The sequence below is a fragment of the Bubalus kerabau genome, chromosome 23 (genome assembly GCF_029407905.1).
Source record: "Bubalus kerabau isolate K-KA32 ecotype Philippines breed swamp buffalo chromosome 23, PCC_UOA_SB_1v2, whole genome shotgun sequence".
Taxonomy (NCBI): domain Eukaryota; kingdom Metazoa; phylum Chordata; class Mammalia; order Artiodactyla; family Bovidae; genus Bubalus; species Bubalus kerabau.
In genome coordinates, this window is record NC_073646.1 from 39,381,573 (window position 1) to 39,506,277 (window position 124,705).

The 124,705-nt window shown below is 54.0% G+C and overlaps 6 protein-coding genes across 14 annotated transcripts; 5 read left to right on the forward strand and 1 right to left on the reverse strand.

The window, feature by feature from the left end:
* Positions 1-1,420: 1,420 nt before the first annotated feature.
* Positions 1,421-33,998, reverse strand: GRID2IP (Grid2 interacting protein). Of its 3 annotated transcripts, XM_055561682.1 has the most exons (22): positions 33,579-33,998; positions 25,423-25,577; positions 17,439-17,687; positions 17,133-17,218; positions 16,289-16,358; positions 15,707-15,801; positions 15,260-15,443; positions 12,557-12,711; positions 11,022-11,159; positions 10,656-10,753; positions 10,367-10,484; positions 9,251-9,609; positions 8,429-8,848; positions 6,201-6,288; positions 5,381-5,458; positions 4,417-4,613; positions 3,933-4,088; positions 3,721-3,807; positions 2,761-2,890; positions 2,548-2,666; positions 1,697-1,861; positions 1,421-1,492 (listed from the first exon to the last, which is right to left on the reverse strand). In XM_055561682.1, exons 1-22 carry the CDS (start codon positions 33,990-33,992, stop codon positions 1,421-1,423), a joined length of 3,633 nt encoding a protein of 1,210 aa, XP_055417657.1. In that variant the 5' UTR covers positions 33,993-33,998. The 3 variants fall into 3 exon arrangements, with proteins under 3 accessions (XP_055417657.1, XP_055417656.1, XP_055417655.1); XM_055561681.1 differs by lacking the exons at positions 25,423-25,577; positions 33,579-33,998 and adding an exon at positions 24,326-24,339 and having other exon boundaries at positions 11,022-11,156; XM_055561680.1 differs by lacking the exons at positions 25,423-25,577; positions 33,579-33,998 and adding an exon at positions 20,235-20,269.
* Positions 33,999-40,572: 6,574 nt separating this feature from the next.
* LOC129637681 (mitochondrial import receptor subunit TOM20 homolog) lies at positions 40,573-54,397 on the forward strand. The gene is made up of 2 exons (XM_055561896.1): positions 40,573-41,186; positions 54,137-54,397. The coding sequence occupies exons 1-2, from the start codon at positions 40,758-40,760 to the stop codon at positions 54,395-54,397; spliced, it is 690 nt and encodes a 229-aa protein (XP_055417871.1). The 5' UTR covers positions 40,573-40,757.
* On the forward strand, positions 54,105-62,964 carry ZDHHC4 (zinc finger DHHC-type palmitoyltransferase 4). Of its 4 annotated transcripts, none has more exons than XM_055561772.1 (8): positions 54,105-54,393; positions 54,848-55,015; positions 55,613-55,736; positions 56,695-56,768; positions 57,811-57,989; positions 59,642-59,767; positions 60,901-61,118; positions 62,620-62,964. In XM_055561772.1, exons 2-8 carry the CDS (start codon positions 54,957-54,959, stop codon positions 62,908-62,910), a joined length of 1,071 nt encoding a protein of 356 aa, XP_055417747.1. In that variant the 5' UTR covers positions 54,105-54,393; positions 54,848-54,956; the 3' UTR covers positions 62,911-62,964. The 4 variants fall into 4 exon arrangements, with proteins under 4 accessions (XP_055417747.1, XP_055417746.1, XP_055417749.1 ...); XM_055561771.1 differs by having other exon boundaries at positions 54,110-54,393; positions 60,901-61,145; XM_055561774.1 differs by lacking the exon at positions 54,848-55,015 and having other exon boundaries at positions 54,110-54,393; positions 60,901-61,145.
* A 1,113-nt stretch (positions 62,965-64,077) lies between these two features.
* Positions 64,078-75,611, forward strand: INTS15 (integrator complex subunit 15). The gene is made up of 6 exons (XM_055561918.1): positions 64,078-64,583; positions 64,995-65,216; positions 67,379-67,544; positions 70,265-70,789; positions 71,633-71,672; positions 74,809-75,611. Exons 1-6 carry the CDS (start codon positions 64,392-64,394, stop codon positions 75,008-75,010), a joined length of 1,347 nt encoding a protein of 448 aa, XP_055417893.1. The 5' UTR covers positions 64,078-64,391; the 3' UTR covers positions 75,011-75,611.
* Positions 75,612-85,337: 9,726 nt separating this feature from the next.
* ZNF853 (zinc finger protein 853) lies at positions 85,338-92,748 on the forward strand. 4 transcript variants are annotated; one of them, XM_055562162.1, is made up of 4 exons: positions 85,338-85,570; positions 85,748-85,954; positions 86,738-86,860; positions 89,550-92,748. In XM_055562162.1, exons 2-4 carry the CDS (start codon positions 85,942-85,944, stop codon positions 91,436-91,438), a joined length of 2,025 nt encoding a protein of 674 aa, XP_055418137.1. In that variant the 5' UTR covers positions 85,338-85,570; positions 85,748-85,941; the 3' UTR covers positions 91,439-92,748. The 4 variants fall into 4 exon arrangements, with proteins under 4 accessions (XP_055418137.1, XP_055418138.1, XP_055418139.1 ...); XM_055562163.1 differs by having other exon boundaries at positions 86,738-86,830; XM_055562164.1 differs by having other exon boundaries at positions 86,743-86,860.
* A 10,651-nt stretch (positions 92,749-103,399) lies between these two features.
* On the forward strand, positions 103,400-115,034 carry ZNF316 (zinc finger protein 316). Its single transcript, XM_055561765.1, has 6 exons — positions 103,400-103,537; positions 107,608-107,914; positions 108,124-108,242; positions 109,118-109,244; positions 109,736-109,849; positions 112,443-115,034. Exons 2-6 carry the CDS (start codon positions 107,635-107,637, stop codon positions 114,767-114,769), a joined length of 2,967 nt encoding a protein of 988 aa, XP_055417740.1. The 5' UTR covers positions 103,400-103,537; positions 107,608-107,634; the 3' UTR covers positions 114,770-115,034.
* The last annotated feature ends 9,671 nt before the right edge of the window (positions 115,035-124,705 follow it).

Here is a 124,705-nt window from a genome sequence, read left to right on the forward strand (position 1 = left end):
ATCCCCCACCTGAATCACACAGCTTGGTTTAGACATTTCTATACAGTGGCTGTGAGTGGGAAATGAAGAAAGAACATACGTGGTCTCAAAGACGGGGCTGGTGGGAGACTGGGAAAAACTGAATGAGTCCCCAACGCTGTCCAGGGGCAACACCAGCTACTCAGTCACGGTGGGAGAAAGAACAGCCTAAAGGGTGGGCTCCAAAGCCTATTCCAGGCTTCTCTGGAAGAAAGCCGGGGCAAGAGGTAGCTGGAAGCTGCCAACCCAGGGCTTGTCAACCGGAGAATGGAAAGGATGGAACCAAGAAAGGAAAACGGTGCCCCCAGCATCTGCCCTGCTCCCAGCATCCAGGTAACTCCCCCCTGCATCCCAAGATACACGTGTGAAACAGACTCTGGGACCCCAGAGCTGTCCCAGATGGGGTTACTGCCTGAACGCGGCCTGTTCTAGGGAACATCACCACCACCCACGCAGGAGAGAAGCCTGGCAACCGGCCACCAAGTCCTGTTTATCCATCACCTAAACACCTTTCTGTTCTCTCAGCCCCTACTTAACGTCCCCATCCTGCTCCCAGTCTCCCCACTTCCAAGTGACCACTTCTAAACTGGATTTCAGTTTCTCGGTGGGATAATACCTCAATTCTGCAATCTACCATAAAGGATCTTCTGAATCCTTGCCTGTATCTCTGCCCAGCTGCTCTCCAGCATGCCTGCCTCGGTTCTGGGCTACAGTGGACTCAAGCCTCTTTCGGCTTCCGAGGCGGATCCTAGGCGCTCACTCCCCTCCCCCACCCCGCCCCCGCCCCAGGGATGCACTTGGGGTTCCCCTTCCAGCCGGCACCAGCCTTCTTCCAAGCAGCCCCAGGTGTGGCTTGTTCAAGGGCATCTGCCTCCGCCTCCAAAGTCCGAGGTCTGCGGGCTCTGTGCTCCGTGAGAAAGTCTCCTGGGCGCGATCCGAGCAGGCTCAGGAAAGGTTCAGACGTCCGTGCTTGGGGCCGGGCACCGTCAGGCCAAGTGGCTGCCCTAGTGCGCGGACACCGCCCTCGGTGTCCCCACCTCCCCGGACCCCGATGTCCTGAGGGCCGAGAGCGGGGCGGGGACGGGCAGGACGGGGGTGAGGGGAACAAGGAAGCACGGGAAGTCGGCGGGTGATTCACCCGTACCGGGGAGTCGGCGCGCAAGCTCCGGCCCCGCGCCCTCAACTCTTGGCGCCCCGGCTCGGCCCTGAGAAGGGGTCCCCGCACCTTCGCGGGCGGCTGGAGCTGGACGGCTGAGGTAGCTGGAGACGCGCGGGTGGCTGGGCCCCACTCCGCACCCGGACCGCTCGGGGCCACGCGGGGCGGGGGCCACGCGGGGCGGCGTCCGCGCGACCCTCTCGGGCGCAGCCTCGGGCGTCCGTCTCCGCGCGCGGGCCGCCGCCGTCACCAGGCCAGGGGCGAAACCATCCCCGAGCTGCGCGGGCCCTCGGCTGCCTGCAGGTCGCCAAGCGCTCGCTGGGGACGGAGGAGCACGTGGGGAGGGGCTAGGTCAGTGGTCCCCGCGCCCCGCGCCCACGGCCCGGGCGGACACCTATGGCCCCGCCCAGGTCGGGGCGTGTCTTTCACCAGGGCCCCTTTCCCACCTCCGGCTTCACACAGGATACCCCTTCCTTTGACCTCGGGCCCTGCTCTCTCCCAGGGCCTCCCACCGGGGCTCACCTCGAACTTGCTCATGAACTCCGCGAAGATGCCAAAGAAAGCCTCGGAGGTGGTGGCTTTGGAATCTTCCCCGAAGAAGGCCAGCGCTTTGCCCAGCTCCTCCATGGCCTCTCGCTGCAGCCCGTCCAGCGCCCGCAGCAATGGCTGGGCCGTCTCCAGGAAAGACTGACGGCCTCTGTTAAGGAAATGGCTCCGGGCTCCTGAGGCAGGTACTCCGGCAGTGACCCAAGCAGCGGCCTCACTGCCCGGGGGCCCTTTGCTCTCCTGGGCACCATGCCCCTGTCAGAGGCTCCTGGCTTGTCCTGACACCTGCCACACCCAGCCCAGCCTCAGGCTGTTCACTTGCTCCCCTCTCTGTGGGGCAGCTCTCTCTGCTCTCCTGGCTCTGCCCAGAGGCTACCACCTTCTTCCCCAACCACCCATGGAGGCCGGCCTCTTACCACTCTTGAGCCTGTTCTCCCTCTCTGTCCTTTTTTAAAAAATCTATAGCATTTGTTACTACATTTCCTCTCCTGACTGCCTTTGGCTAGTCAGACATGACAAACCTCTCCTTGTATCTTGTGACTGCAGTCTGGGCTGTGCTGCCCACCACCCCCCGCCAAGAACAGATGGGCAAGGGAGTGGCTTTAGGCCAATCAGAAGAGCTCCTTCTCAGTTACACACAGCCTCAGCATAAGTGCTTAGATTCTAAATGACCTAAGATGGACCCTCTTCTAGAACCCCTGCACCCACGGCAGCCTCTGCCCAGACTCCGACAGGACACGGTGTCTGCAGTGGTCGCTGGAGTGATGGCCAGCTCTCCCTGACCCCTACCCCACCCCTGAGTCCACTGTGGCCCTGGAACAGGATACCGCCATGACCACGGCAAACTTGTCCTCGCTGGAGGGGGACATGCTCTGGCACGCGGCCTGGATCTCACTGATGGTGCCATGGAGGTCAGCCAAGTCGTTGGTCAGGACCCGTTGGTTCACTGTAGGCAAGGCGATAGAGCCTCATGGGGGCTGCCCAGGAGGCCAGCCCAGGACAGTGGGGGCTCTGCCTCCCCACCCGCCCACCTGGCTTACCTTTGGCAGCCAGGGGCACGGTGGGCAGGTCCTGAGCAAAGCCCAGGAGTTCAGGGAAGTGCTGGCTCAGCGATTTGGCGAGGATGTGCAGGAAGGTGGACTTCCCGTCCACCGTCTTGGTGGAGTTCAGCTGCAAGTGACCCCAACACACGTCCTCCTCCAGGACCACATCTGACTCCTGATCACAGGGGCTCAGCCCTGCTTCCCGGCCTGTGGCATCAGTTCCCCACCCCTGACACTCGCCAACTCTGAAGCTTATAAACGGATGGCTAGTAGTCCTTACTCTGAAGCTCTTATCTGCTGGGATGTCACGAGCTTGTCCCCTGGCCCAGATCTTTGAGACCCTCCCCCCATCGCCCCACCCAGGAACCAGTCCTTCCCATCCCCAGCTAGGGGAGACTCCTAGGTCTTTTTGGTCCTTGTAAGTTTGTTCTTGTCAGCAGATGGAGCCCAAGATTTTCTAACCCCAGCGAAAATGGGAGCATCATTCATGGTTTTTCCGCTTTGTGCTTTTCTGGAACCATCTGTGGCCCAGCTGAGCCTCAGACACCCTAAACCGTTCATATCTATATGCACTTGTCCTTCCTCTCTTAAAAAAGCAACCAAAGGTGTTGTGGTGGAAAGTCCCAGACACACAGGGAGAAGGCTGGATATTTGAGTTGTCCTTTTTCTGGTTCTAGATCTTTCTGGGGTAGGACTGGCCTGACAGTGGTTCTGGTGTTGAGGGCACAGAATCCACCAGGTGGGACTCTCCCTTTCCTCCTGGAGCCTTCTCCCCTGTCCCCTCCTCTCCCACCACTCCGTCTCTCCAAGGCCTGGAGAAGTCACCTTGCCTCCCCACCCTTTCAAGCCTCAACCTTAGCTTCTGTTACATTCTGGCTTCAGGTAGCCGGCTCTTCCTGCCGGGGAGCCTCAGTGCTAGAGCAAACAGATGGACGACTGCCTGACCGGCCCCCTCACCTCTGTCAGGAAGTTGATCTTGAAGCCCGTGGTCTTGTTGGTTTGAGGCTGTCCATCGTTGAGATAGTTGCCCATGGCCAACACAAACTGGGGAGAGAACGAGAGGGCAGGTCCTCCCCTACTCCCTGGCCCCTCTGGGGATGCGCCTCCAAGCTGGAAGCCCCAGGGGCCAGAGGGGCAGGCAGACTGATCTGAGAGGGGGTGGCCCTGACCTCCAGGATCTTAGCAAGCTTCCGGCTGTTCTTGAGCTCGAGGGAGGCCTGGCGCAAGCACTCCAGGCTGCCCCGGATCTCCTCTGTCTTCTCCTGGAGGGTGGCCTGGAAGTGGAGGCTGCGCAGGCGGGTCTTATATTCGGGAACCGACAGCATCTATCAGAAAGGCACGGCCAGCATTAATCCATGCCGCCGGGAGACCCCGCCCCGGGGCAACCTGGCAGGATTGCGCGTGGCCTGGGGTCAGCGCGCGGCCTGGCATCCCCTTAGGAAAATAAGCACGACCTCTAGGGAGCACCCTCATCCCATCTCCCCTGGACCCCGAGTGAGACCTGGCCGTTAAAGGTGTAAGACTCGGAGAGGTGTGAGTGTGGGGCCGGGAGGGGAGCGGGACGCACGCACAAAAAGAGAGAGCCGCGATAGAGGAGGCCGAGGCCGCAGGGCGGCCGCCCCTGGCCCCGGGCGGGTGGCCCGGCCGCAGCACCTGCAGGACGAACTGGTCGGGCTCGCTGAGGCGGCCGGGCGCCTCGCGGTAGGCCTGGTAGCGCTGCTCCTCGTCGGCGTCGGGCGCGAAGAGCAGCAGCTGCGCAAGGTGCGCGGGCTCCAGGCGCCGGGGCTCCATGCTCATGAGCACTTGCCGCAGCTCCGCCGGGCTCAGCTTCAGGTGCGCCAGCAGGATGGCTGTGGGCGGGGCCGCGGGGTGAACGGGGAGGGGCCGGGGCTGCTGGGCGTGGTCGGGGGCGGGACAGGAGCTGGCCCAGAGGCCCAGAGGATCCGTCCTGCTACCCTTAGAAGGAAGGGTTCTCCAGGGGACAGACCTAGATTGAGTAGGGCCTGTGGAGCTGCAAGGAGATACAACCAGTCCATCCTAAAGAAAATCAATCCTGAATATTCACTGGAAGGACTGATGCGGACACTGAAACTCCAATACTTTGGCCACTTGATGCGAAGAACTGACTCATTAGAAAAGACCCTGATGCTGAGAGGGATTGAAGGCGGGAAGAGAAGGGGACGACTGAGGATGAGATGGTTGGATGGCATCACTGACTCGATGGACATGAGTTTGAGCAAGCTCTGGGAGTTGGTGATGGACAGGGAGGCCTGGCTTGCTGCAGTCCATGGGGTCGCAAAGAGTGGGACACGACTGAGCAACTGAACTGAACTGAACCGTGGAGCTGGGGCCAGGGAACTAGCGGGGGTCTTAAAGGGGCGAGCAAAGGATTGCGGCTGGAGGCAGGGCCAGAACTGGGAGCAGATCACAGGATGGGGGTGGAGCCAAGGCCGGCACCCGAACCTGGGAGGGAGCCTTCACAGAGCCCGGTGGCAGGTGCTGGGGGCCCCCACGGCCCGATCTCTACTATCCACTGGGGTGAATCAGAGGCTCTGTGGCCCCAAGGGGTCGTGTCCTGCCCCCCCACCCCACCCCCTGGGCCGCCGCAGCCCCTCACAGGTGTTGTAGGCCTTCTTGTGGGACAGGATCTCCACCACCTCCTTCTTCCTGAAGGGCTCAGGCCCCGGCACCGGCTCTGGAAGGGAAACTGATGGTTTAGGGAGGGGAGGCTAGGCTGAGGCTACTGGGAGAGGGCCCAGGAGGGGTGTGGCCACACCCCACAGTCCTGAGGTCCCCGACCATAAACTTGACTGAATCAGCTCCAGGTGTCCACACTCTCCTCACTCATGGACTCTGGAGTCCAGCCTTGCACATCTAGTGTGGGTGGTGTGTGTATGTCCCTCCCCGTCCTCTCTCCCCTGGGCCGTTGGGCCTGAGCCAGCCCCATAAGGAGAATGGGCCACCTGGTGACTGTAGATGCTGCCTGGAAGGACAACAGTCTCTCTCTTCCATCCCAGGACCAGTCTCCACTCACACAGGATCCCAACAACAGAGAGACATGCAGAGGTGGGAGAGAGAGAGGCTGGACAGGGTATCTGTCTACCTGATTCTGACTTTGAACAAATTACCTGGCCTCTCCGTGCTTCCTCATCAGGAAGTTGGGGTGATCACAGCCCCCACCTTTACACGATTGTAACACGATTAATGTAGAAACAAGGGTGTGTGGCATTTGGTAAGCATGTGATAAATGCCAGTTATTACCATCTCCAGTACTAAGTGGGAAACTGAGGCTCTGAGACGTTAAATAATTCAGGGACCCAGGAAGTAAAGGGCAGTTTGTTCAGACCTCAGGGACTCTAAGCCCTGGGACCCCCACAGAAGGTGGGCTGCTGCAGAACTCGGCGTCAGGGCTCCCCTTGGCCCCTGGGGCCACTCACTGGCAGCTTTCTGGGTGCCAAAGTGAAGCTCCAGGTCGAGGTATTTCACCATGTCGCTCAGCTTATCGTAGTCAGAGTCCTCCCCGAGCTGCGAGGGAGGGGGAGGTTCAGAGTGAGCAATAGCACTGGGAGCTGGACTGCGGTCCCCCACCACCCCCCACCCTCTGAGGGCAGCCCTGGGTGCTCCCGGAGGGAGAGCCTCCACCAAGCCCTGGCATGAACCCGGGGACGGGACGGGAGGAGACTGCAGGAGAAGCCATTGATAAATCATCTAAGTTATCATCGGGCAGTGAGCCAGCTCCTCCTGTGGTCAACAACACTCAGACCTCTCCATGCAGAAGCCAGCAAGTTCCACTGGAGCAGGGGCTACAGGGGTTGTAAAGGGGCTGGAGCCACCCAAGGAGGCTTAAGAAGGTGGCCAAGGGGTCCGGGTCTGCTCTGAGGTGTCCTTTGCTGGCAGTGAGTTCACCAGAGCTGCCCTGGGTCGGGTCCCCGAAGGTGGGGAAAAGGAAGCAGGGAAGTGCCAGAGGTTCGGAACAGGCTGGGTGGCTGTGATGACTGATCCGGATGAGAGCTGACAATCTAGAAGGCCCATGGCTGCAGGGGCTTGGCCAGATGCCTGACCCGTCTGTGTCTACTGCAGTAAACCAGTGGAAGCATCACTCTGCAGAGCAAGGCTGCAAGGCCCATCTGAGGCTGGTAGGAGCCTCCAGGGGACCCAGGAGGTCCCTGTTCATGACTTTGTCCTGCTGACCATCCTTATTAGTAACATGAGAAGGTTCCCTAGAGATGTGGGCTGATGCCAACTTGGCTGGGAAGGCAGGAGACCCAGGAGGATGGAATGGGGACTCAGGAGGTGGCAGTGGGAAAAAAAATGACAAGCATGCTCCAAAGGAGAGTGGCTGCAGTAAGGACACGTTACTTGGCGTCCTAGGAAAAGGACGGGACTGCATGGAGGATGATGGTGGGAAAGAGTACTGAGATGGGGCAGTCCCCGAAACTGGAGGGTTCCTCGGCCAAATGAGAAGTGTGATGTCCAGGTCAGAGGAGATGAGGGCCGTGTTTTCTCCTCTGAACTGGTGAAGCCCCTCTGGGAGTTCCATTTGGGGCCTGCCCTTTGACAGACTGTGGGGCTAGGAAACATGTTCTAGGGCGGTGACCCAAAGAACAGGGATGGGGTGGACCTTGCTCATCCGACGGGCTGGTTGGCCTGTGGATAAGAAAATATACCTGCTCTGCCTGATTTCAAAGGGCGGGACAGAAAGCAGGGCATGGGAATCCTGGTGAGACAAAAATTCTAGAGCAAGGCAAGGATGGTTGGTGAAAACCGTCCAGTGAGGAAAGGGATGTCTCGTCAGATAGTGAGCTCCCCATCAGTGAAGGTGATCAAGTAAATATTGGCAGTGCTGTTTGGGAGAAAACTCGAGCATCAGAGTGAAGGGGTGGGGGCTCCCCTGGTGGCTCAGGGGTAAAGAATCCACCTGCCAATGCAGGAGACATGGTTCGATCCCTGACTGGGGAAGACCGCACATGCTGTAGAGCAACAAAGCCCATTCGCCACAGCTACTGAGCCTGTGCTCTGGAACCCGGAAGCCGCAACTGCTGAGCCCATCTGCTGCAACAACCGAAGCCAGGACACCCTAGAGCTTGTGCTCCGCCCCAAGAGAAGCCACTGAGATGAGAAGCCCGTGGACCGCAACTGCAGGGTAGCCCCCATTCTCTGAAATAGAGAAAAGCCCGCGCAGCAATGAAGACCCAGCACAGCCTGCAAAAAGTGGAAGGGGAGAGGCTGCTGCGCAGGGCTTTTGACCAGCTGCCCTTCTCAGAATCCTCTGGTCCCGGCTCCCGTGAACACACTGCGCACGCAGGCTGTCAAACTGCTCAAACGTCTGTGACTCTAACCAGATGCCCTTCTCTCAGCTCCAAGAGCCTAAGGGGACCATTCAGATTTCGAGTGATAGGCTTCAAGGGTGAGAACGGTGCCTTTTCTGGGTGTCCCCAGCACGTCACCGGCTCAGGGACACTGACCAGGCTTCGGCGCCTGTGTTGACCACTGAAGGTGAGCATGTCCCTGGACTGAGCTCTCGTCTGTCGTCTGCCGAGGATGGGGAGGGCCCGGGGGTGGTCAGCTGATGTTGGAAACACCCCAGAGGTGGACCTTGTCTTCACTGCTGCTGCCCAAACTGCCTCCCCTGGTGCAGCGTGCTCCAGGTCCCCAGGTCACCTACCTGTCCCCAGATGGTGCCTTCTGAGTTCTCCACCTGCTCCCACCGCAGGCGCTTGACGCTCATGTGGCTGGTCTCACTGCGGCGGTGGCCCAGGCCCCGTGGCAGCATGGGGGGTGCACAGGGGACAGGTGGGGGCAGAGGCGGCGGGGGTGGTGGGGGGACCGGGTGGCCAAGCTGGGCGAGGGGCTTGGGCAGCGCTGGAGTGGGGCCCCGGGGCCCATCTGGGGTGCGGGAGCTGCTGGGCTTGGGGTCGTGGAAGGGCAGGGGCGGTGGGGGTGGGGGACTAAGGGGGGGTGGGGGGATGTGGTCGGAGAGGGAGGAGTAGGTCAGGGAGCTGCCTTCCTCGCTGCTGCTGATGCACTCACTGGCGCTGCTCCTCTCATTGGTGATGAAGCTGCCCTGGTCGTCGTGGAAGCTCATCTGGGGAGACAGCTAGGTGAAGGGAGGGCCAGGCGGGGCCCCGAGGGAGACTGGGGCAGGGGCCGAGGTGTGGAGGACCGGAAGGCCCGGGGCAGCGGAGGCACGGCCCAGGGGTTGGATGGGGTCGTCCGGGGGGTCAGCCTGAGGTTGTGAGTGGGACAGCCTGAGCTGGCTAGGGAACCTGAGACCCGGTACATGGGGTGGTCTTGGCTAGGGGGGTGTCAAAGCTTGAGCCAAGGGTGAGATAGCTCCAGCTGGGGAGCGGGGTGTCCTGGAAGACAGGGAGGGGGAGCCTGGAGCACAGCCTTCGGGGCAGCAGGCCTCTGGCAGGAGCCCGGGGACCCCAGTCCCCTTACAGGCCCCCTGCCCGCCTCCCCCCAACACACATGCCTGTGTTCTCACCTCCTCATAGTCATTCTCAGGGCTCAGGAAATCCTCCACGATGGTGACCCGGGGGCCCAGCTGCTCACTCAGCGCATCCAGGAAGCGGTCAGTGTCCCGGCTTCGCACAGGGCGGGAGAAGGCGAAGAGCTTCCGGCGGCTGGAGGGGCGGCGGCTGGGGTCCGGGCTCGGGGGGCTCTCAGCACAGACAGGCCCGGGGCCCGGCTGAGGGGAAGGTGCCCGGCTGCTGTCCAGGCTGGCGTAGGGGTGGGACTCAGAGCTGCTGGGGGAGGCCAGGCCCTCTGAGCACAGCGGGTAGTAGCAGGGGGAGGGCAGGAGCTGCTCACTGGGCCATGAGATGCTGGACCGGGTCCTGGGCCCTGCAGTGGGGGGTGGGCCGTGAGGATCCCTCTTGGGTCAGTGCCTCGGTTCCAGCGCAGGCTAGGGGGAGGGTGCCAGAGCAGGTGGGCTCTATGCCCCTGGGCACCTTTCTTTCCCTCTCTGGACACAGCGCAGGAAGACTCTGGTAACTCTGCCTCTCCAGGTCTTCCCTGAGGGTGATCAGAGGCCAGAGTGGACGGAGGGCGTGCTGGTGGGCCCAGGACAGGCAGACCCTGCTCATCCTGGAGAGGATCCCAGGGTCCCACCCGGAACCCACTGAACACAAGGCGAGGGGGAGGGGGTCTCCAGACCAAAGTCTTGGGGTACCTCCCATAACCAGCAAGCTTTTGGCTCACAGAAGTATCACCCATGGGTCCTGCCTTCGGAAATGCAGAGAAACCGTTGTGGGAGCAGCCATCTTCGCCGCTGAGCCATTCACAGAGCAACGCACACTATCTAGTCTATGCAACAGCCACATGCTCACTGAGGACCCCACCCCTTGGGAGCCACCCTCTGCTTTTCCAGATCCACAGTGGGGGCGAGGATGAGAGAGGGGACACAGGAGGGGGGCCAGGACAAGGTGGATCTTGATGGCCCCTAGCCATGTAGGCTGACAGGGTTCCCCAGCATTCAGTCCCACGGCCACAGAGGAAAAAGGGGCTCCGGGGAAGGGATGCCTGGGGGTGGGGGCAACATCCAGCCAGCTGGCCAGGAGGCAGGAGCGGCCCTCGGGAGCTGGGGCTGGAGAGCCCCTACCTGCTGGGCCTGCTGCGCTGGGCAGTGGCGGGGAGGCACGGGCTCGGGAGCTGGTCCCCATCTTCCCTTTGAAGCTGCTGCTCAGGCGGGACTCGAGCTCCGCGTAGACGGCTGACATCTTCCGGGAGAGGTGAGGTGCGGGTGAGTCCAGTCGGCCCTCGCCTCCCCCACAAACGGCCTCAGAGGCAGGCCTGGGTGGTCTGGGAGGCCAGGGTCTGCCCCACCTCCATGGGCCACCCATTCCCAGCTCCCCGCTGACACCAGGAGCAGGGCGGAGAGAAGGTCTCACCATCTTGGGGTTGGGCGTCTCGGGGAGGGATGTGCCGTCACCCGCCTGGCGCTCGCCTGGGATGGGAGGAAGAGGCATCTCCGGACAGTCGCTAGGACCTGCCGGGGGAATCAGGAGGGCCGAGTCCACCACGGGGCGGGGGGTCTAGTGACTGCCTCTGAGCTCTAAGGGTTAGACCCCAGCCCAGGCCCTGGAGAAAGAACCACCAAGCCCTGCAGACCCGGGGGGAGGAAGCACCTGCTCAGCCCATTCGGGGATGTCTCATCTCACCAAGCCCATTTTGCAGATGGGAAAACCGAGCCCTAGCCCCGCACCCCACCCCCCGTCCCGCCACCCTGGCTTGCGGACTGTTGGTCCGGGCCTCACCACAGCCAAGGCCAGCCTCCAGGCCCTGGGAGCGGAGGCTGCGGCGGCACATGGAGGAGGCCCTCAGGGAGCTCCGCGTCTGGGGCTCGGGTGCCGGCTCAGGCTCCAGCTCTGGCTCCGGCTCGGGCTCGGGCTCTGCTGTGGGACCAATGGAGAGACGGGCTCCTTGTCCTCTCAGCCAGACAAGGAGCCTCCGAACACAGGGAGGGTGGGGGCACCACCTGCGAGCCCGGCCCTGCTTTCAGGGGGAGCCCTGGGATGGGAAGTGGGGTGCCCAGCACAGGAGGTGCCCCAGGTAGTGCCGGCCTGAAGATGGAGGCTGTGTGGAGGGGGTCACAGCCCCCTACCCAGCAGGTCCTTTCTCATGACGAGAGCCTAGGACCCCGTGATTCCAAGGTTTCCACATCTGACGCTGCTGTCCGCAGGGGTGACATGAAAGATTCTAGGTCAGGGCAGAATTGTGGGAGGGATGTCTGCTGCCCAGTCTGCATCTGAGTTCAAACCCTCTCCCCCCAACCCCGACTCATGGGTCCCCAGGACGAGGGTCAATGGGCGCCCAGGGGGAGCACATAGGGGATGTGCAGGCGGTCCAGAGCAGGTACCCAAGTTTGGCCCCCTTTGGATGCCCGCAGCCCACATGCTGAGGTGTGTGTGGGCAGGTGGACTCACAGCAGTGGAACGGCATGAGGGGTCAGAGGCTGCACAGGGACCCACAGGCTCTCATGTGAGTCTGTGGTCTTCAGAGCCCACCAGGCAGGGTGAGCTGGCCGTGTGCTCACAATCCAGGTCTGTGAACAGTGTCCACATGGACTCCTTCATCTGTGCCACCCTCCCTGGGGTGCAAAGCACAGCCACTGTGGTCACCTTCATATGCGGGTGAGAAACCGGAGACCCCCGGCGTCAGATGGGGTGTTTGAAGTCTAAGGTGGGACTTCCCTGGTGGTTGAGTGTCTAAGACTCTGTGCTCCCAAAGCAGGGACCCCGGGTTCAATCCCTGGTCAGGGAACTAGATTCTACGTGCCGTAACTAAGAGTTCACATGCCACAACCCAAAAATCCCACGTGCTGCAGGGAAGACCCGACACAGCCAAATAAATAAATATTTTAAAAAAAGAGTCTAAAGTTATCTTGCTTTAGGGATCAAGCTGGGAAAAGTGCATCTCTGGAGCCAAGCAAGGGGCCAGCCTGGGAGTGTTGGGCATGTAGCTACAGTCGAGTCTGACTCTCTGTGACCCCATGGACTGTAGCCCGCCAGGCTCCTCTGTCCATGGGGTTCTCCAGGCAAGGATACTGGAGTGGGTTGCCATTTCCTACTCCAGGGCATCTTCCTGACCCAGAAATCGAACCTGTGTCTCTTTGTGTTTCCTGCTTTGGCAGGTAGATTCTTCACCACTGGGCCACCTGGAAGATGCTAGCTACAGAGCACAGGGGTGCCTCCGCGGGTGGGAGGGGCCAGGCCGGCTGTAAAGCCTCCCAGGTGAGAACAGGCGTCGGGCTCTTCGCCTGGTGGGCGGGCCAGGGGGCGGGGCTGCTCACCGGTCATGGCCGTGTAGCCCAGGAAGCAGGCTATCTTCTCCTGGCAGAGTTCCTGCTCCTCGTAGGTTAGCAGCTGGTAGATGAACTGCCAGAGGACCTGCTTGGCCGGAGTGTCGAGCACCGGGTAGACATCGACGATGAGGGTGTCGATGTTCCTGGTCGGGGAGTGGGGTGCAGAGCGAGGAGTTCGTGACTCAGGGGCTCACCAGAGGGGCCAGGGTGGGGGACGGGGGCCCTTCCCCTCCTTCCCCAGACAGAGAAGTGGGCGGGAAGGCTGGCTTTGCCGACAGCCTGCCGGCCTCAAATCCCAGCTCTGCCACCTGCCAGCCAAGTGATCTTCTCCAATTCCTCATTTCTCTGTGTCTCAGTTTCCTCCTCTGTAAAATGGAAGACAAAAATAGTAGCTACCGGGAGCTCCCTGGCCGCCCATGGGTTAGGACTCTAGACTTTCACTGTTGTGGCCCAGGTTTAATCCCTAGCTGAGGAACCAAGATCCTGTAAACTGGGTTGCTTGGCCGGGGGGTGGGGGTGGGGAGTGAGGGGAAAGCATCTACCGCACAGAGCTGTTTGAAGATTAAAATGCATAGAATGGGGACGTCCCTGGCAGTCCAGTGGTTAAGACTCCACACTGCCAATGCAGGGGGCACAGGTTCTTCTGGTCAGGGAACTAAATTCCCCCATGCTGCGAGGCCAAAAATTGAAATTAAAAAAACAAATGTATAGAACATATTTGGAAAATTGACTCAAGGGACTGGCAAATGATGGCCCAAGGGCCAAAATTTGGCCCTCCACCTGTTTTTATAAAGCAAGATTTACGGGAACATGGCCACCTGTACTGATGTATATTGTCTATGACCATTTTCAAGGGACAACAGCAGAGCTGAAGGGTTTCAGCTTTCAGTGGAGACGGTATGGCCTGCAAACCCTAAAATATTTGCTATCGGGCCCTTTCCAGAAACACTTTGCTGATCCCTGTTCCCATTGTGTGGAAAAAAATAAAACTGATCCTCACATAACGCCACACGTAAAGATGAACCCTGGGTGGATAAAAGACCAAACTGTGCAAGGTATGATTATAAAACTAACAGAAGATAACGCTGGAGATTTCTTTTGACCAAGGAGCAGGGAAGGGCTTCTTGAATAAAAATTCAAAAGCCAAAGCCATAAGGCCACATATGCGTTGCCTGTGATGATACAAAATCAAGAAAACCTGGAGCTGATAATACTAGATATAACGGAAGTAATAAGAGAATAACAAATGGAAGAAGATACTTACAATGTCTAAAATCAACAAGGAATCAGTATCTGAAACATACAGGGAATTCTGGCCAATTTTAAGTTTTGCTCTTTGGAACTTCCTGTAATTTTTCCACATATATTTGTTCCACGGTTGGTGAAATCTGGAGATGCAGAACCCACAGATATTGAGGGTCAACTGTGGGTGTTAGAACTTGAATGAATGCTATTGTTGTTTAGTCGCTAAATCATGTCTGACTCTTTCGACCCCATGGACCGTAGCCAGGCTCCTCTGTCCATGGGATTTCCCAGGCGAGAACACTGGAGTGGGTTGCCATTTCCTTCTCCAGGGGATCTTCCCAACCCAGGGATCAGGGTCTCCTGCATTGTAGGCAGATTCTTTCCCACTGAGCCGCCAGGGAAGCCCGAGTGAATGTTGAAAACATGCTAAATGAAAGAAGACAGACATAAAAGTCCACACGTTGGGACTTCCCTGGTGGTCCAGTGGTTAAGAGTCCGCCTGCCAGTGGAGGGGACATGGATTCGATCCCTGGTCCAGGAAGAATCCCACATGCTTCGGAGCAACTAAGCCCGAGAGTCACAACGATGGAGTCCATGCTCCTCAACAAGAGAAGCCCATGCACCGCAGCTAGAGAGTAGCCCCCGCTCTCTGCAACTAGAGGAAGCCCATGCACAGCAACCAGGACCCAGCATGGTCACAAATAAATTAATTAAAATTTTAAAAAGTGGAAAAATAATTATAAAGAAGTCCACATATCGTATGGTTCCAGCATTTGAAATCTCCAGAACAGGGAAACCTACAGACAAAGAAAGTAGATTCTGGTGGTTTAAGGTGAAGGGGGCGTGGGGAAGGGGGAGGGGGTGGGAACAACTGTGAAGTGGTTGGGACTTCCTTTGGAGGTGATGAAAATGTCCTAAAACTGAATGTGGTGGTGGTTACATTTGTGAACATACTAAGAACCAGTGCATTGTACACTCAAATGCGTGAATTGTATGGTATGTGAATTACATTTCAACAAACATATACCTTTTTGTTTAAACCGAAAAAGGGGATGAAGAAGTAATTGGCTTTGCAAAGACCAAGACAATGACCCTCTGGGCTGAGGCATGTGAGAAATGCTCCTGCTGCCACTGAGGTGGGAAAAGAAAGATGCTACTCCGACCTGAACAGGGATGGGCTGGTCGTGAGTGCCCCTGGGTGGGTGTTTCGAGGGTCCTGCCAACACACTGCAGGGACTCACTGTCTGCTTCAATTTACAGAGAGGGCTGGACCTGGCCAGGTCACGTGGCTAGGAGGTGTCAGAGTTGGAGTTTGTTTAAGGCAGCTCAATGGCCCCCCCCACTCTCAGGGGAAGCTCAGGCAGGTGAGTGGTGGTGAGTCCTGGCAGGATTTGGGGTCCACCCCACAGCAGATTCCCACTGCCCCCGCCACCCTGGGGTGACCACCTGTGCTGGAAGAAGCTCTCAAGGGCCCGGCAGACCCCATAGCGCTCAGGGGGTGTGAGCAGGTGCTCCAGCTGCTGGCTGAAGGTCCTCCCCTGCACTCGGATGCTGGATGGAAGGATCTCTGCCACCCACTGCAGGGAGGTGAGCGCCGACGACGGGTTGGGGGAATCCATCGAGTCGGAATCTTCCGGGGGGCAGGTCACAGGAAGGAGAGGCACGAGTGAGCCGGCGTCCCCAGGCCAGGCAAGGTCTGCCCTTGGGCTGGGGCCAGGGGATCTCCCAAGCTGGGCTGAGGACAGGGCTGGAGGGGGAGCCCTGAGGCTGCCCAACCTGGGGAGGGAAGCTGCAAGGGGGAGCAGAGGCCTCGGTAGACTCGGGAATCCCACCCCTGGTGACCCAAGAAGGGGCTCCAGTGGCCAAAGCGGCCCAGGGCCACGGGCGCCTCACCGCTGGCGAATGGGACGAGCCCCTCCTCCACCACCAGCGTGGGCATGGCGCCGCTGCCCTGGAGCATGGATACCACCTTGTCGTGGGAGCAGTTCCTGCCAAGCAGAGGTGGCCCCGGAGGGCCGGCCCAGCGTGACCCGAGCGCACAGCCAGCCGCCGGACACCCCTGTCCTGCTGGTGGAGGCCGCATAGCGAGGCCGCAGGTCGGCCCAAAGCCAGGGCCCTGCCTCGCCCGTGCATTAACCTCCTCTGCAGGAGAAGCTCCAGGCCCAGGGCCAGCTGGACACTTGTGGGTACAGGAGGTGTCATGCCCCCATCCTCCCTGGGTAAGTTCCCCACCCCCCAAGGGAAAGACACACACAATCTATTCAACTCTTCGCCCCAAGCATGGAGCCTGGGTGTCTCCCAGATGGAAGGACGATTTGACATCCTGGAGGGTAGGAGGGTGGATTCAAGACTTCCCATAGGAGGGGGGACAAACAGGGGACCAACTGGTCAGAGGCCTGTGGCCAGGATGTCCCAAGAGTCAGAAGTCCTGGGGGTTGTTTGCCACTAAGCTCCATGTCCCCAACAGCCTCTGACCTCATGTCCAGTCCATTGAGGAAGAGGATCCGGTCACCTGACTTGAGGGAGGCATTGTCAGCCGGGCTCCCTGGAAGCAAGGTGAGACGGAGGGTCAGCTGAGCAGGGACCCACCCCGGGGAGCCCCGTGACGTCCTGTTTTACAGGCGAGAGGATGGGTGGGTGGCAGAGATCAGAGGAGCCTTTCTCACAGATCCATGCACCAGAGATGTGAGATGCAGAAGGAGCTCAGCATCAGCAGGTGCACCCATGGGGATGGGTCACTGGAAGTGTGCTCAGGGAGGGGCTGAGGGGGCAGGACAGACCCAGTGACCCAGCCCTGCAGGTGGTGACACGGTGGGAGAGCTCAGTGCAGTGCCGGAGCCGTTTTCCCCGCAGAGAGCATCCACAACGGAATGCACTTCCCCCCAAGAAATGAGTCTTCCCTCCCCCTGCCGACCCCTCACCGGAGGGGCTCCACAAGGAGGAACTCCTCCAGATGTCTCCATTCCACAGGGGCAGGGCAGGGGTGGAAGAGGGGAGTCCCTGGAGTCTGGATACTGGGAAGAGGCCCTGGAGCCCTGTGGCCTGCCCAGCAAGTGCCCAGTTCTCAGGGGGCAGTGGGCACAGGGAGGGTTGCCTGGGGGCCCAGGAAAGGTCTGAATGGAGAACTTGGCTCTAAGGTGACCCTGCACTTGGAGGGGGTTAGCCGGGACTGGGGAAGATGGGTGATCTGGGTTGGCTGCTCTGGGACACTTAGAGGACACAGGCTCCTCAAGGTTGGGACCTCAAGAGGGGAGCGGCTGCTGACCATCGACCTCACAGGCTCCTTTGCCCCATTCTGAACAACCCACCCATCCCTCACCAGGCAGGACAGACTCGATCCAGACAGGTCCATGGCCACGTAGAGTGAAGCCGAAGCTCTTGTTGCCCTTGTAGACTCGGACTGTCCTGGGGAGAAAGAAGAGGTGGGGTGGGGGTCGCTCAGTGTGCCTTTCTCTGGGGAGAGGAGCCCGCGGGGAGTGGGGATGGCAAGGTCCCGCGTCCCGCTCCCCTTAACCTCTCCTGGACCCCAACTCCCAGGTGGCCCCGCTTCGCCCCCGCGCCCTCGGCCCGGGTCTCCATTCCTGAGCCCACCGACCGAGAGGCGTCCGCAGCCCGTCCCGGGTACCTGCGCGCGCCCCCGGGGCCCGCGCGGCCGCCCAGCAGAGAGGCGGCCTTGCGCGGGGGCGGCTCGTCCGGGCGGCGAGGGGCGGCGCTGGCGCGCGTGGACACCAGGAGGCGCTCGGGCCGCTCCTCGCTGCGGCTCCGGCGCAGCCGCTGCGCGCCCTGCGTCCGCCGCGCGCGGCACAGCTTGCCCAGCAGACCCTGAGACACCACCTCGTCGAAGCGCGCCCGGTGCTTCTTGGGGATGAAGATCCTGCGGGCGAGGACCACAGAATCGGCAAACTTCGTGGGTGCCGTGCTGGGCGCTCTCCTCCGCCCAGGAGTGGCCCGGGGCATCAGTGTCCCCCTCGGGGCCTGGACTTGTGCCCTAGTGGGCCCGGGTCACACGAGGGCCGGGGCGCCCAGCTCGCTCCACTTGGGGAAAGCCTCCTTCCCCAGGTCCCCGTTACTCTGGACTCAGCGCCCTCCAAGCCCTTCCGTGAACCTGTTCCGCCTCTCGCCTTTGTCTTCCCATCTCTGGCTTCCCCGGACTCCCTGGTCTCATGCCCTCACACCAGCCAGGCCAAGCCGCAGCCAGGGGTGCCCCCCCCCCCCCCGCCCCCAGCCACCTTCTCCCTGCCTGATTACAGGAGAAAACTCTGCTGAAGAAAACCGAAGCCACCATCCTCGCTGGGGTCAGACTTTGCCTAGACCCTCAGGAGACTCCCAGCCCCACCGCGGGCCCCCTGCCAGTCCCCTCAGTGCGGGCGGGGACCACAGCATCCAGTCCTGCTCCTACCCTTTGACCCAGCCTGTGGCCCCCGCCCAGCACACTCTGCTCTCCTAGCTGATCTGGCTTTGCCCTTCAACACCCTTCCTCCAGTTTAGTCCAACATGTTTTAGGAAGTCCCTGCTATCAGTGCCAGCCAAGCGCTGGGCTTCAAAGCTGAAGGCACTGCGGTTCCTGCTCTCTGAGCAGTTGACCTGGAAGTGACGAGAGGCCTTGGGGAGGCTCCCACAGTCCCCTGTTGGAGTTTACAGCCTGGGATGTTTCCATGGTGTCCCTGGGTCTCCTCTACAAGGTGGGAAGCTCTTGGAGGACTGGGTTTGTAGCTCGGGTGTGAGCCATGGTGACCAGCCAGGGCTGAGCACAGAGTTAGGACTCAGTGAAGGAGTAAAGAGGGTGGTCCAGCAGTGGCCCCCCACACCTCTGAGGAATGGCAGCAGCCAACATCCTGGGACTCCCTGGCCCCTGGCAGAGGATTCTCGGGCTCAGAGGGGGTCCATCTCGTTCCAGGGTTATGTGGCTGCCCACGGCTGAGGTGGAACCCGGGCTCTGGGCCCCCACACTGTCACCAGGCTCCCCTGAAGGCCCTTGAAATTCTGGTTGCTAGTGAGGCCTCCCTGGCTGCGTCCCAAGGCTCCTTTCCCTGTTTTCTGGACCAGGAGCCAGTGCCAAGGGCATCGGGGGAGGACAGGGAGCAGTGGCCTTGCAGCCAGCGGACATACAATCCCTCAGAGGTCGCCCGGTGGCCCCCACTTAGCTCCCTTGATCTCCGTGGGTAGGTTTAATTAGGCCAGGTGGCTGCCTGGTGCGAGGGAAGGGATGTGCGTCCTCGGGGAGGAGGGTGCACCCCCCCTCTCGCCCCGTGAGCTCTGGTCCAGATCGGGATGTTCCAGGCAAGCGGGAGGCAAGAATGATGGCCTGTTCGGCTCTGCCAGAAGAGCCATCACCCGATACACTCATCCTTGCCCACCCCAGCGATTCCCGAAAATCCAGCGCCTCAGCCGCGTTCCCTGGATGGTCCTTCAAGGTCTGCAGAGCCAGACGTCTCCGTCTGCTGGCCTGCACGGTCCCTGCCCACCTCTTGCCCAAGCAAAGCAGAGGTGACAGGTGCGAAAGTGTCTGCTTCACCCTTTGGGCTCCAGCCTCAGGCTCTAGAATGTATCAACCCAACAGCCAGAGCCCCTAGGTCCAGCCCTCTAGCAGCAGTTAGAAAGGGCCTCCCCCACCCTCACAGTGGGAAGCAGGGTGAGTCACCAACTGCCCATGTGGGAGAAGGCTGAGTGCCCTCTGCTCTCCTCGGTGTCTGTAGGGCTGAGATGGGAGCCTAGCCTGCCTGGTGTGCCAGACGCCCTTCCTGGCTGGTGTGGGCCCTCCGTGCGCCTCAGTCTGGCACATGCACTCCAGCCCTGGGTCTGCTCGGAACTGACAGCCGCAGCAGATCCAGGTGCAGTGGGGCCTCATGGACCACTGTGGCTGATGGACGGACGCCCCTTTGAACCCACGGCCTGACTACAGCTGTCCCCAGTCTCCCAGGTCCCTGCTGTGCCGGCAGGCTTCTCTGTGGCCAAGGGGCTCTTTGGGAGGCCACCCAGTGACCCTGCACTCAGAGTTAGTCTGCTCTCTTAGGGGGCCAGGTCCAAATCCAACTCCAGATTCCCATCGGGGGCTCCCACAAGGCCCTCTCTCTCCATCACCGTCTCTGCCTCGCTCTCTGTCTAGTTCCCTGGATCTGTCCAGTCACAAGAAGGAAAGAGGACTTTTCAATTCCATCCTTGGTCCCCACCCAGCATCCCGACCCCTAGGGCGGCAGGCCAGTGCCCACAGCGGGGAACCCCCTCTTTAAAACCCTTCGGGTTTATGTCCACCCTCCCAAGCCCCTGCCCCCAGTCAGGCTGGCTCGCTGGGTACGCACCCAGAGCAGGGAAGCCCCTCGGTGCCCGAGCCCCACCCCTTTTCAAGTCAGCCGGAGGCGAGTCCGTCGCACCAGGGCGCGCGGTTCCCGGGGGCTCGGTACGCGCGGTTCGGGGAAACTACCGAAAGTGCCGAGAGAAGCCCTGGTCCTTCCCCATCTGGAGCCGGCGACGGCGGCGCGCCAGGTGCCAATGGCCCGGGGGTGCGGAGCCGGGAGCAGAGCTAGGGCGCGGCGACTCCACGCGCCTCTGCCCGGCGAGCGCGCTCAGCCCCTCCCGAGCGGGCTGGGCCCGCGGCCCCGCGCCCGCCCCTCTCGGGTGGCCCCGCCCCGCCCCGCCCCGCCCCTCCGGGAACTCTCCCGTCCGCTCCTCGCGAGCTGGGGCCGTTCGAGCCGCCCCTCGGCCTCCTCTGGCCCGGGTCCAAGAGCCCTTCCCCAGGCGCTTCGCCTCTGATCCCTCGGGCTGCGGCGCCCCGGAGAGTCCCCCTCACCGGCCGCGAGACCGATCCCGACAGTTCAGAGGAAGCTCCGATTGCCTTATGTAGAGTCAGGGAAGGCTTTCTGGAGGCGGTGGCCTTTATGCTGGGACTCAAGGACTCAGCCGGTGTCAGCCAAGAAGACCTTCACCACTCACCCAGGGGGAAGCTCCAAAGAAGAAGAGGCTAGAGAGGGAGGCCTTGAATGCCCTTGTCAAAGCTCAGCCTGCATTCATGACAAAAGAGAGGAGCCATGGGAGGGTCTAAGGGTTTAAGAGGAGGTGGAGGGACCCTGAAGGTTTTGGTACACCAGGGGTGGGGTGATGCTGGGAGGGGCACAGTGAAGGGTGTTAGGATGGGATAAGCGGCCAGTTTCTGATGAGTAGTAGTTAATGAGACCTGGGGGCAAGTGAGGAGGGGGCAGGTGAGGGTGGTGGTGGGGGGGATAGGGGGTTTCCCTGAGATGAATGTGTTCTACTGGAGAGGAGAGGGGAGGACCAGCAAGGGAGGAGACGGAGCTAAGAAGAAAGGGGCATCAGGTCCCTTCTGGGCCTGCCACTTTCTGGTATCTGAGCAGGAGCTGACCCCAGGGACCCCATTGCATGGTCATGAGTCCTGGCTTCGGGTTGAAAAGGCGAGAATCTGAGTTCTGAGGACCAACAGATAGATGCGAAAACCTGGGGAGGGGCTTCTCAAGGACCACTCCACGGGGTATGTGTGGGGGGGTCATCACGAGGCTCTCTCCTACCAGGAGGCGGCCACCACCCAGACAGGCTGGAACGGCAGAGGCAGGAACCCCTGGGGACTCAGCCTCTGTCTCAGTCTTGCAGGGAGCACCTTTCAGGGTCCTCCTGTGGACTCCTGTGGGAGGCCCCTGCAGACCCGATGGTCAGTCTCCCTGCTCCATCCAGGCCAAGCTGCCCAGCACATTTCGGCCCCCATGCCTGGCCCCAGTGAGGCCCCCACCCTGGCGTGACCTCATGAAGCTGCATTTCTCTCCTGGAGCAGCAGGAAGCCAGAGCCTGTCTTCACTTGGGGGTCCTCTGGGGCCTGGCCTCAGCCCTGCTCACGGTGAGCACAGCTCCCTGCATCCACGGGCCAAGCGCGCACACCATCCCATAATGACAGAGCCCTTCCTGGTGGTCATGTGCCAGCTGTGACGGCCCAGCACCCGGAACCAGGCCCGCCCAAGGACCATGACGACTCCACGTGTCTGTGGGCACTGGAGATGTGACCATGGAGAAGATGCTCCTGCTTGAATCTGGACACAGTCAGCCATGCACACACTGCTGTGGGGCCACCTCAAAGCTAGCGCCTCTGACCCAAAGCAGCACGGGGTGGGCCGGGCTGGCCTTTGCTGAAGCATCTGCCCTAGCAAGAGGGTACTACCAAAGGGCAGATCACACTCAGGCAGGGCTTCTCAATTGGGGGTGACTTTACCCCTCAGATGACATTCAGCACTGTCTGGGGACAGTTTTGGTTGTCACAAAATGACAAGCCGGAGGAGGGTGTGCTATGGCATCTGGTGGGAAGAGGCCAGAAATGCTGTAAGCTAAGTACAGGAGCGCTCCCAACAACAGAGAATCATGTTGCTAGTGCCGGGGCTGAGAGACCTCTCTAGGGAGAAAGAGACCTCCCCTAGCGTAAACCAGTTTAATTGAGCATGTGCTAGATGCCTGGCACCGCTTCTAACATGCTGTCACCGAATTTTCCAGATAACCTTGCGTGATGTTGTCTCTGACACTTGTCATTAAAGCAGAAGAGGGCAAAGGAGGTGCTGGAACCCTAAAGCCCAGTTTCTCAATGAATCTCTTTGATGCCTGCAGTTGGCAGAGTCTGTTTACATGCTTTCCCACCAAGAACCCCACTGGGAACACATGGGAATGATCAACCCTGTTTTATGGATAAACTGTTGAGGTCAGTGAATCTGCTCAAGGTCACACTGTCCGTGAGTGGACTGGGGGTTCAAGCGAGGTCTTCCAGGACTCAAAACCCAGCTTCCCCAACCACCTCAGTGGCTTCCCTCCCCGCTCCCCTCCCCTCCAGCCAATCCTTCCCTTCTTTGCCTGTTTCCTGAAACACTAGCAGGGCACGGAGCCCACTTTGCTTGCCTGTTCCCTCTCAACCGCGTCACACTTTCCAAACTCCTTGGCCTGTCCTAATTAGAAAGTCATTTTTATCACTTCATCAAACTGGGATCCCTTTGGGGACAGACCCAAATCAGGCTCTGAGCCACAGGAGTAACTGCCGTCGTAAAGAAAGATAAGACCCTCTACTTACACCGCTGCCACTGACCCAAATCTCACCCTCGCGGCCACACTAAGATGAAGAGGCCACGTTGGCCAAGACTGACGCAAGTTGCGGATGGACATGCTCCCCGTGTGCGCTGTCCTGTAGGGCGGCCACCAGCCAGACGGGGCCACTCCATACTTGCCGTGTGGCTGGTGAGACTGTGAAGCTGAATTTTAAATTGCATTTTATATTCATTAAGTTTCATTTTAGAGAGTGACATGTGGCTAGTGGCTACTGCTCTGGCTGACCCAGCTTCACGGTCTCACTGCTGCTTCTTTCTCCGCAAGTCCTCTGCTTTGGCCCCTGGACCACCCTCAGAAGCTGCGCGGTGGTGTAAGTGGTTCCAGCCTTGGCCAAGCATGCACACGCACCTGCACACGTGTGTCTTCATCTACCTTGTGCGTCCCCAGGTGGCCAGGTTGTTGCACTTCACTCCCCTCAGTCGCAGGGTGACTCACAGCTAGGCACGGTTGGTACCTGAGGTTGGGTTCCACAAGGCGGCACTCTCACCTTGGCATTCTGGGGTTCCGCTCTGTAGCTGGATGCCTGGCCCTGATGAGCTATCTTCCCTCCTCCACAGGACACATGGCTGCACCCCACTGGTCGCTGTGCAGCCCTGGAACTGCCACCTCCTCTGGCCACCCTGCCCTGACTGCCCTGTGCTGCCCTTCGGCTGGTGCTCAGCTCTCAGAATCACAGAAAACCGACTCTTTGCCATTCCTCCATGCCTTCTCGGAGCTCTCTCGGGAAGGGGCTGCATGGGGATCACCACTTGACCCCTAGAACCCAGTCCATCAGCCCCTGGAGCCCCGTGGTGGGAGTGGGGAGTGAGGGGATGGGGGCGGAAGCCAAGGCTGCCAGGGGACCCCTCTGTCTGCAGAGCCCAGCTGGGCGCCACCCCCTCCTCCGGCAGCCTCCCCAATTTTCCTGTCGCACTTGACACGCGCTGACAACAGAGGCTGCTGTTTCATCTTCCCCAGCGGCGCCCCGGGGACGCTGCGGGGACCGGGCATCCCCAGGGGTCCAGCGTTCCTGCTTCCCAGGCTCTCAATCGAGCACGCCCAAGGGGGCGCCTCCTCCGCTCCCCCGCTCTTCCTGACCCGCTGCCAGCAGCCCGGGACGAGCGGTGGACGGGAAAGGCAGGCACGGGGGCTGTCCCAGGAGGCAGAGGCGGCGAGGACGGAAGCCCGGGCAGCGCCGAAGGCAGGACCGGTGCGGCGGACCGCGAGGGCCTCCGGCTGCTAAGAGCCGTCAGACACGCGTACCAACTTCCCCGGGGACAGCCTGGCCGCCCGGCCCCTGGCCCAGCCCTGGTGCGGAGGGGCGGGGCTGCCGGCCCCAGGGAGCCCTTCGGTCCCAGCGCATCATCTCTGCAAATTTGTTTCTAGATGTAACTTTTTTTTTTTCATCTCCGGATTTTCCCGGCAAGGGGCAGACCCCTAACTCACCCCAGGCAGCTCATGGTGGCCTCTTTCGGTGGCCTTCTGTGCTCCGCTGCAGAGCAGAGGCGCGGCGACCGGCTTGGGGAGTGGGGGTGGCCAGCCCGGTCCCTGACATTGGCCAGGCCCACAGGGAGGGGCAGGCTGCGGGGTGAATGGCAGCGAGGGGAGGGGACGGGCTGAGCCCAGGAGCGGGAGGGGCGGGCTGGGGGAGCCTTAGCCCGCCCTGGAGGCAGGGGGTGCAGAGCCAGCCCCGCAGGATCCAGGCGGGGAACACTCCACTCAGGCCCAGGGAGGTCTGATCAAAGCCGTGCAGTGCGGGGCAGGATGGGGGTGGAGGTCAGAGGGCTGGGGAGAGTCACAGGACATACCAGGAGATTTTTTTTCCCCCTGAAGGATGAATTGAGAGTCCAAAGCTGAGCAGAAAGTGTTCAGTCAATTGGTTCATGTTCTTGTAAATGCTACTCATGTGCTGTGTGACTTTGGGGCAGTCCCTTAACCTCTCTGAGCCACAGTCTCCCTCTGGAACGGGGATAATGATAGTACTGGTGGGATTCAGTGAGAAAGTGTTCCTCTGGGGCCCTGGTGAGGTTCTTGGCGCCCGGCTGGCATCATCAAAGGGCAGAGCAAACACATTGTTACCAGGATGCTGGGGCGGGGGTGGGGTACCAGGGATCAGGATGGGCCCAGCACAGTCGCATTCTGTGACACAGAAACTGTGACACAGCAGTTTCTGGCCCTCGAACTGCGCCATTATTCCCTCTCAGTGAAGAGCTATGGGCATCTTGGTGATAACGTTGGAGGCTTCTGTGGTCTGGGTTTGGGACAGAGCAGGGCAGCAGGAGGTGGATCTTCTCTGCAGCCCGTCCCAGCCCAGCAGTTGGCAGCCCTTCTTTCTCACTCAAAGTGACACCCTGGCAGCGGCAGCACCAATAGCTGCCCTTTCCAGGGTCAGCCTTTGGGGTCACTGACACAAAACCCTAGTTTTGGGGCAATGGGGTGTTTGGGGTCCAGCTCAGGGGCTGACCACACAGCAGCAGCAGCACCTGGGGTGGAGGGGGGAGAACAGAAACCCCTGCCCACCCATCCTGACCCCGAATGAGTACCTGAGGTTCTCCAGGAGGGGCCCGCGGGCCTCAGGGGGCAGCGCCAGGGTGAGCGCCCACACCAGCTCGTCCACCCGTTGCTCCGCTGCAAACTGCTTCAGAGCAGCAAACACCTGCTCCTTTGCGGTCGGCTGGTCCCCCAAGGTCTCGTCCACCTGCGGGGAGGGGTCTGATGAGTGGCCCGAGGGCCCCAGGGCAGAATGCTGGGGAATCAGTCCCCCCTCCCTCCCTGCCTCAGGACAGTGGGCGTGGCAATGCTGCCTGGGCCCCGCTGTGCGCTCCTCACCCAGACCCCGTCAGACCCCACATCAGCCCCCACGAGGCGGGCTGGGCCAGCGTCTTCATTTCTATTGAAGGGAACTGAGGCCGCTAGAGGTAAGATGACCTGGCCAAGGCCATAGGGTCAGGACTCAAACCCAGAGATGGCCCATCTACTGACTATTGTGAGGATCAAAGGAATCGATCCGTGAGCTTAAACATGTGCCAGGCGCTTGGTAATTGCTAGTTACTAATTATTGTAATACTCTACTCCCTTCCACCATGCTGCAAGCCGAGAGATCACACAGAGAACGCTCTGGCTCCACAAGATAGCCCCGGAACATGCCTCGCTCCGCATTCTGACTCCCTTAATGCTCTCTCCGAATCTGTTTTCTTCACCTTTGTGTACAAACCGGCTGATGTGGGACACAACACATCTGCTCAGAGGATTCTGTATGACCACTGGACGTGGGCAGCTCAGTGACAGTGTCCAAAGCCTAAAAATGCACCTGTCATTTTACCCCACGATCCTGCACCTGGGAACGTATCCTCGACGTGTCCTGACAATTGCACGATGACGTATGAGTGAAGAGGTTCACCCTTGCCTGGTTTATGATACTGAGATGTTGGAAGTAGTATAAATATCTGACATTATGGGCTAAACAATTGTAGCACATCCACTTGGGGGATAGTTGTCTTTCCTTGGCTATGCAGCCAAGATGGAAGGAAGTCCCAAATCAGGTGGGAGGCAAAACCCTGGTCCTAATGGTGCAGCCTCGGGCAATTGGAGGCTGTTGCCCAGGGCTTTGGTTCTTGAAGGAATGATGCGGAGATGTGGAGACATGGAGCTCACGCAGGGCTTTGACAGAGCCCTGTAGTGCGCCCTGAGCAGACTCATCCTGAAGGCTGCTTAGGACAGTTGTGTTCTAGGTTGCACATTCTTTCTCGGTTCTAAGCCAAGGAGAAGCAGGTGACAGAGAATGAGATGGTTGGATGGCATCACCAACTTGATGGACAAGAGTCTGAGCAAACTCCAGGAGATAGTGAAAGACAGGGAGTTATGGCGTGCTGCAGCTCATGGGGTCACCAAGAGCTGGACATCACTTAGCAATTGAACAAGAGGAGGTCTCAGTGCTGACTCTATGAACTGTTCCTCCCCCAAATTCCTTTTCTGCCCACGTGAGTAGAGTCAACTTCTGTTGTTTCGCAGCCAAGTTCATTCCATACTCTGCAATATTGGGTACCATTGATTCCAGGGTGAGCACTTTTTTTTTTTTTTTTCAAACCGTGGGGCATGTAGGATTTTAATTCCCTGACCAGGGATCAAACTCATACCCTCTGCATTGAAAGGTGGAGTCTTAGCCACTGGACCGCTGGGGGAAGTCCCTGTATTTTAAATTTTAGCATCTCTGAGATCACTTTGTGTCCTGTGGCTAGCTGTCATTCCTGTGCACGTATGAATTTGGTCATAGGTCTTATATTGTTACTTCCACAGAGTTATATACATTGCCCGTACTAAATATGTCCAAATAAGTCTAAAAGCCCTCTATCACCAACTACAAATTAAGTGACAAGAAGATAAGGAAGCATGTGTCATGGGTTAGGTGGCTGGCAATGGACAGTGTCTAAGGTTTGACACAGTGTGGTACCATTTGGTCGGAGAGAATGATGCTGTAGGTCTTTATGTAAAGACCGTGGTATGAGGAATGATGGCTAACGAGTGCAGGCCTTCTTTCTGGGTAATTATGATTATGCTCAGTCATGTCCGACTCTCTGCAGCCCCATGGACTGTAGCCTTCCAGGCTCTTCTGCCTGTGGAATTTTCCAGACAAGAATACTGGAGTGGGTGCCATTTCCTACCCCAAGGGATCTTTCCAATGCAGGGATCAAACCCTCATCTGTGTTTCCTTCGTTGGCAGGTGGATTCTTTACCACTAGCACCACCTGGGAAGCCCTTCTAGGTATGATGAAAATGTTCTAAAACTGTGGTAATGGTTGCACAGCTCTGTGAATACACTAAAAACCACTGAACACACTTTAAAATAATTTGTATGGTATGTGAATATATCTTGATAAAGCTGTTATAAAATAATGGAAAATGTTTGTGAGAGACAGGCAAGGTTTCAAATAGAACACACAGTGTTACATTTTTATCAGAGATAATTATACACATGTCTGCATAGGGAATATGCACTGAAGTTTATAGTGATTTTTATTATTTTTATGTCGATGCTTTCCTTTTTTTTTTTTTTTTAATTTGGCCACTTGGCATATGAGATCTTAGTTCCCTGACCAGTGATCGAACCTGTGCCCCCTGCATGGAAGCTTGGAGTCTTAACCACTGGACCACCAGGGAAGTCCCTAGGTTCCCATTTTATTTTTTAGGCAGTGAGCTTATATGACTTATACAGTCAGGAAAAGGCACGCATGTTATCCTTGTTCCCTTTCCCTCTTTATTTTTTAACTGTTGTAAAAATGCACATAACATAAAATTTATGTGCCAGCAAAGGTCCGTCTAGTCAAGGCTATGGTTTTTCCAGTGGTCATGTATGGATGTGAGAGTTGGACCATAAAGAAAGCTGAGCACCCAAGAATTGATGCTTTTGAACTGTGGTGTTGGAGAAGACTCTTGAGAGTCCCTTGGACTGCAAGGAGATCCAACCAGTCCATCCTAAAGGAAATCAGTCCTGAATATTCATTGGAAGGACTGATGCTGAAGCTGAAGCTCCAATACTTTGGCCACCTGATGCGAAGAGCTGACTCATTGGAAAAGACCCTGATGCTGGGAAAGATTGAAGGCAGGAGGAGAAGGGGACGACAGAGGATGAGATGGTTGGATGGCATCACCAACTCAATGGACGTGAGTTTGAGTAAACTCTGGGAGTTGGTGATGGACAGGGAAGCCTGGCGTGCTGCAGTCCATGGGGTTGCAAAGAGTCGGACACGACTGAGTGACTGAACTGAACTGAATATAAAATTTACCACTGCAACCATTTTAATATGTACAGGTCAGTGGCATTAAGTACATTCACCATGTGGTATAACCATCACCACTCTCCAGTTCCAGGACATTCTCATCCTCCCAAATGGAAACCCTGCACCCATTCAGCAGTCACTCCTCATTCCCCACTTCCCCAGCCCCAGGGAAACCAATAATCTATTTTTCAGCTTCTTTGGATTTGCTTATACTGAATATGTCTCATGACTGGAATCTTATACTATGTGGGTTTTTCTGTCTGGCACTGTTACTTTTTAAAATGGAGCAGTTAACCACTGTCTGTCCACACTCCAGCAGATTCCCTGCCTTGTTAGTCAAGGGTCTGGGGGTGCCTCTGGGTGCTGACATCCTGAGCTGATCCTGGAGCAGGGGTGGGAGGCTGGGCGGCTGGGTGAGCCATGCGTCTCTCTCAGGCCCATGTGGGTCCCAACTTCAGCCAGAGCTGGGGCTGTTCATTACCCCTTCTACTCACCTCCAAACGTATCAACAAGCCCCTCATCTTTCCCCTCCACTCCCAACTCTCAGACGATGAAGAACCGGCCCCCTTCCTGGGCAAGGCCAACCCACAAGGCCACCAAGTCACCAGAGTCCCCACTCTCTCTTCCTGCCACCTACTTGTCACTCAGTTCTCCGCTTGAAAGTTCCCTCCTCAGGGAGCCTTTCCTGACCACTTTGATCAAGTGGCCCCCAAGACTCTCTCATCTCCCTGTTTATTTCTTCCCTTCAGTGATCATCATCTGAAATAGCTAGTTTATTGAATTGTCCATCAACTCAATGGACATGAGTTTGAGCAAACTCTGGGAGATAGTGAAGGACAGGGAAGCCTCGTGTGCTGCAGTCCATGGGGTCACAAAGAGTCGAACACGACTGAGCGACTGAACAACAACAACATCGCTTTGTCCACGTGCTTGTTTCCCACAATGCATGATGGCAGGCTCCCCTCTTGGTCCTGTGCACAGCTGTGTCCCCACTCCTTGCTGGTCAGAGGGCCGAAAGCAACAACGGCAAAATGCATGGATTTCAGTGACTCGACTGCCTCCCTCCCTTTGGCTCATACCAATTGTTCATTTCTCTCCCTGCCTATAAATAAATCAGCAAACTCCTCCCTTGACTCCACAACCCTATCATCCTCTTCTTTCTGTCCAGAGCTGTCGACCCTGGCGATTTTCATACAACTGTGCCGACCGGCTGCAATCCCCCCAGCCCTTGCCACAAGCGCTCCCTGATGCCGCTGATCCGGCCGAGGACCCCAGACGGCCCTTGATCGTGCATGATCTCCAGCCCGTGGTTTGCCCCTGAACTTCAGAATTGTATATACAACTGCTTCCTAAATGGCAGCACGGGTGGATGAGGAAAGGCTTCCCAGAGAGGGTGACATCACAGAGGGTGAGCAGGTACTAGCAGGCGGCTTCGAGGGCACCCAGGCCAAGGCCACGTTCTGTGCACGGCTGAGTCCTAGCAACTGCATCCCATATCTCCTTCACCAGATGAGACGGCCCGAGACACAGACCTGACACCTTATTCCTGTCTGGGCCCAGCACAGGGCCTGGTGCACTCAGGGAGCGTTTACAGAGCTGAACCAAAGAGCTGTAGGCGGCCGGCTGTTCTCAGGGCGCGTGGGGCAGGCTGCAGTACCAGTCACCCCCTCCTCCGGAACCCACCAGGCCCAGGGAGGTCAGTGGCTTTGAAGCCAAAGCCAGCTGCAGCCTCAATTCAAAGGAGAACATGGCTCTCTGGAAAGATGTTTTATGTAAGAAAGAGGAAAAAATAGCTCCTCCCTCCTGGGGCCCCGCCACAGCGCGGTTTTGGTGTCAGCTATTACCCAGACGCTCTCAACCTACATCGAAGCATGAGGCACCATCACGGGACACTAATGGATTTTCTATTAAATATCAGGCTCTGCAAGGAGGAAAAACTGGGGCAGGGAGAGTGTTGGTGAGAACCCGAGAGCTGATTGTCGGAAGCCGGTGGGGGAGCTCCACAGCTGCCCTTGATCTTCCGGAGGTGGTCTTTTCTGGGGATTTGTGGAGCTGCTTGGTGAGCTCTAACCAGAATCCACCACTCCCTGTTCCCCCTTGTCAGAAAATGCACTGAAGCTGACCTGGGCAGCTGGTCAGATTCCTCCCTAGGCCACAACCTGATTTTGTTTACTCACCAAGTCCACTCTGCCCATCTGGGGGCTCTGACCACCTCTCTTCTGACTCCCCAGGCATTGGATGGAGTCCGGGCCGACTTTTGGATCTACAGTGAGTCATCTGGGATCACAGCAGACTTTACCAGTTGCTATGGTCTGAATGTTTGTGTCTCCCCCTTCTCCAAAATTTGTGTGTTGAAAATCTAATGGCCCAGGTGATGATGGTATTAGGAGGTTGGGCCGTTGGGAGGTGACTAGGTCATGAGGGTGGAGGTCTCATGAATGGAATTAGTGCCCTTACAAAAGAGCCTCAGGGATTTGCTGGCAGTCTGGTGGTTAAGACCTCACCTTCCAGTGCAGGGGGTGCAGTCTTGATCCCTAGTTGGGGAGGTAAGACATCCCACATGCCTCTTGGCCAAAGAAAACCAAAACATAAAACAGAAACAATACTGTAAATTCAATAAAGACTTAAAAAAAAAAATGGTCTACATTAAAAAAAAATTTTTTTTTGAAAAAAAAAATAAATAAATAAATAAATAAAAGAGCCCCAAAGAGATCCCTTGCCCTTTTCACCATGTGAGGACAAAACCAGAAGTTTGCAATCCAAAGCAGGCCCTCACTCAAGCATGCTGGCACCATGTTCTCAAATATCATGCCTCCAGAGCTGTGAGAGGGAAATTCCTGTTGCTTATAAACCACCCAGTCCGTGGTAGTTCGGTTATGGCAGCTGGAACAGATTAAAGCCCTGCTGCTGCTGCTGCTAAGTCGCGTCAGTCGTGTCCGACTCTGTGCGACCCCACAGACGGCAGCCCACCAGGCACCCCCGTCCCCGGGATTCTCCAGGCAAGAACACTGGAGTGGGCTGCCATTTCCTTCTCCAATGCATGAAAGTGAAAAGTGAAAGTGAAGTCGCTCAGTCGTGTCTGACTCTTCGCGACCCCATGGACTGCAGCGCACCAGGCTCCTCCGTTCATGGGATTTACCAGGCGAGAGTACAGGAGTGGGTTGCCATTGCCTTCTCGGATTAAGGCACTAGGTTCTCACCAATGTTTCTAGGGACTTCCCTTATAGCTCAGCGGTAAAGCATCTGCCTGCAATGCAGGTCTGGGTTCGATTCCTCGGTTGGGACGGACGATCCACTGGAGAAGGAAATGGCAACCCACTCCAGTATTCATGCCTGGAAAATCCCATGGACAGAGGAGCCTGGCAGGTCCATGGGGTCGCAAGAGTCCGACACGACTTAGTGAGGAAACCACCACCAATGTTTCTAGGTCTTCCCGCCTTCCTGGACACACAGAGGACTACATTTCCCAGCATCCTTTGGGAGCAGTGGTGTGATTAGTTCTGGCCAATGAATACCCACTGAAAATGCCGGGATTCACTTCCTGCCCCGCTCACCCCCTGGAGTCCTTAAGAGTTGCTCTCTTCTAATACGGGGAATCTTGGAGCTTCATATTGAGATGCAGAGAACCTCTGGGTTGAAGGAATCATTCTATGTTCTGCATTCTACCAATATTATTGTCTGTATTCTACTCATCTACATTTTGATCAGGCTGGTGGTTACAAGGGTGTACATCATGAGAAACACTGGGCTGGAAGAAGCACAAGCTGCAATCAAGATTGCCGGAAGAAATATCAATCATCTCAGACATGCAGATGACACCACCCTTATGGCAGAAAGTGAAGAGGAACTAAAAAGCCTCTTGATGAAAGTGAAAGTGGAGAGTGAAAAAGTTGGCTTACAGCTCAACATTCAGGAAAACAAAGATCATGGCATACGGTCTCATCACTTCACGGGAAATAGATGGGGAAACAGTGGAAACAGTGTCAGACTTTATTTTTCTGGGCTCCAAAATCATTACAGATGGTGACTGCAGCCATGAAATTAAAAGACACTTACTCCTTGGAAGGAAAGTTATGACCAACCTAGATAGCATATTGAAAAGCAGAGACATTAGTTTGCCAACAAAGTTTCATCTAGTCAAGGCTATGGTTTTTCCTGTGGTCATGTATGGATGTGAGAGTTGGACTGTGAAGAAGGCTGAGTGCCAAAGAATTGATGCTTTTGAACTGTGGTGTTGGAGAAGACTCTTGAGAGTCCCTTGGACTGCAAGGAGATCCAACCAGTCCATTCTGAGGGAGATCAGCCCTGGGATTTCTTTGGAAGGACTGATGCTAAAGCTGAAACTCCAGTACTTTGGCCACCTCATGTGAAGAGTTGACTCATTGGAAAAGACTCTGATGCTGGGAGGGATTGGGGGCAGGAGAAGGGGACGACAGAGGATGAGATGGCTGGATGGCATCACTGACACGATGGACGTGAGTCTGAGTGAACTCCGGGAGTTGGTGATGGACAGGGAGGCCTGGCGTGCTGCAATTCATGGGGTCGCAAAGAGTCGGACATGACTGAGCGACTGATCTGATCTGATCTGATGCCTATGTGAAGTTCATTAAACTGTACACTTAATGAATGTGCTTTACTGTATTACCTCAATTAAAAAAAGAAAAAGAAAAGCAACTCCCACAAATCAAGCAAACAAAAATCACGAAAATTAAGGACAGGACTGGAAGCTTGAGCATCACTGTCTTTCTGATAAATCTTTCTTTAGAAGTTTCCTTAGCTCCAGGTTCCCACTCCTGGCCTGAGGGCCTGCCCGGCTCCTGACGCTCAGGGCCCACAGTGCCCAGCCCCTCAGAACAGCGCCCCTAGAGCCCCACCCCAGACCGCCTGTACCTTAGGGCCCTGCCCTGCCCTGCGCGCCCTACCTTGCGGCTGAACTCCTGGGCTTTGCGCCTACGCTCTCGGTGCACGGCGTCGGGGCGCTTGCGGCCGGCCAAGAGTAGCAACTCGCGGCCCAGATAGAGGCCGCGGCTTGAGCGCGGGATCCGTAAAGCTGTGGTCAGGGGCTCGCAGCCGGATCCCGCACCGGGGCGGCCGATGGGGCCGGGGAGCACGCCCAGGCTGGGTGGCACGCGAGGGCAGCGCCGGGCCAGGCGCACTAGGCGCTCGCGGCTCAGGCCGCCCACGGCCAGCCCCTCCACCTCCAGGATCTGGTCCCCGGGCCGCAGACCCCCGGCGTGTGCGCTGCTGCCTTCCACCACATCCAGGACAAAGCAGGGACCCGAGCCCCCCAGCCGGAAGCCAAAGTCCTCCGGCCATCCCTGGTTGGTGGCCGGCATGGCAGTGGTGGCCGTGCAGCTGGAGGAAGGAGAGAGAGGTCACAGGGGATTCCTTGCAGCCTTGCCCGCGGGGCTGCATGCCGCTCAGACTCAACGCATGTGCAAGTCTGAGCAGCTATTCTTCCTCTGCCTCTGTGTGAACCATCAGTTCTTAGGATATCGCCTGACCTCCTGGACCCGACTGTGCCTGAAATTCACCAGTTTCGATGTGACAAAAGGACTTTCCCTTGGTAGTTAGTTCACAAACTCCTGCTGACTACGGGGGTTATTTGCCCTTTCAATCGACCTTCTTGAGGGGCCATGAGATGGCTACTCTGGCGCGGGGGTGGAGCGGGGGTGGGGGCGGGGTCGTCCTCTGGGCTCCTGGCTCTAGGACAGGCTCAGGGCCGGAGGAGAGGTGGCTCTATTCTCCAAAGGCAGATGGTGGCGTGGGCTGGAGACACAAACGCATCGGGGGTGGCAAGGGTGACTGTCCTGGATGGAACAGTCTGTGTGTGTGTTTTTCCATATGTCTGATGAGAGCAGGGATTTCTTACAGGCATCCATGGATGGCCTCTGAAACTGTAGGTAAGATATGATGTAAAGGCTTAGTTTTCTGGGGAAAAGTCCATAGTTCTAAGGAATTCTAACCCTGGCTTAGAAGAACCTCTGGGGGCTGGATTTTGAAAGCCCTGGTTTTGGTCCCCTCAGCCTTCTGAAGATGTTTAGACAGCCCTCCCACCTACCCCATGGGTGTCGTGCTCCTGTTGGCTCCGTCTCCCAGGAGCTGGCCTCTACCAAGACACTCTTGGAGTTGGGAGCAGGGAGGAGGCCCCCAAGAGTATCATGGACTGGGGAGGAAAGGCCTCGAGTAACATCCAGTGGGATCTATCACCTGCCACCAGAGGGCTCGGTGTGAGAACTCCTCACACTGGGTCGGGTGGGGCTGCCACACCCCAAAGCTGGCAGGCTCACTCCCGAGCCCACTTGGGGGCCCTGGTCCTCCTCTGCCAGGCGGTGGTGCTGCCATGGAGCCTCAGGGACACTTACCTTGTCACATGGGGGCAGCGAGGGACTTCTGGCTTCACTGGGCCCAGGTTGGGAGGGGGCATCCCTCAGTCTTGGAGGGGCCTGAGATCAGTTCTTGCCCCATGAGTCAAGCCGTCAGCTCGTGCACAGTCAAAGCCGGGCTGGCTGGAGACTGGATGGGGCCAGGCGCCTGCTCCCCTTCCACGTGCACACCGGCTCTGACCAGTGACTTGCGGCGGGTCTGCTGCTCAGAGGCCAGAGCAGCTTGCTCCCAACCTGTCTACACCCAACCTGGGGAGCCACAGAGCTGAAGAGGCTGCCTGCACTCGAACCCCCCGGGGCTTTTGAGATGTGTCCAGCCCTCCAGTGCATCCTCAGCCCTGCAGGTTGACCTAAGCCCTCTCCCACCCATGCAGAGCTCCCCTCTTTCCCCTTCACCCAGAAACAAGAATCCAGGCTCCTGACAGGGCTCACCAGGGGAGGCATCCCAGGCTACCATTCCCAGAATCTTGGGTACCGCGCCTCCCTCCGGGTTTGCTCACCTTCCTCCCTGGTGACGGCAATGACTGCGGGATCAGAGCACGGCGCTGGCGGGACACCTGGGGACGCTTGCTTATTGCCAGCCCTCTGCTGCTCAGGGCCGTAGCATTGGTTACTAATGCATTGGAGGTGACAGCTGGAGTTTCTAAGGCAAAGTGATCCTCCGAGTAATCTGAGAAGGCCCCTGTTACCAGGCGGACCAGCAGCATGGCTGGACAGCTTGGCCAGCGCCCAGAGTGGCCGGCTCCTGCTGCACAGTCCTGGGGGTATGCACAGGGGTCCTCAGGCAGGAGCCAAGACTGACTGGAGCTAGGCCTGGGGCTGCGTCCACCCCTAAGGCTGCAGAGCTTGGCAGGTGTGTCAGGTGGATTCAGTTGGGCTGTTTTGGGGGGTGTGTGTGGGGTTCACTCAGTCCAGTGATGGCAGAGAGGACCACTGAGACTCGCTGAGGCATGATCTGATCCCCACAGAGGACACCACTGCCTGAGCCCCACAGGCCAGGCTTAGTGGCGGGAGAAGGGGAGACTCAGGCCAGAAAAAGAGCTTGGGATGGGAGAAAAGATGCTGACCTAAGTAATTATGGAAAGGAGCGGAGTCTGTGAAACGAAAGGCAAAGAGAACCATGCATAACACCGTTCTGTAGTCGGTAAAGTTGGTCCCTGCAAGGGTGCAGGTTAACAATTCTGGAAGCACACTATACATGCACATTGGCATTGAGCGATTAAGTCAGTAGACCATGGGAGCCGGATTCCTCTCTGTTGTAGTGGGAGGTTGCAGATGAGCCTACAACAGACAGAAACATTTATAGATATGCACATGGACATAGCTTAGTGGCAGTGGCAGTGCTCAGTTGGATCTGACTCTTGGTGACCCCATGGACGGCAGCCCACCAGGCTCCTCTGTCCATGGGATTCTCCAGGCAAGAATACTAGAGCGGGCTGCCATTTCCTCCTCCAGGGAATCTTCCCGACCCAGGGATCGAACCCAGGTCTCCTCCATGGCCAATGGATTCTTTACCACTGAGCCACCTGGGAAGCCCACAGAGGTTAGTATCTGCACCTAAGTTTGCTGACTCTGTCAGCTGAGAGGGCTTAGAAGAAAGGACGTTCCCCTCAGCAATGAGCACATTCAGCGTGAGAGCTTGATTTCTAAGATCCCTGCCCAGAACAAGGAGCCCAGGCTCCTTGGAGAAATGGCTGATTTCAGGGCTGGGGCGGGAAATACAGGAGGTGAGCCTGGACCATCTTCTAGTGCCAGAGAGTAAGGAAATGCTAAACACGTGCATGCGCATGCGAACACACACACACACACACCCCATGGGGTTTGTCAAAGGGACACAGAAGCCAAAGGAAAGGGCTTCCCATAGCCAAAACTGGAACAATCTGAGCAAGAATGTAAATCATATAGACTTGGGTTGTAATCTAAAATGTAAAAATAAATATCAACAAGTTTAGACTAATATAAATAATCGGTTAAATAAGTGAGGAAAAGAGACAATCACCTGGACAAGCTACTTCTCCTTAAAGAAGAACTCCCACCCTTAAGTGTGGGCTATACTTGGTGACTTCTTTCCAAAGAGGACCAATGCAGGGCTGGGAGACAGTACTTTACGGTGGAGAAAACTGATGGACATGACCTCAGTCAGGTGGTCAAGGTCATCACCAGCAGGGGAAAATAAGGTTGATAGCAAAGACCCTTTATATGTGACAAGAATGGCACTTTGCCTCTGTGGTCTTCCTCTGCAAAACCTGTAACCAGTCTGCCTATGAGAGAAACTTCAGGCAAACGTCAATTGAAGGATGTTCTGAAAATACCCGACTCTTCAAAATGGTCAAGGTCATCAAAAAAAAGGAAAGCCTGAGAAGCTGTCACAGATTGGAGACCTGGTGACTAGATGCAGCGTGGAATCTTGGGATGGAGAAGGCACTTACGGTGAAAAGTAAGGGAATCTGAATTAGCTAATAATAATGGACCAACACTAGTTCTTCAGTGGTGAGAAATGGACCACAGTAATGCAAGATGACAGCAATACGGGACGTTGGGTGCAGGGGAAGAGGAAACTCCACACTGGATTCCAACTTTTCTGCAAACCTAAAACTGTTCTAGAATTGAAAGTTGATTTTTAAATCCTTTTCTCAGGATGTGGGGGATGGGGATCAGATAGATTTGAAGATATCCTTAATAGGTCGCCGTGATCGAGCTGGATGTTCTTCAGAGTTTGCTTTAACCAAAGGTGTTCCAAGTTACTGTGTGTGTGTGTGTGTGTGTGTGTGAGTGTGAGATGGATATGGTCTAGTGTGTGTGCTCCAGTCTCATGTACATTATAAACTCTGCTAGGATGATAACAGTATATCCTCACTGGAAAAAAAAACAGCAACCCATGAGTGAACAAGAGTGTCCCCAGCCTGGTGGAAGAGTGACTGATGCTGTAACTGAACTCATCTTCAAGTACAGCTCCGAATGCCTGTTAGGCTGGAAAACTGTTATGCTGCGTGGTAACTGGACATAAACCAAGGCGGTCACATGGCTGATTCACTTGGGCTGCTCTTTTGTCCTCTTGATTAATGACCTGGTGTCTCTCTACGTGGTAAAAGAATGGATTCCCTGAGACCACTGATGGGAACGTAAAATGTTACGACCATTACGGAATACGGTTTGACAGTTTCATGAAAAGCTGAACATCCGGAACACTTTTCAAATGACACCCGTCCTGCTCTTAGGTATATATTTACCCAAGAGATATGATTCAATGAACATGAATCCATTGACAGATGAATACATAAAGAAGAAGTGGTACTACTCAGCCATAAAAAATCATGAAATAATGTCATATGCACCAACACAGTTGGACGTAGAGATTATCATACTAAGTGAAGTAAGTCAGAAAAAGAAAGACAAATATCATATGGTATCGCTCATATGTGATCTAAGCATATCAAAATATGAATCTAAAATATGATACGAATGAACTCACCTAAGAAACAGGAACAGACTCACAGACATAGAGGACAGACTGCTTGCCAACAGGGAGGTGGGGGTAGGGGAAGGGATGGATTGGGGGTTTGGGATTAGCAGATGCAAACTATTATATATAGAATGGATAAACAACCAGGCCCTACTGTATAGCACAGGGCACTATATTCAATATCCTGTCATAAACCGTAATGGAAAAGAATATGAAGAAGAATCTGTGTAGGTATAACTGAACCCCTATGCTGTATAGCAGAAATTAACACGACGTTCTCAACTGTATGTCAATAAAATAAATTAAAATAAAAAAGACTTGGACATGAATGTTTATAGAAGCACAATGCACAGAAGCCAAAAACTGGAAACCATCTAAATCATCCATCTCCTGGCAAATGGAGAGACAGATTGTGGTCTGTCGATACGCTGGAACGGAACGCTGCCCACCCCTGCATACTGCCCTCTTTGGAAGGATGTCACTTCAAGGTGGGGAGTCGTGCTCCACAGAAATTATCTGGGGTTCTTCTGTATGGGAGACATACTTCTTCTCCTCTGTTTGCTCATTCAATCACTTGTATCAGTATGGACTCATGGATATTTTACTTTATACTTCGTTTTATAACCCAGTACTACATTATTTATTTTGTTGCTCAGATTGTGTGTGTATTTTACACTGTCTTATTCCTGGTACTACAACATGGGCCAGGCTCAGCCCACCCCTAGAATCACCCCCTAGAATCCTGTTTCTCCCAGGAGCTCTGGTTTCTTTTCTCGGAGAATGATGTTAGAAACCAAGATCTGGATGTGCTCGTTGCTACTGGGGTATCCCTGCTTCTGGGCCCGTTCAGCTGACAGAGCATCGCACGGGCCTTCTCATATAGTCTCCACTATTTCCCAGTTTAGTTAGGCCAGCATCTCTCCCCCTCATCCCTTTCACTGAGGTTATTTTATACATTTGTAGTACAGTTTGATTTTGGTGGGTCACATTCTGTATTTCATCTTGGGATGCCCTAACTTACTAAATGAAAAAAAAATTTTTTTTTTGGTTACACTCTGCAGCATGCAGGATCTTAATTCCCTAACCAGGGATCTAACCCGTGCCCCCTGCATTGGGAGTGCCGAGTCTTAACCACTGGACCACCAGGGAAGTGCCCTAAATGCTTTTTAAAATTTGCATACATTAAGGTTCACTCTTTGGGCTATAACTTTCCATGGATTTTGACACACGCTTAATGTCACGTGTCCACCATGAGGAGTGTCATTGCCCTAAAATATCCCTCCTGTGTTGTCAATCTTTCTGTTCCCTCAGTCCTCGGGTAACCATTAATCTTTTTACCATCTCTTTTTCAGATTGTCATATAAATGGAATCAAACAGCCTTTTTTTTTCATTTAGTAATGTACATTTAAGATTCATCCATGTTTTTGTGTCTTCATAGCTCATTCCTTTATATTTTTGTACATTATTCCATTTTATGGATGGACCACCATCCATTCACCTATGAAGGACATCTTGGTTGCTTCTGCTGCTGCTGCTGCTAAGTCGCTTCAGTTGTGTCTGACTCTGTGCGACCCCATAGACAGCAGCCCACCAGGCTCTGCTGTCCCTGAGATTCTCCAGGCAAGAACACTGGAGTGGGTTGCCATTTCCTTCTCCAATGCATGAAAGTGAAAAGTGCAAGTGAAGGCCCTCAGTTGTGTCCGACTCTTAGCAACCCCATGGTCTGCAGTGCACTAGGCTCCTCTGTCCATGGGATTTTCCGGGCAAGAGTACTGGAGTGGGGTGCCACTGCATTCTCCTGGTTGCTTCTAGGTGATTATTAATAAATCTACTCTAAACATTCACATATAGGTTTTTGTGTAGACATAAATCAGTTGGGTAAATATCTAGAAATTTACATAAATATATATATTTTCATGTGCTATTTGCCACCTGTGTATCTTCTATGGTGAGGTGCATGTTCATATATTTTGTTTGTTTAAAAAAACTTTTTGTAATTGTTGAGTGTTAAGAGTTTTTTCACTGTGTATTTTGAACACAGGTCTTTTATTTGATAAGTGATTTAAAATATTTTATCCAGTGGGTAATTTGTATTTTCATTCTCTTAACAGTGTTAGTCCCAGCTTTCCGCGTCCCTCGCGGCGGGCGGCGGGCGTCTGGACTGCGCCGCGCACTCGGATCCGAGGCTTCGCGGTCAACGGCTTCTTTGCGGGCCCCGCCGCAGCCGACCGGGCTCCTCGGTGGAGAGAAGATGGTGGGCCGGAACAGCGCCATCGCCGCCGGCGTGTGCGGGGCCCTTTTCATCGGTTACTGCATTTACTTCGACCGCAAGAGACGGAGTGACCCCAACTTCAAGGACAGGCTGCGAGAACGAAGAAAGAAACAGAAGCTTGCCAAGGAGAGAGCTGGGCTTTCCAAGTTACCTGACCTTAAAGATGCTGAAGCCGTTCAGAAATTCTTTCTAGAAGAAATACAGCTTGGTGAAGGATTACTAGCTCAAGGTGAGTATGAGAAGGGTGTGGACCATCTGACAAATTCGACTGCTGTGTGTGGACGGCCACAGCAGGTGCTGCAAGTGTGGCAACAAACTCTTCCGCCACCAGTGTTCCAGATGCTTCCGACTAAGCTCCCAACAATTAGTCAGAGAATTGTAAGTGCTCAGGGCTTGGCTGAAGATGATGTGGAAGGAGAAACAAATGTCAACATAATGATCTCAATTAAAACATATTTTTAAAATCTTAACTCAGAAGATGATAGGCCCTGGAGGAGTAAGGGCAGATAAGCTTGTTAAGGACTGTCCTCCACAGTGAAGTCTACCAAAGTTAATTTTTACTTTGTGTAGATCCATTTGTCTGTTTTATTTATTTTTCCCAGTGGAAAGTGTATTTTGATAGAGAGCTTTTCATTTTATAAATACACTATGAATTACTGAAATATGCATTTTGTTTATTCTTAAAATGTGTGATTAGAATGTATGTATAACATCCCATTACTTCCATTAAAAATACCAGGTGCTCAGTTTTGAAAGATAGGCCCCAAAAAATGTAAAAGAAAACTCAAGAATATACTTGTTTTGCTCTACATCAGAAAGTTGGCTGGAAACTTGTGTTGATCAAAACTGAGCATTAAGAGATTATTTCTTTCCATTTAATCTCTTAAATATGTGTAATGTGCTGCTATGCTATAATAACAACTTCACCCCCTCCCTTGAAGTGTTTTCTTTAAATCAGTGGGTTTGATGTATTCTGGATATTTACCTCCTTGTATTTTAGATACATGTAGTTGCGGATAGCACCAGGAATTGGATGTCTATACATTCTTAATCTGGCTGAGTAAGCTTTACCAGTTAATGTCTGCCCACTTGCCTCATATATAAACTGAGGAAATGGGTGTGCTAATTCAGCTTCTGATTCCTTTGGTTCTGTGCAGCATTTTCAAATCCCTCTTTCTGAGGGAAATATCTGTTTGGGCAGCCAGCCCTTGCATTTTTTTATACTCTGAATTTCGCATGCTTGCCTGACGTAGTATTTCTGGTTTTTTAAAAGGTATAATGTGTTGATTTTCACTGAAATCATGGTTCTGTCACTACTTTTGTAAATTAACCTGAAACGTAACCTTCACAGTAACTGGGACGATATGCTTGTAAAAGTGTTTGTTCCCTTTTGCTTTTATCCTCAGTGTACCTCCTTAATCCCCTACCAACCCTTATCTTGTATGAGAATAAGGTGTAACTTTGTGGCTGAAGACTTGAATGAAGATAATGGGACCTTTTATTCTCTAAATAGTGACATATTATCTGCAGCCACAGATTAAATATCAGACCTAAGAATAAAGATCCTTGGTACTTAAAAAAAAAACAAAAAACAAACAATGTTAGTCCCAGAGCAAAGTTTTAAAATTGAATAAAATCCAGTTTATTAAAATTTGGGGGTGGGGGAAATTATGCTTTTGGTGTTGTATCTAGAAACCCATCCCCAAAGCCAAGGTTATGTAGATTTTCTCCTAATTTTTTTCTTCTAGCAAATTTTGGAAACATCCAGCCCAACCCCCGTTCCCTGTTAAGAGTACGTTGTGGGCTTTCCCTGGTGGTTCAGTGGTTAAGACTCCGCCTTGCAGTGCAAAGGACACAGGTTCGATCCCTGGTCTAGGAAGATCCCACATGCCCCACAGACTCAGCCAGTGGGCCACATCTAACGAACCCAAGCTCTGGGGCCCTTGAGCTGCAACTATTGAGCCGACACACCACAAGCACTGAGACCCCTGCATCCGAGAGCCTGCACCTCGCAGCAAGAGAAGCCACGGCAATAAGAGGCCTGCACAAGACAACCAGGGAGTAGCCCCACTCACCACAACTAAAAAAGCCCACGCACAGAGATGAAGACCCAGCACAGCCAATAAATAAATAATTATTATTTTAAAAAGGGTATGTTGTAGTTGATCAGACTTCCCCTATAAGAAGAGGCTTTTATCAACCATGACTGCAAACACCACAAAATGAATCCAGTCGGTTATGGGCTGAATTTCATCCCCTCAAGTTCACATGTTGAATTCCCTACTCTTGTACCTCAAAAATGTGTCTGTGTTTGCTGATAAGGTCTTAAAAGGGATGGTCAAATTCAAATGAGGCTGGTAGAGTGGTCCCTAACCCAATCTGACTGGTGTCTCTACAGGAAGAGGACATCTGCACAGAGGGATGACCAGGAACTCATGTGTACGGACGAAAGTCCATGGGAGGACACAGCACCAAGGACAGAGGCTTTCAGGAGAAACCAGCTCTGCCGACACCTTGGCCTCAGATTTGCCAGCCTTCAAAACTGTGTGAAAACAAATGTCTATTCTTTAAGCCACCCAGTCTGTGGTATTTTTTATGGCAGCCCTAACAAAATTACTCATTGCCATAGTAAAATTTCATCAGAATGCTTTAAGAGGTTCTTCATTCAGGATGTGTTAGGAGTTGGGGAAGTGGCCTCCGCCAAGGAGAGCAAATGTGGGGAGGCAGCGATTGATTGGGAAGACCCAGACATCAGTTTAAAATTGGCTGCTGTCTTCCTCTCTCCAGGCCAAGTCTATCCCGACACATCCGGCCACTCAGGACTGAGGAGACTGAGCCCAACTGGGCAATTAATATCTTGCAATCACATCATGTACTCCTACCTGAAGCCCTCTGAGTGTATGAGCACTGTGCGGTAGGACCCTGGCTAACAAAGGCAGGGGAGCAGGTGACAGCCTGCTAGGGGATGGAGGGGTTGGTCCAGATGATTGTCCATCCCCGTGACATGAGAGCTGAAGTTGACCAATTGTCATAATGGAATTTTGAGGGCAGGCTTGATGACTAGCATGGGGTCATCAACTTGGCTAGTGTATTAATGAGGGTGATGGGTGCTGGCTGTGGGGGCAAACGACCTGCAGTTTCAGGGGCTTAACATAATAAAGTTTTATTCACTGCCTACATTACAGTTCAGCGTGGATTGAGTGGATTTCCTGGGCCGGGGGTGGGGGCGACCTCCAGGAAAAGATGCTGGGTTCCAGATCCTTCTATCTTGTGATGCCAACATCTTAAACATGTGGTCACTTCTGTAAAAGCCATTATATCAATAGAAGGGGAAGAGATTGCCAGAGGATTGTGCGGGAATGCTTTAAGGGAATGGTCTAGAAGCGACCTGCATTTCTTCTGCATGCTTTTCAAAGCCCAGGACAAACTTCAAAGGAGCCTGGGAGATGTCACTGTACCCGTTCCTGGGCAGAGGAAGCCATGGGGTGAGCAAAGGACATTGTCCCTACCACAGACAAGGTCACTCATTTTCCTACCCAGTTTGCAAATGTTGGGGTGCTGGGGAAGATGGTGGGGTGGGGAGTCAGCCTCCAGAGAGTTGGAAATGCTGGTTGCCACAGCTGTTTCAAAACAAGTTCAGAGGAGGAGAGTTGGCTTAGTGGCAAACAGGCCAAAAGCTGGGGGCTTACTTGCCCATGGATCTGGGGTGAATTAAGGATGAGGCTTGTTGGGGTCGCTCTTTGGAGAGCAGTGCGGTGTGATGAGCAGCATTTGGGACTGTAAATCCCACGGCCATGTCATAGGAAGCATTAGCGGTACAACAGTAGAGAACAAAGTATTAGCCGTCACGTCCAGATCCAGGCAGGCTTGACTCTCTGCTCAGCCCCTGGCACAGGCCTTGGCCTGACATTGCATGCAGAGCTGGTCTGTGAGCCAAGTGCTGGCGGGAGTCTCTCCCAACGTCCCTGCTTCCACCAGAGAAGTGAGGTCAGCCCACTGGCACACCTCGTCTTTCTCGAGTTCCTTTCCCCTTGGTCTTGCTTCCTCTCTACTCACTTGAAAGTTATTTTACCTTCTTTGTTTGTGGAGGTAAACCACCTCCAGCTCTGCCAGGAATAAGACCACACCCATCCTTAAAGAAACGTGGTAGCGATTTGGAGGAGTTGCCCTTCCCATCCCTTATACCTGCTGCCCTTCCCCCAGTAGTCAAGGCAGCTTTAGGAACTTGGGGTGTGTGTGAGGGGCCGGCAGTGGGAGATTTAGCCTTAAAAGAGCTCTTTTTGGTCTTTCAGCCTGCTAAGTAGACTTTACAGTATCTGTTGAAAAAACTAAGGTCTGAAATACAAACTATTCGTGTGTGTGTGTGTGCGCACGCTAAGTTGGGGATTTGGGAATGGAAAAAAAATTGCAAAAGTTTATGGTTTAAACCATAAATCATAGAGTGGGACTGCCTGAACTAAGACTGAACTAACACTGCCTGGACTAAGAGCCTCTTTCACACCCCAAAGAAGTAAGAGTTTGAGCAGCAGGTGAGGAGGGAGGCTCAGGAGGAGCAGACTCATCCCCGCTCCCAAACTCAGAACCTGGGCCACAGGAGCCAAGCTCAGTCCAGTTATGGTGAAACAACGGAGGCTGCCTTTGGCACCTTGGACTCTGGGCCAGCTTGAACGCCTCTCAGCTGCACACACAGCTCTCTCGGCACCCTTCACCGCTCCTGGGAGCACCATCAGAGTAGGACAGTCAGGGTGCTGCACAACCTCACTGTGTCAGGTGCGTGACAGACAACAAACTGTGTATCCCAGGGGCCCCTCCCTCTGGTCCCAGGGCTTCGGGCTAGTGTTTGGAACCACTTCAGAACGCCAGGCTCTGGATGCCCCTCCTCCAGACTGCAGAGTTTGTAAACTGCTAATCCTGCAGATTCTGGAGCTCCGTCCATGGCAAGAGGAGTTGCGTGGTGGCTTGGGGACCAGAGGAGCCCACAAAGCCTGGTGCCAGGACAGGCGGCACCCTGCTTTCCAGACGCTCATTCCAGGCCCCTCCCACCCGCCTCCTGGAGACCTGAGGTAACATTTCCGCCTGCCTGTTGGCTTCCGTGGCCCTCTGGGTTGACCATCCTAACGTGGATGTCTTTCCCGGCCCCTTCTCTGCTGCCCCCGTGATGCTGGAGAGCCTCTGCCTCTTCTCTCTTTACGCCCTCCTGCTCTTCCTAAGAAACTGCATCTGTCCTGGGCGACCTTGCAGGGCTGTGAGGCTGCAGCTTTGTGGCTAGAATTTCCTCCCTCTTCCTTTGAATACTCGTTTTCTTGAACTTACACCAGGAGACGGCTTGCCAGTGAGGAATTTTATTAATAGATTTGCCTTTGAGTCTGGGAGATGAAGGGCGTCCACTGCGAGCTCCTGCTACGCTCCAGGCATCTCCTGTTCTCACAGTGCAACTTCATTCATCCTGGGCTCACTCTTTTTTTTTTTTAAACTTTTAATTTCATTTTGAAGTATAATTGATTAACAAACGTTGTGTTGGTTTCAGGTGTACAGCTAAGTCATTCAGTTATATGTGTATCTATTCTTTTTCAAATGCTTCATCCTGGGCTCATTCTTAATTGGTGGGACATTTTTAACACATTGCTCTTTTCATTCCAGATATGACACCTTATTAGGTACCCATGTATTGAGTTTCTCCCCAGCACCCATGTCCCTTTCTAGTACTTTCTAGTACTATCCAGGTCTCCATCTGGAGTCTTCCTCTCCCCTGAGCAGCCAGCCCCTATGATTTGGGAGAAACTGATCCTCCCTGCAGCCTCAGTGGTGGTGGTGGTGGGGGGCGGTGCTTGTTCAACTCACTAAAAGGCAAAGTCCATTTTCCCAGCCTCCAAACTGGGTGCAGGAGTTAGCCTCTGCCTCAAGCCAAGCAGGATGAGTCTTAGTACTCCTATTTGGAATACCTGGGTAAACCTCCCTACTCTCCCCCTCAGTGGAAGTGAATGTGGAAGCGTGAATACCCAAATGTAGCTAGCAGCCATCCCAAGAGGAAAGCTGGTCTGAGGATGAAGCTGATACTCAGCTGACAGAGTGAGGGACAAAAAGGACCTTTGTCCTCGATGATGCCATTGAGCTGCTGGTTCAAACCATTCCTGAAGCCTGTCCCGTCTCTGGATATTCCAGTGGCAGAGGTCAAGTCTCCTTTGCTTGCTGAATTCCATTTCAGTTGGGCTTACTATTACTTGCTACATAAAGGAACTCTAATACCCCAAAACTTTACAGAGGTCAGAAATACTTCCCACTTTGTTCTCCTGTATTGATCACATTCACTAAGTTTGAGGACTGCATCTATATGAATGGCCAATGTGGACCGAATGTCCTTCACGTGCATTATCTCATTTAACCCTTACAACAACCTTTGTAGTCTCTTATCCTTACTTGAACTGATGAGGAAACAGGCTAAGAGAGGTTAAATAAAAACCACACAGCTAGAAGAGAGTGGAACCCAGGAAGTCAGATTCCTGAGCTCATCATCTTCTTCTGTTTTAAAAAATATTTATTTGGTTACCCCAGGTCTTAGTTGCGGTACATGTAATCTTTAGTTGCAGTATGTGAACTCTTGGTTGCGGCATAGAGGATCCCTGACTAGGGATCGAACCTAGGTCCCCTGCATTGGCAGGTGGATTCCTAACCACTGGAGCACCAGGGACATCTGATAACTTTTAGGTATAGGTATACATACACTCTGATTTGAGAGATACCACAGCTGATGGTGAAATGCAGGATTGGTAACCAGAGTAACAGAGCATTTGGGGTGAGGAGAGCTGAAGAGGGCACTGGCTCAAAACCATTCAGAAACAATCAGGAATGGAGGTTCTGCCCTGACAACCCTTTTGACCTTGGAGCTGAACTCTCTTACCTTAAGGGGCAGCAAGCAAGGTAGCCAAGGCCAACTGGAAAGTGTAAGTTGGCCAAACCTACGTTATCTTCCAGCTGCTTAATGGTGACATGTAACAGCCCAATCTACTGGGCAGAAGAATTTTTGTTTTGGTTGCTATCCAGGGTATAGATTTTCCTTCGGATAGAATCCATCTTTATTCTTTCATTTGTTCAACACATTTGATTTGAGAATCTATTATGAACAAGGCAGGGCTTCCCAGGTGGCACTAGGGGTAAAGAATTCACTTGCCAATGCAGGAAACACAAGAGACATGGGTTCAGTCGCTGGGTCAGGAAGATTCCCCAGAGAAGGAAATGGCAGCCCACTCCAGTATTCTTGCCTGGGAAATCCCATGGACAGAGAAGCCTGGCAGGCAGAGTTCAGACATGACTGAGCGACTGAGCGCACAGACACACATGTGAACGAGGCACTAAAATAGTTGCTACTGATACAATAGTAAGCAAATGCAGAACCAATGCCTGCCCTCCAACAAAAATACTGTCATTATGTTCTTTTAAATTTTTTCCTTTATTCTTCCACTGTAAAATTCTCCCTGACCAATAAATCACTGTTTGCAAACAAGTACCATGTGCTATATTTGCCTTGCAAAGGCAAATATGAAGTCCTGTACCTCATTTCCAACTGCTGCTTCAGTCATTCCCTTGGGGATAAGAGATGGTGGTATACAAGGCAGTTGAGTCTGTCAATCGATCTCGTAGCAGGTAAAAAGTGACACCACAGGTCCAGTTTCAGGGGCTGACAGGAGGGCTTCAGAACGCGCCAGGAGGGATTCCCTGCTACAGGCTTTAAAGGTGATACACTCCTTCCTATCCACTTATATTAAATTTTTGGTTTCAGGCAGTGTTTTCATATGCTATTTATAAACTTGTGTCAAGGTTCATGCTTGGAGATTTTGAAGAAGAGAAGGAAAAAATAAAATGCCAGTAACACATGAGTTTCAGGAACAAACTGATCACTGAAATGTATGTCCTGAGAAAATAATTCAACTGAAAAAAAAGCCTATGCATATTAATACTTGTAAATCTCTATAATACTAAAAAGTAGGAAATGGCACAAATGTTCAATGATAAGGTTAGATTAAGTTCACTATGTCATATCCTTGAATAAAAATTAAAACTACCTAGGTAGAGGAAAAGCATAAAGAATCAACCTGCCAATGGAGGAGATGCAAGAGACTTGGGTTCAATCCTTGGGTTGGGAAGATCCTCTGGAGGAGGGCATGGCAACCCTCTCCAGTATTCTTGCCTGGAGAATCACATGGACAGAGGAGCCTGGTGGGCTATAGTCCATGGGGTTGCAAAGAGTCAGACACAACTGAAGCGACTTAGCACGCACTCATGCAAGGGAAAAGAGGCACCACTGAACAGGAATCCTAGCTTCATTCTAATTGGTTTTGAAAAATTACTGTGATAAGGAAGATAGGATTATCCTGATTGGCTGAGACCAATAAAGATCCACTCCTATTCTCCAAAGAAGACACATAGATGGCAAAGAGGTGCATGAAAAGACACTCAACATTACTAATTATTAGAGAAATGCAGATCAAAACTACAATGAGATATCGTCTCACCCCGGCCAGAATGGCCACCATCAAAAAGTCTACAAATAATAAATGCTGGAGCCAGTGTGGAGAAAAAGGAACACTCTTACACTGTGGATGAGAATGTAAATTGATGCTGCCACTATGAGGAACAGTATGGAGCTTCCACAAAAAACCAAAACTAGAGCGACCCTGTGATCCAGAAACTCCATTCCTGGGCATATATCCAGAGAAAACCATGGTTTGAAAGGATACATGCAACCCAGTGTTCACTGTGGCACATTGTTTACAACAGAAAAGATATGGAAGCAACTTAAATGTCTAGTGATGCTCAGCATGGCTAGAAGCCAGCCAGTTGTAACTAAGACAGCCCAGCACAGCAATGCTGCTGCTGCTGCTAAGTCGCTTCAGTAGTGTCTGACTTTGTGCAACCCCAAAGACGTCTGGCAGCCCACCAGGCTCCCCCATCCCTGGGATTCTCCAGGCAAGAACACTGGAGTGGGTTGCCATTTCCTTCTCCACTGCATGGAAGTGAAAAGTGAAAGTGAAGTCGCTCAGTCGTGTCCGACTCTCAGCGACCCCATGGACTGCAGCCTACCAGGCTCCTCCATCCATGGGATTTTCCAGGCAAGAGTACTGGAGTGGGGTGCCATTGCCTTGAGCACACTGATTCTTTAGCCCAATGGCCTGGGTTTGAATCATGGCTCTCATACATTTTAACTCTATTGTTTAACTCTATTGTTTAACATTTTAACTCTATTGTTTAACTTTATTTAACATTTAACTCTATTGTTAACATTTTAACTCTAACAGTTTAACTTCTCTAGGTCTCCATTTCCTCATCTATAAAAGTGGTATAATAATTATAATAATACTTAATTCATAGTAAGTATGAGAGCTTGCACCTTGGGAGAAAAGCTATGACCAACCTAGACAGCATATTAAAAAGCAGAGACATTACTTTGCTAACAAAGGTATGTCTAGTCAAAGCTATGGTTTTTCCAGTAGTCATGTATGGATGTGAGAACTGGACTATAAAGAAAGCTGAGTGCCGAAGAATTGATGCTTTTGAACTGTGGTGTTGGAGAAGACTCTTGAGAGTCTCTTGGACTGCAAGGAGATCCAACCAGTCCATCCTAAAGGAGATCAGTCCTGAATATTCATTGGAAGGACTGATGCTGAAGCTGAAGCTCCAATACTTTGGCCACCTGATGCAAAGAACCGACTCATTGGAAAAGACCTTGATGCTGGGAAAGATTGAAGGTAGGAGGAGAAGGGGATGACAGAGGATGAGATGGTTGGATGGCATCACTGACTCAATGGACATGAGTTTGACCAAACTCTGGGAGTTGGTGAAGGACTCCTGGGGTGATAGACTCCTGAACTTCCACAGGAAAGCCAGGCATGCTGCAGTCCTTGGGGGCTTCAAAGAGTCGGGACATGACTGAGCAACTGAACTGAACTGAACTATCTCAGAGTTACTATAAAAATTAAATGATAAATATTAAAAAACTTTAAACTACTTAGAACAGCACCTGGAACATGGTAAGTGCTACATTAAGTGTGTGGTGAACAAATAAATAAAATGCCATTTAACTCATCAAAATGTATATATTAAAGGAGCTGATCTGGGAATTCCCTGGTGGTCCACTTCTATGGCCTGGGTTAAGGGTTCAGTTCCTGGTCGGGGAACTAAGATTCCACAAGCATTGTGGCATGGCCAAACCAACAAACAAAAAGGACCTGACCTCTCAAATGCTTGCAAGGGTTTGGAGAAACAGGCTCTTTCAGACATTTGAAGTGGAAGAGCAATTTAATACTATTTATTAAAACTAAAAATGCATGGGGTTGCAAAGAGTCGGACACAACTTAGTAACTGAACATCAATAACAACGACAACAATATCTATATATTCTGGGGCCCAGGAATTCTACTTCCTGTAGCTGTCCTAGAAAAATATACCTACTTGTGTGTAATGAACTTCATAAATGTATTTTCACTGCAACACAGTTTGTAATAGCAAAACCTGAAATTGACCTAAATGTTTAAAAATAGGACCGTTACATTTAAGGTTGCAAATTGGTGGCCCTTAGGCTAAATTTGTCCTGCAGGTATGTTGTGCTTAGCTTGAATACTGTTTCATAATCTTGAATTAGTTGCAAATATTAAAAAATTAGATTTATGTCATAAAGATCTGGGTTTTCAAATATTCTTAAAACACTGGCATTCAAGTTAACAATCCTTTGGTCTGTGTAAATAGCTACTTCTGCTTAGAACAAAACACACCTGCTCCACTTTGTCACCTTGTTGAATTGTTGCTTGCATATCCCCTCTAGGCAACAGAGTTTGAGACTTTGGCAGATATGTTATGGCTCTGCCAAATAATGAATTGTACATGTGAGGTAAATACAATATAGCAGATGATTATGTAGTGGTGTGAAGGATCACCAAGACATACTCTGGGGTTAAAAAAAAAGAGCAAGCAAGAGGTAGAACCATTATGTATACAATAATGCTATTTTGGCAAACAAAAAATTATGTATTTGTATGTACACACTCGGAGAAGGCAATGGCAACCCACTCCAGTGTTCTTGCCTGGAGAACCCCAGGGACGGGGGAGCCTGGTGGGCTGCCGTCTATGGGGTCGCACAGAGTCGGACACGACTGACGCGACTTGGTAGTAGTAGTATGTACACACTACAATGTAAACTATGAAGTTCAGGGATCTTTCCATTTTAGTGTTATGTTCCCAGTGCCTAAAACAGTCCCTGGTGTATTCAGTTCAGTTCAGTCACTCAGTCATGTCTGACTCTTTGAGACCCCATGAATCATAGCACGCCAGGCCTCCCTGTCCATCACCAACTCCCAGAGTTCACTCAGACTCACGTCCATCGAGTCAGTGATGCCATCCAGCCATCTCATCCTCTGTTGTCCCCTTTTCCTCCTGCCCCCAATCCTTCCCAACATCAGTCTTTTCCAATGAGTCAGCTCTTCGCATGAAGTGGCCAAAGTACTGGAGTTTCAGCATTAGCATCATTCCTTCCAAAGAAATCCCAGGGCTGATCTTCAGAATGGACTGGTTGGATCTGGGTTCTTAATACATAGTTTAAAATTTTTATTTTGGCTGCACTGAGTCTCCATTGCAGCACACAGGCTTTCTCCAGTTGTGGTGCACTGGCCTTCTCTTATTGCAAATGGAGTACAGGATCAGTTGACCCGCAGCATGTTGGATTTTAGTTCCCCTACCAGGGACTGAACCCACATCCTCTGCGTTGGAAGGTGGATTGTCAACCATTGGACCACCAGGGATGTCCCTCAATTTGTTGTTGTTGTTTAGTTTCTAAGCCATGTCCAACTTTTTGCAACCCCATGGACTATATAGCCTGCCAGGCTCCTCCCTCCATGGGAATTCCCAGGCAACAATGCTGGAGTGGGTTGCCATTTCTTCTCCAGGGGATCTTCCCGACCCAGGAATAGAACTCACATCTCTTGTCTCCTGCTTGGCAGGCAGATTCTTTACCACTGAACCACCTGGGCTTTCCAGTCCCTCAATACATTATTTGTTTAATAAATACATAGAAGAGGGAGTCAGAGGATGAAATGGCTGGATGGCATCATTGATGCAATGGACATGAACTTGGGCAAACTTCAGGAGATGGTGAGGGACAGAGAGGCCTGGCGTGCTGCAGTCTATGGGGTTGCGAAAAGTCGGACATGACTGGGTGACTAAACAACATTGTATAAATGTATAAAGAGTTGTGGAATATACGCACTAAATAAGTAATTAATTCTGTCAAAGTACTGAGATTTGGGAGGGGTGGTGGTCAAGGGACGTTTTCGTTCTGTATAGTTTGACTCTTTTACAAGGAGAACACAATATAGTATTACTTGCATAAATTTAAAAAAATGAAAGAAAAGCAGTCCAGCACAATATACCCTAGTAATCAAACCAAGATTTAAAGTGAGGCCCAAATGAAACCATCTGAAGAAAAATGAATGGGGTTAAAAATAAACCTCGGTGCTTATGAGTGATGAAAGCTAATCAAAATACTTAACTACCAGCTCAGAATTAACCAGCAGGGTGATGAGTCCACAGAAAACAGATGAAATCCAGCCACTCCGCATACTTGATGAGGTTCCATCCATAACCACAGACCTCCCTGGTGCTATCATATTTTCTGATTTTTGGGTTTTGTTTCTCGATTCTGTGTCCTCAAGTTCATGAATGCCTTTCACATAATGTGTCAGAAAGTGACCAGCTTGGGAAGTTTTTTAAAAAGAAAATAAAAAAAAAAAAGAAGAATCAATAAGCTGGGGGTATATAGCAAAGACAGGCAAAGAGAAGCGCTTTAATGCCCATGTTTGGAGATCACAGACATTTCCCCTCAAAGGGAGGATAGGCCTGGCTCATGTTTTCAGAGGCATCGAGAATAGACCGGTCTCAGCGGATTCTGAGGTGTCAGGGCAAAGGAACACCCCACAGGGGCCTTCTCAATGCTATGTTTGGAAGCAGCTTTTCTCTCTCCAGGTTCAACTATCATTAAACAACCTTCCTTCTTATAGTCCGTATTTGGAGTCAAACAATCCTCAACCACCCAGGTGCAGGATGTTCAGAGCTGTTCTGAGACAGCAGGAGCAAAGCCATTGGAAAGGTTCAGACGAGTCCAAACGGTGCAACTGGCAGAAAGCAAAGCAAACTTTGTTCATCACGAAGACACAGTGTACGAGCGCCAAGGTGTGCCTGTCCTGGGCTGCCAAGGCCCCTGCACGGCTGGGAGCCCGGCCCTGACTGGGCTCTACTCAGGTCAGCGGGTGGCTAGGTTTGCTTCACGACACCGGCGTCCTCACCCACACCGGGCCTGGGACAGTCTTTTGAAGGTTTTTGACAACGGCTCTCCAAAACTGGACCTCCAGTCGTCGGTCTGGAAGTGCCCAAACGGGAAACTAGAGACACCTCAGAGGGAGCAGAACGCCACAGACAGCTCCGCCCCCGCGGCCTTCCGCAAGCACTTCCGCCGGAAGTCGAGCGGGCCAACAATAGCGTCGCATGTTGACGTCACGTGTCCGCCGGAAGTCTGGGGACGCGCCCTGGAGGCGCCGGCCAGGGCAAAGCTGGTTGTTGGCAGATCCCGGCGGTAAGTCAGCCTCAGCTGGGGTATTAGGTACCCGGGCTGGCGCAGAGTCGTACGTCTCCCTGTCTGACCAGTCCTTTCCCGTTGTGTGGGACTGCCCGGCGCCCAGACACCCTCCGTGTTCCCTCCGATCTTTCTAACTCCGCCCCCCCGCCCTGCTTTGGCTCCCGGGGAAATGGCCGGAGCTGCTGGGATCTTCGGACGGAGTGTAGCCTCGGGAATGCCCTTCTGTTGGGTCCCCAGCGTGGGCTCCTTAAGTATAGGGATAAACACCGAGATCCAAGTCTCTTGGGTTATTTCTTCCCGATTAGCTTTTTTGCTCCCTCGAAATCTTAAAATTTCCATTCACCCTGCGGGGGCACAACGATCCTCCGACTTTCACATTCTTTCCCACAGTAGAGTCCGCCCCCGACTCCTAGTCTGTTATATCATGTGTGTTGAATTGATGTCTCTGCAGCCAGATCCAGCCTCCTAGGGGAACCATGTCTCCTGTAGCTTTGGGTGCCACTCGTTGCGCCAGGCGCACGCCACTGCGCAAGAGGAGATGCAGTTTGAGTTCTCCGTGAATGTTCGGAGGAGGAACGCCAGAGCTGTCGGCTGAAAGCTATCCAGATAAAAGAAATATGTAGGCTGGGGACCCCGAATCACCTCGTGAGAATTACTGCTCTTTATTTCTTCTGTCTTATCTCGTGTAGAGTTTCCAGTTTGGTTATCTCAGTTGAAAGTTCTGCCCAGAATCATATCTGCCAAGGCCCAGAGTAACCGTTTCCAGTTTCTTAATATAGGCCTGTGTGTTGACTCTGGTCCCTCAGGGTGGTCCCTGATTGTTGGGGTCACTGGCCTGGAGGGTTGCTTCATAAAACGCCATTACTGATCCTGGCCCCTGACCTCCTCTGCTGGACCCTCTTTCCAATAATATTGTTAGCAGATTCTCTTGGGTACATTTTATATTAGTGTGCTATTTGAGGGAAGACCGATGTTTTCTGCATATTCTTCCCCACTGGTTGTGGGATTTGCAGGCAGGAAATGCCACAAGACAGACCACAGTGGTTTGATTAGGAAACTCTTGAAGGATGACCAGGTGAATAGCCCCACTGAGAGGCAGTTCATGCTTGAAGGCTGAAGAATTCTGTTTGAGGAGCCACTTAGGGAATCAGTGTCTGCGAATATGTGTTAGAATATATCCCTCAGTAGCAGTCACACTCTTTCTGTTCTTTCGTAGCCCCAGGATGGACTTTCTGGTTCTCTTCTTGCTCTACCTGGCTTTGGTGCTGCTTGGTTTTGTGATGATCTGCATAGGCTCGAAAACCCATTACTTGCAAGGCCTGATCAGCAGAGGAGCACAGGTAACAGTGATGCTTGGAGACCACTTGAATACCACCAGTCTAAAAGGCTTGACTTCTCAGGGGGCGCTAGTGGTAAAAAACCTGCCTGCCAGTGCAGGAGACAAAAGAGATGCGGGTTCAACCCCTGGGTCAGGAAGCTCCCTTGGAGGAGGGCATGGCAACCCACTCCAGCGTTCTTGCCTGGGAAATCCCATGGACAGAGGAGCCTGATGGGCTACAGTTCACGTGGTCACAAAGAGTTGAAGACGACTGAGCACACACACACTCACACACACACACACACACACACACACACACGAAAGGCTTGCCAGTTTTCCATCAGAACGAAAAGGTGATGCCATTTTTATTTGTTCGTTCACTTGTTCTTTTACTTACGGCAGTTGTGGTATATTCCAAAGCTATCATTCTCAAGACTGGCTGTTTCCCTGGATTTGATGCCTATAATTGGGCATGGATGTGAGAAGTGTATGCCTGGAGGGCCCTGATGGGTGAAACTGGGGCTTGTGTGAACAGAAAGCTGAACATCAGGCTACCCACACTCCAGGGATCAGAGTGAGCAGAATTGGGGTGAAGTGCCTTGGGAGGGAGTTGGCTGGGAGGGACCCGGGCTAATGCCCAGTGGACTCTGGGACTTCGGATTGAATGCAGGGCAAGGAAAGGTTTTGTTAGCAGTTCACATTAGCATCACCTGATCCAGCCCCTCTGCTCACCTCCCTTTGCCTGAAGACCTCCAGTTGGTGCCTTGTGTGACATTAGGGTAGAAACAGAGGAGTGGGCATCAAAGGAAGGCCTGCTGCAGGAAGCCCTCCTCTGTTCTCACTTAGATCAGTTCTCTGCCCATAAGCAGAAACACGCCTTAATATTACCGTATTGCCAGGTGAAAGTGAAGCATCTAATTTGTTTAGGAGTTGGGGGTAGGTAACAAGAAATGAAACTGAACCTTTCTTTTTTGTTTTAGATATTTTCATGTATAATTCCAGAATGTCTTCAGAGAGCCATGCTAAGAGTGCTTCATTACCTCTTCCATACAAGGTATTTCTATTTCAGAGTTTTAAGTATTAGTAGTATCTTCTATTCTGTTTAGCTTGTTAGCTGTTGCTGTCCTCTGGCTTCAGGAGGTTCCTTGTTCGTTCCAGCATGTTAGGGGGCACGATGCTGGAGGGATCAAGAGTCCTGGGTTCAGACCCTCTACTCATGGATAATCTGCCTTATATCTTTGGGGTTTCAACATACCTAATTTTAAATAGAAATATTTAAAGAATGAGAAAATATTGACACGGATTTCTATAAAAAGAAATGTATCTAATACTGAGACCTCAATTCCTAACAAAGACGATGATGATAATTGATAAGATTTATTGAATACTTACTGTGTGGTAGGCAGTAGGTGAAGGGTTTCACATGATTACTCTTATCTCAAGCCCAAAAGAAGTGGTGTCCCTTGGTTCACTTTCCATAGCATCAGTTCAGTTCAGTTGCTCAGTTGTGTCTGACTCTGCGACCCCATGGACTGCAGCACGCCAGGCGTCCCCGTCTGTCACCAACTCCCGGAGCTTGCTCAAACTCATGTCCATCGAGTCGGTGATGCCATCAAACCATCTCATCCTCTGTCGTCCCCTTCTCCTCCTGCCTTCAATCTTTCCCAGCATCAGGGTCTTTTCCAATGAGTCAGTTCTTTGCATGAGGTGGCCAAAGTATTGAAGTTTCAGCTTCAGCATCAGTCCTTCCAATGAATATTCAGGACTGATTTCCTTTAGGATGGACTGGTTGGATCTCCTTGCAGTCCAAGGGACTCTCAAGAGTCTTCTCCAACACCACAGTTCAAAAGCATCAATTCTTCAGCACTCAGCTTTCTTTATAGTCCAATTCTCACATCCATACATGACTACTGGAAAAACCATAGCTTTGACTAGACGGACCTTTGTTGGCAAGGTAATGTCTCTGCTTTTTAATACGCTGTCTAGATTGGTCATAGCTTTTCTTCTAAGCAGTAAGCATCTTTTAATTCCATAGCATGCTACAAGTTTTTCACAGAGAAGCCCCTGTGAACAAGTCGTCTACCTATTTCTTTCAGAAACTACACCTTTGTTATCCTGCATCTCATCTTGCAAGGGATGGTTTATACCGAATATACCTGGGAAATTTTCGGCCTCTGTCAACAGCTGGAGTTCTCTTTGTGTTACCTTTTTCTGCCTTATCTGCTGCTGATTGTAAACCTGGTTTTTTTCACCCTAAGTTGTGTAACCAACCCTGGTAAGTTGAGGCTCTTAGTATAGAAACTGCTGACAGCTCTCGTTGACAGTATTACAAACAAGTAGTGATCCCTCTCAGGGCTTTGCAGAAGATTTGCTATGTAAGGTGTGCATGAACTTTCAGGTTTGTTTGCTTTGAATTTTATTTATTTATTTATGGCAATGCGGAGTCTTTGGTGCTACACGGGCACTTCTCTCGTTGTGACGAGTGAGGACTCCTCTTCATCCTGGTGCTTCTCTTGTTGCTGAGCACAGGTTCTAGGGCCCGTGGGCGTCAGTGGTTGCGGTTCCCAGGCTCTAGAGCACAGGCTCAATAGTTGTGGTGCACGGGCTTCATTGCCTTTGAGGTATGTGGGATCTTCCCGGACCAGGGATCGAACCCGTGTCTCCTGCACTGGCAGGCATATTCTTTACTGAGTTGCCAGGGAAGCCTGATCTTTCGGTTTGGAGTGTTTTCTAATTTTATTTTTGTCCTTCTTCATGCACACAGGTGTGCTTTTTTTTTTTAACTTTATTTTTTGCTTCTTTGCCTCACAGATTATTTAAAACTATTTAAAAATTGCCATACACTTTTATTTTTTGGTACTTTCACTTAATTGTATTATGTACAGAGCTTTCAGTCTGTATGATACATTTTCTTTTAAAATGGTTAGTGATATTTGCATTATGCCCAGGTATGTAGTCAGTTTCTATAAATAATCCGTGTTTTCTTAAAGAGTATATATTGTCTAGTTCTTAGATACAGGCAACTGTATAAGTCCATTAGATGAAGATGTTAATTATGTTGAGATCTTTTATATTCATACTAAGTTTTTTTGATTGATTACTCAGAGAGTATGTGATCTCATTCTAATGGTAGGTTTGACAGATTTTTTTCTTCACATATTTTGAAGCTGTTAAATATTTATGTGTGTATGATAGTTATATATACTCAGGAGTATTTAAGTTTAGAATTAGTATTATCTCTGAATTCTTTTTTCTAAATGTAATGAGCCTCTCTGTTAGTAGTAATGCACTGTTCTCAAGGCTCCTCTGTCTGATATTATTACACTGTTTTTTGCTGGATACTTGCTGGGTATTTTTTTTATTTTAACTTCTATTTTTGAAAGACTAAAGGTGTACTAACTAATGAATAGATAAAATGAGATATACCTCTTCAGTGGAATGTTACTCACCCATAAGAAGGAATAAGTACTTATACATGCTGTAACATGGAAAAACCTTGAAAACATTATGCTCAGTGAAAGAAGCCAGGTAAAAAAAGACCACATATTGTATGATTCCGTTTATAGGAAGTGTTCAAAAAAGGCAAATCCATAGAGACAGAAAGTAGATTGGTGGTTGCCAGGGGCTGTGGGACTAGAGAGAAGTGAAGAGTGACTGTTAAAGGGTTTCTTGTTGGGGTGATGCAAACGTTCTAAAGCTGCTTGTGATGGTTGTGCAAGTCTGTGAGTGTAAAAACCATCGAATGGCACACTATAAACAAGCCACTTGGTTTTATGAACTGTATCTCAATAAAGCTGTTAATTTAAAAAATAAATTATTTGGAATACTAAACATAGCAATGTTGGTTGTATTTTTCCAGGACAGATTGCTTGAACACCCAGTCGACTGTGTAGCTCAAAACTGACAACCTGTGCTTCCTTTTTTCAGGCACCATAACAAAAGCAAATGAATTACTGTTCCTTCAAGTTTATGAATTCGATGAAGTGATGTTCCCAAAGAACGTGAGGTGCCCTACTTGTGATTTAAGGAAACCAGCGCGGTCCAAACACTGCAGTAAGTCTGGCCTTGGCCCCTCCAGCTCCGCCCTTGCCCAGCAGACAAGAGGGTTCTGTCCGTCAGAGAATGTTACATACATCTAGAAGCGGCCACTGCCGGTAGGGACCTGATCATGGTTTCTTTAACATACCTGGGGGTGAAGCCTTGTGTTCTCATGAGCAGCCTTCAGCTCTGAGTCCGACAGCCTGTCCTTGTTGGCTGGGCTTGCTGCCCAAGAGATGCTTCTGTGGGATGTTGCGTTTGCTGACTTGAGTCTTGGCAGAGCCTACTCTCTTAGGGCATGCCCGAGATACTGGATCACTGCTATCCAACAGAAGTGTCCTGTGAGCCGCGTAGGGGATTTTAAATTTTCCAGTAGCCGCATTGCAAAAGTAAACAAGAAATAGACAAAATTAATATTATATGTTTCATTTAACCTAACATACCTAAAACACCATCTTAACGTGTAATCAATATAAAAAATAAAAATATCACTCATGGATTGTTTATGTTCCCTTTTCATACTAATTCCTTGGAATTCATTGTGTTTTTTACATCACTGGTACATCTCAGTAAACATCAATTTTTTATTGGGCATTCTTGATGTGTATTTAGAGTTCTTAAAATTTATAGTTGGAAGAACTGATTCATATACCCAAGCTCTTCTAGACATTGGTAATAGTTTTTCAGTGACTGAGTCGGTACCAAAACGTCCTTTTCCTTTAATATCCACATCTACATTGACGTGATGGTTCATCTTTATCCAAAAAACTGATGTGACTTTTAAGCGGAAGCATCAGTTTTAAAATTATATCTAAATAAAGTGAGTTCACTAAGTACTGTGTCACCTCAGTGTTAACTCACATTGAACTCAAAGGAGCATTGCATAAATTAGAAAACAAGTGGGACTTTATCACTGTCAACAAAGTGTTCCTTCAGGTGGTTCTTGTAGCCGTGTTTCAAGGCCTCGGTCCCCACACGTGGCTACTGCATTGGCCCCTGTATTTACACCGCGGTTCTGAAAACGTGGCGGCAGCTGCCGTTTCCCCCAGCCTTCAGTGCTCGTGTCCGTGTGTTGCGTTCTCGGGAGGTGTGCCTGCTGTTGTTACCAAGGATCGACGCGGGGTTGTGGCTCCCCTGTTGCTGTGCAGGTGTGTGTAACCGGTGTGTGCACCGGTTTGACCATCACTGTGTGTGGGTGAACAACTGCATCGGGGCCTGGAACACCCGGTACTTCCTCTCCTACCTCTTGACGCTGACGGCCTCGGCTGCCACCATGGCCGTGGTGAGCACCGTGTTCCTGGTCCGGCTGGTGGTGATGTCAGACGTGTACCTGCAGACCTACGTCGATGACCTCGGCCACTTGCAGGTTGTCGACACTGTCTTTCTTGTTCAGGTAACTGCATTGCGGGCTGTTTGCAGAACAGCCACTGCAATCAAGGTGGTTTCTGTCCATCACTGCAGACGCTTGGTGGTACCCCTGATCCCCACAGCCTCTTCCCCACATCCCTAATGCCCGGCTCCCACCCACCTGTTCTGTCTATCATTACGTTATTTCGTGATTGTTACCTCCATGGAACCCTACAGTAGCAGTTTGGGGTTGGTTTTTTCCACTCACCACAGTTTCTTTGAGATCCATCCAGGTGTTTCCCTGTATCAGTAGTTCATTCCTTCTTACTGTCACACCATAGAATATGGTGTGGATGGGTCAGTCTGTTTAATCAGTTACCCTTTGAGGGACATTTGGATAATTTCCAGTTTTGGACTGTTACTGATGAGGCTGCTATGAACTTCCATTTATAAGCTGCTATGTGAAAATAGGTATTCAGTGTGATTGTGGATTGTATGATAAGTCCATTTTAGGGTGTTTTTATGTGTGTGTATTATGCCCTCTATTTATCTGTTTGATACTAGGATAACACATTATAACTATATGAGGTGACTGATGTGTTAACTAACATTACTGTGATCATTTCACCGGTATAATATAGATAATCATTATGTTGTATATTACATGGTTACACCTTAAACTTTCACAATGTTATTTGTCAGTTATATCTCTATAAAGCTGGGAGTGAAAATAAAATTTGAACTGTCTTGGACAAAAATAAAATATAAACTGGAAATTATTCCTCTCCCAACAATTTCACTCTCCAGAGGCAAACACCTTTATAGTTTGTTGTTTATTTCAGGCTTTTTTCCCCCCTGTATCTGTTTTATATAGCCATACACCTTCACAGAGTTAGCTTTATTTTTACACAAACAGGATTCCATGGTGATTTTTGCATTTTGTCTTTCTCATTGGGCAATATATTTCCAGCATCTTTTCCAAATTAATGCACAAACATTGACCTCACTTTAATGGCTCCTTATTGTTCCATAGCATAACCATCCCAGAGTTTTGTTCTACCTCCTGGATGGACATTTAACCTGTTTCTTTTGGGAAGAGGGGCTGATGCTGCAGTGAATACCCTTGTACATGTATTTCTGTGGTCATATTGTTTTCAGAGAGAGACTGATCTCTTCTGTCTGTCTGGACTTTATGTTGATGTATGAACTAAGATCTGCATTTATTTCTGTTTATTTTCTGTATAGCCACCTGGCATAACACCATTTCCCGAGTGTCCTTCCCCTTTTCCTCAATGTACGCACTCCGTTTATCCCATATGAAGTTCTTACACACACCGGGATTTCCTCCTGGGCTGTTTGTCTGTGCCATTTGTGTTTCTGATTGTCCTCAGTGGGTCAGAGATTGGGGAGCTGGGGAGGCAGCTCTGCCATGTGTGTGGACAAGACCCTGGCTGGTGGGGGTGACCCTGACTTAGGTCACAGCCTGGCTGTCTAACATGATGCTTCTTCTTTGTCCCCAGTACCTGTTCCTGACCTTCCCAAGGATCGTCTTCCTGGTGGGCTTTGTCATGGTGCTGAGCTTCCTCTTGGGGGGCTATCTGTGCTTCTGTCTGTACCTGGCCGCCACCAACCAGACTACTAACGAGTGGTACAAAGGCAACCGAGCCTGGTGCCAGCACTGTCCCCACGTGGCCAGGCCCCCAGCAGCGGAGCCCCAGGCCTACCGGAACATCCACTCGCATGGGCTTTGGAGCAACCTTCGGGAGATCTTTCTACCTGCTACTGCATGTTATGAGAGAAAGAAGAAATAGGGATGGGAAGAGTGCTGCTGCCTTTCAAATATAGTATACATTTATTTATACATATGGATATGTTGTAAGCATTGGTTTATTTGTTTTTCTGGTTTCTGCTGTGTTTATGAGTTGGCTTTCAGTGGCTAAGGAGAGGAGGGGAAATTAGTATTTGCTAGGTGTCTAATCCTTGCCAGGTACCCTGCTAATAAACCCTTTTATCCTCTGTTCAGTCTGCTGGCTGAACAGAGCATCTCTGAAGTCCTGGTGCCAAGGGACTCAAAGGTGACTTCTCAGAGGTTCCTCTTGACCTTGGTCTCAGGCTGGGCACCTAGATGGGAGGGGCCTCATGGCTGTGTCCACCGATGTGCAGGAGGGTCCCTGTGAATTTGGAATTGTCCCTGGATGCAGCCTCTTTGATGTCCTTTCCATCTTTCCCAGGGAAAGACCATGGCTTTTTTTTTTTTAAGTCCTGACCCACATCCAGCATCCTCACCTTGACCCACCTGCAGGCTAGGATGGGCCTTTTACAGGAAGCACATCCCTGTGGCCTCTTGCCTGCCCTCAACTGGCCTCTTGTGGCCACATTCAAGTCATTTCTGCCCTATTTTTAAAACCCCGAACTAAGGCCCAGTTAATTCATTGCACAAAGATGAACGCAGGGAAAAAGATTCACAGAAAGTGCTGAGGGCTTTTAGATTTTCAGATCTTAGTCTTCAGGAGTAGGATACCGGTTCCCTGTGGCCCTTCCAGGCAGGTGGGGCCACTCCAGAGGGCACTGGGGAATAGGAACTCCAGGGTAGGAGGTATCATTCCGCGTCACTGCAGCCCCGTGAGTTAAGACTAGATTGAATCTTAAAAGGGAATGAATGGCTGAGGCCTGAGCCAGGGCCCTGCACCACCACCCTGTCCTTGGAAAAGCTCGGTGAAATCAGATGCGCAAGCTTTGAACGCCGCGTGGAGAAAGCGAGGGGAGCTCCGGGAGGGTCTCTGGGGCGTGGGTGGGGGTCACCAGGCCCTGGGAGCCTTTGCCGGGGCGTGGGGAGGTGTGGTTCCCCGTCGGCAGGGGCGGGGTCAGGGTGGGCGGAGCCTCCGCTTCCGTTCTGCGGGCCGGGCCGCCAGGGGGCGCGCTCCCCGAGGGCGGGCCCTCGCCGCCGCCCGCGCTTGGCCCCTGCGGGCCGCCGTCGCCGCGCTCCGACTCCGCTGCAGCGCGGCCCCGCGGCGTCTGATTCACAGGGCTGTCGGTGGCGCTGTCGACGCGCAGCTGGGGCGCCCGCCGGCTGCCGGCGGGGTCAGCGATGGCCCCCTGAACGGGCCCGAGCCGGCGGCAGCGGAGGACGGGCGGGTGCCGCGGCGCAGGCCCGGGTCGGCGGACGGAGGCCGGGCCGCGGCCTCTTTGTTTCGGCGGCGGCGGCGGCGGCGGCGGTGGCTGTCGCGTCCGCCGGGGCCCCGGAGCGGAAGTCCGTCGGCGCTCCCGGCGACCCGGCCGTCGCGGCCGCACCATGAGCGACATCCGCCACTCGCTGCTGCGCCGCGACGCGCTGAGCGCCGCCAAGGAGGTGCTGTACCACCTGGACATCTATTTCAGCAGCCAGCTGCAGAGCGCGCCGCTGCCCATCGTGGACAAGGGCCCCGTGGAGCTGCTCGAGGAGTTCGTGTTCCAGGTGCCCAAGGAGCGCGGCGCGCAGCCCAAGGTGCGCCGGGCGGCCGGCAGGCCCCCCGCCCCGATCCGTGAACCCCGGCTCCCTTCTTCCCGATGACAAGCGTCGACCGCACCGCGAGCTCCCTTCGCAGCAGCGGCTCCGTCCTAGCCCTTGGCCTGGTTCTTTCAGCAACGGCCAATTTGCCCGTTTTGCGGGGTGTGTGACCCCTGCGTCTCCAAGGTTTTGTTAAAGGAAGAGACCGTAGGTCACCGTGAATCCCACAGGGTGATGCATAATGACGCAGAGGGACATTTCCCTACATTTAACAATCGAGTTCTACTCCGTGGGACCCGGGCTTTAGGGAGGTGAAAAGTTCCCTGGGGGAAAATAGTGTGTTTTCTTACCGTGTGAATTAATTAATACGCTTCGTTTCTCCCCGCTTCTCCCGGATTTGTTTTACAGAGATTAAATTCACTGCAGGAGCTCCAACTTCTTGAAATCATGTGCAATTATTTCCAGGAGCAAACCAAGGACTCTGTCCGGCAGATTATTTTTTCATCCCTTTTCAGTCCCCAAGGGAACAAAGCGGATGACAGCCGGATGAGCTTGTTGGGAAAACTTGTCTCTATGGCAGTGGCTGTGTGTCGAATCCCAGTGTTGGAGTGTGCAGCGTCCTGGCTCCAGGTACTTCTGCAAGTCTCTGAAGATGTTTCTCTCATAGCTCAGTTGGTAAAGAATTTGCCTGCATGCAGGAGACCCCGGTTCATCCCTGGGTCGGGAAGATCCACTGGAGAAGGGATAGGCTACCCACTCCAGTAGTCTCTGGCTTACCTTGTGGCTCAGCGAGTAAAGAATCCGCCCACCACGCAGGAGACGTGGGTTCAATCCCTGGGTTTGGAAGATCCTCTGGAGAAGGGAAAGGCTACCCACTCCAATATTCTGGTCTGGAGAATTCCAGGGACTATACAGTCCATGGGGTTGCAAAGAGTCAGACGTAACTGAGCGACTTTCACTTTCACTTTCACTTTGGTTTCTAGAGAATTTTTTTCCCTATGTTAAAGAATCCACAGAAAACAACAAAATTCTGTACATTAATTATCCTTCAGTTAAAAAAAAAAAAAAAAAATCCACCTGCCGGTACAGGAGATGCAGGAAACTCACATTTGATCCCTGGGTGGGGAATATCCCCTGGAGAACAAAGTGGCAACCCACTCCAGTCTTCTTGTTTTTTATAGTTAGATCGGTAAGCCTATGAGTTGTTCCAGAGTGCCACTTCTAAGTTGATTGCTCTTCTAATGGATGTGGACATAGAAGCCTTCTAGAGTATTTTTAAATATCTAAGGGGAAATAAGGTAAACCCGCCTGCAGATGCAGGAGACATAAGAGACATGGGTTCGATCCCGGGGTCGGGAAGATCTCCTGAAGGAGGAAATGGCAACCCACTGCAGTATTCTTGCCTGGAGAATCCAATGGACAGAGGAGCCTGGCAGGCTACAGTCCATGGGGCCACAAAGAGTCGGACACAACTGGAGCCAACTCTGCACACTCGTAGTAGATTGTGTGTTAGGTAGTTTTTTGGAAGATCTATTTTGTTTTGCTTTTTTGTTACTCAAAGTTGTTGAAAAATTCCTAATCTATTTAGAGTAATTATTAACTCAAAATTTTTATTAACGTGGTCCTCAACTAAGTTAACAGAATTTACCACATTCAGTTTCTCAAACTTGCTTCATTCCCAAGGACTTGACGACATTTGTGTTTTTAAAAAATTTATCTCAATGTTTTTTCCTATCATCTTATTCATCTTTAACATTGGGCTAGTAAAAATGCATATTGTTCTCTGTAGCTCTCTGTAGCACACAGGTAAATCTTAGTGAAATGTACCTTAATTGTCACTATTCTGATTTTTGGGGCCCCTGAACTCATCTCTCGTGTTGTCTTTAACCTTGAGATAACCTCTATCCCTTGGCAACCTAGCTTAAGTCAAGTTTAACGCCTTGAAATTCATCCTGTGATTTTCCATTTGTCTCTTGTGGTGCTGTTGTACTGGCATTCTAGCAAAGTGAAAGCAGATGTTAACGGGAAAGGGTCTTGTGGCTTGGGTCAGGGTTTGACACCCCGTGGCACGCGCTGCAGCTTCCTCCGAGGAAAGGTGTAGAGATGGCTGGCTTAGCGCCTGAATGAACAGCCTGGCCTGACACCCTGCCGACACCCTGACACCCAGGCCCTGTTTCAGCCCTGGAACTATGGCATCCTGAGCAACTGCTGAATGTGGCTACAGGTTGGCATCTGACCAGGAGGGGAAAAGGACCAGAGGGTGGTGGTGTAGGAACCTGTACTGGGAGAAGATTGTAAGAAAAATTGAGACAGTGCTGCGGTAAGTCACATGACAGTTCACAGACTCCTAAAGCACGTCAAAGTGATACCAACTGTTCATTTTTACCTTTAGAGTCTTACCTGTAGGGTTACAAAAGCGGTCATTTCCCCACTTGAAGTCAAGAATGATTTTTCCCAAGTAGACTTCAAAGCAGGGGTCAGCAGGCCTTTCAGGTAAAGGGCAAGACAGTCAGCCTCCTAGGCTTTGTGGGTCCTGTGATCTCTGTCACCCCTCCTCAGCTCTGCCCTTGTGGCACAGGAGCAGGGCTGTGTTTCAGTAAAACAAAAGCAGGTGGCAGGGAGGATTTGGTCTGCAGGCTTTCAGTTGCCAGTCCCTGCTTCTGAGTAAGCCGGTCACATCTTCTTCCCTGCCTGGGAGGGGTCCTGCCGGTTCTGATCTTCACCGTGTGTTCATGGTTGCGTGTGCGTGGGTGCTCCGCACCTCTAGTTAATGGCCTGTGGCTTCCTTCCAGCGGACGCCTGTGGTCTGCTGTGTGCGGTTGGCCCGGGCCCTCGTGGACGACTACTGTTGCCTGGTGCCAGGATCCGTTCAGACGCTGAAGCAGGTGTTCAGCGCCAGCCCTCGCTTCTGCTGCCAGTTCATCACCTCTGTCACCGCACTGTACGACCTGTCATCAGGTAAGCTTGAAACAGGTTGTTGTACTCAAAACGGCTTCAGCTGACTGCCAGTGGTATGTGCACTGACCACCCAGCCAGCAAATGCTTTGTCTTTTTATTTTTCCCTCTGCAACGTGTACCTTATTTCAGGCTAAAAGCTAAAGGCACGGGCTACTTAGATCTCTGGGATTTCCTAATGGGGAACTCTCCTTAGTGAATCCCATCTGGCTGACTCTGAACAGTCCAGGTGGCAAACAGCCCAGCAAGCTAGGGTCTGGTGTCGGGGATGGGTGGCTGGACTTGGCAGCACCCCCACCATGGCAGGGCACCTTTCCTGGCCCTCTCCACAGAGGCAAGAGCGCTCAACAGCTGGGAACAGTGTTCAGGTCCTTTGTCTTCTCATAGGAAAGATTTAGTTCAAGCAAGTTCACAGCATCGCATCGCATCGCAGTTGCCCTTTTTTCAGTTGCTCCAGGGCAACAAGAACAGAAATTGGTTTTAACATTGGATTAATAAATGGATTAATATGTGCAGAAGGAAAAAGTGTTCACAGAATACCACTCGCGTGCTCGAATGGATGTGAGACGTGGTATTTTCCTCTTATGTCAGCTTGCCAGTCTGATATGTCAGTGATGTCTGTTTTCTTTTTTAAACCGCTGCCAAGGTGTGATTGGCATACAAGAAGCTCTCTGTGTTTGTATGTGTGTAATGTGATGAGTTTGGAGTCACGGAAATCACCGGCTGCAGGGCAGTGGCCCAGAGGGCGGGCATGGAGTCCGCCAGCAGCACAGTGGTTGCCATGGCCAGCGCTCCGGTAATGGGAAGGCCTACCTGGGGTGCCTCCACCTCCAAAACCCCAAAATGAAAGGAGCTCACCTAACCAAACAACACCCTCCTGCCCGATGGGTGCAGAGAACTCAGGTCTCCCCGAAGCAAGATTGTGGAGATGGGTTCCTCAGGTACACACACGTGTGTACACAGAGCACATGTGTACAAGTGCTGTGTACAGGCTCTGGAGATGCCTCAGCTGAGATGTGTGCGGGGCTGGGGAGGGGCTAGGTTGCTGGAAAGTGGGTCTGAGACTTGGCATTTCCCAGATGGACACGTCTTGTGAAGTCGAGGGGACAGACTCAGAGTCACCAGTGTTTACCTTGCCAAGTCCAACTCATAGACAGCTGCTGCCTCCTGATACCGTCATTCATAGCAGCAGGGAATGGGCGGTTCATTCGCAAACCAGCAGATAATCTTAGGGGAGAGGCCAGTGGCCCCTGTGAAAGAGCATCTAGGGGGCTGACACCGACGTGGGGCTCACTCCTCCCAGCTCTCCACTCTCAAGCATGGCCCTGGACCACAGCAGCCTGGCAGGGACTCCGTCAGCCTTAGCTTTGTCATGAGCTGAAGGCTGCACAGCCCCGGGGACAGGAGGCCGGGGGTCTGCTGCTGTGTGCACAGACAGCCCAGGGGCAGTGTGCAGCCATCCCAGGATAGGTGGTGTCGCCTCGCAGTTAAAAGCCTCCTGGGGTCAGGTCTGGGCCCACCATGTACTTTTTTTTTTTTTGGCCACGCCATGTGGCATGTGGGATCTTCCCTGACCAGGGATTTAGTCTGGGCCCCCTGCACTGGGAGGGAGGAGTCTTAATCCCTGGACTGCCGGAGAAGTCGCCCCACTGTGTACTTTTAATGAGTCTGGAGGAAATGACTTCACATCTCGGTGTCTCAGCTTCCTTATCCTTTATATAATAGATGAGTTGTTTGAGGGTTGAGTTAATCCATGTGAAGGAGACTGGTGCCTGGCACGTGGTTAACTCAGAATGAGTGTCAGCATTTGTTGTTATAATGTCTCTGTTTTGCTGTGGAATGTCCCAGGTCTCGGGGATCACAGGAGGCCAGGCTTAGCTTAGACAGAGGCTGGCAGCTAACATTAGCAGCGGACAGATCACTGTCTGGACTCTGAGCTGCTCCCCGAAGGCCACCATAACGGTCACCAAACCTATTTGGTGACAGAGGTGATGAACTGGTGGCAGAAGCGAGGGCTGGCACTGAATATCTGCTTCAGCGACTGAATGGATCCTGGCACCCGACAGCAGGAGTCGTGCCCAAGGTCCCTGGCTGACCGCACACGATAGACCACAGGGGACTCCAGACACGGATGAAAGCGACTCCCCGGGGAGGGAGGAGGTGTGGCAGCGGTTTTAGATATAGATCGTTACTGTTGTTCAGTCACTCAGCCGTGTCCGACTCTCTGCGACCCCATAGGCTGCAGCGCGCCAGGCTTCCCTGTCCATCACCATCTCCCAGAGTCTGCTCAAACTCATGTCCATTGAGTTGGTGATGCCATCCAACCATCTCATCCTCTATTGGCCTCATCTCCTCCTGCCTTCAATCTTTCCCAGCACCAGGGTCTTTTCCAATGGAATAAAAACCCCCTAGTTACAGAGAGTGGATTTTTATTTAAATTGACACATGGGATCTTCAAGGGATAATGGAGTTCTTGGGAATTTTCGGCTTAACACGTTTCTTGAGCCCTGCCGTGGCCAGGCTGGGGGTCCCAGGATGCTGAGTCAGGTGAGAACCAGCCCTCAGGAGGGGTTGTTCCAGGAGAGGAGTCAGAGGCACACCATCTTCAGGAGAGGACAGAGGCACAGGGTATCGGGTGGTGAGTCCTGTGAGCTAGGAAGTCCATCTTCCCATCTCCTCCTGTCCCTGAGGACCCTTCTGAATGAATGCATCTTTGTTTGCAGATGATCTCATCCCCCCGTTGGACCTGCTTGAGATGATCGTCAACTGGATCTTGGAGGACCCCAGGTTGATCCTCATCACCTTCCTGAATACTCCAATTGCCGCCAACCTCCCGATAGGATTTTTAGAGCTCACGCCGCTCACCGGATTGATCCGCTGGTGCGTGAAGGCCCCCCTGGCTCACAAAAGGAAGAAGAAGACCCCCTTAGCCAATGGCCACGTCGCCGCCAAAGTCCCGAAGGACTCGGGCGGGGCGGAGCGGGACTCTCACCTCCTGTACTCCAAGCTGCACCTCAGCGTGCTGCAGGTGCTCCTGATGCTGCAGGCCCACCTGACCGAGAAGAACCTGTACGGCCGCCTGGGGCTCGTCCTCTTTGACCACATGGTCCCGCTGGTGGAGGAGGTGAACAGGTTGGCCGATGAACTGAACCCCCTCAACGCCTCCCAGGAGATCGAGCTCGCCCTGGACCGGCTTGCACAGGCTCTGCAGGTGGCCATGGCCTCCGGGGCCCTGCTGTGCACGAGAGGTGGGTGATGGCCTGGCCAGGCCCCCCTGGTTTGGGGGGTGCTACCCCCTCTGGGGAGGGAAATAGGGGCTTCCCCCCCCCAAAAAAAACCTAAAAAAAGAATTGAAAAAAAAAAAAACAACCAGAAAATAGGGTCTCCTGGACAAAGACTTCTTTCCTCTGGTTTTAAATCGTCTTGCTTTTTGGTGACTGAATGGAGGAGGGCAGAAGTCCCGGGACGCCTCCAGGTAGAACCCCACAGCGAGACATCCAGGTGTCTCCTGGCTGTTTTGCCCAGACCCGGGACTCCTCCAGAGCATGGATAATAACAGCTTCATGTCCTTCCTCCAAGGGAATCTTTTTTTCGTGCAGTTCTTTTCTATTGTGGCATAATTTATATACAGTGGAATGCATGATCAAGTGCAGGAAACATTCCCATCACCTGTTTAGAGGGTTCCTCAGTTCTCCTATGTTCAGTGCTGGAACTCGCCCGGGAGCATGACCTGGTGTTGATGCCACGCCCGCCTTTGCTCTTCGAGCGCCGGCTCCCAGCCCTTGACGGCAGCCCCACGGGTGACCCGTGTGCTTCATATCTCCCTCTTAGCCTTGATCCGCTGTCTCTGGGCCCTTCCCCAGCCATCTGATGGGTTCTCAGCAGAGCCGCCCCCTTTCCTAAGTGATGTCTTCTCTTGGGGGCCTGGCGTGTTAAAGCAAATAGGGAAGAAAAACGAGAACCCAGTTTCCGAGCAGTGGTAGATGAGAGTGAGGCACTGTGACTATCCTGCCGGCGGCCTTGAACATCCGGGAGCTTCTCCCCTTGTCGTCTCCCGGCTGTTCCTTAATTCTCTGTCCCTTTAATTTCAGACGACCTGAGAACCCTGTGCTCCAGGCTGCCTCATAATAAGTAAGTGCCCTCCCCAGACTTCCGGCTGGGCTGGCGTGGGGGTAGAGGCAGGGGTGGGGGGTGCGCAGGGCAGGGCGGACCCCTTGTCCTGGCTTCCTTGGGTAGAGCTGGCCTGCAGGGTCTAGGGCTTCTGTGTGTAAGGGACCCCCCCAGGACCTGCCGATCAGTTGGGGGAGGGGGTAGATGTGATAGCGTAATGCACAGGAGAGGAAGCCCCAGCAGAGCGCCCATCGGGAGGGTGAGAAAAGCGGCCGTCTTGCTGGACGTCAGTGAAGAAGCTGGAGTGAGCTGGAGTGTCCGTTGATGTTGTTGTTATTTAGTTGCTCAGTCGTGTCTGACTCTCTGCGACCCCATGGACTGTAGCCCGCCAGGCTCCTCTGTCCATCAAACTCTCCAGGCAAGAACACTGGAGTGGGCAGCCATTTCCTTCTCCAGGGGATCTTCCCAGCCCAGGGCTGGAACCTGCATGTCCTGCTAGTCTCCTGCCGCGCAGGCAGATGCTTTACCATTTGAGCCACCAGGGAAGCCCCTGAGTGTCCATTGCTGATGAAGTCATTGTGGGTGTGTGTCGTGGTGCTCTTGTGTCACCATTGGTGACATTATGGTGGCACAGCCCTTAGGGGGGCAGGACAGGGACATGCCCTGGGCCACAGCGTGTGGGTTAGGCCAGCACCCTGACATTGGGTGCCACAGACCAGGTTCCGAGTGCGGTTCTGCCTGTGGTTTGTAGCGGCGCTGGGCCGCCTTGTCACCTCAGTTTCCCCCTCCGCTGATTTATGTGCCTCCAGGGTCACAGTCAGGTTTAAACGAGGTGGCGTTTGCAGAGTTCCTTGTCCACGGTGCCCGGCAGTCTCCCCCTCAGTGGTCATGGTTCTTGTCCTAATTTGGGGGAAAGCCGTGGTAAAAGTGGTGAGGAGCAGGAACCGTGTGGTCGCACAGCTGCTGGTAAGAATTCCAGCCTTGCCACTTCCTGTCTGTATGACCTCAGGCACGTTCTCGCTCCCTCCGTTTTCTCTGTAAAATCAAGAAAACCATGGCACCTGCCTCGGGCCCCCCCTGCCTCCCGTGCCCTGCTCCCGATCATGGGATTTTTGTGACGATTAATTGAGTAAAAACACAGGAAGCTTGTAGCACAGCTCTTGATAGGCAGGAAGCACCTCAGAAGCATTCGCTGCTGTCCTGTCTCCCGTCACCTTGTAACTCAGGGGTTTCTCGGAATCAGGTTAATTTCATTGAATCTAAGAAGCAAAGAACTGTGTGTACAAAGCTGTTTCATGCAAAGGCAGTATCACTAGTAGCAAAGAAGCTGGAAGCAACCTGGCCCTCCCATCCACAGGGACACTTAGGAAATTGGTAATGTTACATCAGAAGCATGGAGCACTGATCAGTTCGGTTGCTCAGTCGTGTCTGGCTCTTTGTGTCCCCGTGGACTGCAGCACCCGTTCCCGTGTCCATCACCAACTCCCGGAACTTGCTCGAACTAATGCCCGTCAAGGCAATGATGCCATCCAACATCTCATCCTCTGTCGTGCCCTTCTCCTTCTGCCTTCAATCTTTCCCAGCATCAGGATCTCTTCCAATGAGTCAGTTCTTCGCATGAGGTGGCCAGAGATTGTGTGTCTTCGCTAAAAACAGTAAATGTATATGTGAACGCAGCGAGCAGGTGGGCGGGTTTACAGGAATGAGAACGGCCAAGTTAGTTGGATGATTAATCTTCTTTCCGAGGGTTTTTCAATATGGAGGAATGTTCCTTCCCCTTGGTTGTTAACACAGATGGTGAGGCTCCAGGGCCATCATTGGCAGGCAGTGAGGACAGAGGTGAGTGTGCCCGGCGGCTGGGCATACTCACAGTGTGTGCGCCCAGCCGCCCAGGGCCCCACCCCCCAGCCCCGCTGGGGCCCAGGAGGGCAGGCAGGTGTGACCGCTGAGCGCAGGCTGAACTTGAGGCCAAAGGATGGGCCAGGGGCTATTCCCCAGGCTGCTGGCAAGAGGGGCCGGGGGGCTCCGGGCGGATGTCTGGGGGGTGAAACAGAGAGGATGAAATGCAGTGGTTCCTAGGGGAATGAAGTGGTCCCACTGGAGATACTCCAGCAGTGGAGCAGGGCCGTGTGAGGGGACGGCGCGGCCCCGGGCGACAGGGAAGCTGGGGGGCATGGAGGGGGCCTGGCAGGCGGGATTCCCTGGCTGTGTGAGACAGTGGAGACCCTGGGGTGAGGCTGGGAGAGCAGAGGTCAGGGGAGCGGGGCTGGGGAGGAAGCCCTGAAGGAGGGGATTGGTGTTTAGGCTGAGTCCTTGCGGCCGAGCTAGAGGTGGTAAGGAGGTTAAGACGCCCTGCTGATTGTGCTGGGAGGGGAGGGCGGGTCAGATAGGACAAGAGAAAAGAGAGGAGACTCTCCCAGGGGGTCCAGAAGGGGCCAGCAGTGGAGGTGACATTGAATTCAGGAGGGAGGAGGACTTCTTGGGAGGCAGAGGCTGTGGACGTCCTGAACTGCAGAGAGGAGGGTGCAGACCCGGGAGGAAGGGAGTTCAGGAGGGGAGGAATAAGGCTCCCGGGGTGGGAGTGGGACGGGAGGGGGCCCTGAGAGTGGTTGAGGACTGGGTCCAGGCCTGGGCCACCTCTGAGGACACTGGATGTGAGGGTCACGTCCAAGGCCAGCTGCCTTGTGGCTGTGCTTGGCGTTCAGCTGGGACTCAGCCATTCGGAATGCCTCGGAGAAGCGTGGCCCTCCGTCACAATGACCCCCCTGGGTATGGATGGCTGAGGCTGAAACAGACAGACAGTGATCCGCGGTCGTCCCTGAACCACAGACGCCGAGGCTGTGTCCGAAATGCCCGTGGACCGCAGGGCCCCTGCTTCCCGGCGCTGTGGGCAGGGTCCTGTGGACCGCAGGGCCCCTGCTTCCCAGCACTGTGGACAGGGTCCTGGCGTTTCCCGCCGTGGCCTTTCCCTCTCCAGGCCCCCCCAGTCCACATCCCACCGCCTCCAGGTCACCCCCTCCGTCCCCCTGGGCACACAGCCTTCCTCACCCAGAGGCCTGGTGCCGTCAGCCGCCCGCTGCCTCCCTGCAGTGGCCCTGGGCAGGCGGGCGGCGTGGTTGGAGCCAGCGCACCCTAACCCCTCTCCTTGTTTCCGCAGCCTGCTCCAGCTGGTGATCTCGGGACCCGTGCAGCAATCGCCCCACACGGCGCTCCCCCCTGGGTTCTACCCCCACATCCACACGCCCCCACTGGGCTACGGGGCCGTGCCAGCCCACCCAGCTGCCCACCCTGCCCTGCCCACGCACCCTGGGCACACCTTCATCTCAGGCATGACCTTCCCGTTCAGGCCCATCCACTAGCCTGGCTCTGTGAACTGCTGAGTTGGCACCGTGCCTTCCGTGCCTGGTTTGGAGGAAGCCTTCCCGGCAGAGGGCGGTGAGCGGAGAGGAGGCCATGGGGGCGGCCAGGTGACCCCTCCTCACCACAGGACCTAGTTGGTGCCAAAGTTCGGTGACATCAGCATCTTTGCGCTTCCTCTCTGTCAACATCTGTAAAAGTCCAGATGCGACCAATGAAAGGAAAATCATCCAGCCCTCTGCGGAGCCACGCGGGCACCTTTAGAAGCTGCCAGGGCTGTGAGCCTGTGGTCCGGCGTGTCGTTCAGACACACACCCTGAAGCTGTGCCAAGGGGCGTGGATGGGGGCCAGCGTCGCCGAGTCCGCCTGCCTGGCTTTCCTCCCCGGGGGTGGGCTGCGTCCCACCGGGACACAGGCCACGCCCACAGCTCAGGGAGCAAGGCTGAACCACTGGCATCGCGAGCTTGCACCCAGCACTTGGTACAGGTCAGGGAATCCTGTGAGCGTGGCCCCCAGCACTGAGGAGAGGAACTTCTCTGTTTTATTGGGTTCCCTAAAGTTTCTTTTCATATGTTCAAATAAATTTTTTCTAAATGTCTCATAGACCATTATGGAATGTGTTTGAAAACTCACTGGCCGGGCCCCCGGAAGTGTCCTCCCCAGTCTGCTGAGGTCCTGGTCAGAAGACTGGATATGATTCTAGCCGCTCCTGTTGCCAGAAGCGCCGCAGATTCTCCCCACCCTGTGCAGAGTGCCGGAGTCTGTCTGCTTCAGTCACAAGTCCTTTCTGCCCTCAGGGACAGAACTCAGACCTCACTTACTGGTTTGGGGAGGAGGGATAGCAACTCAGTAACCCTATTGCTGGGCTCCCCTAGGCTGAAGGTGAGGCTCGAGAGGCTGTTACAGTGAAGAGTGAGTGCTGAGGACTAAGATCAGCTCGTAGGGATGAAATTCAGCCTTGTGGCGGTTTACCCTGCTGCTTCTGGCTGCAGACCAGACCCTGGAAGGCCAGATGAGACCAGGTTGTGTGTGTGAGACGTCTGGAGTTTGAGACGCCCCTCAGGGTAACACAGCTGCACTGCAGGGCTGGCCTTGGCCGCAAGTCCATGATGTGGGTGACCATGACCACAAGTGCTGTCTCAGGGACGTGAGCTCTAGGCCCTCGTGGGCCCCAGAAGTGCTCAGCCAGGCTCCCACCACCCCAGCCATGTGTAGGAGCTGGTCTGCAAGCAAAGCCTAGCAGGACCCTGCTTTTAAATTGCTTTTGAGAGCCATGAACTAGAGAAGGAGATGTCCTTTCCTTTGATTTCATTATCCTCATGGTTTTCTGTTTATGGACAAATCTGATGTTGAAGCAGGAGCCGAAGTCAAGTGTCTGCTTCCATCTCTCTCGGTGGGACACAGCCACGGGACTAAGATTAGCACTCGCTGGTTCTTGGTGTCAACTCTGGTACCGAGTGTTTCTGTAAAGGGTGCAAAAGGGACTCTCCTATCGCTTCCTGATGAGAGGGCCTCTGAACCTGGCTGTGTCCCAGAAGGTGGGCGTCACCATTTATCTCCAGGGCTACATAGGCTCAGCTGCACTCAGACTTCAGGTGATTTTGCAAAAAAAAAAAAGAAAACATGTAGGAAACAAAGCCACTAGAGGCACAGATTTCTTCTGTGGTATTTTTAGCAGTATGTGGGCAATTACAAATGATGGGCCTCCTGTTAAGTAAGTATGTGCCAGGCACTTGCACCATCTTTTTTTTTTCTTTACAATGGTATTTTACATCCATTAAAAATTGATACATAAGAAAATATTAGGCAACAGGCAAAACAAACTATCTACACAGAATGTATAAGAAATTACCCACCGATCCAAAGACATTCCAATTTTTAAATTGAGTGAAGGAAATGAACAGAAAATTCATAGAAAAGAGGGGCTTCCCTGGCAGTCCAGGGGTTAAGATGCCATGCTTCCACTGGGTTGATCCCTGCGTCAGTTCAAAGATCTGCCACGGCCAAATAAGTAAATACAGCCTAATAAATAAGTATGTTTTTTGAATGGTATGTACTAAGCCAAAAACAGTGGAAACCTCTGGGGAAGATAATGGACATGGGGTGACAGCCAAAGGAGGCCTTTCCTCGTCTACACAGTTTTAAAGTTTCAATTTTTATTTTTTAACTCAATTTAAAAAAATATTCTGAGTCGTAAGGAAGGGCAAGACTGAATCAGTCCCTGACTCCTGTAAGTAAAAGAAGCCTGGGTCTGGCATACGTACCAGCCGATAACCGCACACAGTTGGTTTTTATAAGGATGGTGTATTCACATGTTACTTGTCTGATTACAAGTAAATTTTTTAAGTGCATTTTAGAACTTCTATTTCTGGTAGTGATGGGTTAGATTTTTCAGCCAACACTTCTGCTTTAATTAAAAACACTGGAAAACATACAATGACCTACGGACAAACCAGCAGGTTATGAAGAACATCCAGCTCAGGGACTTCCCTGAGGGGGTCAGTGGTAAAGAATCCGCCTGCCAATGCAGGAGACACAAGTTCGATCCCTGGTCCGGGGGGACCCCACCTGCCGAGGAGCAACTAAGCCTGTGCGTCACAACTATTAAGCCAGTGCTCTGGAGTCGAGGAACCGCAACTGCTGAGCTCATGCGCTGCAACTACTGAAGCCCTGGCACCTAGAGCCTGTGCTCCACAACAAGAGAAGCCAGCGCAATGTGAAGCCTGAAACTAGGGGGTAGACCCTGCTCACCGCAGCTGGTGAAAGTCCACATGCAGCAACAAAGACTCAGCATGGCCAAAGACAAGATCCAGGTCAGATGGTAAGCGAAGGCAGGTAAGGGGCACAAAGGCACCTGTGCCCCTGAGGGCCCCAAGGATGAAGGGCTCAAGTGGGGATCTACTAGGAGACCCACTCTCCGTTCTGCTGGAACCCCTGGGATATACCTTGAAGAAGAACAGAAGACGGCAGGGAATGTTGCCCTCGCACTGAGTGGAGCCTGGGAAAAGCCAAAGGGAAGTCTGGTTCCTAAGAAGTGACGGGCGGGGGCAAGTCCTCACCCTGGGTTGACAGCACACTGCCTGCCGTGACCTCAGTCCTTAGGGGTTCCTGGACTTGCAGTCCTCCCCGGTGCCCGCGAGGAGCAAACACACATTCTCTGGAGGAAAGTCACTCATCCTGGGCTCAACCCACCAATGACTGTCCAAGGAGACCGACTGATGTCCAGCGAGAGATGAACAAGAGTGAGGACCAGGAGATGCAACTGACAGAAACAGGTTCAAAAAGTCTTCCAGTGCCACAGCTGGACTAAAACAGTCATGGTTAATGGCATAAAAGACAAATGGGAAACTACAGGGGGAAATTACTAGGTAACTGTGAATTACCGGAGAAGGTAATGGCACCCCACTCCAGTACTCTTGCCTGGAAAATCCCATGGATGGAGGAGCCTCGTGGGCTACAGTCCATGGGGTCACTAAGAGTCGGACACGACTGAGCGACTTCACTTTCACTTTTCACTTTCATGCATTGGAGAAGGAAATGGCAACCCACTCCAGTGTTCTTGCCTGGAGAATACCAGGGACGGGGAAGCCTGGTGGGCTGCCATCTATGGGGTCACACAGAGTTGGACACGACTGAAGCGACTTAGCAGCAGCAGCAGTGTGAATTACCTAGAAGATAGGGGAAAAAAAAAGTTAGGTAGAACTTCTAGAAATGAAAAGTAGGAACTTCCCTGGTCATCCAGTGGCTAAGACTCCACACTCCCAGTGCAGGAGACCCAGGTTCAATTCCTGGTCAGGGAACTAAGATCCTCCATGCCTCACAGGATGGCCTAAAAGTTAAAAGAAACAAACAAACAAACAAACAAAAAAAAACAGATAAAGTACAGTATTTTAATTATACTTAAACTGAGTGCTGAAGAATTGATGCTTTTGAACTGTGGTGATGGAGAAGACTCTTGAGAGTCCCTTGGACTGCAAGGAGATCCAACAAGTCCATTCTGAAGGAGATCAGCCCTGGGATTTCTTTGGAAGGGATGATGCTAAAGCTGAAACTCCAGTACTTTGGCCACCTCATGCGAAGAGTTGACTCATTGGAAAAGACTCTGATGCTGGGAGGGATTGGGGGCAGGAGGAGAAGGGGACGACAGAGGATGAGATGGCTGGATGGCATCACTGTCGATGGCCGTGAGTCTGAGTGAACTCTGGGAGATGGACGGGGAGGCCTGGTGTGCTGCGATTCATGGGATCGCAAAGAGTCGGACACGACTGAGCGACTGAACTGAACTGAACTGATGCCTTCTTGAGGGCTTCCCAGGTAGTGCTAGTAGTAAAGAATCTGCCTTCCAATACAGGAGACATAAGAGACGATCAAACCCAGGGTTCGATTCCTAGGTTGGGAAGATCCCCTGGAGGAGGAAATGGCATCCCTCTCCAGTATTCTTGCCTGGAGAATCCCATGGACTGTAACCCACCAGGCTCTTCTGTCCATGGGATTCTCCGGCAAAGAACACTGGAAGGCAATGGCTAATAATTCTGCCACATACACTTGCTCCAGCTTCCCTGGTGGCTAGTGGTAAAGAATCCGCTTGCCAATTCAGGAAATGTAGGTTTGATCCCTGGGTCAGGAAGATCCCCTGGAGAAGAGAATGGCAACCCACTCCAGAATTCTTGCCTAGAAAACTCCATGGACAGAAGAACCTGACGGGCTACAGTCCATGGGGTCACAAAGAGTTGGACATGACTGAGTGAGCACATGCCTCCTTCAACTTATGAAATCCTGTTCAATGTCATTTAATTTTGTTAATCCAAATTAGAGCAGTGAGGTAATTTTTGCCCATCATATTGTCAGCTGTTAAAAAAATGTGTGGCCTGCTGGGCATACACACTGAGGAAACCAGAAGGGAAAGAGACACGTGTACCCCAATGTTCATCGCAGCACTGTTTATAATAGCCAGGACATGGAAGCAACCTAGATGTCCATCAGCAGATGAATGGATAAGAAAGCTGTGGTACATATACACAATGGAGTATTACTCAGCCATTAAAAAGAATACATTTGAATCAGTTCTAATGAGGTGGATGAAACTGGAGCCTATTATACAGAGTGAAGTAAGCCAGAAAGAAAAACACCAATACAGTATACTAACACATATATATGGAATTTAGAAAGATGGTAACAATAACCCTGTGTACGAGACAGCAAAAGAGACACTGATGTATAGAACAGTCTTATGGACTCTGTGGGAGAGGGAGAGAGTGGGAAGATTTGGGAGAATGGCATTGAAACATGTAAAATATCATGTATGAAACGAGTTGCCAGTCCAGGTTTGATGCACGACACTGGATGCTTGGGGCTGGTGCACTGGGACGACCCAGAGGGATGGTATGGGGAGGGAGGAGGGAGGAGGGTTCAGGATGGGGAACACATGTATACCTGTGGCGGATTCATTTTGATATTTGGCAGAACTAATACAATTATGTAAAATTTAAAAATAAAATAAAATTTAAAAAAAAAATGAAAAAAAAAATGTGTGGCAAGCAAGCATCTGGTTTGGTCTTTGTCACTAAGTCATGTCTGACTCATTGTGACCCCAGGGAGTGTAGCCTGCCAGGTTCTTCTGTCCATGGAGTTTTCTAGGCAAGAATTCTGGAGTGGGTTGCTATTCCCGTCTCCAGGGGATCTTCCTGACCCAGGGATCAAACCCACATTTTCTGCAATGGCAAGCAGATTCTTTACCACTAGCCACCAGGGAAGCTGGAGCAAGTGTATGTGGCAGAATTATTAGCCATTGCCTTCCAGTATTCTTCGCCGGAGAATCCATGGACAGAAGAGCCTGGTGGGTTACAGTCCATGGGATCACAAAGAGTTGGACACAACTGAACGACTAACACCAGTCATCTGGGATTCTCAGGTGGCGCTAACGGTAAAAGAATCCGCCTGTCAATGCAGGAGGCAAAAGAGACGAGGGTTCGATTCCTGGGTCAGAAAGATCCCCTGGAGTAGGAAACAGCAACCCACTCCAGTATTCTTGCCTGGAAAATTCCATGGGCAGAAGAGCCGGGGGGCTACAGTCCATGGAATTGCAAAGAGTCAGACACTACTGAGTGACTGAACACAACCAGTCGTCTGTCTCCTTCTTGATAAAGGACCTCTTTGGGGGCAAGTGTTTGACAGGCAGCCCCTTCAGGGAAGCTGGGCTCCTCCTTTGGAGTGGATTGTGTGTGCGCGTGTGCTAAGTCCCTTGAATGGTTAGCACTCTGTGCTTTCACAGCTGTGGGCTCAGGTTCAGTTCCAGGTCAGGGAGAAAAAAAAAGAGCAAGTTGTTGAAAGTCAATGTGTATATTAGGATCTTGACCGTGTAAACGCATTGTGAATAAATACCAATACATTCCAGTTATGATGGATCTGTTGTTTCTGTCCATCCACAATTCAGCCCCCCTTTCCTGCTGGTGATAGTGTCCTGACTTCACCCCTGAGGTCCTGGATCCATCCTTGATCCAGGCATGGCCCAGCTGAGCCCTGCAGCCCCCATGGAGGTTGCCTGAAGGTGAACCCATGAACCAATGAGCCCTAATGAAACCCAACTCCAGAATCTGAGCCAGATCTGGCATAAGCCTGGGGCCAGTAAACCAAAGGCAGGGAGAGTTCATCTTGAAAGCAAGGGGGATTTAATGACCACACACGTGATCAAACCGCCCAGGGTCAGCCAGCATCCTAGGAAATCCTCCAACAGAAGAAATGAAATAGACACATTGGAGGGAGGGGGGGAACAACTGGAGCAAACAAAGATGACAGAGGGAGCAGGAACAAACTTCATTGTCCTCAGAGAGATGAGAGCAAGCACTGGAATCATGAAACAAGAACAGCATGCATGAGAAAAGCAAGAGCTTGAGAATAGGAAAGCTCTGGGGAATGGAAGACAGAATACCAGAAATACAAGCATTCAACAGAAAGCTTAGAAGAAAATGAAGAGAAAAGCCTCCAGAAAGTGTACCGAGAGGTTAAGTGATGAAAAATAGAAGAGAAGTTAAAATTGAGAGGAGTGGAACAGAGGGTCCAATATCTGAAAAAATCAAAATTCCAGAAAAGGAGAAAAGAAAACCAAGGGGAACACGATCAAAGAAATTACTCAAATTCACTTCTCAGAACCGATAAACATGAGTCTCCAGATTGAAGTGGCTGCCTGAGTGTCCACAAGTGAATTTCAGAATACAGGTTTAAAAAATATATATTTACAAGCTTCCAGAGAGAAAAACTGGAGGAAGACATGGCAACCCACTCCAGTATTCTTGCCAGGAAAATCCCGCAGGCAGAGGAGCCTGGCAGTCTATAGTCTATGCAGTCACAAAGGTCAGACACAAGAGAGCAACTGAGCACACAGCACAGAGAGCAAGTATCCGTCATGTGCAAAGGACGGTATCAAAATGGCCCTGGACATCCGCAGTAGCAATACCCGAAGCCAAAAAGCGAGGAAGAGGAGAGTGAGTTCCTCAGTGGTCTACCAGTTGACTCTGCTCCCAGTGCAGGCGGCCCAGGTTCCATCCCTGATCAGGGAACTAGATCCTGCATGCTGCAACTAAGCCCAGCACACACCACCCTGACTTCATACGCTGGCCTCACGTTTGGACGTTCCCAGGCCACCTGCACTTCCGACCAGCTGGCTACAAAGTCAGGATTCCTGTGACCCACTTGGGTTCGTTACTGCGTTAGATCAACTCACAGAATTCGGGAAAGCACTTACACTGACGGCTGTCTGAGTGCGGGTCTGTGTGTTCAGTGGAGTCTGACTCTTTGCAGCCCCGTGGACTGTAGCCCGCCAGACTCCTCTGTTCATGGGATTTCCTGGAGTGGGCAGCCATTCCCTTGTTAGGAGATCTTCTTGACCCAGGGATCAAACCTGGTTCTCCTGCATTGCAGGCGGATTCTTTACTGTCTGAGCCACCAGAGTTTGAAGCTCTCACCCAGAAAACAGGATAAAGACCAGACAAATGATTAGACAACGGGAGGATGGCAGGGAAAGTATGCATGTCTCTGTGTGGTTTAAACAGTTTAACCTGCACCTTCCAGAGTGGGATGTCAATAGATATGATCTAAACTGGAAAAAGCAAGTAAGAGCGTTAGAAGCACAATATTTAGAAACATGGCAAGAGAGATCTGAAGAAATGGGAGTGGACTCACAAGTGAGGAGAAACTTTTCTTGTTGCTGCAGATATTGTAGAACTATTTGATTTACTCAACTTGGTATACGTGTTACCTTGATTAAAAAAAAGAAGAAGAAAGTAAGTAAGACAGGGACTTACCTGGCAGTCCAGTGGTTAGGACTCCATGCTTCTAACTGCAGGGGGCCTGGGTTCAATCCTTGATCAGGGAGCAAGGATCCTGCGTGTTGCTGCATGGTGCAGCAAGAAAAAAGAGAAAAATTTGAAAAAAAAAGATTAAAGGGAAGAAGAGGAAGAAAGCGAAAGAAAGGGTGGTAGCTTTGGTCAAGCCAGTGCTCAGGTGTGGACCAGAGAAACGTTCTTGGGGAGAGCTGCCCCGGGAAGACACCTGATTGCAGGTTGGCATGATGTAAAGGTGAGCAATGAGCCTGGTGAAGGAAGAGAGCCTGCAAAGGTAGTACGCGGGGAAGAAGGGGGAACCAAGAGTGCTCTCCCAGCAAAGCTGACTAGAGGTGGAACAAACTGAGACATCAGTGGAGGTCCCTGGTGACATCAGGCAGAGCTGTCTGAGTGCAGTGACGAGGCAGAGGCCAGGCTGCAGAGAGGGAAGGGGGGTCAGGACGATGGGGGTATGGACAGAACTATCATGGGGCATCTTTCCAGCAAGTTTGGCACCAAGGGCAAGAGAGTGAGGTTGTGGGGACGGTGCCTGTTTTAAGATGAGAGAGCTGTGGGAATGAGCAAGTGTTGTTGGAAAGAAGCCAGCAGAGGGGGGAGGTTAAACATTCGCCGGCGGGGAGTGGATCCTCTGGGCTTGAGGTCTCCCAGGAGGCAGGAGGAGGCAGAAATAGCTCTGCTCTCAACTCTCCCAGGCAGAGGAAGGGGCACGCCTGCCCCGGGCAGGAGGGAGCCAGTTCATTCACCCCCAGACACCCGGCTAGTGTGGTGCGGTCCCACGCCCCAATGGAAGGCCATAATTGGCCTCCTAACACGGCTGGAAGAGCCCCCCTTGGGAACCCAGATTTTTCCGCCTCCAAAGATGGGCTCTCGCTGCGCTTATTTCTCTACGGAGGCAGATGCGGTCCCTGCCCTCTGGAGCACCTCATCTGGGGTGAAGCTGCCAGAGTGTAGGCGGTTCAGGCAAGGGCGAGAGGGGAAGCCCCAATCTCCACTCCCAAAGGGCCTGGAAGAATCCAAAATCGGAACAAGGGGGCCACAGGTGTGGCAGCTATGTGAGCGTGGAGACAGTAACGGGGGAGGGGGCTGTGACCACAGGAGGACCCCTGTCCCCCTCCAGTGGGGCACCCCCGTGCTCCCCCCAGGAGCATCTGCGGCCAGTGCTTTGGGTTTTCGGAGAACTGGAGCATCCTGATTTCAGCGTCAGCCCCTCTCCAGATGAGAGAGAACAGAGTAGCAAAGGGGCGGGATATGGAGACACAGGGACCCCTCCTGACCCGCGGGGAAGCGGCTCGGCACGACCAGGGAGGGCCGCTGCCCTGAGCGGCTGAGGAGGGGGTTGGGGAGGGCAGAGGGTGGGGGTGGCGAGAGGGCCTGGCCACGCGGCGGTACGCACAGCGCAAGGGCGCAGAGAGAGCCAAGCTTAGTTCTCCAGTTGGCCAGGGTGACCCCTACGGCCCCATCTGGTCCTTTGGGGTCCACGCCCACCTGAATGCCAGCCACAACTCCCCGCGCCCCCAGGCCCATCCCCGCCACTCCAGGATCCAGGACATGGGTCCAGGGGGACGAAGGAGAGGCCTCTCTAGGGTGTGCGCAGCGGCCCGGGATGGGGCTTCGTGAACCGAGCGTCACCTGAGTGCGACTTGAACCCCGTTTGTCCCGGTGCCGTGCCTGCCCTTCAGCGGGCTGCCGAGCCCGGCTGGGAGCCTCCCCCGCACTCGCGCGGCGACAGTCGCCAACCCGGGCGCGCGGACGCGTACACCCGGAGATGCTGCGGAGCGCGCTGCGCCCGGCCCCGGCGCCCCGCGCCCGGCCCCGGCGCCCCCGGCTCGCGCCCCCCGCGCGGGGTGAGTGGCCGGGCCGGGAAGGGTTAAGCCCACCGAGCTCGCGGCGGCCTAGAGCGGCGGCGGCGGCGGGGGCCGGGGCGCGGGGGACAGGATGCGGATGCCGGGGGGACTTCCTGTGCCGGCCCCCGCCGCCCCCGCCCCCGCCCCCGGCCCGACAGCTGCCCGCTCGGACGCACGGCAGGTCGCACGCTCGGGCGGGCGGGCGAGCGCACGGGGACCCCGGCCCGGCCGCGACGCCCGCCCCCCGCCCGCCTTCCGCGCGGCCCGGCCCGGCCCAGGCCGCCCGCCCGCCGGCTCCTGGCACCTGTGGCGGCGGGCAGATCCCTGGCCGGCCCCGCGCTGCCCCGGGCTGAAACGACACCGGTCCACCGCCCACCAGGTCCGCCCCCGGTCCGCCCTCGGCGCCCGCAATGGTCCCGCCCTGAGCCCCGCGCTGGTTCGGGGCTCTGTCTACACCTCTCCACCCTGCCCCCTGCCTTCCCCCCGCCCCAGCCCCAGGGGGCCCACACCAACTTCTGCTCTTGAACTGTGCTCTGCCCCCCTTCTTTTGGCCCAGGGCGACCTCGGCAACCCTGACAGCAACAGACCGTCCCAAGTGACCAGAAAGCCCACCCGGGTGGCCCAGCGCCTCCCCGGCTCTTTCTGGATGGGGGCGTCTGGCGAAGGAGCTGGCTAAACGCTCTGGCCTTCACCTTCCATTCCCTGCTGACCACACCTCCCCTAGCACCCAGGCTGCCCGCAGAGCAGGCGATGCTTGTGCCAGGTGAGGCCCAGAGGGGTAGGTCAGCAGGGCGAACCCAGGGAGGCTTTTCTTAAGAGGGTTGGGCTGGATTCTTGGAAGCTAGAGGGACCTGGAGTCATCCTCTTAGGAGGCGAGGATACTGCCACAGGGACCCTGGGGGGACGCTGGAGAGGGGCGGGGGGATGCTGGAGAGGGGCGGGGAGCCCTGCAGACCTCAGGAGCGCTGGGGCACAGGGCCAGGCCCGCAGCCCTCCAGTTGCAGGGCTTGTAGTGCTCTGGGAACCTGGCGTCCTGGGAACTGAGGTGGCACCTGGATAGACTCCCATGGCCCAGAACTGGCAGTCTGCTGGTGACCTGGGAAGACTGGGCCAATCCCCAGAGCAGCTTGGGAGGCAAGAGACCAGGGAATTGAACAGACTTGTCCATGTTTTGAGGGGGCCAGGGGAATGTGAGATGGAGATGGACAAACAAGTCTTTTTTCCTGTAAACTTCCCCAAACGTCCCTTCTGGGAGTGTACCTAGCCGTTGTCTCTCATCATCGGTGATGAGCAGCTGCAAGGGCTGCCCCAGGCAGGAGGCTGGACGTGGGCCCTGCACAAAGTCAGGAGAGTCAGGATTCCCTGTGCAGGGAGCTGGCCCTGGGAGCAGGGCCTCCAGGCTGCCCTCGCTCATCCTTTTCCTAGCCGTGGACCACACTGTCCTCCTTTCCGGCAGGGGTGAGCTGCCGACTTGAGGCAGCAAGGCATCAGGGCCCCTGGCCTGGGGCTCCCCGCCAGTCTGAACAGCTTCCTTCCTTCCCCTCAGCACAGCTGGCTCCCCAGGATCTTGGTCTGACCGCCAGGATGAAGGTGAGGCGGGCAACCAAGACCTTCGTGCGGAAGCCTCGCCGTCTTAAAGGTGCGGGCCTGGGACCCGACACCCCCTCAGGTAAGGGGCTAAGGGTGGGGGGCACCTCTGACCTCCTGAACCAGGAGATGGTCCTCAGATCCCTGGCGAGGATCCTTTGACCAAGCCCCAGGCCTGCTGAGAGGGAGCCCTGAAGGTTGGCAAGCAGCCCTCTGTCAGGGGTGTGGCGGGGAGGCTGCATGCCCTCACATCGGCAGGGTCACCTCAGGGTTTTTTGAAGCCACCATCGGGCTGCAGTGTTGCTGGTGAGGGCTGCCTGGCGGTGCGCACATTCTCAGCCCCCATCCCCCACCTGGACGCGTGCTGCTGGTTCCCAGGGCTCACACAACCTCCGTCTCCTTCCACTCTCCTCCCTATGACTCAAGGTCCCAGATTGAATTCAGGGGCTGAGGGGCACCCTTGTCACTGGTTATTTGGCTTTTCTCTGTGGCCTCTGGTCTTGTCCGCTTTTCCTTGACTTCTGCCTGCTTCCATCCATCTTTCTCTCCTTTTTTCCGGAGGCAAATGTGGCCTCGAAGAACGTTCCAAGACTTGCCCCGCTCCCTACTCTTAGCAAATCTTCCAAGGCGGCCATGCTCACGGGAGCCACCTCCCTACTCTGTGCTTTGAGAGCACTGAGTGAGGGGCTGGGCAGGGTTGAACAGAACATGAAAAGGACCAAAGGGATGAGGCGTCGGATGGGGATGTATGGACTCAACTAGGACCCTTGGCTTTCCACCACACACACACCTCCCCTCCACCCCCCACCGCCAGCTTCCCCATGTGGCTTGTGAGATCGGAGTTCCCCGACCAGGGATCGAACCCACACCCTCTGCAGTAAGAGCTCAGAATCCTAATCACTGGACCACCAGGGAATTCCCAGGACTCTTGGCTTAAATACTCAACTGACAAAAATCTCGCGAGAGCAGGCACATCCGATGACACTTCAGTATACATTTACCAAAATATCATTGGTAAGAGTGTGCAAATGCCATGAGAAGCAGGGAGTGGTCGTTTGGCCAAGCACTGTCCTAGAAATGAGAGGACCTACCCAGAGGGGTGATGAGTCCCGGCTGCCCCCAGAGGTGGTAGGAGGAGGGAGTGCCCATGTGACCTTGGATTTGCCGTGACAACAGGTTGTCTGTGATGGTCTGTCTTCCCTCACTTCCCGCATACTCCCACCTGGTGTGAGTGTGTAAGGAAAATGCACTCACTGATCCATTAGCCTAAGCGAAGGGTCTTGGGAATAGGTTTTCTAAGAGGGAATTATTTACATGTAGATATCCCTTGATTTTATGAAATCAGTATATTCCTGGAAAATCAGCCAGAAAGCAAAATTGGGTCAACCAAACCTCTACTTCCCATTCCAAAGTTGAAAATACGATGCTATGGGGAAAACAGATGTTGAATCAGACTTGGGAATGGAGAAGGCCTCTTTGGATTTTCTGATAGCACAGCACTATGCTCAGAGTGAAAAACTGCGTGTGGGCTTTGTGAGATGCAGCAACGAGGTGAGTCCTGTATCGCCGAGCTTACTCTACATCGTGCACCATGCTGGGGCTGTGTGTTTAGCCCTCTAATTTTTCGCAATTTGCCCGAAAGGGGTTTAGCTCCTTTAAGCAGATGGGGAAACTCAGGTTCCCAGGGGTTAAGTAACTGGCCAGGTGCCATGTAGACTTGGGGCTGTGAATCGTTCCTTTCCATCTGAGAATTAACAGCCTAAAACTACTTCCAGCCTCGGACTTGCCTGGCAGTCTAGTGGTTGAGACTCCGAATTTCTAATGCAGGGGACTCGGGTTCCACTCCTGGTTGGGGAACTAAGATCCTACATGCTAAGTGGTACGGCCAGAAAACAAACAAACAAGCTGACCACTTTCAGTCTAAAGGCTATTTCAAATGGAGCTAGTTGTATCCTTGGTATTAATATTTCCAAACTTCTTGCTAATTTTCAAGCTAATTCCTAACCCACAGGGAGAGGGATTTTTCAAGTACCTACTAAGGGTGATGCCGGGGCCCTTCCTGCTTGACTCATTAAGCTGGCAGTGTGGGGATGACAAAGGTATGTTCCAGACCAGGAGGGCCCTGAACCTGCAGGAGGTTAGCCAGCTGCTACCTGGTAGAATTACCGGGCACCTCCCACCTGGAAACCACATGTTCTCTCTGACTTCGGTGATTTTTAGAAACTGCTGTGGAAACACTTCCAGGCAGCCTGACAGAAATTCTTTATTATGTACAGAGAGGGTGAGTTTCATTTGGTTCGAGTGTGACCTTTGACTGAGGTCAGAGTTCAGCATGGGCTTGTGGCTTAGCCATGGGAATGGCAGGTTCACAGATTCCTCTCAGATGGCGGTTAGGCCCAAAGGACTTTTCGGGGAGTGGTGTTGGGGAGCCCCAGGCACCCAGGGTGGTGTCACTGCCAAGGTCTAAGCATCGAGCCTGTGTGGAAGGAGGCCCTGAGGAGAGGTTGGGGGCCTGGGGTCCAGAGTGATGTGACCAGCTAGCTGTCCCTTGGATACATTTCTAAGCCAACGCCACACTGCTGGGCATTTCTCTTTCTATCCTGCTGCCATTGTCACGTGGTCCCCTGTTTTGGGGGTCCCTGCTGAGGGCTCAGGAGCGTATCATAGGGTGACTGTACATGGGGGAGGGTTAGGAAGGACATCATGGCAGTCTGAACCAGAGAGCTGACACCAGATCTTTCTCTCCTGGCTCCCTGCCATTCCCACTCCAGGTGGCAGCGGTGGGAGTGAGAGTCAGGAGGGAGAAGATGCTCAGGAGAGGAGCAGCCCACCGCGGCCAGCAGCCTCAGCTCCCAAGCGGGCCAGTGAAGTCGCTGAGGAGACTGCGTCAGGACGGCAGAAGCTGCAAGCCCGACAGTTAAAACAGTGGCCGGAGCAGCAGCCACAACCGCAGCCACACAACCAAGGGGCAGGACCTCAGCCAGAGTCGCAGCAGCAGCAAGATGGGCAAGAGCCACTGCCCCGACCGCAGCCAGAACTGCAGGAAGAACCCCAGTCTGAACAACAGGGGCCGCTGAAACCGCGGCTGCGGCTGATGCCAAGGCAGAAACAGTCACGGGAGCAGCACAGGCCGGTGCGACGGAGGTCACGGCTGCGGCAGGAACGGTTCCAGCGGCAGGAACTGCAGGAAAAGCCCCCGTGTGTGCAGTATGAGCAGCAGAAGCAGCTGCAGCGGCAGGAACCATCAGAGGAGGGGCAAGTGCAAGAACAGCAGCTGCCACAGCCGCAGCAGGAGCTGCAACAGGACTTACAGCAGGGATGGCCACAGCTGCCGCGGCAAGCGGTACAGCAGCTGCAGCAAGCGGTACAGCAGCCACAGCAGCTACAACAGCAGGAGCAGCTACAACCACAGCAAGAACAGTGTCAGCTGCTGCAGCAACAAGAACAGCTCCAGCACCAAGAACAGTTGCAGCAACAGCTGTTGCAGCAGCAAGAGTTACAGCGGCGGCAGCAGCAGCAGGAACAGTTACAACCACAGCAGGAGCAGTTAGAGCTGCAGCAGCAGCTGCAGAAGCAGCAGGAACAGCTGCAGCTGCTGCAGCAGCAGCAAGAACAGCTGGAGCTGTTGCTGCTGCAGCAGCAGCAGTTGCAGCAGCAGCTGCAACCCCGACCTCTGGGGCCGGAGGAGGAGGAGGAGGTTGAGCTGGAGCTCATGCCGGTGGATGTGGAGTCTGATCAGGAGCTGGAGCGGCAGCGGCAGGAGCTGGAGCGGCAGCAGGAGCAGCGGCAGCTGCAGCTCCAACTGCAGGAGCAGCTGCAGCAGCTGGAGAAGCAGCTGGAGCAGCAGCTGGCGCAGCCGCCAGAGGTGCAGCTGGAGCTGACACCAGTGGAGCCTGGGGTACACCCGCCTGAGCTGCAGCTGGAGCTGACCCCTGTGCCGCCCGAGCTGCAGCTGGAGCTGGTGCCGGCCGCCGCGGGGGCGCCCGCCGCGGTGGTGGTGGCGCCCCCGGGCTACGTGGTGCTGCAGGAGCTGATGGTGCTGCCAGCTGCCGTGTCGGCGCCCTCGATCGTGGCCGTCCCGGGCCCGCCGAGCGGCGCGGCCCTGACGCCGGCCCGGCCGCCACGGCGGCGGCGGCGCGCCCGGGACCGGCCGACCATCTGCGGGGAGTGCGGCAAGGGCTTCAGCCGCAGCACGGACCTGGTGCGGCACCAGGCCACGCACACGGGCGAGCGGCCGCACCGCTGCGGCGAATGCGGCAAGAGCTTCTCGCAGCACTCGAACCTGGTGACGCACCAGCGCATCCACACGGGCGAGAAGCCCTACGCGTGCCCGTACTGCGCCAAGCGCTTCAGCGAGAGCTCGGCACTCGTGCAGCACCAGCGCACGCACACGGGCGAGCGGCCCTACGCCTGCGGCGACTGCGGCAAACGCTTCAGCGTCTCATCCAACCTGCTGCGCCACCGCCGCACGCACTCGGGCGAGCGGCCCTATGCCTGCGAGGACTGCGGCGAGCGTTTCCGCCACAAGGTGCAGATCCGCCGCCACGAGCGCCAGCTGCACGGCGCCGGCCGCTCCCGGGGCCTCGGCCTGCTCCGCGGTGCGCGCGTAGCCGCCGGGGGCGCCCCGCGCGCCGAGCCGGCGGCGGACAAGGCGCCCTGACCCGGGATCGGGGCTGGGGACGAGGGCGCCGAGGTCGGGGAGGGCGCCGCTTCCCCCGCACCCGGGAAGCACCGCGCGCGCTTGGAAGTCTTGACCACGTGCCGCAACATCCTGGAATAACGCTGGGACATCGCTGGCATCCTTCTTCCTGGCCAACTGAGTGACGGACCGATTCACCCTCCACGGGAGGATATCGACGAGGCTAAAGCGGCACGGAGGTGGCACATTGCTGCCCACAGCACATGGTTCAGGGTCGTCTTCGGGTACGAATGGGTGAGAAGTTGGCCAGTTTCTCTCCCAGAGAAATTGGACTTGACTGGAGTTGAGAGCCACGGGGGAAAACTCCCAACAGCAGGTCGAGACGGTGGGTGACATTCGACAGAGCTCCAATACTAACCAGGGAAGCCGACATACGTGGTATAACACATGTAAAAGGGTCCTGGTGAAAATTATTTCATGGGGGAAGAGGAAATTTATCTGCACTACGTAGAAAACTGATCAGGGCATTCAATTATCCTCAGTGGCTTTTGCCTTGAAAATACTTCCGCGAATGAAAGTTCATCAGGGTGGACGAAATCCTCATGTAAATGTTTTGTGTTCATAAACACAGGGTCCCAGCGTCCACTGGGTCAATGTGCAAAGGCCAGGAAGTCCACTCTGGGTGAAGGTGAAACCTTCCCTCCAGGGCCACACCCGAACAAGCCTCCCAGGCAGGCGCTGGGGTATTCCCAGGCTCCAGGCGGTCCCTAAATCCTCTTGAATGGAATCGGGGGGCGGAAGCAGAGGGCATCCTGTGAGTGCTGTCCAAGGTCCTAAGGGGTGGTCCCTCCATCACTCCCAAAGACCTCCCTGTAGCCCCCACCTGCCTTGCCTTCTCAGAAGCCAGTACACCCACTGCGGCTTAGGGGCTGGGACCTTGAGATGCAGAGGCAGGTTCTCCAGGCCAGGCCGCGCAGAGGGCCAGCCCGAGTAGACCCTGCCTCGTCTCGGGGGGTCAGAAGGAGAATGCTGGGGACAAGGACAGGAGGCAACAGAAATGCTCTTTATGGCGATTTTGTAAACGTCTGGGGGTCAGTCGGAGCAGCAGCAATCTCGATGTCTTGTGGGAGGGCAGGATGATGTGGGGGCACCTGATATCTCTGGTCCTTCCGGCCCTTCCTGCTCCTGACTCCCCCACGTGGCTTCTTAGATGCTGCCTGACTCCCCTCCCTGCTTCTCCTTTACTAACACAGCCTGCTCCGTTTTACCAACATGTTGGTAAGTGAGAAACAAAATAAACAAAAATGAGGAAATAGCTTGTCCTGTCTTTGTGTTTTCACCTCTGGATTTTATGGGGCTTCATTTCTCTGTCACATTTTGCCCGTTGCTCTAGAAGCAGACAACTTCGTATTCAGAACCATGCCCATCTCCGCACCCCAGACCCTTCCTTCCAGCCTGAGATTCTTGGCCAGGGATGGGCTTATTCAGTAAAACTCTCCTGGGAGGGATGGGGACCAGAAAGTGGATGCTGGAGGAAGCCGGTTTTGGGCGTCTCCTCCGGACAAGTTTTGAAGCCTCCAGTCCAACGGTAGTGTGGACTGCTGGTGACAGTGGCGAGTGTGCTGGGTCACCTGGAGGGGTGTCGTGAGGACTGAGGCCCCTCCCAGCCCCGAGAGTCCCTGGCTCTAAGACTCAACAGTCAAATGCTCTCAGATGCCTTTTTACCATCTTTGTCTCCCCTTGTCATCCAGCTTTTGCTTTTAACCTTCCTGCCCTCAGCTCTTCTTTGCTGGATGACCCTGGGGGCTGCTGAAGCCTCTTGACCCACGTGTGTGGAGAGCTGGATGTACCTGGGGATTGCCTCCCCCACGGTGGCTCTTGGCCAATGAGAGACAGGTGTTCAAACCAAGCTCCTCCTCTTCCAGCCAGCACTGCTCGGAGGCATGGATCGTGGCCAAGCTTGTCTGTGGGATCCCATGCGAGCATCTCTGCAGTTTGCCTTGAGACTCGCCCTTACTCTGCTTCTCCTTTGTGGTCTTATTTCCTTTACTCGGATACTCACTGGGAGCAGGGCCTTAATAAATCACTCACGCCTATAATCCTTGTTTCAGGGTCTGCTTGTCAAGAGCCCACCTTCAGACTGATGGTGTTGATAGTGGGCTTAGGAAGTGGAGTCTAAGGTGGGGACCGTGGGCTTGGACCACTCTCCCATCGCAGCAACAGGCTCTCCCTGTTGTGACTCCTGACTGTTATCATGATGGACAGGACAGGATACCAGCTGAGAGGGGCTGCCCAGTTCATGTGGCATCTTGAGGACCTGGGATACGCTAGAGAATGGTTATTCTAGGGACTGTGGGATCGGTTGGTTTTGCTGAGCACCACTGAAGCCATGATGCGGGTGAAAGAGAGGCTCGGGATCACAGTTATCAGCTGAAGGCCCAGAGGGTCAGTCAGGAGGCCTCTGTGCCGTAAAGAAACTCAGTTCCTCCTGCCGAGGACTGACTACCAAAGACCGGGGACGGGGCCTGAGGCAAGAGGAATGAAACCTGGATAGGATTGGGGATGTCCTTGAGCACACATTCCCCCCAACTCTATGGGCCTGTGAAAGTGGCCTGATTTCCCTGGCTAAAAACACCAGCTCTGGGGATTTGCCTGGTGGTCCAGTGGTTAAGAATCCACCTGACAATGCAGGGGACCCAGGTTTGATCCCTGGTCAGGTAATTTAAGATCCCCTATGCCATGGAGCAACTAAGCCTGCGCGCTGCAACTCCTGAAGCCCGTGTGCCACAACTAGAGAGTCTGGAAGCTGCCACGAAAGATGCTGCACGGCGCTGCAACAAAGACCTGATACAGCAAAGAAAGAAAGAAAATGTAGTTTAAAAGCATCAGCTGTGCCTCTTACCTTGTCCAGAGACGGTTGAGGCAGGTGTTTTTCAAGACACTACTTGCCCTCCTATAACGAGGTTCTAGGCCCAGCATGGCTTGGCTGGGGCAGTGCTGGCTCTGCCAGGAGTGGGGAGGGATTATTTGCCAAAGGAGCTGCAAGTCCCGGCTAATACCTCCAGGCAGGAACCAGGGAAGTACACTTGGGAGTGCATCTAGAAGGTGAGGGGCTGAGAGTGGGTGGCATTTTAGGCTGGAGATTAAGACATGCTTCTGGGGCTTCCCTGGTGGCTCAGTGGTAAAGAATCCGCCTGCTAATGCCAGGGACACGGGTTCAATCCCTGGGTCGGGAAGATCCGACATGCTGCAGACCTACTAAGTGCACGCACCACAGGTATTGAACCTGTGCTCCAGAGCCCGGGAGCCGCAACTACTGAGGCTAGAGGACCCTAGAGCCCTCGCTCCCCGACAAGAGGAGCCGCCGCAATGAGCAGCCCGAGCGCTGCAGCCGGAGTAGCCCCCACTCAGCACAACTAGAGAAAAGTCCGTGCAGCAGCAAAGACCCAGCATAGCCAAAAACAAATGAAATAAAAAGACATGCTTCGGTGTCCTCTCGGGCCTGAGAAGGAGCCCCAGGAAACTTGCCTCTCGGTCCTTACCTCCTCCTTCTGACTTTGTGACAAACTTCCAGAGGTGACGAAGGTGTATGCAGGACCAATACCACGTGTATGGTACCTTGGAACAAATTTTAAAATGTGTCCCTCTTCCCAGTGGAGATAGCCTACTCCAGCTCCACGGCTTTGTAGCGGGGAGGCAGGCTCCCTCAGAGCCTTGGCCCTGGCGAGGTCTCCACCCCACCTCCTCCCGGCATTTTCAGCCACCAAATCGAGTGGTTCTTTGTCCTGAGTCAGCCTTTACCAGGTTCTGTCCTGAGCCCTAACCCTAACCCTAAGTCACGGGGGAGCTCTGCTTTTCTGGATTTATATCACACCTTGTCTGTTCTGTGCTGGCAGCCAGTTAGGCGTGACTAATTCATGTGTGTTGAGAGATATCAAGGGAAAATTGAAGACAAGAACATTAAGGAGTTTGACTTGGGGAATTTTGTAACGGAGTTCAGACCTTACAAGGCTGGCTCATCAAGTGAAAAAAAAATACAGTGGGAAAAAATTAACCCTCGCCCCCAAATTACTGAGAGTATAATTAGTCTCAACTTTTCATATAATGATCTCCAAGGGTTTGCAAAAGGTAGGGAGAGGGTTGTTTCTATGAGGGGGCTGGGAAAGGGCTCAAGGTTTTACCTATTTTGGGCACTGGTGTGAGACAGAGGAGCTAAGTATGAAGTCCTTCCTGTCTCTTTGGGATGTGTTAGTCACATTAATGGCAGTAGGGAAGGCTGTCATTTTTCTTTATTATCAGGTAAATATCTCTGGACTGACCCTGGGCTGTACTTATGCCATATCAGGGACTGGCTGGCTAAGCTCAGAAGTCTCTGGTAAAATGAAGACTCTCCAGGGAATAAAGGTAAAGTCAAATCTATAAAACAGAAAAGAGTTCAACCCTTAGTACTGTCTTTGCTTCCTTTGAGTCAGCTTGGCATCTTTTAGAAACTAGCGATGGTCCTCTAGTGAGGACTTGGTAATTGGAATTCTGGCTGCCAGTTACTACGTGACAACTTCCCTTACCTGTAACAAAGAAGCAAGAGTATCCATTGTTCCCGGTTGTTGTATGTCAAGCAGGTAAAATATTACCTGCAAACAAACCTAACCTACAGTAGGCACTTGGAATATATTTGTTGCATCTAAAGCAAGAAACCAACACATATTCTTTCCTCTGGTTGGATTTTCTATGAGATAAGGCTTTCTACTATCCCAAGGTTTAAAAGTTTAGACATTGTAGAAATGAGGACTTTGTGAGGCCCCCAGATGGTAGAAGGGCATAGTGATGCCCTTAGGATTCTCCCTTGCAGGTCGAGTCTGGTAGGGTTCCAGGTGACTCTATCCAAGGCGGTGACATCAGCCACCACGCAGGTATCTCCCCAAAGCTCTGAACCTGAGGACTCCTTAGTCTCCTAGACTTGGACGTTCCAAAGATCTAAGGCTCAGTAAGTCCATGTGGAGCAATCCACCCCTGATTTCTCCCTTTGGTGCTGGCAGCACCATTCAAATTCACCTGAAAAAGAAGTAACTTTATTTAGTTTCTATGTTTGACCGCACCGTGTGGTATGCAGAGATCTTAGTTCCCCAACCAGGGATTGAACCCATGCCCCCTGCCTTGGAAAACTAGGGTCCTAACCACTGGTGTGTGTGTATGCTTAGTTGCTCAGTCATGTTCAACTCTTTGTGACCCCATGGACTATAGCCCAACCAGGTTCCTCTGTCTCTGGGATTCTCCAGGCAAGAATACTGGAGTAGGTTGCCATTCCTTTCTCCAGGGGATCTTCCCGACCCAAGGTTCGAACCCAGGTCTCCTGCAACACAGGCAGATTTCTTTACCACTGGACCACCAGGGAATTCCCAAGGAGTAACTTTTAAGCTCATCAAAATTAGATGTAAGAAATCAAATGGTTTCCAATAAACAAATCTTATACTTTTGCTTTAATAAAATTTCCACTCTGTATGTCTGTAAACAGCTTGGGGGATGTATATGAAAATGCATGCATGAAATAGAGTTCAGGGCAGGAGTGGGGGCATCATCTGCTTAGTTCTTGCCTTGCCCTCCACGGGGCATGCTGGTGTTGAGGAGGCTGTCAGCCATCCAGTGCCTGTCATGAATTCATTCTGAGTGTCAGCCTTCCTGTGGTTCACCAGCAGGGACACGGGCATGTGGGAGTTACAAGACATTTGGAATTTGTGAGATCCAGGATGGCTCTGTCTGAGCATATGGGCTTTGAGTAAGCCCCACCTCTGCACAGACTCATCCCCAGGTGCACACTGACTTCAGGGGCTGGTTCCCCAGCTGGGCAGAGCTCACTCACACTAGGCTCCTAGGCCTTGCTTAGCTGACACCTCCTGCAGGAAGCCCCCCTGGATTCCTTCTGGGTTCTCATGCTGTGGGCTGGCAAAGAGTCTGACACTGAGGAGCGCTGACCAATGTCTCCATCCAGCCTCCACACACCCCTGCCCGAGGGAGAGGACAGTAGTGCCACTGTCAGAGAGAGCCAGAGCCGGACAGTGATCAAAGCAGTAAAAACAAACTGTACTCAAGACCTAAGGCAATAGGAGAAAAGAGGGCTCAGAATAGAAGCGGACTCAATCCCGAACACCACAAGGACAAGCAGAGATTCACAGCCAATGTGCAAGGTAGGAGGAAACTGCTAGATGGAAAATTACTAAGAGGAAAGGAACATTAGGGGCAGGGTGGGGGGAATTCTGGTTAAACAGACCCGACAGGATTCTTGCTGAAGGCAGGCCAGGGTGTTCAGACATCACCTAGGGAATGGTGGGGGTGAGGACTCTGATCAGATATGACGGTGATCTGATATCCAGGGTGAGGATTCTGGCAAAACTGACTTGATAGTGTTTCTGCTAAAACTGGGCAATGCAGAGACAGACACGGGAGCCCCAAGGTGGATGAGGCTCAGACTAAAAGTTTGGTGGAGAAGGGAGTCTTTTGCATACCTGGCTTGTGCCTCCTCTGTCTGCAGTCCACACTCCACCCCTGCCTGTTCCTCTCTGCCTGGACCTGAACCTCTGCCCCTGATTGGCGGACATTTTTGTCATTTCTGTCTGTACCCAGGCTGCGGTTTGCGGGGTGGGGGGGGGGGAGCTGTTTGCTCTTCCTTTCTGCCCTCTGCCCTGTACCCAGGCCCAGCATAACTACGCTTGCCCTGAACCGCTGGGTGAGGGGCTAGAATGGACTTGATGCCCAGGCAGGTGCAGGCATCTGACAGGGGGCTGGGGCAGGGAGGGGCTCCCTCTGCAAGGATGATGGGCAGAGTCCATCACAGCAGCGTCACAATCGCAGAACCAAGAGATGTTCCCAAAGTGATCAGGATCCCCTCCTATTGGCCATTCCCATTTCCATAGCTTAACTCTCATCTTGTGCCGGAGACTGAATGTTTGGGTCTGCCCCTTAGCCCCAACTCGAATTCACATGTTGAAGCCTAACCCCCAATGTAATATATTCCATCATTTTGGAGGAGGGGGACTGTGGGATGTGATTAGGTCATGAGGGTGGAGTCCTCATGAAGGCTATTAGTGCCCTTATAAAGGGACCTCCAGAGAGATCACTCACCCTTCTCCCAATGTGAGGACTCAGCAAGGGGGCCCTGGCTCTGAACCAGGAAGAAGGTTCTCACTGGACGCTGAATCTGCCAACACCTTGATCTTGGACTTCCCAACCTCCAGAACTGAGAGAAATAAATGTTTCAGCCCCTCCATCTATGGTGACTTTGTTATAGCAGCCTAAATGGATTAAGATATTTTGTCATCTTGAAGCCCTGCCACTTTCCACCTGGGTCACCTCAACAGCCTTTGGATAGCACCCAGTCACCCACCTGGACCCCTGCCATTCCCACCCCCACCATCCATCTTAACAAGTATGACCCACCTCTACCCGATGCCTTTGTGGGCTGCCAGCTGTCATGGGGCCCTGCCCCCTCCCTAGACCTGCTTCAAGTCCCCCCACCCGTCCCTCCAGCCAACAGGTCTTGCTCAGGCCTGGTCTCCCCTGTCCCTTCTGCGTCCCAGTCTCCAGCCATCTTTCAGGCTGGGCTGAAATGCCACCTGTCCCCTGAAGGCATGGGGACCTCCTCACCACATCCCCATATGGCTCTCACAGTTAAGACTCCAGGACTTGCTGTCTTCTGGGCCGGGAGGCCCTGCACCCCTCCTTGCTGTGTTTCCCCTCCCCAGACCTGCAGGTGCAGGAGGAGTTCATGACTCTTTGCGAGCCCATGGACTATACAGTCCATGGAATTCTCCAGGCCAGAATACTGGAGTGGGTCGCCTTTCCCTTTTCCAGGAGATCTTTCTTGGAGTGGGTAGCCTATCCCTTCTCCAGCAGATCTTCCTGACCCAGGAATCGAACCGGGGTCTCCTGGATCGCAGGCGGATTCTTTACCAACTGAGCTATCCAGGAAGCCCCAGATGGTAAAGAATCTGTCTACAATGCAGGAGACATGGCTTCGATCCCTGAGTCGGGAAGATCCCCTGGAGAAGAAAATGGCTACCCACTCCGGTATTCTTGCCTGGAGAATTCCAAGGACGGAGGAGCCTGGTGGGCTACAGTCCATGGGATCAAAAAGAGTTGGACACAACTGAGCAACTAACGCTTTCAATGTAAATTCAGATCATCCCAAAGCCCAGCCTGCCTGTGGCTGGGGCTGGCGCCTTAGCTGAGTCTAGACTCAGCAGTTTGGTCATCAGGTTCTCTTGGGAACACAGTGACTCCCACAGGCCTGGATTTTTCCATTGCTGGTCTCACCCCTGCTAGCCTCCTCCCCCATCAGTTTTCGCACCTCGTCCTGCAGCCCTTCTGCCCCCAGAAGGTTCTCACACGCTTCGACAAGATCCTTAGGGCTTGGTGAGCCACGGGGCCCCATCTCCCCCAGTCCCCACCAACTGGAGTGAGCACAGGGTCCCACGTTCATCCATGTACAACGCGTACCGGCCGAGTGTAAATGCGTGGACATACACCCAGACCAAAAACTCCCGTTGAGAATGAGGGACAAGCAGGGGTCAGGCAGCTGGCCTCAGAGGGCTCGAAGGATGCTGTTGAGAACCCACAGGAAGAGGTGGCCAGAGAGGCCAGCGGCCAGGACTGCTGAGTTCTTGGAGCCCAAGCACAGGGCTGCACAACGTTTCGAGGAATATCACTGCAAGATGCAGGAAACGGGGAGCGGAGGAGGCGCGTCAAGGCTGGAAGCTGGGTCTCTGGCTCCCCAGAACCCCATGAAGACAGGCCCGCCTGGCAGGGGTCCTGCCCCAGGGTCTGTGCCCACAGGCACCTTCGGGCAGCCAGCTGTGACCCCTGGCAGCTCAGGACTTAGGTGCTTGGCAGAGTCAAGGCCAGGTGACTTCAGATCATGCAAGGCCCAAGCGTGGTCCATTTGGGACAGCTCTGAGTAGGCACAAAGGTGATGCCAGGCCTGCGGGGCAGGGAGGGGGTCACCTGCAGAGGCTCAGCCAGTCTGAGGCTGTTGGCGAGGCCCGTACAAGCAATCCAGGTCCAGTGGAGTGTAGGAACGGAATCGGGTGGGATCACAAGAGTGGGGAATTGTATTTGATTCCAAAACAAACAGACACTAAGGAGCCTGGCAAGTGGCTCAGGTTTGATTCTTACAGACGAGTGGGCGGATGCCCTGAGCACACCTGGCCCCTGCAGTCCTCACAGGCGTGAGGCAGAGGAGGACTGAAAGCTGCATTGTGATCTGTGACACACTGGACACGGTGGGCTCTGGGACCTCCATGTGGACCCTCACTCTGTCCTGCGTGGGCCGAGCTTTGGGGACTCTGCCTGTCACAGGGCAGGATGAAGGAGAGGCTCTGGGGGTGGAGGTGTGGGGAGGAGAGCTTCAGGAAGGGGAGGAAACCACAGGGCCCAGGGCGGCAGCCTCTCCTTGGCCTCGAGAGGCTGGTGGTCAGCTGAGGGAGGAGACTCGGGTAGGGACTGGGCGGGGGGGCGCCGCCCAGTGGGCAGAGTTAGTGGACTCCACAGCTGGGAACATCCGCAGAGATCAGAGGAAGAAATCGGCTCTTAGGGGAGGGGTCAGGTGGGAACAGGCCAAGAGGACATGTGAGCAGACGCTGCGTTGCCATGGGGTCCCTGCCGGATGAGGTGGAGGGTTCGAAGACAGGGATGAGCTGTCAGTTCTGTTTCACCTGCCCACTCCCCAGTTCGGGCTTCCCAGTCCATTAAGAATCCCTGTCAGTTAAAAATCTGCCTACAATGCAGTAGACCCAGGTTGGATCCCTGGGTTGGGAAGATCCCCTAGTGGAGGAAATGGCAACCCAGTCCAGAATGCTTGCCTGGAAAATCCTGTGGACAAAGGACCCTGGCGGGCTATAGTCCATGGAGTCACAAGCGTCAGACATGACTTAGCAACTAAATCACCACCACCTCCTCCCCCATTTGTTTCCTATCTGGTTCTGGTGCATGACTCTGACTTCATCCCCTGTCCCTCACATTAGGAGTGGACTTGACCAGTGGGCAGCACTGGTAGGGTGGGAAGGGGAGGACAGGCTGGCGCCGGGCAGGGGGAGGGGGCCAGTCGCACCCCTCCCCCACAGCCCCAGCTCCCACTCGGTGATGCCACGTCCAGCCTCCTTCCCCGCCCGCCCCTTCAGGTCCAGGTGCCAGTCTCTGGTGCCTCCATTCCTATTGCTCCCCTTTTCCTGGCTCTGCCGCTCTCCTGAGTTATCTCCCCTTCAGAGCTTCTCAATGGGACCACCTGGGGTGAAGCGGGGTGGAGAGAGGGTCCCGGAGTCCAAAGCACAGAGGCCCACAGGACCAGATGGGGAGTGCCATGGACAAGTGGGCCTGCAGAAAGCTGGGGGGGGGGTACGGTGGGCATGGAGAACCTCAAAGCCCAGTCTCATTCACAGGGGCTGGTCACTTCTCAGGGCCCAGAGAGGGATCCTGCAAACCACAGGCGTGACACTGACAGAACTGATTTTTTTTGCCATCTTTTAATGAGACCTTCAATTTTTAAAGATTTTTTTCTTTTGATGTGGACCATGTTTAAAGTCTTTATTGAATTTGTTACAGTATTGCTTCCATTTTATGTTCTGGCTTTTTGGGATCGAGGTGTATGGGATCTTACTTTCCTCACCAGGGATCAAACCCCTCACCCTCTGCATTGAAAGGCAAAGTCCTAATCACTCCCAGGGAAACTATATATATATATATCTCTGCTTTGTTGAGATATAACTGACATATAACACTGTATTCGTTTTAGGTGTTCAATGTAACGATTTGATGTATACTGTGAAATGACTGCCACAGTAAGTTGAGTTAACCCTCATCACCACACACAGCTACACTTTTCCCCTCCTTGTGATGGAAATCACTGTGCAGGCAGGTCTGAGTCCTCCGTGGTCTGAGCAGACCCACAGCCAGACGCCGAGGGTCTGGAGGGGAGAAGCGGTCACTTCAAGCAGGTATGAACCCTGTGAGAGCCCAGTCAGGCTGTGATGTTGACAGTCCTGTCTTAAGGGGTGGGGGTGGGTGGGCATTAGTGAAAATAGAAGAAAAATGGTACCAGTGCAATGATAGCTGGGCAAGGCCCAGGGCCCAACCTCCGTGGGTGCAAGACGTCACCATAAGACAGTAGCTGTGGCCCTGGGGGGCGGGGGGCAGATACAGGTAAGTTTTGGGGAGGGCTGTGGGCATCCCCTGAGTCTCCCACCTCACCGTCTCACACCTCCTGGGCGGCCGACTCCCCCTCCCGCCTCCCTCTGCTGGGGGAACACGTCCCTTCCTAGAAGCGAGCCCTCTTCCTGGTCACTTGGAAAGCTTCCAGATCTGAGGGCTTATTGCATTCATCTAGCGACCCGGCCCAATGGCTGGCCCCCTCGGTCCGCGTCCTCCTCCATCCTGGGAACACCCCCCACCTCTACCTTCTAGCCAGAGTTGGCCCCACACGAGCCGTGGGCGTCCGGCCCACCTGCTCTTGTCCTGCTGGCCCCTGCCGGGCAGGGATCGGCCCTGCCCCGTCCGGATCTGAGGGCACGCGGGCCTGCACGACGCCTCCCCGAGGCCACTCATAGGGGTCACCTCCTCCCTCCACCATCGCGGGGCCTGGGATGGAGCCAGCCGGCTCTGGCGCTCAGCAGAGCTCCTGGAATCGCGGTTGAGGCTGCGCGGGTTTTGGGGAGCGGCGGTCCGGCCAGGGACCCGGCGGGCGTCTCCAGGGCCAGGGCGGGGCGGGGGGTCTCCGGAGGTGGGGTTGGGTCCTGGGAAGGCGCGGGGGCGGTGCGTCGCGGGCCCCAAGGCCGGGGTCCCGGTGCACACGAGCGCGCGGACCCAAGGCCGACGGCGCCCTCGCGCGAGGGGCGCGTCCTCTCCCCCCACGCACGACCCTTTGAGGCCGCGCTGGACCCCGCGTGACCGGAAGTGCCCCCCCGTGGGCACTGGCGAGGCGGAGCCCGGCGGAGGCACTTCCGGTGCCCACGCGCCGCAGCCGCCGCGCAGCTCCGGGGCCGTCACTTTGTGTAGCGCGGGGCGCGCAGGCCCCGGCCCGGCCCCGGTGTCCGGCGGCGGCTCGGCGGCTGGCGCGCGCGGTGAGCGGGCGGCGCGGTGAGTGCGCGGCTGGGCCGGCGGGCGGCGCTCGCGGGCGGCAGGTGCGGGCGGGCCGGGCGCGGGCGTGGGGTCGGGGTCGCGCCGCCCCTCGACGCCGGCGCGCGAGGCCGCGGTGAGATCGCGGCGCGCGGAGGGGCGGACCTGGCCTGGACCTGGGGTGGGGGGGCCCGGAGCGGCGCGCTGGCCTGGCCTTGGGCGGCCGCGCCCACGCTCAGTGCAGCCGGTGGACCCCCGCCCCGGCCTGCGCGATGGGGGCGGGCTCCGACCCCCGGGGTCGGTCCGGGTGGGCAGCGCGGTGTAGGCGGGCAGCAGAGGACACACGCGCGCTACTCTTGGGAGGTGCCCTCCACGGTCTAGGCCGGAGGGGCGGGGGTTGGGCCGCGGCCGCCCCCGGGACACACCCATCCAGGAGGGGCTGTCACGGCCTGGCCCCTACTTCCGCGGGAGGCGGGGGCCTGATCAGCCCCTTGAAGGGGTAGAGATGGCTGGGCTAGGCGCCCCCCGCGAGCCTGCTTAGTGACCTTGGGGGCCTTGTCTGGGTCTTCCCTCTTCAAATGGAGGCTCCGGTGGGCAGCTTGGCCGAGTCTTGTACCCCCAGGAGGCAGCTTGCGGAGCTCACTCCTGGGATCGAATGGGGTCCTTCCTGGGGTCAGATGGGGTCTGGGCTGCCCTGTGTGGTCGCAGAGATGGGAGAGGGGCTGGCGTTTGGAGGAGGACCCAGTGGGCAGAGGAGAGGGGAGGTATGCAGGGTCAGGCCCTGCTATGCCTGTGTGGGGAGACGTTGGTGCTGGGTTTGGTTCAACAAGTGTCGGCAGGTCTGGGGCGCTGGCTGCCAGGTGAGGGGCTGCCTTTGGGCAGCGGGCATGGCCCCGCAGATACACCTGCACCAGGGGCACACCAGGAGAGTAGAGGGGCCCAAATCATGGACAAGCAATGAGGATCCTGGTAGTCAAGGAAGAAGATGGAAGCCTGGAAGGCCTTGAATAACGGGTGGGGCCAGTGAGGCCACCAGAGGGTAGGAAGGGCCCCAGCTGCCCCTGCGCCCACCCATTCCTCCTGCTGCTCCCTGCAGGTTCCCTGGATGTGGGATCTCAGTGGAGAGTTGCTGAAAGTTTCCCAAGTTTGCCGCTTGCTGTCTGTGGGGCAGGCATCTTGTCACCGCCCCCCTCCACCCTGTTCTAAATTCTGCAGCATGGTACCCTAGGGTGCAGCCCCGCCCCACCTCCCAGGCAATAATGGTCTGGGATGACCTGCAGGGTTATGTTGATCAGGTCGCTTACCTGGCTTACCTGAGCGGGATGCCAGGAGGTGAGTGTCTGGTGGTCTGGCAGGTTGGAAAGAGAAGAGAGGAGAGTGTGCAGCATATACCTGGCCTGGGGAGGCAGAAGAAACCTGGCACCCAAGATTCTTAGTTACTTTTTCAGAACCGTTCTATTCCAGATACTGGGTCAGGATGGAGGGATGCCTGGCTGGGCCGTCGGAGGGTGACTGCCGTCTCCATGGCAGCCGGGTCTTTCCTTCCCTGGTCACCAGCAGGTGCACCTCTTAGGAGAAGAGCCCTCAGGGCCTGACCTCCTTAGACGCACCACCAGTGGGTTCCAGGGTGAAGGACCCTCAACAGCAATTAGTCGGTTCCGGAACGTGATAGTGGGGCCAGAATACTGAGTCTTAAAAAGCTTATGTTCATTGCGTTGACCGCAGGCTTTAGAATCATTCCTTTGGTAAATATCTGAGTGCTCACTCTGTCTGGCACAGAAGAGATTTGAGAGAGGAGCAGAGGGAGCTTCTGCCCGCCTGGAGTCGACTGTGTGCTTGGGGAGACAAGCAATAGCAGATACTTCAATAAGTGTATTAAAATGTAGGTGCTGAGAGCGCAGAGTCCCGGGAACTGTGCATGTCATAGGAGCCCATGGGGGCTGCCTCCAAAGGCCCAGCGAAGAGGGAAGGAGAGTGCCAGAGAACAGGAGCGGCATGTGCAAATGTCTCGAGGTGGAACGAGCACAGGGTCACTTTATTCCAAAGCCACGAGTCCTCAGGTGCAGGCCCAGCCTGGGGGCGCCTGCTGTGGGAGAGAGCTAGGCAGGAGGGGCTCTGCTGGGCTTGGCATGGCATCTGGGCTTAGCCTGAATTTGCAGCCAGAGGCCTGGATGAGAAGAGCCTCCCTCTGGGCCTGAGGTGAGTGGCGATTGGGAAACCTCTGCTGAGCGTTTCTGACGCCCTGAGTGCTGGGTAGGGCTCTGTCCTCCTGCAGGCGGCCAAGGTGACACGTGCACATGTGTTTCTACAGCTCAGGCACCTTCACATGGCCAGAGAGCCACGGAGACTGAGGACACGGGCTCTGTGAGTGGCTGGGGCGGAGGGTGGCCCTCCTGGGTGTAGTTCCAACCACCGGCACCTCTGGTCCAGTGATACGGGGCCTAGAACGGGGTCAGCGTGAGAGTCAGGACAGAGGTGGCTTCTGGGTGCTCATGTGCCCCTGGACTTGGGTCCTGGTCTCTGGGAGGAGCTGTGCGAATGCTCAGAGTTCCCTCCCAATTACAGTGTGAATTTTAAAGCGGCAGCTCAGAGCACTTGGGAAAAATGAGCGCACGCTGCCTTATTAAAAGAGACGTGATGAGTTGTGGTAAGAGCTAATCAGTGAGCACTTCTCCTAGGAGGTGCCCAGTGGTCTGGACTGTTCTCATGACTGGGGGGCACCTTTCTGTGGGGGCCCCGTCCTGGTTTAGGGGTTCTGCGGCGGACGCCGTGTGCTGATAGAGCTGGCCGAGCCGGGGTGGGCCCTGGTGTCCTCTGATCCTCTGGGGTTCCCACTCTCTGCCCAGGATCCTGGGGTCGCTGTGTTTGTAGTAGGCTTGGCTCACTTTTAGACAGGGAGGCCTGGCGTGCTGCGATTCACGGGGTCGCAAAGAATCGGACACGACTGAGCGACTGATCTGATCTGATCTGATCTGGCTCGCTTTGGAAGTGACCCCATTCAGGTCTGAGAGACTGATGAGCCACGCTGGCTGATGGCCCTTAGCCTCTGCGCTTTGCACTCAAAGCCTGTGCTTCTGTCTTGTCCCCGGCGCTCCACTGGGGTTGGTGAAGGATGCGCAGGTGGGAGAGAGGAGTGGCCCCAGGGCTCGGCATCCCGTCCGTCTTGGGTCCACAGCCCCAGGCTCTGTGCCCCAGGCAGTGTGGCTGTGTCCCCCTCCCTCCCGAGTGCCTGGCTGAGCCGTCAGTGATATCCACGTGAGTTTCAGGTGCTGTGAGTCACCGGAGATTTGATGACTCAACACTTAGGGTTCTCGGATCCCTAAACGTGAACAGGGTCACCAGGCATTTTATTTCACCTTTGCTGGTCCAGCGATGAACCAGATTTCCATGACCTGCTGAGCTTTTTCCAGGTGCCCTGGACAGCACGAGGGGCAAGGGCTGTGCCACATGCCAAAGGGGCCTGACCTGCAGGCTTGGCAGAGCAGGTGCTCCCAGCAGGGTGGTCTCACCTTCCCCGCCCAGGGCTGTGGCCCGCACGCTCAGACCTTGGCTCCCATACTCCCTGCTGCCGGGTTTGTGTGTCCAGAGCTGAGTGAGCATCTCCTCCACTCATACATCGGGTGGGCTGTTCCTCACAGGCTGTGTGCACCCGTTTCACTTAATCTTAGCCAAAAGGCCGAGAAGCGATTGCGTGCACCCCTTTCAGCTAAACACAGGCTGGACCACCCTCTGGCACATTGCCTGGACTTTATGCTTCCACATCCTTGTGGATAAAAAAATGCAGGATTAATCCCCAATTTACTCCAAGAAAGCACGGTGGTTCACAGCAGGCCTGTCCTGCTCCTAGGAAAGAGCCATGGCCGAGTAACGGGGCTCACAGTGAGGGGCTCTTTGGCAGCATTTCTGGGGACAGAATCTAGGTTGTCCCCCCTGAGAAAGCGCTCAGGGGGAAAGGAAAGCTCTCCTGTCCTGGTGCCCGGTGCCCTGTTACTGCACCTCAGGGCAGAGCAACCCCGCCTCCCCAGGAGGGCTGCAGGGCCCCGGAGCAGATGCGTGGGGGCGACGCGTCACCGTCACTGTCTGTGTTTCAGGCGGAGTTGAGGCTCCTGGCAGAGGCGATGGCAGCCCCTCGCACGACTCCAGACTCGCCCGCCGCCCAGCTGGAGAGGCTGGACGGATCAGAGTGTGGTCCTGACCAGGAGGAAGAAGAGGAGGAAGGAAAGGGGGACCAGGTGGAGGCGCTGGAGGAGCGGCTGGTGGAGGTGGTGGTGGACGCAGATGTGGAGGTGGATGGCACGGTGGAGGCGGCGCTGGCAGAAGAGCAGAGTCCAGCGTCGGGAACCCAGGAGTGCCCCCGCGGCAGCAGGGACACCGAGTCGCTGGGCCTTCAGGAAAAGGGTAAGAGAAAGGAGCTGACCCCTGGGGTGGAAGTTTCAGGGGGCTTTAGGGGGCAGCCGGGAAGAGCTCTTGGACAGGGCAGAGCCGGGGCTGCGGGATCAGCCGGCCGCACTTGAAAAGGGGGCGTGGCCAGGAGCTGCCCATCCTGGCTGGATGGACACGTGTCCGTCTGAGGCTAAAGCCAGGCTCTCAAGAGTCTCTCTGCTCAGCCCTGCAGGCCTCCCGGGCTCCAGCCACGCCGAGGGATGAGGACCTGGAGCGGGAGGGGGAGGGGGACGAAGAGGAGGAGGACGAGGACGAGGTCGACTCCCTGACGTCTGCGTCTCAGGTGAGCTGCCCCCTGGTTTGGAGCTCAGTTAACCAGGCAGGGGTTCCGGGGCAGGGGGAGGGGGCGGGATCCGCACCTCCTGTTGCGGAAACCCCCTGCTGGCAGGGCAGCGGCTCTGTGGGTCCCAGGCCAGCCCCAGCTGTGAGCGGGGTCAGGGCCGCGGGAAGCAGTTGGCCGTCTCTCTGAGCGACTTCACTTTCACTTTTCACTTTCATGCATTGGAGAAGGAAATGGCAACCCCCTCCAGTGTTCTTGCCTGGAGAATCCCAGGGATGGCGGAGCCTGGTGGGCTGCCATCTATGGGGTCGCACAGAGTCAGACACGACTGAAGCGACTTAGTAGTAGTACTATTAGTAGTCTGAAGCCCAGGGGTTATGGTTCTGCTGTCCTGGGCCTGACCCTTCCCAGGCCACTGTCCTGATTGGGCACCAGTGCCCACACTCTGCTGGTGCCAGTTGTCCACCCCGGCGTGAGCTCTCACACCGCTGATGTGACCCCTGGCTTGAGGCAGACAGTGATGCGGGAGGGGTGAGGTGGCCATGCAGCATAGCTGAGGGGTCCTGGGCGTCGTGGTCCTGGGACTTCAGCATGAGACCCCGTGCTGCCCCACCTGAGCTGAGCGATCTCCCTCTCTGAGTCTGAGGTCCTGATTGCTGAATGAGACCGGCCTGGGTGAGGCCTGGGAGCCCCTAGTTCCGCCGGGCATCTGTAGGCTTGCCAGTGATGGGGTGCTGGGCTGTGTCCCCGTGAGCCCCACATTACACGGCGAGCCCAGTTCCCGCCAAAGTGATCTCCCATCCTGTCTCCGTGGGGGTGCGCCCCTGCCTCTCACCCAGGTCAGGGAAGGGCAGTGGCCAGGGTGCTTTGTTTCCCAGGGGCTGGTGACCTTTGAAGACGTGGCTGTGTACTTCTCCCTGGAGGAGTGGGAAAGGCTGGACGCGGACCAGCGGGAGCTCTACAAGGAGGTCATGCGGGAAAACTATGGGATCCTGGTGTCCTTGGGTGAGCAGAGCCCTCGGTCCGCAGGAGGCATCCTAGCCTGACAGCTGCCTGGGGCTTAGCGGTCTGAGGGTGGTTTGTGGAGCCCGAGGATCCTGGAGAAGGGGGTGCTGGTGCCAGCTCACCTCCCAGGGAAGCCCTGGGGACCAGCCTGGCTTCCGGCCAGGATGTGTCACAGGGGGCTCACTGTGGCCCGGCAGCACCGTGGCCCAGGTTCCATGTCCTGGGGAGTGGCTGGCCCAGCGCTGGTCTCTGTGCTCCCCTTAGAGGCCTCAAGGGGTGAGGAGTCTGGAGGCAGAGGAGAGGGGTGGGGCCCCCTGCGGAGGGTGGTGTGTGGAGGGGGCTTGGCAGGGGAGTTGGGGGGTGTGGGAGTTCCAGCGGGGAGGTGGGGAGGCAGGTTCTGGAAGGGATGGGACAGGAGCGGTGGAGGCAGGGCTATGCGGGTCGGGGTGCGAGTACAGCCCTGCAGCTGCCGCCTGTTCTCTTTGGGCCAGGATACCCAGTCCCCAAGCCGGATCTGATCTTCCGGCTGGAGCAAGGAGAGGAGCCGTGGGTCCCAGACAGCCCGCGTCCCAAGGAGGGAGACATCGTCACTGGCGTCTACACAGGTGAGCGTGACACGGAGTCTCGCAGGTTTTCTGGCAGACTTCAGACTGCACCTTTGTTGCAGCCCCAGAGAGGGGCCTGGTGCTGCTGGTCTGCACTGTTGGGGGGCTCCTTGGGGACTGCACGGCGCTGGGGGCTTATCCCTGCCTTTGAGAGTTGGCTCCTTTTGGTTCCAGTCTGCAGAGGCCCAAGGGCTGGGGAGTCTGTAGCAAACTTTGAGGCTCCTGTTACAAGTCTTTAAAAATAATGCTCTCTCCTTGCCCTGCCCTCTCGTGGGTTTTGTGTGCCTGAGGGTCAGCTCTTGTGGCTTCCCCACCCGTTCGGCCATTTCCTCTCGCTGGGAGGCCTGGGACCGGGGGCCAGCGTTCCAGAGGGCAGTGTTCAGGATGGTGCATTTCTCCTGAGAGCCCGGACCCGGCTCTGTTCCACCAACTTTCTGGGCCTCATTTTGTAGTCGGGTGGAGAATAAAGAGTTTGAAGGAAACCTGTAGTTTCCTGCCCCAAGGCTGTTGGACTGTTGGTTCCATGGCGGTGCTCCGCGGGGTCTGTGAGCTGTTCCAGGAGGTCGGGAGGTTCAGGGGAGGCCCGGGCACAGTGCGTGTGTTTGCTTTAGTCTTGGGTGATGCTTGCCTCGTGCGGGCTCCGGACGTCTCATGCCACTCACGTACCTGGAGCAGCGTGTAGATGTTTTAAATTAAATACAGGAAGACATAACAGTGCTGTGCCTACACGTGTACTCTTCAGAGTATTTCCTCGTATACTGTTTATTCTCATAACAGCTCTGTGAAATAGCAGGGGAGGAACGATTGGTCTCACTTGACAGTGGAGAAAATCAACTTTTAAAGTAGTGATTCAGTCACTCGCCCACAGTGGGCTCAGGCCGCGGGCCTTACGTTCCACTGTGCTGTGGGCCGGCTTTCCTGCCCTGGGTCCCCAGGTTCTCTGGGTCCCTGTGGGAATGTCTCCTGGCCTTCAGGATTGGGGGGCAGGCCTCTGGCTGGTAAGAAATGCTGCTGCTGCCTCCAGGCTGAGACTGGGATGTAGGTGATATTTCTCAGAGGGTCTTAGCGGGAGGTGTGCCCTGTTTCAGGGATCCAGCTCTGAAATGCCACCTGGGGACAGAGGGACTGCAGGTCTTCATTGGCTGGTCTCTGAACATGTGGTTGGGTGTGTCCCCCTTCTCCACATGTCTCGGGGGGAAGTATGGGCAGGTTGTCAGGCTTGGAGCATGGCCCCGGCTGAGGTAGTCCTCACCTGGTGTCAGAGTCCTCAGGAATGGACATGTCAGGGAGACGAGGTACCAGGCTCCCTTCCCCAGGGTGCACTTGTCCACTCCGCGCCGTGGGTCCTGGAAGAGGCAGTGGAGAAAGCCCCAAGCCCTTTGTCAGAGCACCTCCTCCACCCCAGCTCCAGCCTCACCAGTAGACCTGATGGGTCCTCACTCGAATCCCAAACAGGCTTGCATCTGGGAACTCGGGGAGCCCTGTCCCCACCACAACCTGGAGTGATCCTTCCAGGTGCTGGAATTCTGAGGTGGACTGCGTGGTGCGTGGCCGTGGTAGACAGACGCAGGCAGAGTGCACTCGAGGAAGGTGGCACACAGGTGCTCTGAGCACCGGGGGTGCTGCGGGCCAGGTTCCTTGTGTGACGTAGCGCCTGCTCTGTAAATACCAGTTCCCTCCTGGGTGTATCATGACGGCAGGCATATCACCCCATTTATAAACCGATTCTGTGTCTGCACTCCTCACTGAAGGGTGAGATCAGGAAACTGCTGGTGGAGGAGGGATGGGATTGCGGGGTTCTGGGGCGGGTCCTCGGCCTTCTACGATGGGAAGATGTTTGTAGCTCACCCAGTCTTAGTTTCGGACCATTTCTCAAGTGCACAATGGCTCAGGAAAAAAAAACAAACAGGCTTCAGGGAGGCTCGTCTCTGCCGGCAGAATAGCCGGAGCATAGTTAGGGTGAGTGCAGAGAGCTGAGGCCTCCAGGCCCTTTAGGTCCTTGGCTCAGGGCAGCCTTTCTTGGTTCTGCTCTGGGGGTGGGAGCCTGAGGCTGGGGGAGAGGGGCCGAGAGCCAGAGAGACGCTGAGCAAAGCTTAGGTGCTCACAAAGTCAAGTCCTCCGTGACCCGGCCGTACTGGCACTGGGGTCTTGGCTGCCTTGGGCCAAGCAGGCCAGGAGGTGGGGTTCTCCAGGAGACAGGGGGCTTTGGGAAAAACAGAGCAGGCATCTCAATCTATTTTTCTGGCCTGTGGTCTCACAGGAGCCCCCAGGCAACGTCACCCACTTTGTAGGTGTCCCTGTTCTTCAGTGAGGTGGCAAGCCCTGGAGGGAGCTGGAGGTGTGGAAAAGGGATTTGTTGAGGCCATGTGAGGCAAGTTCGAGAAGGGAAGGAACACCAGCCTTCCTAGGAGGGACAGAGAACTCTCCTGTCTGCAGAGTTCCTCCTACCTGGGGTAGGGATGGAGGCATCCTGAATTCAGCCCAGTGCTCCGGGAGCCTGGGGTCCCACAGAAACAGCTCCTTGCAGGAGCCGGTAAGGGGCTGCTGGCATGGTGTCTTCTCATCTCTCCTGTGGTCTTCTCGTCGCCTTCAGGGGCCTGGTTCTGGACCGACGACATAGAGGACCATGAGGAGGATGACGATGAAGACTTCCTGGCAGAGGTGGCAGAGGAGGAGAACGAGCCCCCGGGGCTGTGGTCGGCGGCCTACGGAGTGGGCGATGTGCCTGGGACCTGGGGCCCTGATGACTCGGATTCTGCGCAGACTCCGGAGGGCTGGGGTCTGGACCCCGGCGGGCTCGGGGTCCTGGCCCCGGGGTCTGAGTCGAAGCCCTTTCTGCCTGACCGGGAGCCGGGTGCGAGCCTCCTGGCGCCCTGGGCATTCCCGGCCGCGGTGGCCGCGCCAGCTGGGCGCCCGGAGACGACGTGCGATGTGTGCGGCAAGGTGTTCCCACACCGCTCCCGGCTGGCAAAGCACCAGCGCTACCACGCGGCGGTCAAGCCCTTCGGCTGCGACGAGTGCGGCAAGGGCTTCGTGTACCGCTCGCACCTGGCCATCCACCAGCGCACGCACACCGGCGAGAAGCCCTTCCCATGCCCGGACTGCGGCAAGCGCTTCGTATACAAGTCGCACCTGGTCACGCACCGTCGCATCCACACGGGTGAGCGGCCTTACCGCTGCGCCTTCTGCGGCGCGGGCTTTGGGCGCCGCTCCTACCTGGTCACGCACCAGCGCACGCACACGGGGGAGCGGCCCTACCCCTGCCCGCACTGTGGCCGCAGCTTCAGCCAGAGCTCGGCGCTCGCGCGGCACCAGGCGGTGCACACGGCTGACCGGCCCCACTGCTGCCCCGACTGCGGCCAGGCCTTCCGCCTCCGTGCTGACTTCCAGCGCCATCGACGGGGTGGCGGCTGCGCGGAGCCCGGCAGCGAGGGCCCTCGGCGGGAGCCCTGCAGCGAGACGAGGCCTGCGGCAGGGCCCGAGGAGGCCGAGGTGGGGCCGGAGGGGCTGGAGGGGCCCGAGATCGATGAGGCGGACGGAGAGACTGAGGGAGAAGCCGAGGTGCGAGAGGCGGCGGTGGAGGCGCCCACCCCACGGAGCAAGGACGACCCCGAACCGGACAGGCGGTTTCTGGGGCTGGGCAACGGCCTGGGGGAGGGCGAAGGCCCTTCCTCACACCCGCTCGGCTTCCACTTTCCCATGCACCCCAAGTCTTGGCTCCACCCGGATGGCTTTCCAATCCTCGGCCTCCCGGACTTCGGGGAGCGGCTGCCGGCCGACGGGCGCCCCCTGCCCGGACCCCTGGGGGGCCGGCTCTCCCTGGTGGAGGGCGCCGGGCTGGCCTGCGACCCTTTCGGCGGTGGGGTCGGGCCTGGAGGCGCCAGCGGCCTGCGTGCGTTCGGGCCTGCAGTCGGGGGACTGCTGGCGGAGCCGGCACCCGCCGCGCTAGCAGAGGAGGAGAGCCCGTGGATCTGCTCCGACTGCGGCAAGACGTTTGGGCGCCGCGCGGCTCTGGCCAAGCACCAGCGCTACCACGCGGGCGAGCGGCCGCACCGCTGTGCCGATTGTGGCAAGAGCTTCGTGTACGGTTCGCACCTGGCGCGCCACCGCCGTACGCACACCGGCGAGCGGCCCTTCCCGTGCCCGGAGTGCGGTGCGCGCTTCGCTCGCGGCTCGCACCTGGCGGCGCACGTGCGCGGCCACACGGGGGAGAAGCCCTTCGTCTGCGGCGTGTGCGGCGCGGGCTTCAGCCGGCGCGCGCACCTGACGGCGCACGGGCGCGCGCACACAGGAGAGCGGCCCTACGCGTGCGGCGAGTGCGGCCGCCGCTTTGGGCAGAGCGCGGCGCTGACGCGGCACCAGTGGGCGCACGCCGAGGAGAAGCCGCACCGCTGCCCCGACTGCGGCAAGGGCTTCGGCCACAGCTCGGACTTCAAGCGGCACCGGCGCACGCACACGGGCGAGAAGCCCTTCCGCTGCACCGACTGCGGCCGCGGCTTCGCGCAGCGCTCCAACCTGGCCAAGCACCGGCGCGGCCACACGGGCGAGCGGCCCTTCCCGTGCCCCGAGTGCGGCAAGCGCTTCTCGCAGCGCTCGGTGCTCGTGACACACCAGCGCACGCACACGGGTGAGCGGCCCTACGCCTGCGCCAACTGCGGCCGCCGCTTCTCACAGAGCTCGCACCTGCTCACCCACATGAAGACGCACCGCGGCACGGCGGGCGCACCGGTCCAGGCGCCCGCGGCGCCCGTGCCCAAGGCCGAGGCGCCCGCCAAGGGGCCGCCGAGCGCGGGCACAGGGACCGGGCCCGGGGAGCACGGCAGTACCCTGCTGGAGTTCGCGGGTGGAACGAGCTTTGGCTCCGAGCCGACGGCCGCCTTCGCGGGGCCTTCAGGCGCCTACGAGGAGACCATCCTGTGAGGGCCTCTGACGGAGGCGCAGGCCGCTAGGCCGCAGGCCCTTTGCTCCTCTGGCCTCGGGGGATGCCGAGGGCCCCATCCCTGGTGCGGTGCCTTACCCTCAGCACCGGTGCACCGGCCTCAGGCTTCCCTCCTGCTCGGCCCTAGAGAACCGGCCGCCGAGCTCGCATGGCCGTGAGGGGGGCGCGGGGGGCGAGGCGAGCCGCGCGCGGAGCCGATGGGGCAGGGGCGGCCACCCCGACAGGAGACTGCGACATCCCTGGATCGATGCGGTGAGGCCACGCGGTGGGGACGGCCGGCGATGTTATTTATTTTACCCGGGTTCGATTTGGGTGGTCCAGGGGAGAGGTGGCATGTGAGTGAGTAACGGGGGTTTAACATAACGGCGAGGGAGGGGAAGGCCTTGCGTCAAGGGAGGGTGGGGTGGTCGAGGGGTTTGGCTGACGACTTCTTCCCATTCCTCAGCGGGAGACTTCAGGGATCTCCTGGCTCTTCAGAGTATGTCCAGGAAGCGTTAAGGACTGTGCGTGGCGAGGGGAGACCTCGTGGGTTTTCAGAGGACGGTGTTCCTCCCTAATCCGGGGCGGGGGAAGCAGAGTTGCACTGGGAAAGCTTTTGTTCTGTGACCGCGGATATTTATTTCCACTGCTTGTATGGCCTGAAGAATCTGGAAGGAGGAGAAAAAAGCCAGAAACCAAGCCGTGGCCCCGTGTGGGGTAGGATGGGGTAGCAGGTGTCCACAGGGTCCCCAGGGACCTTGAAGCCTTACTCTCCAGGGTCCTCACTCTGCTCATCCCACTTGAGCGCGGAGATCCAGCCTGGTGGTGTGGGGTTTAGTCTTAACTCCCCCTTGGAATTCTTTGGTGCCCTTACCCCTGGCAGCTGGAGGCACACACTCAGAGATTCCCCCACAGTGCTGCCTTCAGCTTCCCGGCTCCTCTGCTCGCACGGGGGGGGACATACAGGGCCCTGCTCTTCTGAGCCCGTGGCTCACTTAGATCCAATAACCCAGTGTAAAGTGACAGAGGTCGGTAGCAAGGTCACTTAGGGCTATGACCGCCCACCCCCCCCACCCCCAGGCTCCTTTTACTCTGCCTTTGTTGTCCTTCTACACTAGAAGCCAGCAGTGTTTCCGTTTTGATTCCCATTTCACAGCGTGGGTGGTAAGCCGTCCACCTTGGGGGGTTCCCACCTGAGCCCGTGGCTCAGTGACTGACCAAGTATCCAACTATGCAAGGCCCGCGGCCAGCACCCACCTTCCAGGCCGGCCGTTTGAAGCCACCAGGTCACCTGCAAGACACCTGCCCCACCCCCCCTTGATGTTTTTTTGGCCAATGTGAGTGGGGCCAGAAAACCGAAATTTTGAAGCAACCTTATTCCCTTCTAGACCTAGTTCCTTTTGTGTTAGTGTAGATGTGGCCGTGGGGTCTGAGAGCCGGCAGCCAGGCTGCTAGAGGCTGGGCGGTAGGAGGCAGCGTAGTCACCGTAGTTGGTGGGTGGGAGGAGGGCCTGGACTGCCAGATGGTGGTGGTGAGAATTATTAGCCTGGCTGATGGGGGTGGAGTGGGTGGGGTGGGTGGTGAGGAGGACAGGGGTTCCCAGGGAGGCGCCGGCAGTGTTGGCTGGTGCCCTCTGTCCCTGGCCTCTCTCTCCCGCTGTGGGAAGGCACCTCAGGAAGGGCCCAGGGCAAGGTGGGCCAGCCCTGCTTGGCCGGGGTCCGGTCCATGCCCATTCTGCATGGCCCAGCCCTTGAGCACAGACCTGCAGCCCCGCCCCGCAGCTGTTGGCAGGAGGAAGGACCTAGCTTTAATAAAGAGTGGACAAACGAGCCTTGTGCCTGGACTCCGTGTTGTTGCCCCTTCTCTGGCCCCTCAGGGAGGCACTGCAGGGCTTCAGGCCCGTCTTGTTTCTGCAGATGATCTTAGGAGTGTCTCTTTTCAGAATCTAGAATTGGCCTGTGCGGAGTCAGCCCAAGAGAGCTTCAACCCCTGCTGCCCGTGTCCACCAGGCCTTTTCAGGAGTCCCCAGCGGGCCTCCACACTGCCACCTACTCCTTGTAATACGCACACCTGTGTTGGGATATAGCCTCGTTCAGTGTTTTTTGGCCAGGCCCCATTCCTGGTGGTCCAGACCTCTCTCCTGAGGCCCCAGCACCACACAGGTTTATCCAGGCTCGCTTGCTCTGTGCCAGGCCAGGGCTCACCTCCCTGCACCTCAGGCACCTTCCTTTGAACTGATTCGTTGACTTCTCACCACACGGTGTCCCTGCAACCAGACCTGACCCTCCCATCCTTTCCCCAGGGAATTGAAAAGTATGAACTATGAAGTCAATTCTCTTTTCAAATGTGGTTTGGAAGCATCAGAACAGAACCCAGTATTTCAGTAGCAGATGGACATTAAGACCTAGTGTAAACTGGATGGCCCTGAGGAGCTTAAAGGCTCTTCAGAAAAGTTATTCCCTGATAGAGCGTACAGTTGTCCAGCCAGATACTTGATTTTAGGGGGGAAATAAGGCAATCCTGATGGTTATAGAAAAGAAAAGGTAGACCACCTCCCTGGTTTTGAGAGGATTTCCAAATTTCTGGAGTCCTGATTCATTACACAAATGTCAGTTTAGCATCTCGCATCAAGGCCAAGGAGGATTGGAAGCCCCCAGGGCCCTGTGAGACATGGCCCGTGAAGGCGGCGCTTTGAGAATTGTGAGGTCCTGAGCACCCTCTGGTCTCCACTTAACCTTTATCACTTGAATCTTCCCATCCTCCTCCTTTTCTCCTGACACCCTTCCACGTAAACCCTTCAAACATTTCCTTATAACTTTTTTTTTCTTTTCCTAATTGGCTACATATGGAATAAAAATATTTTGAAGTTTTGGATTATATTTATTAAATAAAGCTTTATGATCCTTGTTCATTATTTAATTTTTCCCCCTGATTTCAAAACCCATGCTAGTTGTAAAATTTCCAACAGTACAAAAATGAGTTAAGTACACGCTCTTCCTGTAGTCCCACCACATCCAGCCATCAGATACCACGGTTGCTGCAGGTGTGGGAGTGCATTTCTTCACATGGAAATGTTTTAAAACTCAGGACATGCTTTACATGCTCTATACCACTTGCTTTTTTCATCTAGCCATGATACACGCTTTCTTACCTGACATAGTTTCCTCACTCTGAAGTGCCCCATCGTAGCATCTTCATTTTGTGGATATACCATCATCACCTGTGGAGCTCCTCCATCAATGGCTGTTTCCAACTTCTCACTGTTGCAAACAGTGCTGCAACATAGATTCCTGTACGTGTGTCTGTGCAGTTATGTAGATTTTTAAGGTACCAGTTGATACGAGATAAAACCCTGGAAGTGCTGATGCTGGGTCAAAGGGCATTCATACTTAAATTTTGAGATGCAGCTAAATGGCCATGGAGGACAGCTTCCGTGGTGGCTCAGATGGTAAAGAATCTGCCTGCAATGTAGAGACTTGGGTTCATAGGTCAGGAAGATCCCCTGGAGAAGGGAATAGCAACCCACTCCAGTATTCTTGCCTGGAGAATTCCATGGATGGAGGAGCCTGGAGGGCTACAGTCCGTGGGGTCACAAAGAGTCAGACACGACTGAGAAATTAACACGGCCAACTCCAGCCTGGTGCCATGTTCGCCCAGGGCAGCGAGAAAGTGCTGGCAGTCTGTGGCCGCTTCAACACATGCCATCAGCATTCCATTTAACTTGGTTCTGCATTTTACAGAGTGCTGAATGGCTTGCATTTATTTCTTTTAAACACATAAACAGGTTTTTTAAAAGCAAAAACAAAACCTTGTGGCCTCTGCTAAGTATTTCTGTGGCTGTGGATAGAAAGTATCTCTACCCAGACCGAGCTGGCTTCTCTTGGATTACGGCTCCTTCACTATTGGTGCTTGTGTCCTGTGTTTCCAGCTACAGCCTTTCCTGTGGTTCCCAGAGGGCCCTGAAGCAGGGGGCCAATAGGAAGTCTCCTTTCTTTCTGTTCATTCATTCATTCAGCAGAATCCTTGAGCAGAACCCCCTACTAGGGGCTCCCTCTGGCTATGCTGGGGGCATGTTCAGTCCTCAAGCTCCTTAAAACATTCTACGTTGCTAACTCAGCACTTTGAAAACTGGATTCTAACCCACAGTGAGAAATCCGTCTTACACAGTGCATGTGTGCATGTGAACACACACACATTTTAATGAGCCACTACGAAATCCTTGCATTTTTTTATCCCACCATATTTATTTCATTAAACACACACACACACACATACCTCACCCCATAATGAGTCATGACCTGCAGTGTGGAAACCATGGTTGGAATTCCCCTACACTCTAGCCCCCTTCTGAGCTATGGGAGGGGGTGCTTTCCCAGTGTCCAGGCAAGCAAAGACAAGAGACTGGGCTGGGACTCTGCAAGACTTCTGTTCACATGCACCTCTGTCTGAGCCCCTGTGTCTAAGGTCATGAGGGAACTCGGGTGGACCTTGGTGACCTAGGCAGTGGGTGGGGTGTGGGAAGCCAGGACAGTGTACCTTTTTGGAAGCCCAGAGCCTTTCTTTCCTCCCTTCTGTCCTCTTCCTCCTGTTCCCTCTCAGAGAAGGAGATGCCAGAGCTGGCTGGCGTAATAGCTGCTCACACCTCTACAGCATCTGTGTCCTAGATGCTGTTCTGAGCACTTTATGTGAATAAATTGGATACAACACATTATTTTTAGTCCCATTTTGCACATGAGGAAATTGAGACACAGAAAAGTCTCCTGCCCAAGGTCTGCCATGATTCAAGCCCAAACAGTGGTTCTCCAGTGTGTGCCTGACACTTTTGGAAACTGGAGCTGATAGAAAAGCATCCTCCTTTAATGGAAAACATCTTTCTGGGGGCAACCCAACCCCCCCATCCTGGGTGGGCTGACCCCATGACAATGGCTCAGGGGAGAGCAGAGGACCTAAGTAAGCAATTGGCTTGGTTCCTTCATCGTTGTTGTTGTTCAGTTGCCAAGTTGTGTCCGACTCTTTGCGACCTCGTGCTCTGCAGCATGCCAGGCTTTCCTGTCCTCCACTATCTTCCAGAGTTTACTCAAACTCATGTCCATTGAGCTGGTGATGCCATCCAACCATCTCATCCTTTCTCGGCCCCTTCTCTTGCCCTCAAATCTTTCCCAGAATCAGGGTCTTTTCCAATGAGTCGGCTCTTTGCATCATTCTTCATTGTAAAGGGAGAAGAAGTCCTCTTTCAAGTTAGAGGGGGTGTTGTTTGCTAGGTTGGTGGGATGTGCTTCATGTTGCAAGCAGATGCTGTGTTTGTCTTGTGGGGAGAGCCTGGCTTGGATTTGCAGAGAAGGCTGATGATACTCCTGGAGAGAGCTGTTACCCAAGTCCTACAGGGATAATGTTTTGCTCTAAGGACAGTTGGAGGTGGGTTTCCATAACCTGCAGCAGGTAGAGACCTGACCAGTATGGGGGAGCCTGGGAACTTTCAAAATTTTAGTAGAGGTTACAGAGATTAGATGCTTACCTTCCTGACTTCCTGCATTTGGAGGGCTCAAGCTCTCAGGGAGGCATGGGACCCTGACTAGGACATCTATCCTGGACTGCATGGCATGGGATCCCAGGGGGCCTACATGCCCTTCTGAAGGTGCCCTCGGAGGTGGCTGTGCAGAAACCAGGTTACCGCACGTGTGATGGTCACAGGGCGCCGGGCAACCAGAATGCATTCGTATTTGCTGCAGATACGTGGGTGGTCATGGAGGAGAAGAGTAGAAGCTGTTTCCTGTCTGATGTTTTGGTGACTTCTTCCATGTCAAAAACAACCCCAGACTTAGTGATTTAACACAACCACCATTTGACCATGTGCACGGGCTCTGTGGGTCAGGACTTCAGACAGGCGTAGTGGGGCTGGCTTTTCTCTGCTTCGTGAGGTCTGGGACCTCTGCTGGGGCAGACTGGGCAGCTGGAATCGTACACCTGGACTTGGGCTAGCATGCTGCCCAGTGCCCTCCACCCCAGTGTGGCCTGGTTGTCTTCAAATAACTGGATACCACAGGTCTGAGCACATTCTACACACAAGGCAGGATCTGTGTGGCCTTTCATGACCTCAGCTGAGAAGTCACATTGTGTCACTTCTACCATACTCCATTGGCCAAAGCTCTTTTGAGGGGAGGGGCATAGAACCCCAATTCTCAGTAGCAGGGATGTCAGAGAGTTTTACGGTCATTTTTAACAGTCGCATGTAACCTTCCTCTTATTGGTGTTCAGTTCAGTTCAGTCACTCAGTCGTGTCCAACTCTTTGTGACCCCATGAATCGCAGCATGTCAGGCCTCCCTGTCCATCACCAACTCCCGGAGTTCACCCAGACTCATGTCCATCAAGTCAGTGATGCCATCCAGCCATCTCATCCTCTGTTGTCCCCTTCTCCTGCTCCCAATCCCTCCCAGCATCAGAGTCTTTTCCAGTGAGTCAACTCTTCGCATGAAGTGGCCAAAGTACTGGAGTTTCAGCTTTAGCATCATCCCTTCCAAAGAAATCCCAGGGCTGATCTCCTTCAGAATGGACTGGTTGGATCTCCTTGAAGTCCAAGGGACTCTCAAGAGTCTTCTCCAACACCACAGTTCAAAAGCATCAATTCTTTGGCACTCAGCTTTCTTCACAGTCCAACTCTCACATCCATACATGACCACAGGAAAAACCATAGCCTTGACTAGACGAACCTTTGTTGGCAAAGTAATGTCTCTGCGTTTGAATATGCTATCTAGGTTGGTCATAACTTCCTTCCAAGGAGTAAGTGTCTTTTAATTTCATGGTTGCAGTCACCATCTGCAGTGATCTTGGAGCCCCCAAAAATAAAGTCTGACACTGTTTCCCCATCTATTTCCCATGAAGTGATGGGACCGGATGCCATGATCTTAGTTTTCTGAATGTTGAGCTTTAAGCCAACTTTTTCACTCTCCACTTTCACTTTCATGAAGAGGCTTTTTAGTTCCTCTTCACTTTCTGCCATAAGGGTGGTGTCATCTGCATATCTGAGGTTACTGAGATTTCTCCCTACAATCTTGATTCCAGCTTGTGCTTCCTCCAGCCCAGTGTTTCTCATGATGTACTCTGCATATAAGTTAAATAAGCAGGGTGGCAATATACAGCCTTGACGTACTCCTTTTCCTATTTGGAACCAGTCTGTTGTTCCATGTCCAGTTCTAACTGTTGCTTCCTGACCTGCATACAAATTTCTCAAGAGGCAGGTCAGGTGGTCTGGTAGTCCCATCTCTTTCAGAATTTTCCACAGTTTATTGTGATCCACACAGTCAAAGGCTTTGGCATAGTCAATAAAGCAGAAATATGTTTTTCTGGAACTTTCTTGCTTTTTCCATGATCCAGCGGATGTTGGCAATTTGATCCCTTGTTCCTCTGCCTTTTCTAAAGCCAGCTTGAACATCAGGAAGTTCACGGTTCACGTATTGCTGAAGCCTGGCTTGGAGAATTTTGAGCATTACTTTATTAGCGTGTGAGATGAGTGCAATTGTGCGGTCGTTTGAGCATTCTTTGGCATTGCCTTTCTTTGGGATTGGAATGAAAACTGACCTTTTCCAGTCCTGTGGCCACTGCTGAGTCCCAGAGTAAGGCCATCTTTATTTGGCTGTTTAGGAGACCCTCAGCAGGGTGGCCACCCACCCCCTACTCTTCCTAAAGGGAAACTTGTCATGTGTGAAACATTTGTGTATCTCCAGAAATCCTTAGATGTGCAGAGATATTCCTGCATTTCTATCAACATTATTCAACCAGGAAGGGACAACCAAGGGCCACCAGACATTTGAAAGAATCCTGCCACATGAAGCAAACCCACCAAGAGTCTCCACACCAAACTAGTAGAACTTCCATAAGGAAAGAAAAAAAAATGGTAATTGAACAAATTAACAGAAATAACAGACAATAATTTCCTAGTGGTCATGGACCTGGGTCTTCAGAATGAAAGGGTACACCAAGTGCTGAGCAGAGTGAAGGGACTCGACTGCTAGATGCTTTCTTGTGAAAATCCAGGACAACAAATATAGACTTCTAACAAATACTGATTTCAAAATTTTCTAGAGAGGAAAAAATTCAGTCCCCTGTAGAAAAACAGAAATACACTGACATACAGATTTCTCATTAACATAACTGAAGTAAATCCTGCAACCATCTTCTGGGAATTACTCCTTTTATTTTGAGATTTATTCTGGAAGATTTCAAATATATACAAAACTTGAAAGAACAGTATACTGAATGCATTGTGCCCATCACCTACCTTAAGTCATTGTTAACTTATGGCCAAACTTGCTTCACCTACACTCCTACTGACCGCTCTCCCTTCCAGCGCCTTGATTGTCTTAAGACAAATTCTTGACATCTTACCATGTTGTGCTGCTGCTGCTGCTGCTTGTGAGTGAGTGCTAAGTCACTTCAGTCGTGTCTGACTCTTTGTGACCCTATAGATTGTCACCCACCAGGCTCCTCTGTCCATGGGATTCTCCAGGCAAGAATACTGGAGTGGGATGCCATGCCCTCAGCCAGAGGATCTTCCCCACCCAGGGATCAAACCCACGTCTCTTACATCTCCTGCATTAGCAGGTGGGTTCTTTACCACTCGTGCCACCTGGGATGCCACCTTATCATGTCATCTGTTAGCTATTTGAGTCTAGGTAAGGAAGGTAAGGTAAGGATTACCTTAAATCAAAAAGGTAAGGATTCTTGAAGAAACACAAACCACAATACCATTTTAATGCCTAAAGTCGCTGACAATAATTGTTCAATATCATGCAGTGTTCAGATGTTGCTAACCGTCTTGTAAGTGTGTCTGTGTGTTTTAATAATTCGTCTGAGTCAGGATCCAGATAAGGTTCGTATATCGCAACTTGTTGATATGTTTCTTACGTCTCTCTTAATCTTTAGGGTCCCCAAATTTTATTTTTTTCCTCCTGGAGTTTATTTGTTGGGAAGATTAGCTCTTTTGTCCTGTGGTGGTTCCACAGTCTGGACTTTACTGCATGTGGATGTGTCATGTCATTGATATGTTTACCCTACATTTTTGAAAATGAATCCGATTCATGTTCCTTACCGTGCCCCATCCAAAGACTACTTCATTGGTGGTGTGTACTTCCACCAGGAAGCACACACAGGTCTGGATGTCTCTCCTAGTGTGACATTAGCACTATTGATGATTAGTGCTCAGATCTGATAATTCACTAGGGGTTACAATGGCAATAATTGACCACTTCTTTCTCAGGTATTAGCTGCTTGCTTCCTCAAATAGAAGCTTTCCTCTATCAACTATTTTGTAACTCGAGGAACAATTTGTGTAGGAAAGGCAGAAAAAAGAAGAAGCTTGACTCTTTCTTTTTAAAATAAGTTAGTGCATTTTCATTTTTCCCAGTTCCACTGGGATATAATTGACATATAGCATTGTGTAAGTTCACAGTGCACAACGTGATCATGTGATCCACATATATATTTCAAAATTGTTACCACAAGGTTAACAATATTAACACATCAATCACCTCACATAGTTACCATTATTATTTTTTGTGATGAAAACATGTAAGATCTACTCTGTTAGCAACTTTCCAGTCTACACTACAGTGTCATTAACTATGATCACCATGTATACATTAGATCCCCAGAACTTATAACTGAAAGTTTTTACCCTTTGACCAATATCTCCCCATTTCCCCCTTCCCCATTTCTGGCAACCACTATTCTACTCTGAGTGGATTTCGTATCAGTTTTAAAAAAAAACTTGATTCTTTAGCATCCTCCACAGGTTTCAAAGAGATGATTTTTTGAGAATCGTTTTAATCCATTGCAGTTACTATTGTTTTCCTTTTGAGTTATCTAAACTTTAGTACTTTTTTCATTTTTTACTGTTCTTATTAATGCTCAAATTGTTTCATCTATAGCTAACTGGAGCCTC

Coding starts and splice junctions, on each gene's coding strand:
- ZDHHC4 (XM_055561771.1), top strand. CDS start 54,957: ATGTTCGGAGGAGGAACGCCAGAGCTGTCGGCTGAAAGCTATCCAGAT. Junction 55,737..56,694: donor TGATCAGCAGAGGAGCACAG/GTAACAGTGATG, acceptor TTTTTGTTTTAG/ATATTTTCATGTATAATTCC. Junction 57,990..59,641: donor AAGTTGTGTAACCAACCCTG/GTAAGTTGAGGC, acceptor TCCTTTTTTCAG/GCACCATAACAAAAGCAAAT.
- GRID2IP (XM_055561682.1), bottom strand. CDS start 33,992: ATGCCGGCCACCAACCAGGGATGGCCGGAGGACTTTGGCTTCCGGCTG. Junction 4,614..5,380: donor CAAGAAGGCCTACAACACCT/GTGAGGGGCTGC, acceptor CCCCGCCCACAG/CCATCCTGCTGGCGCACCTG. Junction 1,493..1,696: donor AGTTCATGAGCAAGTTCGAG/GTGAGCCCCGGT, acceptor CTCCGTCCCCAG/CGAGCGCTTGGCGACCTGCA.
- ZNF853 (XM_055562162.1), top strand. Junction 86,861..89,549: donor GGGACCCGACACCCCCTCAG/GTAAGGGGCTAA, acceptor TTCCCACTCCAG/GTGGCAGCGGTGGGAGTGAG.
- INTS15 (XM_055561918.1), top strand. CDS start 64,392: ATGAGCGACATCCGCCACTCGCTGCTGCGCCGCGACGCGCTGAGCGCC. Junction 64,584..64,994: donor AGCGCGGCGCGCAGCCCAAG/GTGCGCCGGGCG, acceptor TTTGTTTTACAG/AGATTAAATTCACTGCAGGA. Junction 70,790..71,632: donor GGCCCTGCTGTGCACGAGAG/GTGGGTGATGGC, acceptor CTTTAATTTCAG/ACGACCTGAGAACCCTGTGC.
- ZNF316 (XM_055561765.1), top strand. CDS start 107,635: ATGGCAGCCCCTCGCACGACTCCAGACTCGCCCGCCGCCCAGCTGGAG. Junction 108,243..109,117: donor CCCTGACGTCTGCGTCTCAG/GTGAGCTGCCCC, acceptor TTTGTTTCCCAG/GGGCTGGTGACCTTTGAAGA. Junction 109,850..112,442: donor CGTCACTGGCGTCTACACAG/GTGAGCGTGACA, acceptor CGTCGCCTTCAG/GGGCCTGGTTCTGGACCGAC.
- LOC129637681 (XM_055561896.1), top strand. CDS start 40,758: ATGGTGGGCCGGAACAGCGCCATCGCCGCCGGCGTGTGCGGGGCCCTT. Junction 41,187..54,136: donor AGGGCTTGGCTGAAGATGAT/GTGGAAGGAGAA, acceptor AGTCTTTTGAAG/GTTTTTGACAACGGCTCTCC.